Raw genomic sequence first — 144,179 nt, 5'->3', positions numbered from 1 at the left:
AAAAGTGCTGCAATTAATTCTTTAGAACACTATTCCGACGTAATTTTGCGAGAGAAATCGATTGATCGCAGTCCCAATGCGCTGCGAGCAACACCTGTAAAGTTACAGCCGAAAAACTGCAGATTTCCATCGCCATTTCTCTGCTGCTGGTCCTACGCTGTTTTTCATGTGTTTTCTGAGTTCCTGGGCGTCGAATTAGTCTAAAAAGCGTCATAATAATCCATTCCCTGACAAAAGATTTTTCGGCCAAAAAAAATCCAAGGCTAACCCCTTTGCATTTTTGGTGAAAATTTCGACGACTTTGAAAAGTGCTGCAATTAATTCTTTAGAACACTATTCCGACGTAATTTTGCGAGAGAAATCGATTGATCGCAGTCCCAATGCGCTGCGAGCAACACCTGTAAAGTTACAGCCGAAAAACTGCAGATTTTCATCGCCATTTCTCTGCTGCTGGTCCTACGCTGTTTTTCATTACTTTTCTGAGTTCCTGGGCGTCGAATTAGTCTAAAAAGCGTCATAATAATCGATTCCCAGACAAAAGATTTTTCGGCCAAAAAAAATCCAAAGCTAACCCCTTTGCATTTTTGGTGAAAATTTCGACGACTTTGAAAAGTGCTGCAATTAATTCTTTAGAACACTATTCCGACGTAATTTTGCGAGAGAAATCGATTGATCGCAGTCCCAATGCGCTGCGAGCAACACCTGTAAAGTTACAGCCGAAAAACTGCAGATTTTCATCGCCATTTCTCTGCTGCTGGTCCTACGCTGTTTTTCATGTGTTTTCTGAGTTCCTGGGCGTCGAATTAGTCTAAAAAGCGTCATAATAATCGATTCCCTGACAAAAGATTTTTCGGCCAAAAAAAATCCAAGGCTAACCCCTTTGCATTTTTGGTGAAAATTTCGACGACTTTGAAAAGTGCTGCAATTAATTCTTTAGAACACTATTCCGACGTAATTTTGCGAGAGAAATCGATTGATCGCAGTCCCAATGCGCTGCGAGCAACACCTGTAAAGTTACAGCCGAAAAACTGCAGATTTTCATCGCCATTTCTCTGCTGCTGGTCCTACGCTGTTTTTCATGTGTTTTCTGAGTTCCTGGGCGTCGAATTAGTCTAAAAAGCGTCATAATAATCGATTCCCAGACAAAAGATTTTTCGGCCAAAAAAAATCCAAGGCTAACCCCTTTGCATTTTTGGTGAAAATTTCGACGACTTTGAAAAGTGCTGCAATTAATTCTTCAGAACACTATTCCGACGTAATTTTGCGAGAGAAATCGATTGATCGCAGTCCCAATGCGCTGCGAGCAACACCTGTAAAGTTACAGCCGAAAAACTGCAGATTTTCATCGCCATTTCTCTGCTGCTGGTCCTACGCTGTTTTTCATGTGTTTTCTGAGTTCCTGGGCGTCGAATTAGTCTAAAAAGCGTCATAATAATCGATTCCCTGACAAAAGATTTTTCGGCCAAAAAAAATCCAAGGCTAACCCCTTTGCATTTTTGGTGAAAATTTCGACGACTTTGAAAAGTGCTGCAATTAATTCTTTAGAACACTATTCCGACGTAATTTTGCGAGAGAAATCGATTGATCGCAGTCCCAATGCGCTGCGAGCAACACCTGTAAAGTTACAGCCGAAAAACTGCAGATTTTCATCGCCATTTCTCTGCTGCTGGTCCTACGCTGTTTTTCATGTGTTTTCTGAGTTCCTGGGCGTCGAATTAGTCTAAAAAGCGTCATAATAATCGATTCCCTGACAAAAGATTTTTCGGCCAAAAAAAATCCAAGGCTAACCCCTTTGCATTTTTGGTGAAAATTTCGACGACTTTGAAAAGTGCTGCAATTAATTCTTTAGAACACTATTCCGACGTAATTTTGCGAGAGAAATCGATTGATCGCAGTCCCAATGCGCTGCGAGCAACACCTGTAAAGTTACAGCCGAAAAACTGCAGATTTCCATCGCCATTTCTCTGCTGCTGGTCCTACGCTGTTTTTCATGTGTTTTCTGAGTTCCTGGGCGTCGAATTAGTCTAAAAAGCGTCATAATAATCCATTCCCTGACAAAAGATTTTTCGGCCAAAAAAAATCCAAGGCTAACCCCTTTGCATTTTTGGTGAAAATTTCGACGACTTTGAAAAGTGCTGCAATTAATTCTTTAGAACACTATTCCGACGTAATTTTGCGAGAGAAATCGATTGATCGCAGTCCCAATGCGCTGCGAGCAACACCTGTAAAGTTACAGCCGAAAAACTGCAGATTTTCATCGCCATTTCTCTGCTGCTGGTCCTACGCTGTTTTTCATTACTTTTCTGAGTTCCTGGGCGTCGAATTAGTCTAAAAAGCGTCATAATAATCGATTCCCAGACAAAAGATTTTTCGGCCAAAAAAAATCCAAGGCTAACCCCTTTGCATTTTTGGTGAAAATTTCGACGACTTTGAAAAGTGCTGCAATTAATTCTTTAGAACACTATTCCGACGTAATTTTGCGAGAGAAATCGATTGATCGCAGTCCCAATGCGCTGCGAGCAACACCTGTAAAGTTACAGCCGAAAAACTGCAGATTTTCATCGCCATTTCTCTGCTGCTGGTCCTACGCTGTTTTTCATGTGTTTTCTGAGTTCCTGGGCGTCGAATTAGTCTAAAAAGCGTCATAATAATCGATTCCCAGACAAAAGATTTTTCGACCAAAAAAAATCCAAGGCTAACCCCTTTGCATTTTTGGTGAAAATTTCGACGACTTTGAAAAGTGCTGCAATTAATTCTTTAGAACACTATTCCGACGTAATTTTGCGAGAGAAATCGATTGATCGCAGTCCCAATGCGCTGCGAGCAACACCTGTAAAGTTACAGCCGAAAAACTGCAGATTTTCATCGCCATTTCTCTGCTGCTGGTCCTACGCTGTTTTTCATGTGTTTTCTGAGTTCCTGGGCGTCGAATTAGTCTAAAAAGCGTCATAATAATCGATTCCCAGACAAAAGATTTTTCGGCCAAAAAAAATCCAAGGCTAACCCCTTTGCATTTTTGGTGAAAATTTCGACGACTTTGAAAAGTGCTGCAATTAATTCTTTAGAACACTATTCCGACGTAATTTTGCGAGAGAAATCGATTGATCGCAGTCCCAATGCGCTGCGAGCAACACCTGTAAAGTTACAGCCGAAAAACTGCAGATTTTCATCGCCATTTCTCTGCTGCTGGTCCTACGCTGTTTTTCATGTGTTTTCTGAGTTCCTGGGCGTCGAATTAGTCTAAAAAGCGTCATAATAATCGATTCCCTGACAAAAGATTTTTCGGCCAAAAAAAATCCAAGGCTAACCCCTTTGCATTTTTGGTGAAAATTTCGACGACTTTGAAAAGTGCTGCAATTAATTCTTTAGAACACTATTCCGACGTAATTTTGCGAGAGAAATCGATTGATCGCAGTCCCAATGCGCTGCGAGCAACACCTGTAAAGTTACAGCCGAAAAACTGCAGATTTTCATCGCCATTTCTCTGCTGCTGGTCCTACGCTGTTTTTCATGTGTTTTCTGAGTTCCTGGGCGTCGAATTAGTCTAAAAAGCGTCATAATAATCGATTCCCTGACAAAAGATTTTTCGGCCAAAAAAAATCCAAGGCTAACCCCTTTGCATTTTTGGTGAAAATTTCGACGACTTTGAAAAGTGCTGCAATTAATTCTTTAGAACACTATTCCGACGTAATTTTGCGAGAGAAATCGATTGATCGCAGTCCCAATGCGCTGCGAGCAACACCTGTAAAGTTACAGCCGAAAAACTGCAGATTTTCATCGCCATTTCTCTGCTGCTGGTCCTACGCTGTTTTTCATGTGTTTTCTGAGTTCCTGGGCGTCGAATTAGTCTAAAAAGCGTCATAATAATCGATTCCCAGACAAAAGATTTTTCGGCCAAAAAAAATCCAAGGCTAACCCCTTTGCATTTTTGGTGAAAATTTCGACGACTTTGAAAAGTGCTGCAATTAATTCTTTAGAACACTATTCCGACGTAATTTTGCGAGAGAAATCGATTGATCGCAGTCCCAATGCGCTGCGAGCAACACCTGTAAAGTTACAGCCGAAAAACTGCAGATTTTCATCGCCATTTCTCTGCTGCTGGTCCTACGCTGTTTTTCATGTGTTTTCTGAGTTCCTGGGCGTCGAATTAGTCTAAAAAGCGTCATAATAATCGATTCCCTGACAAAAGATTTTTCGGCCAAAAAAAATCCAAGGCTAACCCCTTTGCATTTTTGGTGAAAATTTCGACGACTTTGAAAAGTGCTGCAATTAATTCTTTAGAACACTATTCCGACGTAATTTTGCGAGAGAAATCGATTGATCGCAGTCCCAATGCGCTGCGAGCAACACCTGTAAAGTTACAGCCGAAAAACTGCAGATTTTCATCGCCATTTCTCTGCTGCTGGTCCTACGCTGTTTTTCATGTGTTTTCTGAGTTCCTGGGCGTCGAATTAGTCTAAAAAGCGTCATAATAATCGATTCCCTGACAAAAGATTTTTCGGCCAAAAAAAATCCAAGGCTAACCCCTTTGCATTTTTGGTGAAAATTTCGACGACTTTGAAAAGTGCTGCAATTAATTCTTTAGAACACTATTCCGACGTAATTTTGCGAGAGAAATCGATTGATCGCAGTCCCAATGCGCTGCGAGCAACACCTGTAAAGTTACAGCCGAAAAACTGCAGATTTCCATCGCCATTTCTCTGCTGCTGGTCCTACGCTGTTTTTCATGTGTTTTCTGAGTTCCTGGGCGTCGAATTAGTCTAAAAAGCGTCATAATAATCCATTCCCTGACAAAAGATTTTTCGGCCAAAAAAAATCCAAGGCTAACCCCTTTGCATTTTTGGTGAAAATTTCGACGACTTTGAAAAGTGCTGCAATTAATTCTTTAGAACACTATTCCGACGTAATTTTGCGAGAGAAATCGATTGATCGCAGTCCCAATGCGCTGCGAGCAACACCTGTAAAGTTACAGCCGAAAAACTGCAGATTTTCATCGCCATTTCTCTGCTGCTGGTCCTACGCTGTTTTTCATGTGTTTTCTGAGTTCCTGGGCGTCGAATTAGTCTAAAAAGCGTCATAATAATCGATTCCCTGACAAAAGATTTTTCGGCCAAAAAAAATCCAAGGCTAACCCCTTTGCATTTTTGGTGAAAATTTCGACGACTTTGAAAAGTGCTGCAATTAATTCTTTAGAACACTATTCCGACGTAATTTTGCGAGAGAAATCGATTGATCGCAGTCCCAATGCGCTGCGAGCAACACCTGTAAAGTTACAGCCGAAAAACTGCAGATTTTCATCGCCATTTCTCTGCTGCTGGTCCTACGCTGTTTTTCATGTGTTTTCTGAGTTCCTGGGCGTCGAATTAGTCTAAATAGCGTCATAATAATCGATTCCCAGACAAAAGATTTTTCGGCCAAAAAAAATCCAAGGCTAACCCCTTTGCATTTTTGGTGAAAATTTCGACGACTTTGAAAAGTGCTGCAATTAATTCTTTAGAACACTATTCCGACGTAATTTTGCGAGAGAAATCGATTGATCGCAGTCCCAATGCGCTGCGAGCAACACCTGTAAAGTTACAGCCGAAAAACTGCAGATTTTCATCGCCATTTCTCTGCTGCTGGTCCTACGCTGTTTTTCATGTGTTTTCTGAGTTCCTGGGCGTCGAATTAGTCTAAATAGCGTCATAATAATCGATTCCCAGACAAAAGATTTTTCGGCCAAAAAAAATCCAAGGCTAACCCCTTTGCATTTTTGGTGAAAATTTCGACGACTTTGAAAAGTGCTGCAATTAATTCTTTAGAACACTATTCCGACGTAATTTTGCGAGAGAAATCGATTGATCGCAGTCCCAATGCGCTGCGAGCAACACCCGTAAAGTTACAGCCGAAAAACTGCAGATTTTCATCGCCATTTCTCTGCTGCTGGTCCTACGCTGTTTTTCATGTGTTTTCTGAGTTCCTGGGCGTCGAATTAGTCTAAAAAGCGTCATAATAATCGATTCCCTGACAAAAGATTTTTCGGCCAAAAAAAATCCAAGGCTAACCCCTTTGCATTTTTGGTGAAAATTTCGACGACTTTGAAAAGTGCTGCAATTAATTCTTTAGAACACTATTCCGACGTAATTTTGCGAGAGAAATCGATTGATCGCAGTCCCAATGCGCTGCGAGCAACACCTGTAAAGTTACAGCCGAAAAACTGCAGATTTTCATCGCCATTTCTCTGCTGCTGGTCCTACGCTGTTTTTCATGTGTTTTCTGAGTTCCTGGGCGTCGAATTAGTCTAAAAAGCGTCATAATAATCGATTCCCAGACAAAAGATTTTTCGGCCAAAAAAAATCCAAGGCTAACCCCTTTGCATTTTTGGTGAAAATTTCGACGACTTTGAAAAGTGCTGCAATTAATTCTTTAGAACACTATTCCGACGTAATTTTGCGAGAGAAATCGATTGATCGCAGTCCCAATGCGCTGCGAGCAACACCTGTAAAGTTACAGCCGAAAAACTGCAGATTTTCATCGCCATTTCTCTGCTGCTGGTCCTACGCTGTTTTTCATGTGTTTTCTGAGTTCCTGGGCGTCGAATTAGTCTAAAAAGCGTCATAATAATCGATTCCCAGACGAAAGATTTTTCGGCCAAAAAAAATCCAAGGCTAACCCCTTTGCATTTTTGGTGAAAATTTCGACGACTTTGAAAAGTGCTGCAATTAATTCTTTAGAACACTATTCCGACGTAATTTTGCGAGAGAAATCGATTGATCGCAGTCCCAATGCGCTGCGAGCAACACCTGTAAAGTTACAGCCGAAAAACTGCAGATTTTCATCGCCATTTCTCTGCTGCTGGTCCTACGCTGTTTTTCATGTGTTTTCTGAGTTCCTGGGCGTCGAATTAGTCTAAAAAGCGTCATAATAATCGATTCCCAGACAAAAGATTTTTCGGCCAAAAAAAATCCAAGGCTAACCCCTTTGCATTTTTGGTGAAAATTTCGACGACTTTGAAAAGTGCTGCAATTAATTCTTTAGAACACTATTCCGACGTAATTTTGCGAGAGAAATCGATTGATCGCAGTCCCAATGCGCTGCGAGCAACACCTGTAAAGTTACAGCCGAAAAACTGCAGATTTTCATCGCCATTTCTCTGCTGCTGGTCCTACGCTGTTTTTCATGTGTTTTCTGAGTTCCTGGGCGTCGAATTAGTCTAAAAAGCGTCATAATAATCGATTCCCAGACAAAAGATTTTTCGGCCAAAAAAAATCCAAGGCTAACCCCTTTGCATTTTTGGTGAAAATTTCGACGACTTTGAAAAGTGCTGCAATTAATTCTTTAGAACACTATTCCGACGTAATTTTGCGAGAGAAATCGATTGATCGCAGTCCCAATGCGCTGCGAGCAACACCTGTAAAGTTACAGCCGAAAAACTGCAGATTTTCATCGCCATTTCTCTGCTGCTGGTCCTACGCTGTTTTTCATGTGTTTTCTGAGTTCCTGGGCGTCGAATTAGTCTAAAAAGCGTCATAATAATCGATTCCCAGACAAAAGATTTTTCGGCCAAAAAAAATCCAAGGCTAACCCCTTTGCATTTTTGGTGAAAATTTCGACGACTTTGAAAAGTGCTGCAATTAATTCTTTAGAACACTATTCCGACGTAATTTTGCGAGAGAAATCGATTGATCGCAGTCCCAATGCGCTGCGAGCAACACCTGTAAAGTTACAGCCGAAAAACTGCAGATTTTCATCGCCATTTCTCTGCTGCTGGTCCTACGCTGTTTTTCATGTGTTTTCTGAGTTCCTGGGCGTCGAATTAGTCTAAAAAGCGTCATAATAATCGATTCCCAGACAAAAGATTTTTCGGCCAAAAAAAATCCAAGGCTAACCCCTTTGCATTTTTGGTGAAAATTTCGACGACTTTGAAAAGTGCTGCAATTAATTCTTTAGAACACTATTCCGACGTAATTTTGCGAGAGAAATCGATTGATCGCAGTCCCAATGCGCTGCGAGCAACACCTGTAAAGTTACAGCCGAAAAACTGCAGATTTTCATCGCCATTTCTCTGCTGCTGGTCCTACGCTGTTTTTCATGTGTTTTCTGAGTTCCTGGGCGTCGAATTAGTCTAAAAAGCGTCATAATAATCGATTCCCAGACAAAAGATTTTTCGGCCAAAAAAAATCCAAGGCTAACCCCTTTGCATTTTTGGTGAAAATTTCGACGACTTTGAAAAGTGCTGCAATTAATTCTTTAGAACACTATTCCGACGTAATTTTGCGAGATAAATCGATTGATCGCAGTCCCAATGCGCTGCGAGCAACACCTGTAAAGTTACAGCCGAAAAACTGCAGATTTTCATCGCCATTTCTCTGCTGCTGGTCCTACGCTGTTTTTCATGTGTTTTCTGAGTTCCTGGGCGTCGAATTAGTCTAAAAAGCGTCATAATAATCGATTCCCAGACAAAAGATTTTTCGGCCAAAAAAAATCCAAGGCTAACCCCTTTGCATTTTTGGTGAAAATTTCGACGACTTTGAAAAGTGCTGCAATTAATTCTTTAGAACACTATTCCGACGTAATTTTGCGAGAGAAATCGATTGATCGCAGTCCCAATGCGCTGCGAGCAACACCTGTAAAGTTACAGCCGAAAAACTGCAGATTTTCATCGCCATTTCTCTGCTGCTGGTCCTACGCTGTTTTTCATGTGTTTTCTGAGTTCCTGGGCGTCGAATTAGTCTAAAAAGCGTCATAATAATCGATTCCCTGACAAAAGATTTTTCGGCCAAAAAAAATCCAAGGCTAACCCCTTTGCATTTTTGGTGAAAATTTCGACGACTTTGAAAAGTGCTGCAATTAATTCTTTAGAACACTATTCCGACGTAATTTTGCGAGAGAAATCGATTGATCGCAGTCCCAATGCGCTGCGAGCAACACCTGTAAAGTTACAGCCGAAAAACTGCAGATTTTCATCGCCATTTCTCTGCTGCTGGTCCTACGCTGTTTTTCATGTGTTTTCTGAGTTCCTGGGCGTCGAATTAGTCTAAAAAGCGTCATAATAATCGATTCCCAGACAAAAGATTTTTCGGCCAAAAAAAATCCAAGGCTAACCCCTTTGCATTTTTGGTGAAAATTTCGACGACTTTGAAAAGTGCTGCAATTAATTCTTTAGAACACTATTCCGACGTAATTTTGCGAGAGAAATCGATTGATCGCAGTCCCAATGCGCTGCGAGCAACACCTGTAAAGTTACAGCCGAAAAACTGCAGATTTTCATCGCCATTTGTCTGCTGTTGGTCCTACGCTGTTTTTCATGTGTTTTCTGAGTTCCTGGGCGTCGAATTAGTCTAAAAAGCGTCATAATAATCGATTCCCAGACAAAAGATTTTTCGGCCAAAAAAAATCCAAGGCTAACCCCTTTGCATTTTTGGTGAAAATTTCGACGACTTTGAAAAGTGCTGCAATTAATTCTTTAGAACACTATTCCGACGTAATTTTGCGAGAGAAATCGATTGATCGCAGTCCCAATGCGCTGCGAGCAACACCTGTAAAGTTACAGCCGAAAAACTGCAGATTTTCATCGCCATTTCTCTGCTGCTGGTCCTACGCTGTTTTTCATGTGTTTTCTGAGTTCCTGGGCGTCGAATTAGTCTAAAAAGCGTCATAATAATCGATTCCCAGACGAAAGATTTTTCGGCCAAAAAAAATCCAAGGCTAACCCCTTTGCATTTTTGGTGAAAATTTCGACGACTTTGAAAAGTGCTGCAATTAATTCTTTAGAACACTATTCCGACGTAATTTTGCGAGAGAAATCGATTGATCGCAGTCCCAATGCGCTGCGAGCAACACCTGTAAAGTTACAGCCGAAAAACTGCAGATTTTCATCGCCATTTGTCTGCTGTTGGTCCTACGCTGTTTTTCATGTGTTTTCTGAGTTCCTGGGCGTCGAATTAGTCTAAAAAGCGTCATAATAATCGATTCCCAGACAAAAGATTTTTCGGCCAAAAAAAATCCAAGGCTAACCCCTTTGCATTTTTGGTGAAAATTTCGACGACTTTGAAAAGTGCTGCAATTAATTCTTTAGAACACTATTCCGACGTAATTTTGCGAGAGAAATCGATTGATCGCAGTCCCAATGCGCTGCGAGCAACACCTGTAAAGTTACAGCCGAAAAACTGCAGATTTTCATCGCCATTTCTCTGCTGCTGGTCCTACGCTGTTTTTCATGTGTTTTCTGAGTTCCTGGGCGTCGAATTAGTCTAAAAAGCGTCATAATAATCGATTCCCAGACGAAAGATTTTTCGGCCAAAAAAAATCCAAGGCTAACCCCTTTGCATTTTTGGTGAAAATTTCGACGACTTTGAAAAGTGCTGCAATTAATTCTTTAGAACACTATTCCGACGTAATTTTGCGAGAGAAATCGATTGATCGCAGTCCCAATGCGCTGCGAGCAACACCTGTAAAGTTACAGCCGAAAAACTGCAGATTTTCATCGCCATTTCTCTGCTGCTGGTCCTACGCTGTTTTTCATGTGTTTTCTGAGTTCCTGGGCGTCGAATTAGTCTAAAAAGCGTCATAATAATCGATTCCCAGACGAAAGATTTTTCGGCCAAAAAAAATCCAAGGCTAACCCCTTTGCATTTTTGGTGAAAATTTCGACGACTTTGAAAAGTGCTGCAATTAATTCTTTAGAACACTATTCCGACGTAATTTTGCGAGAGAAATCGATTGATCGCAGTCCCAATGCGCTGCGAGCAACACCTGTAAAGTTACAGCCGAAAAACTGCAGATTTTCATCGCCATTTCTCTGCTGCTGGTCCTACGCTGTTTTTCATGTGTTTTCTGAGTTCCTGGGCGTCGAATTAGTCTAAAAAGCGTCATAATAATCGATTCCCAGACGAAAGATTTTTCGGCCAAAAAAAATCCAAGGCTAACCCCTTTGCATTTTTGGTGAAAATTTCGACGACTTTGAAAAGTGCTGCAATTAATTCTTTAGAACACTATTCCGACGTAATTTTGCGAGAGAAATCGATTGATCGCAGTCCCAATGCGCTGCGAGCAACACCTGTAAAGTTACAGCCGAAAAACTGCAGATTTTCATCGCCATTTCTCTGCTGCTGGTCCTACGCTGTTTTTCATGTGTTTTCTGAGTTCCTGGGCGTCGAATTAGTCTAAAAAGCGTCATAATAATCGATTCCCAGACAAAAGATTTTTCGGCCAAAAAAAATCCAAGGCTAACCCCTTTGCATTTTTGGTGAAAATTTCGACGACTTTGAAAAGTGCTGCAATTAATTCTTTAGAACACTATTCCGACGTAATTTTGCGAGAGAAATCGATTGATCGCAGTCCCAATGCGCTGCGAGCAACACCTGTAAAGTTACAGCCGAAAAACTGCAGATTTTCATCGCCATTTCTCTGCTGCTGGTCCTACGCTGTTTTTCATGTGTTTTCTGAGTTCCTGGGCGTCGAATTAGTCTAAAAAGCGTCATAATCATCGATTCCCAGACAAAAGATTTTTCGGCCAAAAAAAATCCAAGGCTAACCCCTTTGCATTTTTGGTGAAAATTTCGACGACTTTGAAAAGTGCTGCAATTAATTCTTTAGAACACTATTCCGACGTAATTTTGCGAGAGAAATCGATTGATCGCAGTCCCAATGCGCTGCGAGCAACACCTGTAAAGTTACAGCCGAAAAACTGCAGATTTTCATCGCCATTTCTCTGCTGCTGGTCCTACGCTGTTTTTCATGTGTTTTCTGAGTTCCTGGGCGTCGAATTAGTCTAAAAAGCGTCATAATAATCGATTCCCAGACAAAAGATTTTTCGGCCGAAAAAAATCCAAGGCTAACCCCTTTGCATTTTTGGTGAAAATTTCGACGACTTTGAAAAGTGCTGCAATTAATTCTTTAGAACACTATTCCGACGTAATTTTGCGAGAGAAATCGATTGATCGCAGTCCCAATGCGCTGCGAGCAACACCTGTAAAGTTACAGCCGAAAAACTGCAGATTTTCATCGCCATTTCTCTGCTGCTGGTCCTACGCTGTTTTTCATGTGTTTTCTGAGTTCCTGGGCGTCGAATTAGTCTAAAAAGCGTCATAATAATCGATTCCCAGACAAAAGATTTTTCGGCCAAAAAAAATCCAAGGCTAACCCCTTTGCATTTTTGGTGAAAATTTCGACGACTTTGAAAAGTGCTGCAATTAATTCTTTAGAACACTATTCCGACGTAATTTTGCGAGAGAAATCGATTGATCGCAGTCCCAATGCGCTGCGAGCAACACCTGTAAAGTTACAGCCGAAAAACTGCAGATTTTCATCGCCATTTCTCTGCTGCTGGTCCTACGCTGTTTTTCATGTGTTTTCTGAGTTCCTGGGCGTCGAATTAGTCTAAAAAGCGTCATAATAATCGATTCCCAGACAAAAGATTTTTCGGCCGAAAAAAATCCAAGGCTAACCCCTTTGCATTTTTGGTGAAAATTTCGACGACTTTGAAAAGTGCTGCAATTAATTCTTTAGAACACTATTCCGACGTAATTTTGCGAGAGAAATCGATTGATCGCAGTCCCAATGCGCTGCGAGCAACACCTGTAAAGTTACAGCCGAAAAACTGCAGATTTTCATCGCCATTTCTCTGCTGCTGGTCCTACGCTGTTTTTCATGTGTTTTCTGAGTTCCTGGGCGTCGAATTAGTCTAAAAAGCGTCATAATAATCGATTCCCAGACAAAAGATTTTTCGGCCAAAAAAAATCCAAGGCTAACCCCTTTGCATTTTTGGTGAAAATTTCGACGACTTTGAAAAGTGCTGCAATTAATTCTTTAGAACACTATTCCGACGTAATTTTGCGAGAGAAATCGATTGATCGCAGTCCCAATGCGCTGCGAGCAACACCTGTAAAGTTACAGCCGAAAAACTGCAGATTTTCATCGCCATTTCTCTGCTGCTGGTCCTACGCTGTTTTTCATGTGTTTTCTGAGTTCCTGGGCGTCGAATTAGTCTAAAAAGCGTCATAATAATCGATTCCCAGACAAAAGATTTTTCGGCCAAAAAAAATCCAAGGCTAACCCCTTTGCATTTTTGGTGAAAATTTCGACGACTTTGAAAAGTGCTGCAATTAATTCTTTAGAACACTATTCCGACGTAATTTTGCGAGAGAAATCGATCGATCGCAGTCCCAATGCGCTGCGAGCAACACCTGTGAAGTTACAGACGAAAAACTGCAGATTTTCATCGCCATTTCTCTGCTGCTGGTCCTACGCTGTTTTAGAAGTGTTTTCTGAGTTCCTGGGGGTCGAATTAGTCCACAAAGGGTCATACAAAACGATTTTCAGAAGATAAATTTTCGGCTTCGAAAATGACGAAAAACCAAGGCTACCCCCCTTGGATTTTCCGCAAAAATTTCGACGATTCTGAAAAGTGCTGCAGTCATCCCTCTCAGGCACTATTCCGACGTAATTTTGCGAGTGAAATCGATTGAGCGCAGTCCGAATGCGCTGCGAGCAACGGATTACAAGGTACAGCCAAAAAACGAAAGACGTATTTTCTGAATTTTTCTGCCGCTGGTCTTTGCGTCGTAATTTTTTCGCTGTTGGTCCCACGCTTTTTTTCTTCTGTTTTTTGAGTTCCTGGGGGTCCAATTACTCTAGACATGGTCATACAAATCGATTCCAAGACGAAAAATTTGCGAGTGAAATCGAATGGCCGCAGTCCCAATATGCTGCGAGCAATGAATCGGAGATACGAAGAACAGCCAAAAACCGAATTGTTAATTTACAAAAAATATGCGGTGATTTAACGGTGCAATATTCAATTTGCTGACGAGATTGCATCAGAATCAAATATGTGCAGCTGACATTGATACACCTCCTCCTTCATATCGCCCAGTCCATTTTACGCGGATATCAACGACTCAAGATTTTGCCTGTCGATCACCGATGACTTTAATAAATCCACATTAGGATCTATCGATCATCAATTTTTCACCAGGGACGGATGGGGTGTCAACGATCATATCCGCCCGAGCAGCCAAAGGCGTTTTTCACCCACGGCTCAGGTTCCAATTGTGTAAAACGACTATAGGGTTCAAAAGGTTCTGAAAATATCTTTCCCACCTCGTAGTACGAAGCAAACGCACGCCGCTGCCTTTGATCTGAATCGGATTAAAATTGAGACTCCAGGGGGACGTCGTCGTGCGAGGAGCCTGAGCCGTGGACGAAGATCGCGAACCTTTAAGGGGGTGAAAATGGAAGGGACGGGGTGAGAGGCGTGACAAGGGACGAATCACCCATAGTCCGGAAACAAAATATACTCAACGTATTCCGTTTCTCGACAGTCGTGTCTGTACGTGCGTCAGAGTCGCGTTGCACCCTGATGCATGCATCAATCCATCAAGTCCCAAGAGGCTCTCTTGTGCCGTCCCCTTATTTATGCATTGCATCTAGTGCACCTTGAGCTCGAGCACATCACGCGTTATTGGCGAACTCCAGAGCCCGGCTTCTCTCGACTGCTTTCAACCGTTTCTTCGATATCGCATCTCGATGCATCACCCTCGTCTCGCATGAGACGAGTGCTTCCACTTTCCGTATCGAATCATAGGCACTCGGAAGTGCACCCATTTCCAGAATACGACCTATTCAACTATTCCTCAATCATTTTGCAGCTGCGAAAGTATACCCGGCGTTTTTCTCTGAGTGGCTAACACGCATATGTTAGCCATAATTTTCTCTCGTTTCGATCAAGTCGTAGGTACGTTAAGGGGTTATACGCGGTTGGGCAAATTTTTTCAAAAAATTCAAATTCTTTTTTTTTTTTTATTCCATTTTTGTAATGCATACACAGAAAATTTAACGTCGATTCGAGAAATATTCGTTGAAAACGATCTCGAGTCCTATGCTGACTTCGTTGTGTTTGTGCTCTGGGGACAAAGTGACACTCCATGCACTCTCGTCATTCACATATTGCAAACTGGAGGAAAAGTTTCTTGCTTACACCAGTAACAAGCCTGTATCTCCTCGTGCTTCAGAGTCCTGAGACTAATGAGACTTGAGACATAGACCATATCCGTACCGAATAACGTCGCAGCGCGTATGTGTTCAGAACTTGCAGTATTCCGCAGTCCGAAGTCGTTCGAAGTGCTTCCGCGTATACCTCTACACATCGGGCTGAGTATATAAGCAGTGGATAAACAATTGGGTAACAAGCTACGTGCCCGAGCTAGGTTGTCCAAAGATCCGTAGAAGCTGTGGAAAGCTGGATTTCGTTGCCCGAGACGTCTTCGTCAAGCACTGGAGTGGAGCTGTTTACGTAGTTCATCCTAAGTCGGTTATTTCGTCTTGGATTTCCCATCTCAGATACGCGTTTAAGTTCGTTTTCTTCGCGAAACCAATTTATGCGGTTTATATACGTACTTATGTACGCATTTATGCCTCCGTGTGTGTTTGTGTGTGCGTAACGTTGGCATAAATCGCACGTTATTTATATATATATATAAATATCGCTGTTTTATTAACTTGCAATGAAATGGAGCGCGGAGATGATAGTGTTTCTTATATTTTTAATCCACGAAATTTACAACCTTTGGTGCGAGGCTGATATTTATGGTAGTAGCCGAAAGGGCCGTCCTCCTTCTCCTCATCATCTCTCCAGTATATATAAGGCGCCGCCAGCTAGCTACTTTAGCATTACCAAGGCTAAGGCTCTTTATTTCCATCGCCGTTTTTACGAGCCTGCGATTATTCGCTTAAGGGGGTATGCTAAAGAAGGTATTTTTGAAGCAATCCCCCATCTCGAGGGAGTCTTATAACGACCCGCTTTTATTACGTCATTTTACTCCCACGCGAGGCTCAGTCATGTCAAAGCAAGGACGTGTGACGCGGATATTGCCTGATATGGTCGAATGGCGGAAGGGGGAGTCAAATTTTTGTCAGTAAAGTTCGGATGAGAGACGTCGATGCGTTCGTTGAAGCCAATTACAAGTCCGTAGGTACCCACTTCAAACGATCTTATTGAAAACAGAGTCCGCGTTATAAAATTTTACTCGGACTTTTTTAAAGTCAAACATTACTGGTGAACGAATGTTTTACTTCTGAAGAATTAAAGATCAAAGCTTTGAAACTCGAGGGTTGGTCGAGCCGGCGTTTTTTCATACACACGTAGACGACACCAATTGTAAACGTTAACTCAGGACAAAGAGCGAGTGTCTCCGAAATTCTGACTTTCGCCCCTGTTCATGGTCCAAGAGACTATGCCTACAGTCAATTGGCGTAACGAGATTTCCTTCCACGAAGAAAACTCCTTTGAGATACTTCACGCGTTTTTTATACCAACCTTTGATGACCTCATTTTGGACGCGTTGCATCCGAACGATAAAAACGTATCGAAAGCTCGAGGTCCTCCATTTATCCCCTCATAACGTGGGGGTATTTAAGTTTTTTAAGGGTTGCTTGAAAACTCAGGGAACACAAGTTGGTTGTATCAATTTGTCGAGCACTTAACAGAGGGATTAAGTTTGAGTGAGCCAGCTTCTCTCCGTACCTATAATACTCGGGGAAAATTGTACACACGTGACCATTGCACATGAAGGTTGAGCCGCACACACACACGTCTGTTGACAATAGCTCGGCCATTATATGGAACGTGAAGCAATGTGGCGGGAGAGCTTTTGTTTTTCATTTTCTAAATGGACCCCCGTGGCCTGAGAGGAGAATTGTCCTGGTCGTTGCGTAGCCATTTGGAAAAGCACGACTGGACGAAAAGCAGGACTGCAATTATTGTGCTTTATCTACTCTAGGATGGCTTGTGACTTTGTTAATGTCCGCCGCCCCTGCAGTTATGGGATCAGACGTCACGGAACTCCGCATAAAGGTGGGGAGGATGTGGTATGTGGTGCTTTCATTACTGGGGATTCACTCTCACGGGGCTGAAAACCGACGAGAGTCCCTCGCAGAGTCTTAACTTGTGTTATCAAAAACGTGGATCGAAACAAAAGAGGAAATTAAAGCAGCGAAAACAGTGGCAAGTTTTCGACTTCACTGGATACCCATCGTCGCCCCTTCCGCTGCTGTTTCTTCCTCCTTGTTATCACCGAATGTCAAAATCCTGAAGCTGTTTCTCTTCACCACCGCACAAGGCGTATATGGTGCAGTAAATGAGAGAGAAAAAATTTAAACGAAATATATGACGGAATCAAGTCTCAAGAAATGAGATTACACTTAACGTAGGTGATTCGAGTCTGGCTATAAAGGACTAAAGTACATATCCTGCACAATCTTCTTCTTCTTCTTCTTCTTCCTCTTCTTCCTTTTACTCTTTAGACCAGAGCGTCGTATAATAGAAAGTGAAAAAAGGACGACGAAGGATAAAGGAAGCGAGGTTGCTGTTCTGCCTGGAACCGATGCATCCGGGCAAGGGTTTCATTTCGTTCAAGTGAGTCCTGGGTACACGTGGTGTAGATATAGAAGGACTCTGTAAACATTATCGGTCTCAGCCGCTTGAGGTTACTGCATGTATCGCGAGTGCCTATGTTCGCCCACACAAAGTGCGACTTTTTTGTTATTTTTCTTACTTGTGTATTCCATGGGCTTTAGTCAAACACCGCATCCACCCCCGCGACCTTTGGTACACACTCGATAAAAAGATAAGTTGCATGTGTATGTATACAGATATACGTGTGATGCGAACTTGTATCCTGTCGGTTGAGAAAAGTTTCCGGAACGGAATTTAGAATCTGCTTCTTTGGTACCGCGAGTGCTGTTTAAATTACAATATTAATTCCTGATGAAAATTCTTTCCTTAAATATTCTACAAAGAATTTTCTACAATTTTTATTCCTCCTGTATAATCTTGTTCAAATATTCTTCACTCTGACTGATTTTTCTCCTTCTATCTTCTTTCTTCATATTTCTTACTTTCCTCGAAGTTCGGAAGGAAGAAAATATCCCCTCCACGAATACATCGAAATTTTGTGCGATACCTCGATGAAACGTTGGACTGTTTTTCTTTGAGGCAATGAAACAAAGTGCGATAAATTTGCATGAAAATCGTGCGGGGTTCGCAAACAGATTTTAGTGTTGAATCGTTTTCGCATTATTCGGTTCAAATTACCCGAAATGTAGAAGAGGGAAATGGGATCGGGACACAACGTCGCCTGGATTGTCTGGAGTGGAAAGGAAGGGGATGTTACGTGTATGTTTAAGGAAAGAGGGAGCTTTGCATATGACTGAAAGAGAAGCTGCCTGTCACGCGGTGGGACCTTGCTTACCGACCCCGAATTCTCGCGAGCCAAAAGCCACGGTTTCGATCAAAGGCCACGAGACATTTGTTAAGCAAATTTCACCCCCGCCGATTCGCGGCAAAGCCAGAATCAATTTTGTTGATTCTCCCCAACGCTCAGCTTTCCTTTCCATCCTGTCGCGGATCGATCAACCCCTTAAAATAATATCCGCATCCTTATACTCCGGTCGGAAATTCAAAATATCCTCGTCGACTGCACGTCGATGATAATTAGAAACGGAAAAATTTCCCGACAAATTATACCTAGTTTGACTATAAATTATGGATATCACATGAAAGTTTGAATTATAATTTCAAATTGGAATAAAAAAGGGAAAAAACCGCTACAGGAGTAAGTATAGAGTGTGCAACACGCCGCGGTAAGGATGTCCATTAAAAGTTGGTGCGTTCTTTGCATTCACCGAGTCAGGTAAATATAATGTACTGTTTTATTGCCCGAGTGAACGTTGCCACATATTTTTTATTTTTTTCATTTTCTTATTTACTTTATAATCTGGGTTTGGTTTGTTGTTGTTGTTGTTGTTGTTTTGTTCTCGCTGTTTAAGCTACTCTATAAATTAAGTTCTTTTTTTATCCTGTGTATGGCCGGTTCCGCTTCCACCGTTAAATAAGGCAATATTTCAACCGCAGGGTACGTATGTACATATATGTATACCCCAAGCCTTGTATCTCGATATGCGGTGCACCAGTATATTATACTAATACATAAATATACTGGCACGCCAGTTTTCTCATTCGAGTCGAGCTAAGTGCTTGTGAACAATTTATAAATTATTAAGGAATTGAAAATCCTGGAACGAAAGGAAATGAAAAGAAAACTCACATCAAGAGCTAAAAACAGTTTTTTTATTATAAAATACACAGCGCAATATGTATTCGTTTTCTTTTTTTAATAATATAAAATTTATTCAGAGAACGATTTTTTTCGTTGAATCGGTTTATTTCGTTTGCAATAAGCCGTTCGGTATATAAACATTTTTTTTTTTTTTTTTTTTGCCTGCAGGGTTACGGATGATATTTTCTTGATGTTTATGGTAGAAAAAAATTGAAAAGTAACCCACATATTGGTTAAATTTTGTTATTTTTTGTAAATTCATAAATAACTTTGCTGCTTTACAAGTATACAGTTGAATGATTAAATTTCTAAATATTGCTGTTATGGTATAAGAAAAAAAAAAGAAAAAAAAAACCAAATCTTCTGAAAATTAATAACGATTTTCTTCCCTCTTTAGATGAAAGAATTGAAATCAAACCATGTTATGCGAATTCCCGTGTGACCAGTGATTCCGTATTGCCCGGTGCATTATTGCAGTCGCGTTGTGATAACGATGAATAATGAATACTGCAGAGAGTGCCTTTCCGTGCAGCATATATGTTGCGTAAAGCACCGTGTAATCGGGAGGCTTACCCTGACCTCCTTCAGAACGGGAATGGAAGGGGACAGAGTCGGGTGAAAACGCGGGAAAAGGTATCAGCCGGATAGCGAAGGGGTTTTGAACGTGGAGCAGGGGTTACCAACGCACGAGAGTCAAATCTTGAATTATATATTGTTTGGCGAAAGCTCCTAAGCGCCTTACAACTTCCAGCCAGTGTAAAAGCACACTGGTTCGCTCGACAACGTGAAAACACTTCGCGCACGCTCGCCAGTCTCTCTCGTCTCCTCTCCTCTCCTCTCCTCTCTCTAGGCCTTCGCCTCTGAAGTATCTTTGCAGTACCTCTGCTTATTCATAAATGCATGCCATTCTCGTATATAGGACGAAAGATACGACCCGTTCTAGGTATATCATGCCTACGGCAAGAGATCAGGCACTTTAGATTAATTTTTATTGCGAGTTTGTCGAATGGTGCCGTTTCGTTATAATAATGCCGCAGGGACTCACGAAACGCGTACATTTGGCACGAAATACCACGTCTCTGGAATGATTATACGAAACTGTAAACATGTCAAGGTGGAATGGTTTTTTCTATCTCATTTTCTATTGTTTTTCAATCTTTATAGACCAATTATATGCTGCTCGAAATTCTTGCTAAGCACTTGCACTCATACCCTGATATTTCGAATTGTACAACCATTAGGTGCCTAAAATATAGGCGCTCTAATTTTCCGATTTCAAAGAAAAAAAAAAAACCGTAAAAATGTTTGCTTCATCGTGATATTTTGACTGTAAAAATCCCAGGATATAATTCGAATTATCATTACCCATTCGTATTACACAATAAACAAATTTCAATCTGCTCATTTCACCCTGTATAATTCAAGCGACGGCCAAAAGGTGAGGCGGTAGAAGGTAAGCGAAATCTCTAACTTCAAGAATTCAAACTCGCCTGCACTTTCTTCTGTTTACATAAAAAAATGCGATAAACATTGGCTCGTCATCATGAAAAAATTGTCCACGTTCATCAAAACTCAAAAGTATATTTATAATACATAACAGTGGAAAGGAAAACGATTGTTCCTTGCTAAGTATACTTTCGATGTCATAGAACACCGAAAGTCGTCAAATTCCGTCTCGAAATCGGGCCCACAAAATATCGAAGTGATAGTGCTTGCTGTCAGCCATCTTTGTTTTGGGTACGCCGTGAACACAGGCGTCAGTCGCGCCAGTGTCGATCGAGACTTCTTTTCGTGCGGCTCTGATCAGTGATCAGACTGTATCGGGTAGAAGTAAACAATTATTCCAATGCCCGATGCACGTGGAAAATACTTTACTGATTATAATTAGCATAATAGTGCATCGATTTCTAGTGCATGACGGGTTTGAACAGCGTGAACATCGCCGTATGCCGATTGCATTCCGCGTAAAATAATCGACTCCGCCACAAAATGTCGTTAAGTGTATCAATCGAATGAAATCAGATATTGTGTTTAGCGGTCACGTGACTTTGTTACGCTCAGAGCGTCGTTTGTTTTTTTTTTCCCTCGCGTTGTGCTTATTTTCAGTGTAAACAGTACGAAGTTCTTTGTTGTCGTTGCTTCGATAGTTGTGCCGAGTTGCAGCCTGTAACTATAGATATTCAATCACATAAAAGGATGCCAGCGTCCCACGAAAGTGGATGAAAAAGCTTTCTTTGTTCCGGAATCGGTTTGTGACGCGGTTGTAGATATTCGCACCGCGTCATTCGGTCGGCGAGTCGAATTCGTCAGTTCACTTCAGACCGCGACCGGTTGAGGATCTGTAAACCGTCGTTTCGTGTGCTGTGAAACTAATTGCGTAGAAAAATCAAAGCTGTTTTGCGATAATCACAGTGGCAGAGTTTGTGATGTGACGTGAAGTGAAGTGAAGTGAAGTGAAGTGAAGTGAAGTGCAGCAGATGGCTCGCAACCTCCCTGGAATTGCCGATCCTTTCAAGCGCATCACTTCATGTGTCAGCGTGTTCCTCGTGTTTCGAGCGTCGATCGACTTGGTAAGTTTGTATAATTTTATTTCGTTGAGTTTCTTGTTCTTAATGATCAAAATGACACCGAGTAGCCGCAGTATTACTGATGAATGAGAATTCAGTCTTTTTTTTTTTTTTCATCAATTGCTCAACTGAACCAGGTTTACTGATTCCACCAAGACAATAGGCTGATTTTAGAAATTCGACAATACAGTACGCGCTTAAAATCGAGCACGCGCACATTTTTTCGTTTTGAAAATGGTGAGGACTTATCAACTCCGTGGCGAGAATTGATATACAAGTCAAATCAATGGCGATTTATCAAATTTCATACAGATACAGATTTCGGTGTTGAATGAATCAAACATTGAGCTCAAAATTAATTGAATCGTGATATCGTAAATTTAAAATAACTGAAAACGATTATCGAAAACAACAATTTCATTACATGGAACAAAATTGTGATTTTTTTAGGTGCCATTCATTAATTTTATAAAAAAGATTTCAGCCATTTTAACCCCCCCCCCCAATGTAAGAATCGCATAATATTTTTTGGACCCTCCCTCCCAATTCTTACTTGAGATTTTGCTTACAGTTTTCCATTAAAGTTAAATATCATTAGAAGAGGATCAATTGTACTAATACTCACAATTTGACACAAGTTAAAGATTCTTATTTCATAAAAGATAATTATTTTGATAGTTTTCGTTTATAAGCTTCAAAGCGTGTAAATATGAACACATTTACGATTTTAAAAACTTATTATGAAATGAAATTTTTTACAAATAACAATATATAAGTGAAATTGTATATATTAAAAATGAAAAACTAGATCTAACAGTTTTTAAAACGTCTAAATAGAAATTTTTTATTCTAGTTTTTGAAACTCCCCTTTAATTTTCCGTGCGATTTTATTACCCGAGACGTTGCTGTAGGTACTAACATTTTTTCGCAATGGAAAATGTCTATCGTGCCCATTCAGACTTGTAAAATATTACTTAAAAATGATTTTACCCCCCCCCCCCCCCCCCCCTCTCGGGATCCTCACGTAATTAATAAACGATACCTAATAGTTTTGTGGAATAATTCGTTATGAAGACGAGTAAGTGCGCGAAACTCGGTTGATTGTATACAACGAGCTCGACGACGACGAGAGATGTTGATGACCAGGTAAAATAAACACCATCGATTATTGCAATGCCGAATAAGATATAAGCACGGGAAGCTTCTGACGCTGATATCAACGGTACAAAATGCGACTCAGGTTTTCGGAAGTGTTTTTTTAATATTTTCCAACAACTGTTATCACTTATACATACATATACATCAGAATTCTCCAGCAGCGAACAGAGTCTTCGTCGTGTAACTTATTAAAAACGTCAAGAACCCGACAGAAAAGTCTCGGCGCGTTGCTTGATCACTTGCCAACAAGAAAAACAACTCGAGGAAGGAAATTCGCTGTTTATGGCCTACAATATTAGTTACCTACTCGTTATGGAAAAAAACTTGGCTCTCTTTTGTACCGCAGCTATCATTAACGTTCGCTGTTTCTCATCGAGTCGTGTTTGTATTAATAAATTCGTTTTAAACTCTATACTGCGGACTTTAATGAACTCTCAATGAGCTAATCACAGTCTCGATTAATCAGATTATTGTTTAGGTGAAGAATCAATATTTCATCAATATTAATAATAGTAATAATACGTCATCATTCAACTTTTACTCGCGTTTCATGTTGAACCACACGATTCCGGTGTTGAAATTTCCTCGTGAAAGTCATAGATGCTTTCAATAAAAAAAACAGCGTAATTATGAATGCAATGATTTCGATTTAATGCGAATATCGTTTTTGTAATATTCGCGTAATATTCGTAAATATACAAAAAAAAATGATATCGAATTGTTTAGAGTACTAAAAATTTTATGGAAAGATAAGAATAGGATAAAATTCTTGATAAGTAACGTGAACGCAGTTTCGAGAAAGAAAAACTTACTAGAACAGTGAATTTACTTATATACCGGAGACTTGAATCCCCCCAGCAGCGTTGGTAACTATTCATAAGCGCTATTGAATAGGTAGCTATATTTTGCTATTTATGTACCTGTGTTAACGGGTTTCGGGAAGATATCGAGCTTTTCCGTGTGAATATGTAGTAGAAATTCTGAGTTATCGCTCCTTGACCAGGCCTTATTTTTGTTACAACATCACGTTATTTATGTGACGATGGAAAAAGAATACGAGAGTGAAGAAATTTTCTCTACCCCGAAAATTTTCACCTGGAAAAAAAGGAAATATGCCTTATAATACGTATATTGTATATTCTCTTTCGTATCTGTATTCAAGAATCCTGACAGGAATACGAAGAGCAAGAGCAAGAGAGCCTTTCCGCCGGCGTTATAAATTATGAACGCATCGCGAGAGAAGAAACAAACAATATTGAAATTTTCTCAACGTCTGCAGTTCTCGAAATTGGGACAATTGTCAAAGGTCTGACGAGCTAAAAAAAGATATTTTTTTAACAATTCTTTCAACAAGTTTTAACTGTAAATATTGATACAGGTTTTTTTAGACTTAATAAATATACACTCTCGTATTACGATAAAAAAAAAAAGATAAAATTTTATTGATTCTAATCACTTTTTATACACGAAAATCTTAGTTGAAAATTAGTCTGAAAGAAAAGGGAGGTCTGCGGTGTTGATGATTTCTCGGAGATGGTTAACCTGAAAGCAAAAAATCGAGAACGGTTTTAGATTCAGCATGTTAATGGCCTTGGAATGAATCATACGTTTTTTGAAATATTGATTGTATGTAACTATATGTTTTTTTTTTTTTTGCAAAAACCGGTCTTTTTCAACTTTTTCGAAAAATGACCGCCATTTTGTTAATTTTTCGAATATAAAAAATCGCATGATTTATTTCAAGGCCATTAACATTCTGAATCTAAAAGCGTTCAATTTTTTGGTTCAAGACTAACCATCCCCAAGAAATCGTCAATACATACCTTTTTTCAGACTGACTTTCAACTACGATTTACGTGTATAAAAAGTGATTAAAATCAATAAAAAAAAATTTCTTTTAACGTAATTCGAGAGTGTATTTTTTTTGCTCGTTATAGTTGGGTAGACCCCTTAATAGCATGTCCTGAAACTAGGACAACGTAGAAACATATTCGAGGAAGGTGGATTTTCATTCTTTCTTTAATTTCATTTCATTTCCATTTCATGCGATTTTAATTCCATTTTTAATTAACGGATGTACCGGTGATCAGATTTCTGGCTTATTGTTGAATTAATCTGATCCTCTCGATTCGTGAGAAGCCCTAAATGTTATATCCGTGGGTAAAATAATGAATCGGATTCGACCGATGCAGAGCATGCAGAGTTTCGATTCTGGTGTTTCTAACAGCCTCGGAAACTTGCGAGAGGGGGGGGGGGGGGGAGGAGGAGAAGAAAGAAATGCAATCATCGCACTTAACAATCATCAAAAAGGCATTTGAAATGCAATCGGAAGCGAGAGAAGCGAACTTTTGTTCCTGCCTCGATCCACGCGTTCTCTGATTAACCGTGCTGTGTCGATAACTAACGAGTAACGCTGCTCCAATTAACGCTCTAATTACACCCCCAGCAGCCATTAGAAATTACTGTCCTAGCCTAGCTTCTTTTATCACTGATTGCAGCAACGTGGTCAAGAGTGCCTGCATTCTTACATATATATAGTTATATATATACAAGCGAAATCTGTGAATCCGGAAGATGGTATAGATCACGAGGTTGAAGTCGGTATATATATATATATATGTATATATAACGTGATCATTCGACGATCAATGCGGAAAAGGAAACGATCGTCGTTGAACTTTAGAACAAATTTGAAATAGTTTCTTCTCAGAAGCAAAAAAAAATAAATAAAAAAAAAAAATTATGCACTTTGCTTTTTACTAGTAAACCTGTTTTATTGAATTTTCAACAAGAAACAATAAAAAAAATTGTCAATTATCAGCATTTTTTCCCAAATATGCACGCATCGTCGTTGAATCATTGACGTTATTATAACTTCAACTTTGTTATTATTAGATGATATAGATTATTAGATTCCATCAAATATTCAGTTTTCGTGTCAAAATTTGTCCTTATAAAAAATTTATCGATTTCGTGTGACATATTGAATGGGTCCAATTTTGTTACGGAAGTTTGCATTTTTGCTTATTCTCTGATCCGTTGACAATTCTTTCTCTGATTTACATATATGCGCAGTTTATTTTATACATTTTCTCTTTTGTGCATCCGCATGCGAATGTAATTTGTTCATAATTGTTTTACGTGAACGATAACGAGACACGGCAGCAACCTGCAGCTCTGCCAGTGAAACATACGTTTATACACGTATGTGTGTATGTATATGATATATATAGATATATCTGCACAACACAGCATGGACAGGAACAGGGAAAACTGCAGAGCGCGTGTAACTGGCTGCAGCAGCTAGGATGCAATTCGTTTTCGTCTTCTTGTGCAAACACCAAACTCGGACTTTCCGCTCTGACCGCAGCCGCCACGTCCGCGTAATGAACTGACCTTTTGCGATATACCATAGAGCTTTCATTTTGCTTTCCGGTAGGAAAAATAAAGAAATTACTGTAGCAGAAGTGGAGAACGAAACGAAAAAAAAAAGGAAAAGAGACAATTTTTTCTTTCCTCACTCGAGCTACAGAGAGAGAGAGAGAGAGAGTCGTTTAATTTCGTCATCCGTCTTTTTTTCTTCATCCTCTGCAAACTTTTGCGGATGCATCTCGGACGCGGACGTACGGGATTAGTAAAAAATTTCGATTTACCAAAACTCCTTGCAGAATATATGACCGAAGCAATTAGGGGCAGGGTTGAATTCCAAATTTGGAAAGTTCCGAAAGCCGATTTCGAATTACGAATTTTTTTTTGCTCTCGAAACTCGAAGTAAACAAGTCAAATCAAATGACGAAACATCGAAGTAGAGAATGCAGGTCCGAAACCCGACGAGTCAAAATTGCGAAATGCAAGATTGTGAAAATTCAGGTTACCATAGAGCAAAATTTTATTCAAAGAATTTTGTCTTCCAAAATGTTTATTAAATAGTAAAAAAAAAAAACGACGTCTACAAACATTATTGAGCATTAAAAAATTAAAAAAAAAAAAAAAAAGGGATTTAGCACATTTGGTTCCTCAAAAACTAAATATCTCGTTTTGCTCCCCTCCCCCCCCCCCCCCCCAGATTATTCCTATAATATATTATTTTAATGAAATAACCATGAAGTTTATAATAAAGCGACATTTTCGACGTACAGAAAATCCTCGGCGTTTGCATGTTACCTAGAATATAATGCTTAATTTGCCATTTGAGAGAGCTTTTAGTTAACTATGTCCTAACGCAAAGACTGAATCGAGTTTCTCGTTGTGTATAACACGCGTTTAGAATTTCACCCCATAAATCTACAACAGAAACCGGACAATAATGTCGGTCTTACCGCAACGAAACCCCAACAATGAGTTTGACTATTTATTATTTAAATAATCTGGCGAGTTGTGAGTGGAATTAGTGGCGAATTGAAATCCGTGCACACGGCGAACTAGACAATTGTGTACAACAACCTAATCCGTTGTTTAAATTTGAACAAACGAATGTAACTCGCGGATCTCGAGTGTTTTTGCACTTTGCGCTGGAATAATTTGGTGATAAAGATTTATGCTGGTTAATTAAACAAAGAAATTTCCAAAAAATTTTGTTCGAGCTTTATAAACGCTGTCAATATAGCTGACATGAGCCTTTTAGGGTGACATTTGTTCGTTATAAATTCTCGGGGAAGATTACAAGCGAGATTCAAGATTCGTCTAAACTTTCTCGAGATTAAATTACACCGAGATAACTTAAAGCTCCGACGCGTATTAGCCACGTGAGATTAGCTAAGCACGAATCTAATTTCGCCGACTTCAGACTTTGTAAAACTGAACCATTCTGCATTGGGAAATAAATTATAGAATGAATATTCCGTACTCGATTCGAAGACGCTTCTGACTAGCTGAAACGCTGCTTTCCTCGAAAACGAAGAATAGATAGGTAATTATCAAAGCTCAGAAACTAAAAAACAAGTTTCGGTTTTCTTTCAAAACTTTGTCAAACTTTACTCGGGTTATTACAAAATTACGTTCATTCGGCAATCTTGATTTAAAAAAATATAACATTGAAAAAATGTCTATAGATATATATGCATGGTGTAGGGACGTAGAATGATTATTTTACGCCACGGGTTTTTGCGGAAATTTTTTATCACTCACGGCTACAATATAATGACAATTATATAAATAGATATAGAATTTGCAAGAAATATGCGATACTTGGAACTTTTTTAAATTAATTTTTATTAATTAATACGATTCAATAAAGCAAACCTTTCTCTTTGTCAGTTACTTTTTTTTACAAACGCAAATTAGGTGCGACGTTGCACTTCATTTGTATTTAATTGTTTTACAAAATTGAAGCTTTTTATGTTTAATAAATAATAAGTATCGTTTCTACACGTATCCAAATCACAATGTCGAAAATTTTGCACCAAGTTGCCAGCCAGTCGATGGGAAAAATGAAAAATTACTACGCGTATAATAAGAATCAACGATTTTTTTTGTTTTCTTTTTTTTTTTTTTTTTTCTTCAGACGTATTTCACAAGTGAAACCCAAATTCAAACGTTCTGCATTGTAACATCTTTATATATAATATCGTTCATTGCCGCTGGGCAGCTACGAGATTGAATAATTTTGAAAGTTGTAGGGCGAATATTTACCCCGCGGGTTAAACGACTGGAAAAATTTCATTTCAACAATCGCTGAGGTGTAGGTTCAGCTACATTTTATTTCAATACATCCTCGAACGTTACACGAAAATTTCTTCTTAGAATTCAACTACGCAGTACGCTTTTTCTCGCCGAGGTGCAGACGCGTTAAACATGACACCATAAGGAATTCTTATGTAGGAAATTTAAGTAGTTTTAGAGAAACTTAAGGAATTAACTTGATAAAGTAAAACTTGATTCAATCTTTTATGAAAATTCGCTTCAATTTATTGATTTTTTTTTTTCCTTTTTTTTTTTTTTTTTTTTTCTTGTCAACATTTTTCTCGTTATGTTGCTTCCACAAGGGTTTCAATGGTTCAACTTCGTTTTCTTAACCCAATATTGTTCTAACTTTTTCATACTTGTGGTATTATAATCAAAAGTTTATTACCAGACACAAGTTGTATTTTGCCCTGAAGAACAGCTCTGCTTTTTATTTTCTCAGACATTCTACCTGCAGTCGTAACCAATTTCTTTTTAAGTAGTAAGGTATTTTTTTTTTTTTTTTTTTTTTTTTTATACAACGTATTACGAACTACGGATGATTCTCATCTGGAGTCACTGTTTACTCTCGCACGTTTTATACCCTTGAATTAATTAGTTTACCTTTGATCGATCTGCACTAACGTCCATCCAACCTTATTACACGCACTGGTATGTGTAACAGTAATTTAATCTTCCTGTACATCCACTTTAACTATAGTCTGTCTTCTTCGTTCAGTATCATTCGGCTTTGACAGCCTGAAGTGAGTAGATAATGGACAAAACAAATTAAATGATAACAAATAAAACGTGGAAAATTGTTTAGATGAATTAGTCAAATTTCTTGTGATGCAATTCCAAACCGTAGATTCTAGATTTTTTCTCCAAATTAATAGTTTTATATATACACATATATATATATATATATATATATATATATATAAACAGAGTCTGAAGCAAAATATTCTTTAATCTGTAAATTTTCCACTCACAGTGATACATTTTATTCTCATTTAAACCAAAACGGTTTCAATCGATTCAAAGCAATTAAGTTCATTAAATCATTATTATTCAGTAATTATACAAAAAATAATATATGTATATCCAAAAATGAATGGAAAAGTTTGCATTGATTTTCTAAAGAAACCACATTAATTCTACATTAGGGATCGAAAATTTGATCGCACTTGGATTGCGGATCATGTAGAAATAATTTGCCTACCGCACAAATATATTGAGAAAAGGAAAGATGATAATAAAAAGAAAAAAAAAAAAAAACCACTTACTTTCGAGTCACGATACCTGGGAAACTCGGGGAATTTTAGGGAGGCAGGGAAAAGTCAGGAAAAGTTAATGGAATTTCGGAAATAGGTAACAAATTATCATATTAACAGTTAGAATTAGTTACTAGGTATTATTTAAGGTATTAATAGTAATAATGTGTAAAAAAAATTGTTATTATTCAGTGACATACTTTTTTAAAGGTTACTGGAAAAATCATATTTTCGGGCTGGAACACCTGGAAAAGTCAGGGAATTTTAGATTCCAAAAACTTTTTTGAACCTTGATTATTTTACGCATCCAACTTTGAAGTAATTTTTGAACTGCATAGCCGGAGTTTTGAGAAAACAGTAAAATTTGACGTTTGTTATTGTATTTCCCTAAAAAAAACTGCTGTCGATCGATGAAAAATGACTCGATCAGCGTGTAGAGCGGAAACCGAGTTGAATTAACAAATTTAGAAGAAAGAAATTATTTCACCAAAATTCCCCAGATTTCGTTGACAAGTAGAATTTCTTTTTTCTTAATTTGTTAATTCAATTCTGATTCCACTCCACACGATTGGTCAAGTCATTTTTCATCTATCGATAGCAGTTTTTTTTTCTTAGAAAAATGCTAAAATTGGCCGTTTTATCGAACTTTATCGAAACCCCGGTTATGCAGCTCAAAAATTACTTTAGATTTGACTTCATAGGGATCATCGAAAAATCCAGATATAGAAACCAAAATGCAGCCACGAGCCGAATTTTTTTAATTCAGACCTAAGTAGATATATAATATGAGAATTCTGGATTTAGTTCCAATTTCCGCTGCCGGATAGCGTGACGAATAGTTTTTCGGAAAACTCTTTTTCACCTGTTAATCAAATGGTAATTTTCTTCTTGAAAAATTTCTTTCATTTTTGAAAAACTTTTTTTGAGTCTCCGAAAACTTACTCACCTATTTTGACTTGTCTAGTATATCAACCATTCAGAGTAAAGTTGTGGGGTCTCGGTGGAATTAACGGCGAACTAATCAGCCCGACCACCCTCTCCGTTATCTGTGAGTCAGAGGACGACGAAACGCGGAGAATCAAGAGCTGGACCTGAAAAGCCAAGGCATTGACGGTCGTAAAATATATATCGCTTAATCCCGGATATACGAGGCTTTAGAATATACTCATTACTCATTATTACTCGTGTACGTTTGTAAATGGTCGTTACCTCTGCACCGAGTCGATACGTATACGTACCTCACGAATATCGTTGCGAATATATCGTATCAGAGGAGAATTCCTGCTATCCCGTGTGTGTTTGTGTGTGTGTACACTCTACCTTGCATTATACTCTCTCGACGAGTTTGGTATTCCTCCAACTTCGACGTTTGAAACTTATTTAATTAATTAATTAATCACCTCTGAGGATTTCTCGACCATCGTATATATATATATATATATATATATATATATATATGTATATTGTCATGAGTATAATTAATTACGTATTATGATATATACGAAAGCGTAGTTGTTCTACGGATGAAGAGAGATATTTTTTTTTATTCAGTTTTTACATAATTTTCGGGATAATTATTTGATGGTATATATAATGTTTTCTTTATATACTTGTTATTTTTGGGGTTAAATTTTGGCATGAAAAATTCACGGTGAAGTTGAATATATACATACTAATTACTGAATGATAATGTAAATGTTTTCGATTTTGTGTCTTCTTGAAAAAATTTCAAGATCAACTTATCGACACGCATATATGTGTACGTATCGAAGAATCGATTGCGTTGTGGTTTTTAATTATGTAAGTCGTTGGTAGGGAAAAAATGTCGACTACGATAGAGAAATACTAAGAAATTTTCTTCGGAATTTTTTTCATGGTAAACGATAGATAATGGCTTCTAATAATAATAATAATAATAATAATAATAATAATAATTTGAAGGAAATTCAATTTGTATCTAAAAATCGGATTGATCGGAGGGCCTGCGATTTTCTTTTTATGTTTATTGACTTCCTGTGGTTCTGATCAGTCGGAAAGTTTCCTAGAAATTCATTTCATAAAATTTATATAACTTCCTAGGTAACAAAAATTGAAAGTAAAAAAAAATTTTCGAATTCTGTTAAATCGTGGAGTCAAATTTTTCGACAGAAAACTATTGCTAATAATCGAAATCGAATCGAATCGGATCGCTGTACGATATAAAGTTATAGAAGTCACGTGGCGCCAGATTTTCTCTCCCAGAAAATCGTATGCGGAGTATTAACTTGCGGGTTTTGAAATTTATCCTGATTTCTGCGGTGAATTTGCATGTTTCTTTGACTCGCAATCAGCTTTCGTGTGCCCAGCAGAAGATCGCGGATGACCGGGTTGTCCATTCTGCACTGTGGTGTCTGCTCGGAGCGCACTTAAGTGATGCTGGGCGCACACCCGCAGCGGGCATTAGCAAGATTTAGCATATCTCTTAGAACACGGTGGTGCCCAGTTCACCGGCAACCCGGCTCTCATCCCCCGGGGGTCTTGCCTCACAAGATACCAGCAGCCCTTTTGAGGGGGCGCGTTTCCGTCCGTTGCCTCACGAGCGAAACGCCGAGTTTCAATTAAGGAGTTTGTTCGGTCAAGGATTTTATTTTTATCTTTTATTTATTCACACAATTATATTCCGCTCGTGTATTTAGTACGATATATGGAATTTCAGATTATTTGTGAGCTGCAAAGATATCTCTCTCTCTCTCTCTCTCTCTCTCTCTCTCTCTATCTCTCTTTCTCTATTTATGTGGCACAGGATTATGATAACACCGGGGTGGTGGTCACAGACCTGGAAAATCTGGAAAACCTGGAAATGTCAGGGGTTTTTAATTTGGTCATGGAAAAAACTGAAAATGTCACTTTTCTATCATGGGAATTAGAAATGATTTTTTGAGGTAGTGAGTTTCGTTTTTTTCACCGAGAAAAGAAATTGCCACAAATTGACGTTTTTTTTTTTTACGTTATATTTTCTTTCTCACAATTCGAATTGAATTTTAAACGAATGTAGAGTTGGTAAGCTGAACGATTTGGGTTTTAGTAAATCACTAGAACTGGTAAGATGTTAGGAGAAACTAGGTTTTAGGAAATGGAAAGATCTGGAAATGTCATGGAATTTTTTTTCAAAAAATTTGTTGCCATCCTTAACACGATAATAAGAGATTTGTATGGGAAAGCGAGAATGTTGATGTTTCGTTTTCACGGGTCGCTTGAAAATTCTTGAAAATATAGTCGATTCGACGGAAGTTAAATATTCAACATTCGCGATGTGATGACAAGAGAGTGTTTCAGCTTATAATCGATAGAAAATACTCTCCGGAATGAAATGAGATATTTGAGAGTTAGATTAAACGGATGTTATAGACTTCTGACAATTTTCTAAACGAACCATCGTTATTTTTTTTTTTTTTTTTTTTATTTTCTTTAATAAATGAAATGTGAATATTAGATTTTCCTACACCGTGTCTAAAATGGAAACACTAATCCAAATCCATAATACAATAATTAGTATATATATATAACTCAGAAACATTTTGAAACCAAATAATTTAACGATATAATATTATACAAATGAAGCGTCAATGAATTTTGTAATATTTACTGTTTTAACAAATACGTGTTTGAATATGCCGAAACAAATGTTTGGTCATTATTATACAATTTTAGTTGAGCCAAATAACGATCTATAGAAATTTGTCAATATTTATAAAAAATCATATTTGGCTGAACTAAAATTTAATAATAATAACGAAACATTTATTTTTTATAGAAAATAAACTCTTTTCTCAGCGAAAGCATCCTCGCCGGTCTATTATAGTCTGAGTGCAAAATTGGCAGTGAAAAAGTTGAGCTTTAAAAACACGTGGCAACCAGCTTAAAATAACAAATATCTATTCTTGTACCTACATCTGAGAGCGACTTGACACTCCCGGAGGCTTGGCCAAATCCGAGTCTTTTGATTGGTCGAGACGACGTCGTACGATCGCCGGTGTTAGTTGACACCAATTGACACACAATTGACAATTACTCCAGAGGCTTGAGACTTTCTGGCTGTTGGTTTGGTGAAGCTTTTGCTGCACGCGTGGGAACAACCCAAGCGGGGCATTTATTCACCCGTTTCAATTGGATCATTTGGATCCATCTGGCCGACAAATGGATAGCAGAAGTACTTGGTTGATGGTCAGCTTCGTAAAGTTTGACGGAGAATCGAAAAAGTCGGTCCATTACCACAGTCAAACGATCCGCGAGCATTTCACGTTTTAATCTTTTCAATCTATGGCATAAATTAAGAAACCTTTATTAATTAAAATATTTGAAAATTTATAATTGTGGCGATTTATCGTCGTGAAAAATTTTGAGTCTTGGGGCTTGTCAAATTAAATTATTATTGTCTAAGGATTATTTATTACACACGTCGTTGATGAATTTTAAACATTTTTCGCTTTCAAGTGCTCATCAAATCGATACAGATATGATGCAAAAAATCTTTTGCGTCGATCGTATCATCGAGGGTTTCTTTATTTCTGCTTTTTTAAAACTGGGGGGGTGGGGGGGGGGGGGGGGGGGGGTGGCTTATCTGCGGTCGTTGGACGACGACGAGGAGGAGGATAAACTTTCAGCCTATATATTCCGACAATGAACATAAATTTTTCACGATGTCCGTTCGAGGAAGAAGCAGAAACGTCTTAGGATTTAGTGGACCGTAAAACGAAGATAAGTTTCGGCCCGGCCAAGATTTTCTTGTCTTGTCCGTCGTTACGTTTCCTGCACCCCTTTAAAATTCCGGGTATGATTCACTCTCTCTGCATGCTGCGTTAGAGACGTACTCGAGGCACACGCGGTGTGAACCGCAAATCAGCCAAGGTGAAGGATGTATTAGAGAGGATATATTTATATATATATGTTTGTTTTAGGGTGTTGACCAATTTTTTACGCCCCACCCCCGAAATAAATTTCAAATAATTCGAAAACAATTGTCTAATTTTTTTTTTAGGTTTCTATCTCAACTATGGGATAGTTCGGTTTGTGATCGAAGTTTTTCTATGGAAATAATATGGGAAAAATTTATTTTCCTCGGTATATATTTTCTTGCGAGAATAATAATATTTAAAAAAAATCTGTAACAGGGAGGTTTTAATGGGCATTAGTGATACTATCTGCGGAAAAAAATTTAAACATCACGATACCAGTAAATTTAGACAAATTGCACTTTCTCTAAATGGCAAAAAAATAGTCGGTTTTTTTGCGCCACCGTAATATATATACATATATATAGCGGCGAGTTAAGTAACTCTCTCGATGTGCACCGTGGTTCTCGGGGAATTTCAAAGTGAAGTCGGTTTTGGCTCCTCCAAAATTAGACGGAGGCTTCAAAGTCGGACCTTCGCCTCGCGGGTACAACTTCTGCAGCTATTCAATGGCCTTATAGTCAAATCGTCGTGAAAGCAGCGAGCTTTTGGCCTGTTTGATTGCTTCTGAAAATCGCAGTCTCGCGAGAAAAGCTACAGGTTTAAGGTGTGCCATGATTGATTCAGCGAAAGAAGTGAAATTTTAGAAATATTTTGAATTTAAACGTTTAAAAGGACGAAGGGGTTGAGCTTCAGGATTTGAAAAGTTCCGAAAGCTCCTTGTTTCGAATTATTTGCTATAGCAAAGCTTGAAGTATAAAGAAATCAAAGTTTCTCAACCAAAAAATTCGAAATTTCAACCCTCCCCCCAGCTTAGAGGTTAATTTTAATTTACAGAAATAAATTTATGTCTAGGTATAAAGTTTTCTAACGTATACGATTTTGTTTATCGAAATAATTTATTTGTCACCTTGAACCGATGACGTGCGATTCGTTTATTGATTGTGCAGAGTCCGAAGATCTGAGGCTTTGATTCAAGCCATCGTTCTCCAATGTAATAAATACTACGCCTCCTACGATTGCGGGGATTGTGAAACAGAGATTCAAGTTTCAGACTCGATCTTGAATCGCGTGGGCTTCTTTCTTTTTATTTTTACTTTTTTTTTTCATTCATTCCGCGTTTGACGTAGGTAAGTTTCGTTGTCTACGCAGCGACACACCATCGACGATATACTATAACGTATACCATACGTATATACGACATGTAGGTAGAGTCAAAAAAGTTGGCAGATGAAGTTGTTGTTGTTTCTTATCGTTAGATCGTCCAACTGCGTTTCGTCGCAAGTGTGGTGGCAGGTACTACGCAGTATTTTTAATTACACGTGATTATTTACAATTGTCATAACTCTAGCTCGTATATTGAAAAACTTAATCTGTTATTCGTGAAATTTTCGATTTTGAACTGAAAAAATATTATTATTCAATGTTTTTCAAAAGACAAATTCATCATCAAGAAAGAAGATGACGCTTTGGTCTGTTACGTAATTTCAGAAAGTGATAAAATGGCAGATAAATGGTTGAGCAATGCAACGCGGAGACGGTATTTAAAGTGTTGAGAAAGAAAAATAAGTTACATATCAAAATCGCTCGTCCTATGGTATAACGATAAAAGAAAGAAGAGATGATATGGACTAGCTTTGTGAGACACGGCGAAGGAGACTCTAAAAAGTTTTCTTTTATATATAACCACATTTCCGTTCGGTATCACGCGTTCTTTTTTCATTCTTCTTCTTCTTCTTTCTTTCTTTCCATTTTCTTTTTTTTTTCACTTCATGTAATCTCGACTAGATATAACAAGGGAAAAATATTATCGACGTTTATTAAAGCCATAGCTTTTCTCCGTATACATATATATATATATAGATATATGTATATATATGTATGTATGTATAGTCACTTCATGCACTGTCGTCTATACGTCGAAGATATATTATATATATATGTATATGTATGTATGTATACATTATATATATATATATATATTGTATACTTTTTATTTATATATGTACAATATTTCCTGACAAGAGTTTATTCGAAAGAAATGAAATTCCAGTTCGATTGAGATTATTAAGAAACGGAGAGGCATAAATAGGAAAAAAAATATATATAAATGCAATGTGTACCTTCGCGGAGATGGTTTACCAATATTCAGTGGCTCTTTAAGTTAAATCAAGTAGATAAGGGTGAAAATATTTATTCTGAAAGACTCAATTTGCTAGACTGATTATATTATATTTATTTAACATGTATATATATATATATGTATACATGTGCGTATTTAATATCCTGCGGGATAGAGTCTTAATTTTGATTATAAATGGGAATCAATTTAGTAACATCAAGATTTATTTTATTTTTTTAATTTAATATCCGATCGTATCAGTGCAGGTAGTAAATAATTTGGCGTGTTTTGTTTTTTCATTTTGTTCCTTTTTTTTCGAAGTTAGCCTGTAATAATTGTTTTACAAGAATGTTTTAACGGTTAAAAAATTATACGAATCGATTTGTTATTAAACTATTTCACTTACGTAATTGAAGTCTTTCCAATAATTAAAATTTAATTATCCCTAAATAACTTTTGTACATATATAATTTTTGGAAAGTTCCTCGAATGACAATAATTAAATCTTATCAATACCTAACTCAAATCGATCAAATCAACTCGTATAATCAATGATAATCATTATTAAAGAGTCGATTATTCAGAATGAAAATTTACGTATACATATCCATATATATATATATACAATTTTATGAGAAAGAAGATGAAACGTTTTAGGGTGAATATATTACATATAAATGATCGTACCAACATATGTACCATATATATACATACATATATATATATATATACACACATGTATATGTAACGTTTATTGTACCAGCGATGACGTATATCTTTTACTTTGAGATGCAGAGAGTAAAGTTTACTCAGTCAATTTGTACGTAACAATGTTTAGGACCAACTCGAAGGGTTCCTTGCGTCCTGTGCGAGACTCGAGGGTGTGTATAACGCAACCACCCTCAACACGACTGAGAGAAATGTATACAGAAAGGGGGTGGTGGAGGTGGGCGAGGGAGGGTGGGGGGGAGAGTATCTGTCATTCGTCTTTACTTGATCCCTGCACCCACTTTGTACGAAGTTGAAATGTGTTTTCTCCGCTTGTTTTTCCCCTCCCTCTTCATTCCCCTTCCTCGCGGGAAAATAGAGACGAGGCGGGTGGTTTCTTGTTGTTCGTTGTTTCTTTTTATTTTATCTCTTGCTCTTTACATTTTCACTTGTTCTTCTTCTCTTTTATTTTTGGTTTTCTTCATTCTCTCGAGTGGACCGTTTATCGTCTGTTTTGAGATATTTTTCCGTTCGACGTTTCATGCGACTGCTGGCAAACGAAGAACGACAAATTTTGTCATCTACGATTTTGTTTTTAAATAAAATAAAATAAATAAAAATTAGATAAATAAATAAAAACTTCAATATATATCACCTTTTCTTAGGTTTTCGTTTTTCGTTTATGCCTCAACTTACACGCGAATCAGACACACCGAGGTGAATTATAAAATGTATTATTCTGGCTTTTTTTTCTCTCCTTTGTGATACTCGTGTTTTTTTCCCTTTGTGACGAAGTTTACAAAATTTTATGTTCGCCATTTTCGCTTCAAAAGCGCCATGTAATAAAGTTCCAACGGCTTGGTTTCCTCTTCGTTTCCGTTTATAGCTCAATTTATATTCAAGTACGTTACACGACGAATGGGTATATAGTATTGTTATGATTATGCGAAGAAAAAGAAAGTTTAAAAAACAAAAAATAAACACGAAAAACAACAACAAAACAGTCCCAGCTAGATTTAAAATTTTGATATCTCGAGGAAAAAATCGTAGCCGTTTTTCCGAAATACTAGACAAACTAAACTTTGAGCCTCGGCCTTCGGACCTGCATTCTCTACTTTGATATTTCGTCAAAGTTTGATTTCTTCACTTCAAGCTTCGCCGCGAAAAAGTTGGGAATTTTCCCGCCTTCGGAACTTTTTAAAATTTGGAATTTCAACCCAGTTCCTCTTTGGCTTTCCCGAAGCATTTTTGTTTCTTACTTGCGAATTGTTTAGTGGCAGTATTGGGGGGGGGGGGGGGGGGGGGGGTGTCGAAAAAACGTGACGAAAACTATTTCCCATGATGCATGGCGTCGATCAATCAATTTTCCGAGGATTATTTATTAGCATCTGTGTCCACTCCATGATTTGCTATTCCGAAGAAAAATAAAAAGACGTGAAATAAAAAAAAATAATATAAAAAAATAAGAGAAAAAGAAAAAATTTATGAAGAAATGAAAGAATTAGAGAGCTGACTTGGGGGCAAAAAATTGGGGATTCCGCGTCATAAATCATGAATGATTTCTCGAGGCTACGTGCCATCACGATTTAGAGATTAAAGGCTCCTCCCTTCGCGTGTCCGTTTTTACCCCTATCCACAACCTGCGCTATACTTGGATCTTTCGCGATGGCTGTAAATCAGATCTTGAATATTATACCCACGTCCAACTTGAGTTACACAGATTCCGACCAAGTATTTTCCATTTATGAATATCCACCGACTTGTAATATCTGTTACACTGCAGCGAGCGAGCTGATTGGCCCCTTTGGTCATGCGAATAGTATTTACGTATGTATTATAATTGTAACCTGTGGGGACGAGTTGAAAAGATAAGTTATCGATATTTTACGCGATCGATGAAGGAGTTTTCGACAATTAATTGATAGCTTACGGTAAAGGTCTTTTGTGGAAGAATAATCTGAAATATGCGAAAACTTTTCACATTTAACTTCATTATGAAGTGAAGATTTGAATGTATAATAATTCGATATGCGAACTTTTTTATTTATTTTTTATTTTTTATTTTTTTCTTTCATGTCAATTATCTACTTCACTTCGAACTTTCAAGATTTTTTTTTCCCCATTTCCTGTTCCATTCAGATACAATCAGTACGTATCTGCAGGTAAATCGAAAGAGGAAACGTAATCTTGAAAAGTTTTTCTTTAATTTCCGATTAAACAAATTATCAACGTTAATTTATCGTACGGATTTTAAAGAAAGAAAAAAAAAAATTGTCACAACTTTAATAAACCTGGATTCGATCTCGTCAGATTCTACAAAAAAGAAAAAAAGCAAAGCTCTTTTCTATTCGTATAATATTTTTCAAATGTCTGCAGGGGTAAAAAACGAGCAAGATCAGCTTGAGAATTTTATTATCCTCTAGAAGTTCCCAGGGGTCTGATTATAGATCTCTCTGTGAGATAGGGAAAAAGAGAAGAAATAAAACGCAGGAACAGAGGACTCGCGGTTAAATACATTCCTATATAAATGGTGAAACCAACCATTACGATCCCCTTTTCTGATCTAGTAATAAAAATTTTAGTTTTTTAACAAAGAATCGATGAGAAAAATTTCAAGCCAATCAATCGGAGCTATTCATTCGGATATTGGGTTTTAGTATTTTTCGGTGCAGTAAAAAATTAAACCCGTGGTCGAAAAGATCTAAAATTCTGTGGCAGGTTTTTTTTTTTTTTTTTTTTTTTCCTTTTAAACGGAAAATAAACGAGATGATACAATATTCCGGTTCACCCTCAACTTCTTTTCGGGCCAGAATCGAAAAATATCGATTCTAGGGAAAAATTGATGAAGACAAAAATTGTAGGAAATTTAATTCCAAACAACTTCGGTATTGTTGTATTATCTCGTTTATTTTATACTTTAAATGAAAAATGGTTATCACCAAAGTTATTTGGAATTAAATTTCTTACAATTTTTGCCTTCATCAATTCTTCCCTAGAAAGACCTGAAATTCAAAATGGCGGTTGAACCGATTTCGGGTGCGAATCCCGAAAACCAAAATGTAGACTGCCAGTGACTCCCCCCTCCCCCTCCTCCCAACTATTTCCGAAGGAAAATCGCTATTTACAATTTTTTCATGTCAGTCCCTTTTTTTGTCTAATTCGACTGGACTAATTCGCTCAATCATTAACGCTGCTCCAGGTGTAAAGGGGAAGAGGAAGTCTCCGAAAAAGACTTGAAAACGGAAGGGGGGGAATCCACCGATGAAACCTCTCGAGTGGCGCTGCATTGCTACATATATAGGGGCTCGAGTTGGACGGTAGCCACTTTATCTAAAAACTCTCTTGGCACTTTCTGCGCCATACTTTTACCCATACCTATAGTATGTAAGGTATATATATATATATATATTAGTGGAAGTACATGAAGACGCGACTTGCTTTTCGTGGCGAACGTAGGTGTAACAAGGAGTTAAGCACTGTTCCAGTCGCACTTACTTAAAAGCCGAGTTGCTCGGGGATCTGGTTGTCGATTACGAGAAGTACACCGAAATCTCATTTTGGTGATATTTGTTACCGACATTACACCCGCATGCCGGTAATGTATGCGTGTAATATTGGTGAAAAATTACCGACAAATGTCACGAAAATGAGATTTCGGTGTACTTCTCGTAATCGAAAACCAGATCAGCTGCCATTTCGTCACTTCACCATCAAATCTTATGGGACTGGGCTCAAAATGTGTGTTTCATCATCGTCGAGTGGTATCATACCGGATAGTTCGATCCATTCCGTGCAATTGTAAAAATTTGGTCTATTTTTGTGGATGGTAAGGAATCTGTAAAAATTTTTTCCAAATTTTGAAAAAGTAAAAAGACGCTACACTTTTTGCCAAAATAAGGCATTAATTGCCCAAGTTTCACTCTGATCGCTTGAGCGGTATAGGAGTTTTGCATCCCCGCGTTTTCGAGGTGTACAACGCGTCTTTATAAGCACCTTAAGGTCACGTCGTACTTCTATCCTTACCGACCGAGAAAATTCACCTGTTTTCTTTCTATATTGACAAAACAAACGACCGGAAAAAGTTACTTATATCCCGAAAATACTTGCGTTCTTTCCGTTCGTATGTTTATTTAATATCAGAAGACAACGGACGAGTTTGCTCGGTCGGTAAGGGTAGGCGTACTACACGACCTTAATTTCTCCCTTATTCAACGACGCTTTGACGTCGTCGTTGTCGTCAAATTTCCACTCTCGTGCCCAACTACACGTGTGCATATTAACATATAGCTACTATTTCTTCGTTAACTTACTCAACAGCTCTACTGCACGAATCTTGACGAGTTTGGTAATTACATGAGTTTCGCGGCTTGAGCGAAGGAAGAACACACGGAGCCATGTTGAAACTTGATATTAATTACGCTCGCTGATAACTCTGATTTAAGCTAGTTTTTCTTCTTATCCTTTTTCCTCTTTTCTTTCCTTTCGCACAAAACTCCCGTCAGCAAGTTTTTGCCACCTAGATATATGTATACATGTATACATATATGTATGCATAATGTAATACCGCTGGTTTAACGGTCGTCGTTTGAATGAATTTTTGGCCACTTACCAAAACTTACAAATCTACTCTAACGTAGGTAATAGAAACTGCACACGCCTTTCACCTTGCTGCAGCTACTGATTAAACTGCCGAATCGTTTTTCACACCGGTTATTATTATTATTATTATTATTATTATTATTATAATTATACGTCCGCACCGGAAACCGGCCGGTGTTTTCTTTTTACGTTAATTTTATACGAAATGTTACGAACAAGAAACCAAAAAAAGGAACTGTTTTGAAAATTTGATATTTTTTTAACACGTAATAAAAAAAATTGAGGAAATTAATAATGAAAATTTTTACCGTCCAATTTGACGTGGAACGCCCCATATATTTATATATCTATTATTTATACGTATTTATGTATCAGGAAAAGTAAGTCAAATTTTGCTTCAATCTTCAATCCAATCGGGACGAAGGCGATCCTTTCCAAGTGTTCGCAAAATTTTCAAAAAGGACTCGAATTTCGTTGAAAATAATGATTTAAAGTCGAATATTCAATGGTTTTGGAAAAACTGCAGTTTGGCAGGAAAAAATTCAACTCTCTCGAATTAACACGGGAAACAACGTATTTTATAAACTATCGATTTCAAAGTTTTTGTGAAATCTTTGTAAAATTGATGTATTTTTTACAGAGAGGTTGAAGAGTGTTTTTGGTTTTGTTTTTTTTTTTTCAATTGTTCTCCTTTTTCAAATTTACGTGTAAGATGATTTTCTCGTACGAAAGTAAAAATAAAAAAAGAGAAAAAAAACAAAAAACAAAACGAAACAAAGAAAAACGAAAAAACTAAAACCAAATTTGCAGATCTAACGTGAACTTGTTTCGAGTAACAGAAAAACTTTGTACGTTTAACAACAGATGACGATTTTTGAATTCCGTGAATAATTTTCAAGCTATTTGAATAATCTTGTGGAAATTTGAAATTTATGTACAAAGGATATGATATACAATTTTGCCTTGTAAATTGTTGCAAAAATTTTTTTCACGTTAAAAGCGATGCCTTCGCGGGTTTTCAAACTATTTCAACGAAATACGTAACCGTTAATTTTTTTTTTTTTTTTTTTTCTCTTGTCACAATTTATCGCTTTACCGAAAAGTGTTGAATTAGCGGATGAAACTCGTACAATATCAGCTTGGAATATCGGGAATATCGGGAATATCGGAGAGGAGAGAATTCGAAATGAGTGAAAATACAGGCGCGTGTGATCAAGATAACAACCTGATTTCGGATTTTTGGCCGTCTGCTTGTGACGCGTACTCGCGAATATCCCGCAAGCACGGTTCGCGTATAATATTGCATATCGCGAAATGTATATGAATTGTTTTTTGGCGAGAGGCGAAATACACGTTTGCGGGCTTATTACTCGCCGCTTCGCGGCTGTTGCGGCTACCGGTTCAATTGATGGGTATGTGGCTGACTCGATTTCCAAACATCTACGCAACGTATACATATATGTATGTACAATATTCACAATGCCCAGAGAAATTTTACTGCTGCTGTTGGCAACATTGCCGAGCCTAGATCAATTTCATACACGACGTTTAATAATGTTACCTATAACCGCGCGACGTTTATACCTCGCACAATCTTTTTCTTCCCATCCGTTACTGGAGGAAATATATTAAAATATGCAAAGTACGATTCTCATAACGCGACGAGCTTCGGGAAAAACAGCTTTATATTTTTATATATATATATATGCATATATGTATTCGCTACCGCAATTTAACCCTCATAATATACAATATTTCTTTCATTTATGTACACAATATATATATTATACATATATGTATATATATATATATTTATAGCTAAGCTCTGGCTGACGATTACTTTTCGCTTTTTTCGTTCCTCCTTAATATGTTTACAATGTGCGGAGAACGATCGAATACTATAAGAGAAGCCAAGAGGCTCGCGAATGTGTCTTTTTTTTTCGTGATTTCGTACCCTTTCGGGAAGTTGTAATTTTTTTTTTTTTTTTTATTTCTAATTTTCTTATAAAACAAACAAGAAGGCAAAGTAGAAGAGAAAGAGATTGTGAAAAAAGTATATGTATATTAGGGTGGCGCAAAAAAACCGGACTATTTTTTTTTTTTTTTTTTATGAGTCTCGTGTGACAAAATGTTAGTTTCTGATGTTTTAAGAGCCCACTCCAAAGGACAGTTCAAAAAAAAAATTTTAAGAGGTCGCTCCACATTTTTTAAAACGTCAGAAATCGTCAAAAATCGTTGTTTTTTTTTTCTTTTTTTCTTTCTCGTTACGGTCTAATTTTATAGACAAAAAAAAAAATAAGTTCCCGAAAGTTTCAGTTCAAAATTTGAATTTTGAAAGGTCGCTCGTAATTTGTTTTCGATTTTTTGGTGCATTTCTTTCGATCTTTTCGAGCGACCTTTTAATATTCGTATTAAAATTTCATAAATATTTTTTCTTTAATTTAGTAAAAAAGAATCGATAACAATACACCACGTCATGAATTAAAAATCAAACAAAATACTGAAAATATAATTTTTTGACGATTTTTGAAATTTTGAAAAATTTGGAGCGACCTCTTGAAATTTTTTTTTTGAACTGCCCTTTGGAGTGGGCTCTTCAAATCATGAAAAACTAACATTTTGTCACACAATTGGATGACGTTTCGATCGAAGCAAAAGTTCGACTTTCATCGGGGTGTAAAAGAAATAATTTGTACGCGTGCATTTTATTTAGCTTATATTTGAAGGAAAAATTATTATTAATATAAAAGCAGTAAATCACAGTGTTTTTCAATTTTTCACATATTTTTCTTCAGCGTTTGTAAGTAATTAATTTATTACACTTGTAATTACATTACTAAAGTAATTAATGATTCTATAGAAAAATTGGAATTACAATTGCAATTAATTAATAATTACAACAGAATAATATCATTAAATTCAAGATCAAGTTTTCATTTACTTTTTTCCCTAATTTTTTTCTATTCTTCCGATATAACGTCTTTTACTATTATATAAAATATTGAACCTTCAAAGCCTGCAAGAATTATCAGCCTAAATAAATCATACCTCGAAGCGGAAATTATACGTGCAGAATCGTTCATATTCGTAGAAATTTCTTTTGTGAAAAATTCAAAAACGTGTAAATCATCTTCACCCACGAAAAATACGTTGTATCAATTATTAAAAAACCTTATCGACACCGCGGAGCCATCTGCTGCTCGAAAAAAGTGCCGAGAGAAGAGTAAAGAGACAAAAAAAAAAAAAAAAAAAAAAAAAAAAAATGAAACACCCTCTCGACATTCTTTTTCAACAAAAATTTGACGCAGCAGATTTCTCTCTCGCTCTCTCTCTCACTCTCTCTCTCTCTCTCTCTCGGATAAGGTACATAAAATTGTATATCGCCTTATGAATGTTTACAAAGCGGTTCGTTAAGACTTGAATTACTCTTATATTCTAACCTCGAAAATATATAGGTATATTACACGTGCGCATACATAGTACGAGACGTAAGGCAGGCGCGGCTAGCCGTACAGACGACGACGGAGTTTTCAATTTAATTACTATATTGCACCTAAATATCACCTGTGTTCACGCTCATTAATGGACTCCGTGTTTGGACTCTAGCTTATAATGTAAGAGTAATTGAAGCCTTAACGAACCGCTTTGTAAACATTTATAAAGCTATATAATTTCATGTACCTTATTATATATATATATATATTATTATATATATATTTAAGAAACACGAAAATCTGCAGATTACATTTTTGTTTCGGATAATTATACGATCCTTAATTAGTAATCGTTTTTACGATCTATTATTTGTCATATATCTATATACACACACACTAAGTACTTGAAATAGTTTAAAGTATTTTTAACTTTTTCATTTTTTTTTTTTTTTTTTCTTTTTCATCACACATATGCCACGGTATAATAATTTCGCAACAACATGCCGAATGACTTTTAGAATTTAGTCTAAACAAATTCCAAGTTTTGTACAATAAAAATAGAGTTGACGTTTTTTTTTTTTTTTTTTTTTTTTTTTACAAATTTCCATAAAGTGTGTTAAACCGTTTCCCGTTTTTTTTTTTCCTCTCTTTTTCTTTCTTTCTTTTTTGTTTATTTCCTTTCAGTTTCGCGGATTTTGCAATAATAAACGACGGTGTATAACGTACTATAATATAATTTTATGCATATGCCCCTGATATTATCCCGTTATTGGTACGAGTCGCGAAATTTATATACGGGTATATACACTGATCCGAACATAAAGTACGCATAATAAAACCGTGTCCTAATATAAACCGTGTTTATCGTGAGGTAAAACTACGGTAATTTTCGATTTTTTTTTCTTTCTTTCTTTTTTTTTTTTTTTTTATTCGCATCATCCGAGAACAGCTATTATATAATAATATACATTATCGCAATGCTGGAAAAGCTCATCTTACCCTCTTGCCTTCATTGAAGAAAACTTACGAGAAAATTGGAAATAGAAAAGAAAACTAGGAAAACGTTGACAAGATAAAGAAATGACGAAAAAAAAAATGCGTTTCGTAGTTTTAGATTTGAGAATGAAATATTTTTGCTGAAGTAAATTTTAATTTACAACCCACCTTGAACTTGTCATCTACTTTTGCGAAAATTTGATTCGAAAATTTTGGTACCCCGAAAAAAAATGTCGTGCAAAGTTTATCCAAATATATATACATATGTATACAGTATAATGACAATTTATAATCGCGCTTGGGCAACATTTTTGTGACGACAATTTTTATTTATTTTTTTTCTACTTACATACTAATTTTAACTTCTTCCGGAGAATCTTTCGCGGTTTAATATTAAGTCAATTTTCTATTCATGGGGTTGAAAATGGATTCATTTTTGTAAATAAAAATCTTAAATTCAATTATACATATGTATATATGGTTATTGGAAAATTGACAATGTTTCTGCACGATTAACGATGATGGAAAATTTTCGATGACGATTTCAGATTCTGTGTATTTCTACGCGTTAAACGAACTTAGATATGAAAAATCGTAGGATTTAATACACGAGTAAATAGACTTTTCATAAATTCTCGCATGGAAACTGCGGCAGAGTTTTTCGAACGCAAATACATGTTACGTACATATATCTATTGTATTTATAGCTTATAACTTATATAACCCATGGCGCTCAACCCTTAAACCGGTGAAGCTCGTTCGAACGCAGTTTTTTAATCCTCGTTTCCTTTACTCAGCTTTATGTATACGCGCGCCGTTCGTCTGCCGATATATTGATTATAACTATTTTTACAACTATCGGTTTAACAACGGTAGCGGGATTAACGACGGCAATAAAGATTTTTTTTTTTTTTTTTTTTTTTTTACTTTTATTTTTCTTTTTTTTTCCGACACGAATCCCTTTTTAGATGGTTTATTTTTATTACTTGTTTGCAAAAACTTGCGGATCGGAATTTTGCTATATTTCTTGCGGAGATATGCTGGCTATACAATAATCGATAATATTTAGCTATTTTATCACGAGATACTCGTACGTTGATGAAGAATATTCATGAATTTATTGTCATCGTGAGCTATAAATGTATCTTGAAGAAATAGAAAATATGTACTTGAATCGTAAATCAAAGTTTAAACACCGATGCTTCGGTTGAAATAGCTTGAAAATTTTTCAAAAATCTCAACAGATTCGTTCGACTTAATTTACTCTACGATGTCTCATTTTATTTGTTAGACTATTTTCTAGATTTTTTTTTTTTTTGTTTTTTTCACAACAGTCGATAACGGTGCAATTTTCTGATATTAAATAAACAACGATGCTAACATGAGAGAAGAAAAAGTGTTTGAGAAAATTTGTAGAATATAATGATCTTCTGAATAAAACGATTCGTCGTGGAGTGGAGTCGAACGAATCTCCTATATATTGTGAATAATTTTTAAGCGATTAAGAAGAAAAAAAAAAAAAAAAGGCAAGCGAGCATCGATACGTAACGTATTTTGTTTGTTACGCCGGTATCTTTTATTTTCGATCGAATTTTCGGCCAAACATCCACTTTAAGAATATGTACATACTTCGAGAGATCCGCGCTGCCTCGCCTCGGTGAAATTTGTGTTTAAGTTAGAAAGTAGCTAAGCCGTAAGAGGAAGGAAATAAGCTTGTTGAGAAACAATTGAAACTCGCGTGGGATATGTAATATACAGGGTATAGGATGAAATTGAACGAATTAGGAAAGAGAGAAGTTGTGACGAAAGAGAGAAAATAGAGAGAGAGAGATTGCGGGGAAGGAAAAAACAGAGCGAGAAAAAGCAGACGAAATCCGTGAGCGAGCGCATTAGAAGTAGGGAATAAAAAAGTTTCCCCATGAGGTGAGTAAAAAAAGTTACCTCACAAGTGAACAACTCGGCTCTCTTGCAAAGGAGAAGATTTCTTTTTATATCCTACACCGTGTATTATACATATATATATATATATATATATATATATATATATTATAAATGTGTGTGTGTGGGAGGAAACCACGCTGGTTTTGTATGGGTACCTATTATTTATGCACATGTAGGAAAATCTTCTTATTCTGCATCTTCTTCTTCTTCTTCTGGTTTTTTTTTTTTTTTTTTTTTTTTTTTTTTTTTTTTTTTTTTTTTTATAACTTCTTTGTTTTTTCCTCTCTTCTTATTTCACCTGTAACTCGGACCGACGCAGCTGAGTCCGGAAACATTCCATTCTTCGCATTGGATGGAAATTTTGTTAGAACACTTTTCGTCCTTTCTAATTCCGTTTCATTTTCACCTGCAATTGGAGATTTCTTTGACTTGGATCTCATTCTTTTTGGTTTGCAAAACGATAGTTTATTTCAGTTACATGGGATGTTTTTGGTAAATTTTATACTTTCCCAATCTGCTGGATACTGCGAATGACTTACATTGAATTCTGTCACGTACAGTGTTTTTTTGCAAAATACAAAGTGTTTGCATAGAAAAAAGTATTACAAGAATTGAAAAACAACCGTTTTATTAGAGTGAACTGGACAATATTTTTTAGAAAATTAAACAAACAATTTCTTCGTTAAGTGTACTTGATATTATTTGTTTATTCTTTTTTCCTGTGAAACCTTTTCTATTTCTTTTCGATACTTTTCACCGAACACGTTTACGTTTTTCATATTTCGTTTACCTGTTTGCGTTTATTCTTGAGTCTCGCTCAAATACAATATACATTAAATTAAAGTAAGAAGTCACTTTTGCATTAGATTTTTAGAATCAAAAATAGAATACGAGTTTCCCAGTTAAACGGATGTTTCATCCCTAAGTGAAACTCCAAACACGGGTTCAAGAAAAAATCTGACGTTATAGAATTTTTTGAGTATTTTTTCCGGTTTCAGTGAGTAATAAATCTATAAGAAACGGTATAAAAAATTAAAAAAACTGTGCAGTTTTTTTACTTCGGACCTGTGTTATCTGCTCGTGGTTTTGGAGGATTTCAAAAAGAATCTTTAGGAAGCCATTCATTCATTACGTAAGAACGATTTTAGCCATTTTTAACCCCCTCCCCCATCACCGTGTAAGAACACATAAGATTTCTTGGACTCCCCTCGTCCCACTTCTTACGTAAGATTTTGCTTACAGTTTTCCATTACAGTTAAATGTCGTTAGAAGAGGATCAGTTGTACTAATACTCATAATTTGACACAAGTTCAAGATTTTTATTTCATAAAAGATAATTATTTTAATAGTTTTCATTTATAAGCTTCGAAGTGTGTAAATATGAACACATTTACGATTTTAAAAACTTATTGCGAAATACAAATTTTTTTTACAATAACAATATATAAGTGAAATTGTATATTTGAAATGAAAAAATAGATCTCATAGTTTGTGGAACGTCTAATTTTTAATCTCGATTTTTCTTTCCTGGGACATTGCTGTAAGGACATTTTTTCTCAATGGAAAATGTCTATCATGCGCATTCAGACTTGTAAAATATTACGTAAGAATTACTTTTACCCCCGTCTCCTTGGGACCCTTACGTAATTAATAAATAGCTCCTTACGTTTTCGAATGATCGAGATTTTATTTATGCACACAATTATCCGCCGATATTTTTATCAAACCCCAAAAATCTTTGTTTCATTCCTCGAAGCTTGCGCGAGGAGGTCGTTTCCTATGCTAAGCGAATCGCTGCTCTGATGTTCCGAATATACCGCTACTACTACTACTACTACTACTACTACTACTACTACTACTACTACTACTTCTACTACTACCACCCGAATTTTTACTCCTTTACCTCTAGCAGAGCTTTTTCGACTCTCCGTAGTCTCTTTTATACCTTAATTTCATTACCCTCAACATCGGGGTGGGCGGCGACGGAACATGGCCAACGGTTATACGAGATAATATAAACGATGCCAGATGCGGAGGGCGAGAAGGTTTTGCAAAGCTGCTCCGAAGAAGTAGAGGGTTGAAAAAAATTTACTCTCCACCTTCGGCTCTACTGAAGTTGGGCTATTATTGTTGTACCGCGAAAACATTTATTTATATTGTATCGATTCTTTTATCGATTCAAATCGAATGGATTTATTAATATACCTACTATATATACATACATGTATTACACCGGAAGTTACATTCAAATGATGAAAAAACAATGTCTACGTTTCAAAAGTACAACTGAAGTCAACAGATTCTATTCCTCATATCTTACGTTGGATGAGAATTTATATTTATTTTTATAAAATATTAAAATAAATCCAATGAATGGTAGAAAATTGTATTAAAATTCGGTTTTTCCTTGTATACGTATACCTATACATATTTATGTTGTATAGTGAAGAATTTGTCACGGTTTCGAATTTATGCAATACTCTAATTTGTAAGCAAGATTAAATATCTGGACACTGTTTCTGTGTTCTAATCTACGTAGGTTGGCTATTTGGATAATGTGTATATATATATATATATATGTATATAGACACTGAAGAATTTCCAGCTGCTATCCGACTTTTGGTTCCCACGGTATACCTAAGTGAAATTCTCTATCTTCAACCCTCGCTGCTCTAACCTAGAAGAGCTGATTTTAATTCGTATCGTTTTACTAAAACCTTAGGTACCCACGGAAGTTGTCTTTTTATTTTCCTCCCTGTGGGACTCCTGATGGTTAAAGCTGCCGGATTAGTATCATTCCCTCTACTGTACTGTGTATTATAACTTCAAATAATACCTAAAAGTCACCTGAAGAGTGGCTCGTTTTCAGGATTAAACCAGACTGGCTTCGTTTTCATACACCCTTAATTTTGTTTAGTTAGACTGGTGTTTTATTTAAGAATATAAATATCTTTCGATCTCTATGCGAATGACAAGTGTAACTTTGCGTTATAATTTATACAAAGAAAATTGGTAGAAACAACAACAGTTTATATAAAATTTGCTTTTGTAGAAACCGGAACGATACTTCGGATTTTAAGAAAACTTACCTATTTTTTTATACACTCTATTGTAAATAACAATTAGGAAAAAAAACAAAATTTCAGTTTCGGATTAGAATTTTTGAATTTGAAAGTGATTTAAACGCGTAACTGAGGTTTGTTTAATTGTTATTTTTGAACAATAAATGTTTGAGAAAATAGAAAATCATTCCTGAAATCCGAAATATCGTTTTGTTTTTTACAAAAGCAAGAATTTGTTTTGTAAAATTGTTTTTTTTTTTTCTTTCATTACTTACGCGCTGGAAGAAATCAAAATTTATTTACTTATATATAAACTCAAAAAAAAAAATCATTTTCGTCGATCTGTGTTAACAATGATTAACTTTTTTTTCTCTCTCTTTTTTTTTTAATTATTTTATAAATAAGATTACATTAATTCTTTACATCTTATAAAGTTTCGCTTTTCAATTTCGATCCGTGGTTTAATTTTCAATCTATATTTACACGATATCCGCGTAACTTTGAACAGAGCATACAAATCGACGTGACGATCTCACCGGATTTCGATCGCTTAGGTATCCTAATTGGTTTGACGAGGCCGAAAACTTTCAAATTCAAGGCAGCTCGTCGACGGGGATCGCACTAATGCAAGGGATTATTTTGGATCAGATTTAAGACGCGCGTGCCTCCAATCAATTTAGGCTCTCCTCCCTTTACTTCGTTTAACGCCGCCGTTGACGACGTTGCGATCTCTGTTATACATTTTGCGCTCAAAAGCCGTATTTGTTTACGTACCTTCTTGGTCTATTGATGTCAAATTTCAATCAAAATCACGAATGAATATTCAATATTACTGTGGGGCATCGAATTTATACGCTATACTGCATGAAAATATTCCACGCAAAGAAGATTGATTCTATTAACAATTTACACGGTTAGAAAAAAAAATTCATAGCAGTTTCAGTAAGAGCAGGTTTTGGGTTGATTTGACCATTTTTTAACGCGTTACTGAGTAAAAAAAAAAAAGTTGAAATTACAAATTGAATGTTAATGTTGACAGCTTGAATTTTGAGAAAGAAAAAAAAAATTGGGTCATATTCACTTACGGAAATGTAATAAAACAAGACAAATGTAAAGTTGACTTTCTGGGACTTTATTGTATAAACTTGGTTAAGTTTTATTTTTAACTGTCTATTGTCTATTATTTATTCGGTGTATGATTTCTCGGGCCGTGAGAAATTCAAATTTAAAAAGAACGGAATACGTAAATGAAAAGATCAGGAATCGTAGATTTATCGAAATTCTATCGTGCAATTATTTTCCCATTATAAATCCAAGTGAATCGAAGTTTAATCAATAAATTTGAAAAGGCTTTGATTTATTTTTAAATCAATTAAATTTTTTTTAACAGCATCGTATTCCTATTACCTTAATTAACTAATGCAATCCGTGTAAAATTATAAAAAAATTTCTGTTCTTGAAAGTTCCAATCGTAGAATTTCAATTTCCCCATGAATTTTAATCGAGAAAATTCTTTCCTCACGATCATTAACGTTCGTATTTACTATAACGTTGAAATTTTATCGGGGGAGTTAATCTTTCAATTCAAACAAACGAGGACATCGAATGATCGGCTTTATTTTATGCGGATTATGCTGCTGACACTGACCGTCAATCGAATGTTGTCAAAAGAGAGGATTCAACTTCGAGGCTGATTGATTAACGGCGATAAGCAGATAACAATATTTGTCAAACTTTTCATCTTTTCAACAAATTTCACCTCCCCCACCTATAATCTCTGTTATTTCAATTTCGCCGATATTACATCAATACCCTAAAATTTTGTTTAAAAGAGAAAAAAAAAATTTCACGGGGTCGCTCCAAATTTTTGAAAATGTCAAAAATCGTAAAAAAATTAAATTAAAAAAATTGTATTTCCAGTATTTTGTTTGATTCTTAATTCATGTCGTGGTGTATTGTTATCGGTTCTTTCTTACTAAATTAAAGAAAAACAATTTATGAAACTTTAATATGAATATTAAAAGTCGCTCGAAAAGATCTAAGGAAATGCACCAAAAAATTGAAAAAAAAATATGAGCGACCTTTCTAAATTCAAATTTTGAACTGAAACTTTCGGAAACTTATTTTTTTTTTTTTTTTACTATAAAATTATACCGTAACAAGAAAAAAAAAATCGTTTTTTGACGATTTCTGACGTTTTAAAAAATGTGGAGCCACCTCTTAAAATTTTTTTTTTGAACTGTCCTTTGGAGTGGGCTCTGAAAATATCAAAAACTAACATTTTGTCACAGAAGTCTCAAAAAAAAAACAGTCGGTTTTTTTGCGCCACCCTAATATATATATAATATATATTTAATATAAACAACTTGTAATATTCATTATTTATCTTGTGCGGTATTAAAATTTCTCATCACTTGATTCAACCTACAGCCCCGAGGTGCGATACAGTTGAAAAGAATATGAAGAACATTTTATTATTCATGTATTATATATGGGGCATTCTACGCCAATCGGTGCTGGGTTGTACCCTTGACCTCTCAGATTTGCCGCACGATTTTTTCTATGATTGTTCTCACTTTGAAAGGTACTCGGTTCTATTTTTTCGACTTAATTTGAATTTTCTACAATTTTTAGAAACTTTTTTATCGACCGATCAGAATTAAAAATTTGAAATAATTCTGAAAAATCCTGCGTCAGATATCAAAATTTTTAAGCTTACGTTCGGAGATTTTCTCTTCTTACTGTTCATAAGCTTTCTCCAGAAAAAAGGGTTAAAAAAAAATTAGAAGCGAAAGTGATTTCACTATGGATGGTTGCTGAAACATTTTTTCATGTCACATTGGATTTTTGAAAATATTTGTCAATAATTGCAAATCATAAAATGTCTTGCGCAAGATCTGAAAAAATTTTCAAAAAATCCGATGCGACATATTAAAATGTTTCAGCAACCATCCGTTGTAAAATTCCGTTCGTTTCAAATTTGTTTAACGTTTCTTTTTTCAGAAAAAGCTTGAACTCCGTGTACAGGCTTAAAAATTTTCATATCTCACGCAGGATTTTCCGGAATTTTTATCAAATTTATAATTTTGGTCGGTCGATGAAATTGTAGAAAATTCAAATCGAGTTTGAAAAAAAAGAAACAACTAAAAAACCGAATACTTTTCGAGGTGAAAAAATCGTGCGCCAAATCGTAAAACCCAGGTCGAATTGGCGTTGAATGTCCCATACAAAAATCTGTTTAGATATAATTTTCTCGCTGACTAAGCCTTCTTTCAAAGTTCGTGAAAATTACTTTTTATACATTACTTGATTACACTGTATTCCCTGCATTTCTTCGTTCGTTTGTGCTTATTTATATAAATTTGTGTGTGTGTGTGTGTGTGTGTGTGTTTGTTTGTTGGTTGTATATATATACGTCATACTTAAAATTGAGCCGTTTTCCGCATCGGAAATGAAATTAATAGCAATATCGCTAAGTGAAGACTTTCTTCTCTTCGGAACAACGAAATGGTAAACTTGGCGCAATAATCCGCTTACAAAGTGTTGTAATTAAATTGGAATTATTTAAATTAGCCGGCGGCTTGGCGGCCGACGGCTTTGGAGCACCAAGGCGATGATTATTTTTTTCATCCGGCATGTATTCGTACCGCGTATGGTTATATTCCTTTTTTTTCTAATTATTCTCCACCTTCGGCAGCTCTAATTTAATGTTATTAATTTATTCATCATTATTATTTGTTAATTTCGTCGTATTTTCCCGTTTTTTTTCCATCAACTTTCGTTCCCTTTTCAATCCTCCTGCCGGGTGCACTAATTTTCCTCCCCCCCCCCCCCCCCCCCCCCTCCATCGTGTTTTACATCCACCTTACCGCTCGTCCTGCACGTCATTGTCAGATCTCTTTTCAATTACCCCACCTCGATATCTGCCGGCCAAACAGACTCGCGCAGATAAACGTAAACATTCATATATACTATAGTAGGGTGGTCCTTGAAAGGGTTGTTTTTCAATTTAAGCCCTATCAATTAATTGATGGAAAAAAAAGTTCCCTCAAAATTTTTACTCTCTGTATCAACTCTCAAGACTGACTCAGGTTTGCGATCTCGTTGTATCTTATGGGAAATAAGACGGGGAAAAGCCTTTTTTTGATCTTTGAAATTTTATAAGTCGTTGGAAAAGTAAGTCGGTTTTATTTATTTATTTTTTTTTGTTATTACTCTTGTTTACTATTTCCTACGAAATGTAAATAAATATTGCAACGCATTGTGATGTAATTAATTTATTATATATATATATATATAAGGCTTGGACGCTTGGATTATAGTGTATTTAGGCTGCGCGAAACCCACAATCATTTCCGTATCACGGCCTGTAGGGTAAATATTTGAATATATTGGAAAATTTAGTCGAGTTGAGGGGAGAAATGAATATGCATTTATCAATCAATATAACCTTCGGTCAACCCGCAATTTTCTCGACAATATTTCACATATAGATCTATATATATATGTATATGTATATTAGGGTGGCGCAAAAAAACCGACTATTTTTTTTTTTTCCTGAGTCTCGTGTGACAAAATGTTAGTTTTTGATGTTTCAAGAGCCCACTCCAAAGGACAGCTCAAATAAAAATTTTAAGAGGTCGCTCCAAATTTTTAAAAATGTCAAAAATCGTCAAAAAGTTAAATTAAAAAAATTATATTTTCATTATTTCGTTTGATTTTTAATTCATGTCGTGGTGTATTGTTATCGGTTCTTTCTTACTAAATTGAAGAAAAAAAATTTATGAAATTTTAATATAAATATTAAAAGGTCGCTCGAAAAGATCTAAAGAAATGCACCGAAAAATTGAAAAAAAAATTATGAGCGACCTTTCAAAATTCAAATTTTGAACTGAAACTTTCGAAAACTTATTTTTTTTTGTCGATAAAATTAAACCGTAACGAGAAAAAAAAATTAAAAAAAAAAAAAAAAAAAAAACGATTTCTGACGATTTCTGACGTTTTAAAAAATGTATAGCGACCTCTTAAAATTTTTTTTTTGACCGGTCCTTTGGAGTGGTCTCTTAAAACATCAAAAACTAACATTTTCTCACACGAGACTCGAAAAAAAAAAAAAAAAAAAAAAACAAGGCTGTTTTTTGCGCCACCCTAATGTATATATATATAGTTATATATAGTCGATATGCCAGGGGCGTTCAACGTGATATTAATAACCTGGACTGCAGTGAAATTTTCATTGCAAATTATATCCTAGGTGAGATGAATTATTCAGATGATAGGATGAAAAACGATACGTTTCTCCTACACTTCGACACCTGATCGTTGAAACTCGCGTCGCTCTGTAATTTTTTCTTTCTTTCTTTCTTTTCTTTTCTCTCTTTTACTTGATACAATATTTATAATATATCGATGGATATACGTGTGCAGCTATTATTTCGGCATCTGCTGCAGTGATTGAGAATTTCACAGAGTTAATAAATCATTTGCAAACTCTGCCATTTTCAATCTCATTGTCAGCTCGTATATCATTATTCTATAATAAATAAGTTATAGGTTGAAATTGAGGAAAATTTTTTTGAAATCACTCTGAAATTACTTTGAAATTCTATATTTTTACGCGCTATCAATATACCGTGTAAAAAATAAATCCAGTGATACATAATACCGGAGTATTATTATTTTCTTTTTTCTTATTTTCACGTCTTTGAAGTCTTGTAAGTATCGGATTTTTTTTTTCTCGTCCCACTCGTTTGATCGCTTTTATTCTAACTTCAACGTCTTGTATGATTGGAATAGATTTATTTATTCTTTTTCTCATAAAATAAAATCTATCCTTAATACGTGACATTTTCTTCTTATCTCTATTCCAATTGATTTTCATTTTAATTAGAGAGAAAGTTGTGTTTCATGCGCGGAAAAATATCGACGAAAGATTATAATATTTTGGTGTTTTTTTATTGTATTTTTTTTTTTCTCACAATTCAATCAAATGATTTGTCATACTTTCAGGACAAATAAGAATTAATTAAAAATATATGTACAAAATATTCAACAAATTCCGAGGATTTTCACATTTTGTCAATCAAAGTCAAAGTGTTTGGGAAAAAAATCTGCAAATGGTGAAGAAACGGTTGGGGAGGCTCGGAGGAGACAAAAGGTTGGGGTATATAAAAAATTAGAATTTTCGATAATTGACGGAGGGACTAGAATATCGAATTTTCATAGACGCGAAAAACTTGTTCATAAAATTTGAATATGTGGAAAGTCCAAGTGTAGACAATTGAGAACGTAGAAAGTCGAAATAGAGGAAGACAAAATACGGACAGGTGAAAACATAGAACGACAAATTCGAGAATTTGTACACAATTCTACATTATCAAGAGATTTACCGACGATTCTAAAGTTTTTGCATTTTCTGTTCCGACCATTCAAATTTTCAAACATCTCCATATACTTCAAATCTCGACATCTTTAAATTCTGTAAATTGAGTTTTCGCTTCGTTAGAAATTCACTATTTTGGCCGTTCAATCTTTTGATCTTTTTACATTTTTTACCTCCCCCTCCCCCTCCCCCTCCCCCTCCCCCTCCCCCTCCCCCTCCCCCTTACCAGTTTCCTCGTATAAAAGAAACGTGGGGAGGTCACAGGGGGTGGAATGTTTTCACCGACTTGAAGGAAAGGCCCGTTGTCAACGAAACTGTGCTCGCCTGACGGCGGTGGCAATAAATCATACAGTCCCACGAGTTCGTGAATTGGAAAGAAGAACGGGAGATATCGAAAAAACGGGGCGAAACTAGAGAGCGAGGGAGAAAAAAAGAAAGAAAGAAAGAAAGAAAGGAAGAGAGAGAGAGAGAGAGAGAGAGAGAGAGGGTTGAAAAATATATGAAAAGAACGAAACGGAACAGCTACATCATGATATATAAAATGTCTCGCAGTTTTTCCCACTATCTGATTTTCTCTCAAATTTTGAAAGCTTTTTTTTCTGGAATGAAATTTTCACTGCTGCAAAGCAAACGAAAGATATTTCTTTATCCATCAATTAACATTTGTCTGTTAACTAGAAGTGAAATCTTTTGTTTTAAAAATTTTTTTTTATATATAAAATAAAAAAAACTTTAAACCTTTCGTCAAAGCTGCGGAAAAACATTATCGATTGATTATTTTCCTTTGAAAATATATATCACAGGTGTACATACATACATACATACCAAATCTAACTCAAAGTTCCGCGAGCTAGATCTTCTGGTCTTTTTTTTTATTCACAGGAATAAAAGACTTCCGGGCATCGTGAGATCTCCAGTCTGGTCTTCGTTCAGGACCTCTCCCAAATCTTTCTAACCGAAAACACACGACGATCATCCTTCATCCCCCCCCCCCCCCCCCCTCTCCATCTCCCAATCCTCTTCGTGTCATAGTGTATGTCCTTGTATTGCGAAAATTTATATACATATATATATCTTTTAATACAAATGCAAGCTCCAAGTGTCAAAAGATAGAGAAAATTAAGAAATTGATTTGAGGGTATAATAATATATATAATAATATTGACGATTACTTTGACAGTCCAGTTTCGTTGATTTGAAAAAGAAAAAATGACGGACGGTTTTAGTGTTTTTTTTTTTTTATTCTCTTTTCTCTTTGCATAGAAATAAAAAGGACTCGACAAAAAAAGACGAAGAGATTGAAAGACGGGAAAAAATGAATCATCCCTCGAGTCGTTGTTTCCAATACTTACGAATATTGTTGTATACATATACAACCACACAAATCCGAAATATATATATATATATATATATATATCACTACACGTGTATGAAGCGTAGTAGAGAGCGTCGCGAGAATATTCTTCGAAAGCATCGAGATCGAGAAGGGGAGAGAATAAACAATAAAAAAAAATAAAAAAAAAAAATAAAAGAAAAGAAAAGGAAAATAAGGAAGGAAACGAAAGAAAGATTCACCCTCGAACAAGATGAATTATTGTACAGGTGTAACCTATACGTTGTTCGAGTCGATATATTTTCACTGCAGATCAATTCCCTCGGTTCCTCGGTCCACAAGCAGACTCTTGAGCAGCGCTAATACGAGAAGCAATATCGAAGAATTGTAATTAAGCACGGAATCGGGCTTTTTTTTTATCGTCTTTTCACGATTTTTGGCGGGGGGGGGGGGGGGGGGGGGGGGGGGGGGGGGGGGTAATGAAAATAAGCAGCCGTGAATTAAAAATAAGTAATATCCTTGGCTTGCCTTGGCTTGGCTTGATTCTTTCGTTTCTCATTTCGTCGCGATTCAAGATTTTCCAGCAATGCCTTGTGTGGTGGATCGAGCTTGGTATTATATATACGTTGAGTCCTGAATCCTTGAGTTCTATGCCCTGTTGTCCCAGCCTGTTAAACGTTATTTGAATAATTCGATTCACCTTCACGATGTACACCACCGTTAATTTATTCATTTAAACGACGCGGCCTGATGTCAAACCGTGCCTTTGTGCTTATAGCTCAGCGGTATATAAGTAATCGGGTTAATGAGAGTGATGAAAGTGTGTAATAACGATTGCTTAGCGAATGAATATTCTATACGGTATCGTTGGAATGTGCGTATTGGGGTGGGCCAAAAAAAAATTACTATCAATTTTTTTACTTCCTCATTAGTCACCGTGGAAATATCGTTCAGGATAATTAAACGAACAAACAAAAAAAAAAAAAAAAAAAAAACGAATTCTGTCATAGTTTGAGGTCTTAATATTAATATTAAGCTGTTTTTTTTTTCTTTTCTTTTCTTTTTACTTTGTGATTTTATTACTCAACAACGAATTGACGTGCATCGTAAGGAGCGATTCATGTATTTGTGTAGGGAATCGAACGTTCTACAAAAAACTTCTGTTGCGATTTTGAAAAAAATATGAATTTTTTTCAACGCTTTACGTTAAGAACTTAGTTCGCGCTGAGTAATCGGAAGTTTTGGGGAAAATTTCGATGTTTCAGTAAAGAAGATAATATGAACTTTGAGAAATGTTAAATTATTTAATAGTGAAAATGAAAAAAAAAATCGTGAAATTTGACATAAGTATGTTTTAACCTTAAATAATTTTTGAACAAACGTAATTAACAATCGCCTTGGGCTGATTTTGCGATACCGGAAATTGAATGTGATTGTACAAATGCGATTATATATTACAATTATTGTCGAAATTTCATGATTTTTAAGGTAACGAATTTCTTCTTTTTTTTTCGCTAAACGGAAGAATTTTTTTTTTTACGGTAATAAGTTAGAGGAGATTAAAAAAATTTTTGGCTACTTGATACGGATGATTGGTCGTGAGTGTGACGATTATTTTACGATTAGAGGTAAAATTTAATTCCGATGCAGAATATATTTGCATCCAGGCCGCGTTCTAACTGCTGACGGTTTCTAATTCTCTTTTTTTTTTTTTTTTTTTTTTTGTTCTTTATTTTGCAAACTGTCAGCGGCTGTCAGTTGCAGACGCCTCGCTGTTCCGGCGGATCGATGCGTTCGCGATTCGATTGCATAGCCATAAGCAATGAATTTGCCTATCCAGTTCAGTAAATGCGGATAATTGGCAGTGAGTCACAGACAGTCTGATGGGAAACTGCAGGAATCTGATTCTGGCGTTTACTTGAGAAAGTTGGATGGCCAAAAATCCATACTTTTTATTAGTTTTCAATTTCTAAGTTACGGAATCTCTGTATATATATATATATATATATATGTATAGAAAAATTGCAAATAGGTGATGAAATTATGAACAAAATATTCGATAGTCGATAATCGCTGTAAAATTATTAAAAATCTGGTAGATTCGTTCAATTTCGTTCTATACGATTAATCATTTTAGTCAGCGGAATATCTTCTCCATAAATTTACTGAAACACTTTTTTCCCGTCATTTTGGCATATAGTTGTGTTATTTTGTGAATTTTATACGGTTGAATACCTACGATAATTTCAAGTATGGTTAAGTGATTGAAAATTAAGCGTCGATATCCAAGCTTTTATTCATATAATTCTAGTATTCTCAGTTTTTGTATTTTCAAAGAAAATATTTCCAGCCAACGTGTATAAAAATTTAACGAGTGCTGAATATACTGCAATAAGAACGAGTGAAAAAATATCGATTTTTGGCGCCAGTCAGCTTCTCAAATTATTTTTCGAATAAAAAAAATCTTCACTGATTTATCAGACAAAATTGTAGAAACTACGGATTGAGGTTTTTTATTTTCAGGTTCTTTCGAAACGCATGTATAATTATATTTTTTGGAAATAGAAAAACTTTGGTGATTTTCAAAAGCGATTCTTCAGATGCACACTCTTGACGCTTCCTTATATTCACCCTCTAACCTATGCAAATCTCGAAAGTTTTCTGCTATATTATGTACTTCTCGCACGCAACTTGGGCAATCACAGCCACGATTTATTTTCCCGCTCTCGGGAATGCGGACTTTGTCAATAGTCGCAAAGCGAAACTTGAAAAAGAAGAAGAAGAAGAAGAAGAAGAAAAGTAAAATCAATTTCGAAAAGCGTCGAGGGGAAAGACTTGTGATATTTCATCCCTGCGAAATATCGATGCGGATTTTTTTTCACCTGATGAGATGAAATTTTACTTTGATTTTTACAGTTTTGATATTTTTTAGAAAAGGTTTCGTATCTTCGATACCTTATCCGAAAATTCACAAACTGGTTTTTCTCGCATAGTCGAAAAATTCTAAAACTTATCCAGCATAATAATCTCAATTTCATTTCATTGCAAATTAAAATAATTACTACAGCATTTCTTTGTTGAAATTTAATTACAATTATAAATAATTATACGTTAAAAACAATGAATTTTAATTCGACCAATCGAATTTATTTAAATGGACAAATTTTCTAATAAATGAAAATAAACTACGATTTTCACGATCGCGATTAAATTTCTACCACAGCATACGAATAACGTAAGCGTTTTGCAAAATACGAATGAAAAATTATTCGTTTCGAAAGAAAAAACTATAAATATCCTTATTTTCAAACCTATAAACTAGCTACGACGTATACAAGCATCGCAATTCCGATATAAGAATCATCTTCTATAAACTTGAAAATTTCTTTTCATCCCCCTCCTTATTTATTTTCACCCCGATAGAATCTCCCTCCCTTTGTTATCCGACGTGAATACAAACCTTCTTTTATATCGTGCAATTTGCTCGCTCGTGCGTGCGAAATGCCGATAACAGATTGAAAATTCGGCTTCGAATAGACCGGAACTGCAGGCGCATTATAATCGACTGTCACCGGTTACACGCTTCGCTGTGCATTTCACCCCTTCTCACGCTGCACTTTTTTATCGTATTTTTTTTCTTTTTTTCTTTTTTTCGTTTTTCTTATCACTCCGTGATCGACGGTGCGAATATTCTGCAATGCGAAAGTAGAAAGAGGGGAGATGGAAAGAAATTGTTTAAACTGCCGACAACGAAAAAAAAAAAGAAAGAAAGAAAGAAAGAAAGAAAGAAAGTTAAATGAACAAGAAACTGAAATAAGGCGTGAATAAAAAAAATTTATGAACATCGGAGGGTTTAAAAGTTTTTTCACTTATATATGTACGATGTTTTATTACGATTTGCATCATATATATATATATATATATATATATATATAGTATATATACATGCTGCATATGAAAAGAAAGAAGGTTTTGCATGCCACTCTTCTAAAATACGATATGTAAGCAGCCCCCAGTCTACACGTTTCTCTTTCGGCTCAGCTCAGCTCGGCTCGGCTTTCCTAATACTACACGGCATTTAAGCCCCTACAATGTTTTCCAATCTAACTTTACTTGTAAATCCTATCATATCCTCAAATTGAGTTACGGATACAATTCGCCCAGGCTCGCCTAGATATATATTGTATGTTATATACACCTATATGTATATATATATATATATATATATATATATATATATATATATATATATACAAACACATGTATGTATTGTAGAATACACAGACCTAAGAGACTTTCAAGGCACTCGTTTTCCGTTCTACTATGCATATTAGGGTGGTGGTGGTGGTGGTTTTTTCTTCACGTTCTTCTTTCGTTTTACGTAACCTTCGAAAATTTAGTTTTCAATATCAAACGAAGTCTCGTGAAACCGAAACTCGGTGGAAAAATTCTAAAAGATGACTGACACTAAAGGGTGCCACGGTGGAAAATCGCGAACTATTTTTTTCTGAAATGACTGTTTTTTTTTTTTTTTTTTTTTTTTTTTTTTTTTTTTTTTTTTTCTCTATTGATAATGGTTTGTTTTTTTCGTCAGTCACCGTGAAAATATCGTTCGACGACGAAGAATTTTTTGTTTTTTTTTTCCAAAGTTTGAGCTCTCGATATTAATATTAAGAACTCTTTAAGTTTTTATAGAATTGTTTTTTCGTCATCTCGAACGACATTCTGTCGGTGAATAGCGAAAAAAAAAATAGTAATTTTTTTTCGGCTCACCCTAATACATATATATATATATATATATATATATATATATATATATATATATATATATATATATATATATATATATATATATATACATATATATGTGGTTTTTCTATATATCGTATAAGATAAATGGAAGAATAAATCTCGCATTCCGTGCATGCATACCGCTAACGGATGACAGATTCTCCTTTACACCATAAATATACGAGAGCCTAGAAATTTTCGCAATATAGTGTTTTCCTCGCGTGCGTCTGCGGATCCGCGCGTGTTTTCTCAGTTTTTGATTACAAGCAGCTGCGTTCGCCGGCCGCTTCGCGAACGGAATAAACTTTTGATATTCGATTTCTTTTTTTGCGGTCTCTTATATATATATTGTTGTTTTTTTTATCTCGAGTTTGCGACGTATCTTTTTTTTTCTTACTTTTTCTCTTTCCTTGTAGTCGCGGTTTTTTCGTCCCTTACCCCCCCCCCCCCCTTCCTTCCCACCCTTTTTTTTTTCCTCTTCTTAAGCAGCACTTTCCGGCCAAGTTGACTAGACTTTTTTTCCTTTTTTCACACAAACTTGGAAACACTAGATGTTGAAACTGAGATGAGTTATTGCTGAGTTGTCGCGATTTTCTCGTATCCAGTAAGAGACGTTCAGGGGTAGAAGGAATTTTCGACGAATAATCAGTATATTTCAGAACGACGCGACGACGTCGCGCTACGTCACGCGGCGCTATGATATTATTATACATTATATATGTATACGGATAACCCATATTCGCGAGGGGTGGTGAATTTTATTTTTCGTTTCTTTTCCGTTCCGAAGGTATAATAATGGAGAGAAAAACATGCTATAAGCTTTGGTACTTATCGTTAGTTCGCAATAATGATAATAATAATAGTAACAATAATAATAATAATAATAATAATAATAATAATAATAATAATAATAACAAGAGCAAAGAATCGTGATATTTGTATGGTATATTAAATTATAAAATCCATGCTGTGCGTAGAATTTTTTTGTCCTACCCTGAGATCTTGTGCAACTTATAATAATTATACGTGGCACGAATCTAAAAAATCATTTTTGTTAGCCTCGTATTATATGAGTCTTAAAAATGTTCTTTTTTTTCTCATGTCGAAATAAATCTTATCCGTTCAATGTTGTATTTAAAATTTGAATATTTAACGCGTATAAACTTGTATAAAGTAAAATTCTTTTGAGGAAAAAAAAAAAAAAAACTAGCTAACATCGTAGAAAGAAGTTGAACGAATCAACGAGAATTCTTAACGATTCTTAAGCGATATTTCAAAAAGGAAGAATCGATATTCACGCATTTTGTTCTCATGAAATTCGAGTACTTTTCGATTTGCAATTCACGAATGTTTCGTAATAAGATTAAATAAATAACAAACATAGATTTTTCTCCAATCAACTGCGCGACAATTGGAACAAATTTCACTTCGAAATACGCGGGGGTTTTCGCCGGCCGACGGTTTGGCCGCATGCGGCCATTTATTTTGATTAGCCTCTCTAGGTCGACATAATTTAGCTAACAAATTCGAATTTCTGCATGGAGCATCGCGTTTCGCTACGGATTCTCAGAGTAAGTGCTGCTTCGAAAGGGGGTTGGTTGGTTGGTGGGCGAAGGGGGATGGGGGTGGTGGTGGTGGTGGTCGAAAGGGACGCCGTTCAGCCATGTCCACGTAACATATTTCCGATAATTTGTGCGGAACACTCACCCAAGAGAGTCCGGCTCCCGATGATTAACTTAACCAACTTCATCGAGAGAGAGAGAGAGAGAGAGAGCTTTGTCGGTTTCACAGAGTATATATATGGGGAATTCCACGACAATTGGAGCTGGGTTTTACCATTTACCACTCAGATTTGGGACGCCATTTTCACTTTGAAAGGTAATCGGTTTTTTTATATTTTTTTTTTTTTATCAGACTTGATTTGATTTTTCTACAATTTTTAGAAACGATTTTATCGATCGAACAAAATTACAAATTTTGCAATAATTTTATGAAAATCCTTAAGCAATTTTCCCTATTTACTGTTTTCAAGCTTTATACGAAAGAGAAAAACGTTCAAAAAATAATTAGAAACGAAAGTCATTTTACTATGAATGGTTGCTGAAACAATTTTATACGTCACAACGGATTTTTGAAAATTTTTTCACCTTTTTCCGAACCGTTTTACGGTTGGTAATATTTTTTTTTATCAGCAAAATGAAGGGGGAAAAAAAAAAAATATCTTGCGAAAAAGCTTGAAAACAGTAAGAAGGGAAAATCTGCCCACTTCGGGTCGTATTGACATGGAATTCCTCATATCTATTATAGACATTCTCTGTATATGCTATCCACCAACAATTTCTCTGAACCTAGTTTCCCGCGACGATTTGTCGTATGGATACTCACGTAACGCTGCGCTGCGTGAACATAATAACGAGAATGACGTAAAATTATTGATTTTCGATTAAATCAATTATTTTCTTCCGATTGATCTGGTGTAAAATTGCTTATTTTTCATTCAAACTCGATTATTTTTCATCACAATCGCTTTTTTTTAATTTACTACCGCGAACGACGCAACGCAATTATCAATTTGATTGTGATTAGAGTATTAATTATTGTTATTATTATTATTATCATTGTCTTACGCACCAAGTAGCTATTTAATATATAGTATATCAAGTCAAAGATAAATGAATATTTTCACATGAAATTGAAAGATATCTGAAACGAAACTATAAATTGTGAAGAAAAAAACAACAAAAAAAAAATATATATATATATATAAAAATATTATATACATTTCGCCGACTACGTAGTGAAATTTACGAAATATTGTTAAAAAATGCACCGTTTCGAATTGAAAAAAAAAAGAAACAAAATGATCGATTATTTTGTTACCGATTCAATCGTGTCGGGTTCGAATATTTTTTTTAACTCAGATTTATCGATGCGTCGATTATTTTTCACCGAGTATACCGAGCCATCGCTAGAACTTACCTTATATACATAAGCATGTAATATTGATATTGAAGGATTACGATTGTGGGATGTATTGTAATTATATTGTAAGAAAGATGATTTTTAAAGAAAAATAATCGATTTATTGTAAACCACTTGAGGTTATTACATATATAATGTTTTAGAATCGACAGTATATATATATATTTATATCTATATCTATAATAATAGTAATAACAATAATAATAATAATAATGTTTTTACTACAATTATACGTGTGTAGGAGGACATTATTTACATCGAAAGTAAACTTACTATATATATATATAGTATATATATATCATAAGTTGGTATTTTCATATTATATACAAATAAATATATTATCCTAGAAAAATTGCACCGTGGTTCTATTCTTAAGGTTGCAAAAAATCTGGTCAACGGTTTCTTTCCTTTTTTCTAGTTTTTTTTTTTTTTTTTATTTCTATTTTTTTCCTTTTCTACGCGAAAGTTTTTTTTTTTTTTTTTTTTTTACATGATATTACACGACATAGATGCACTACGTTATTATCATTATTACTATTGTTATTATTATTGTTATTTTTTTTTATTACATATGAATTAAAAAATGCGATGAAATTGGAAATTATGAGAAAATAAAAAATTGGCGAAGGATAAAAAACCTGAGGAGTCTGCTTTTTTTTTTCTTTCTTTTTTTCTTTTCTGCATCCACCCTTATTTTTCATTTTCAAGTCTTCGGCGTGCAAAATATAACCGCGGGGTAATCGATATTCTCTTCGATACATTCGATTGCGTAATACAAAATAACGTAGTTATGGGGTATATACATATAATAATAATAATAATAATGTAAGGTATAATACTATAGCATTTTTTGTTTTACTTGTTTTAAGTAACAAAACTATATATATATATATATATATATATATACGGATACAAAGATTTGAAACGTTAAATTTTTATAGTATTGTTATTAACGTACAATGATTTCTTGCAATTAAAGGAAAAATTATTTCGATAGTATTCATTGCATTGGTTATACTTGATAATACAAACATATCTTCTCTCTTCTTCTCATTCGTTATATTTTGTATTTATACATTTTACATATATTGTTGGTGGTTTTTTTATTTATTTTATTTTTCTATTTTTATTCTCTTTCCTTCTATCGTACATTCTAATATCGCGATTAAAGATTCCTTATTTTATATTATGATATATCGTGCGTCTATTTTTTTTTTTTTCTTCTTCTTTCCTTCCTTTCCTCTCCCCCCTTTGTAAATGAAGTTTATGCTGTTCAGGAAAATGTGAAAACAGTATCTTTGAGTATATATATATGTATATATGTATATATGTATATATAATATAAACGTTAAAATAATACGCGCTGTTTCGGCGAAACAATCGTATGCGAAAAATTGATCGGTTGGTACACTCCGAATAATATAGTCGAAGCTCTTATACTGATGGAATTTCGATCATCATCATCATAAAAATATAATAATAATCCCTTTATGTACACAGTACAAAATAAATCGACCGAAATTATTATTATTATTATTGTTATTCTTATTCTTATTATTATTAATATTATTACTATTATTATTATTATTAATGTACCGTCAATGCTAGGTTAATGACGGTTCGATAACCTTGAACAATATTCGCGAATGATGCATAAGTGATAGGGTGGATATGTGTGCTTTTTTTTTTCTTTTCTTTCTTTCTCTTGCTCGACGAATCGATTAATCTGTTTGTTAACGACAAACTATAACGGATAAATAAAAATGAACGCACGTCTATATCATAAATTTTCTATTTTTGTTTTTGTTTTTGTTTTTTTCCTGTTTTCATACATTTATGTACAATTTTTGATTGGTACGATTTATGCGTGACTATCGAGGTGACTTATATCATACATGTATGTATAATATACATATATGTATATATCATTTTTTTTTTTTTTTCTCACCCGTGGAGAATATTTGAATTTCTGGCTGGCTGAATTTTCCTTATAATATCATTAAGTTAATTAAGACTATAATTTACAATTATGACTATGATATTACCTCAAGTATCATACAGACGTAGAGTGTATATTATTTATAATAAGGAAACTTGTCGGTGAGATGGGGTAGCGAAAGGAGAACTGTTTTTTCTTTCTTTCTTTCTTTCTATTCCTTTTTTATAATTACCCTTTATAAAATGTGTAATGTTTGCGGGAAAATTTAAGTGTTTCGGTTTTTTTTTCTTTTTTTTTTGGGGGGGGGGGGGAGATTTTTTCCGAGATTGGTTGTTGCATGCGATAATGAAATAAATTAAACGTGATATTTTTGTACATAATATTACGTTTGTGTGTGAATGATGAATCATGATCATGATGATGATGATGATGATTATACTGATTTAATATGTCGTATTCCCCGATCTCACTAACAAGCTTCGAATTGTAATTATATTATTACTGTTATTATACACATATATATATATATATATATATATATATATATATATATATATATATATATATATATATATATATAATGGTAAAGCGTTTTTTGCACAGGAATAAATGTCAGTCGTGCACACGACCGCTTAAATAGAAAAAAAAAGCGGTCACCGAGATTCAACGTGAGTTGTTGGTTTATATCGTATATGCATACCTTATCATCGTCTCTTCTCATCATCGATCAAAAGTACAAACACCTCTGACAACGATATTGTAACGTGGAGAGAGAGAGAGAGAGAGAGAGAGAGAAAAAGGAAAATCAAAAAAGAAAATGATTTGAAAGAAGAAGAAGCAGAAGAAATAAAAAATTGAAAGCAAGATTTCTTTCCAAGTTTGCTTTTCTTTCGTTTTTTTACGCCCCCCCCCCCCCCCCCCCCTTCAACAGTACATATATGTAGTTTATTTGAAAACTTTACACAAATATAAACTATCGGACGATTTAATTTCCCGCTGCAGATCGCTTCGTATAATATTCGCGGCAATTTTATATACATTTTGATGCGATACATTTTCTTTCTATCTTTTTCCTCGTCTTTATCGCTGTCTCTCTTTGTCTTCTTATTTCTGAATAATATGTATTAACAATTACGATAACTATACATATTCAGTATATATACACATAGTAGGTAGGTATACGATGTTTCGCTTAAAAAATGAAAAATGAAACAAAAATAAATAAAATAAAAAAAAAAAAAAAAAAAAAAAAACGCAACGATGAACAAGAAATTATAAAAACGATTATAAACGAAATACTTTGAAAATGCGATTTCCCCGTACGTTGCGAATCATTCGTTTTTCCATATTTTCACTAACTTGACAATTTTACTTGACGTACCGAAAAATCGCTCGATTATATTTATGTGCGATAGCTGTCGTACCTATTGAAGTCGAATGTACATTTACATCCATACATACATACATACATACACACATACATACATACATATATATATATGTATAAGGCGTAACAATTTTTAAACGCCGTGCCAGCGTTTAATTCACTGATGAACATCCTTTCTTTTCCATTTGCTTTTTGTTTTTGGTTGTTTGATTCGATGATTCGTCGTTCAAAGCTTAGAGCAACAAGTATCTGCCGATTGTGAGTAGAATTATCGATAAAATTAATCCTCCGTTTTTGGCTGATGCTCCTGCACCAGCTTTTGCATCAGCAGGACATTGCGCGATCGGGAACTTTTCGCAATGTTTCTGTAATGGAAATAAAAAAAAAAGATACTAACATTGATAGAATGATATAAAGATTTCGGCAAAAATCGGCTGGTAATCTTTCGAAACTCGTCGACGGGATGAAAGATGATAAAGAGTTTGAGAAAGAAAAAAAAAAAAAAAAAAAAAAACGAGATTAAAAAAAAAAAAAACTAGATAACGAAAATACTTTGCTTAAAACAAGAAGAAGAAGAAGAAGAAGAATAAGAAGAAGAAATTATAATCTATTGCGAAAGTGCGTCGAACGGCATTGAATAAAATTTATTGTGAAATTGCATTGCAGAATGCAGAGGGAACATTTCGATTGTACGATTTTTTTTTTCGCCGCTTACCTTGATCAGAGATGAAGATGTTCGATCGAGGAATTGTTTTGTAAAGGCAGCGGTATCCTCGCCGCATTTCACCAGAACCGTGCGATGCGAACAGTCGAGGTATTTTTGGAACGAGCTGTAACGATAAGGAGGAACAGAAAAAAATTAACTTTTTTTTTTTTTTTTCTTTTCAAATCGTCCAGTCAGAAACAAAGCTTGTAAAATTTTAAGATAAAAAATTATTACATCTCTCAATTTTTATTTTCAAATTCATTTCGCTCGCAATGCGGTACGAAGTAATAGTAAAATTATTTCTGTACGCGTGGATATCGCAAAAAAGGTGATGACGTCGAGGACGAAACGGCGATTAATTGGGGGCGATTAATTAAACAACTTTTGGGCCGGTTAAAGTCGAGACGAAACGGCGCCGCGGTCTCAATGGTTGAATTAATCGTCGAGGAAGTAATGCGATTTGAAAACACCGGCGAGATGAACGAATATTTTTATTTTATTTTATATTGTTTTTTTTTATTTTCTTTCTTTTTTTTCTGAGGCAAATTAATTATGTCAAAGAAATTAAGAGTGAGAGAGAGAGAGAGAGAGAGAGAGAGAGAGCGTGAGAAAGGGAAAAAGAAACTCAACTCTCGGAGGAATTATGATTATAATTGTAGATTTCTGAAGAGAAAAAAAACCTTTGAGAATATTCAAATTTAAAATTAAAGGATAATCAACTTATTATAACAGAGATACGGAGAAGGCAGAAAGAAAAAAAAAAAAACAGAAAATTATGATTTATAACGTACTTAAAGAAAAGCACAGAAAAGCTCCGACTCAAATCTGATCAAATCGAATTCATTTACGTGAAAGATAATAAAAAATAAAAATAAAAAAAAAAAACCTGCAAACAATAGTTGAATCTGCATTATATTAATTTCACGACTACGAAAAGGTTTGAAATTTTTTTACCCCCCTAAAATTTGCGAATACATTGAAAGCCTGACAATGTTTTGAATAATTGTTTCATCCTGGTTAAATATAAGTCCTTGTAATTTGACCGCGAAATTTGTATTAAAAAAAATTTACACGTATCAAATGAAATGCGCGAATTACATTTACTGTTGTTGTTACGTAAAATTCACACACAAAATATCAGGCTAAGGTCGGAAGTGGATAAATTATTTTGACCCAGATATATGCGCGTGACGTCACGAGCGACTCGTAGTTATTCCAGTATTTCACAATAACTGTCGTGTATAATTCTCATCAACAAGCCGGCCGTGCAAGAAGACGAGGTAATTGTTTCATTGACCGTGGCGTCGTCGCTGGTAACTAGTGCTGATTTAATTGGAGGCTCACAGTCGATAAAAATAAGGATGAAAAACTTGAAAAAAACGCGTGAAAAAAGAATTACCCTAAGAGAATTGTCATTTCAGACCAATTTACTTTCTCATAATATGACTGTATATTTCATATTTATTATTTATTAGTTTCTTTATTTTACGAAAGCAGGTTAATAATACTTATTATATACGTAATATATGTACATATTAGGGTGGCGCAAAAAAAACAACTTTTTTTTTTTTTTTTTCTCAGTCTCGTGTGACTAAAAGTTAGTTTTTAATGTTTTAAGAGCCCACTCCAAAGGACAGTTGAAACAAATTTTTTAAGAGGTCGCTCCACATTTTTTTAAACGTTAGAAATCGTCCAAAATCGTTTTTTTTTATAATTTTTTTTCTTCTCGTTACGGTATAATTATATTAGACAAAAAAAAAATAAGTTTCCGAAAGTTTCAGTTCAAAATTTGAATTTTGAAAGGTCGCTCATAATTTTTTTTCAATTCTTTGGTGCATTTCTTTAGATCTTTTCGAGCGACCTTTTAATATGAATATTAAAATTTCATAAATTATTTTTCTTCAATTTAGTAAGAAAGAATCGCTAACAATACACCACGAGATGAATTAAAAATCAAACAAAATACTGAAAATATAATTTGTTTCATTTAATTTTTTGACGATTTTTGACATTTTTTTAAATTTGGAGCGACCTCTTAAATTTTTTTTTTTTTTTTTGAGCTGTCCTTTGGCGTCGGTTCTCAAAACATCAAAAACTAACTTTTAGTCACACGAGACTGAAAAAAAAAAAAAATAGTCGGTTTTTGGCGCCACCCGGTATATAATGTTGGCAGTGAGGGAATGAATTCAATTCAACTCACCAGCAAATGTCCATCATTGGTTTGTCGGACTTCTCAACAGCCATCTTCTGCATCTCGTGCGTGTACCTATGCGAACAGACGTCGAATTGCGGTTTGACTTGTTGCATGCACGGCATGTGTTTTAGAAAACCTGGAACACGTGATAAAAGTGATGAATTATTATTTTCATTTATTTATTATTTATTTAGTCATTTATTTTTCTTGCAACAAGTCAATCGATCAATCGATTGTATGAAATATTTTAACGGTTCTAATGTTGAGACAAAAACGAAAAACGAAAAAAAAAAAAAAAAAAATCCGACCAACGATATTTTGACATTTCTTTTTTTTTTTTTTTCCTTCATCAAATGCGATACCCAATTTTTTTTTTTTTTGTAAACTTTAGTTCAGTATGAATGATCGCGTGACAAAAAGTCTATATATAAATTTTTTAACGATATACAATTTGAGGCTGTCAAATGTCATATGTACATATATACATATTAAACATAATATATTTATTATGAATGAATAAATTTCGACAGTGTAAATTAATTTAGAAAGAAGAGGGAAAGAAAAGAAACATAATAATTACTGGGACGATAAAATTATCTTCAATACTCACTGTCTTGATAAGGTCCCTCCTGACAGAGTTCTATTATCGCTGTATTCATGTCGACGTAAAGTTCATTGAAGTGTTGTCGTCGAGTTTCGGTCATGCATTGAGCGGTGTATCTTTTTATGCACGACATCGCCGACGACAGTTCTCTGCACGTGACATAAACAAAAAAAACAAAAAAAAAAAACACGTTTTCGATCAATATATATGTCAATTAAGAAATAAAATTAATTAAATAAAAAATAATATATAATAGTATAATAGAATAGATTGAATTGAAAGATTTACGGGAATTGAGAAATGCGGGAAGAATTATAAAGAAAAATGACCGCGGAGCGATAACGTCGCTCGTGATATTTAAAGCTCGATTAATACGAACTCTCTGATAAGAATCTTTCAATCCTGGATGCTAATGACTCGATCGTTTATTATAGTCTGAATGGGGGGCGGCAGGCCTCGATCCTTGGACGAAAAGGATCCCTCAGGATGCTATCCTAGACTCTAGAATATCTTGGATCGCGATATATGCCGCTTGCAGACCGCAATTTCCGCGCTTGCATGTCGAGGGAAGAATTAGATTGATACGAGACGGTGCGGATAAAATTGATTATTCATTCATTAGTCTGATCGCGATTTCTCAACTGTCTGTAATTGACTTTTTCAGCGTGAGAAGGAAAAAAATCTTTTATAATATAGCCATATCTTTACAGATATATATAGGTATACAATATATATATATATATATATATTTTTTTTTTTCTAATTATTTAAAATTGTTTATAATTTATATGTTTGAAAAAAATGAAGTACACGTTAAAAAGCCATTAAAAAGATCTGGATTGATAATCTTAACTTATTATTAAATATCTCAATCGACGCTGGATTTCATCACACTTTATTTCCGAGAGGCGTAACGCACGCGGTTTTTTCATATGAAAAAAGGGTTTATTTATACCTTATCTAAGAATAAGACCAAGAGATTGAACAACGTATGAGCACCGCCACCGTATCTTTACCAGCTCTGACGTTAAACGACCGTCGCGCGGTTAAAACTTTATTCATCATGTTATTATCCGGCTCGTTTCTACGCCCCCAGCACCGAGACTTGATTCGAAAACTTGATATCTTAGTCGCAACTTCCGGTTACAAAGGCTGGATTATTACCGGCGTATAAAGTATGGCGTTGTTCGAAATGTTCATGCAAAACTTTAGTGCTTCGGGGTAGACGGCGAGAATATTTTAGGGTGAAGAAGATTTCGAGCGATTTTCAATGACTTTTTCAACCATTCTATTCTGGGTGATTTTCAATGAATTCTGGTTTAGATTGAATATCAGAAAATTTGTTCAACGAGTCAGTGGGAATCGATGGAACTTGCTCGGAAAGGAAGAAGATCATTTAACATAAATGGAAATTGAACATGAACGAAAGTACTCGATGATAAAATAGAAATAAAAATAGAAATCGTTTGACGAGGTTTTAAGGGATTCGAACCGATTTACAATGATTTCAGGTTTAAATATCAATTTCTTTTTTATCTTGTTTGTTGCTTCGAAGATTGTTACGAGGCTGAAGTTGGTGTAACGTTTAAGTAACGAAACGTCAAGGATAAAAAAGAATCTCGTTATTGTACAATTTCCTAATGACTTTTGGAGAAGTTCGCTTTTCGGAATACATCATACGAGGATGTTTCGGTTATTATGGTTTATCAGGTTTCAGAGACGACGACTAAAGGTATATATTATATACAAAATAATGATTTCTCCTAAACTTGCATCTTTAATCCTCATAGAATATTGCAGTGATTCAAGTACTTTTTTATTTCCAGTTTCGATTCCAAGTGTTAAATTCTTTTTTTTTAATTTTTAATTATTGTACACTTCATCAAGATTCTGTCAATATTGTTGTACTTCGATGCGGGTTTACTTACATACAAACTACGTCGAGTTGTTCCTTCGTAGCTACAAATTCCGACCAGTCGCTTGAGAGGCTTTGCAACGGTCTTGCACATCGGGCCAATTCATCAGGTCCACACGATTCGCCTCGACAGCTCGCCAGCACTGTAACAGAGAGAGAAAAAGCGGCTCGTTTAATGAAATGATCAAGATCGAGCTCGAATATCTATAGAGAAAAACATATGAAATTTAGAATTACATACGCCAGTAAGTACGAAAACTACGTTAAGTAAACATCGATTTCCGGATCCGGTGTGCCGGTGAAATCAAATATGAGAAATCATGACGACGAAATTAACATTGGAAGAAAAATTATTACCATTTCGCAGCTTTGGGATGAACATGAAGAAGTCGAAATTACGAAATCTTACTTTTTCCATGCTGTATTAGGTATGTTTAATGAATTTCAAATTATTCAGCAAACTTACGAAGTAGCTAACGAATATTTCGATTCGAAAAATTTATCCTCGCAATCGCGTTTAAATATACCTACAAACTCTTCCGATATTTGACAAACGAATTAATTTCTATTTTCTATTCTCTAGGAGGACTTGGAGTCTAGACTCTTCTACGAGTCTTGTAGACTATGCATACATATATATATATATATATATAATAAGCCTTCTTTCGCTCTATTTCTGGACGCTTTTCTATACAGACCAGCAAGCTGCAGCCTAACTCTTCGACTTACACTCACAACAGTGACTGTATTCTGTGCCCTAGTATCCATGATGTGTCTATAATTCTCGATTTACCGAATTTAAAACGTGGAAAATATAAGACAGGATGCAGAATAATTGAGAGCTTCGAAATTCTCTAAACCCACATTTTTTTTTCCTTCTCCTTCGATATTTTTGTGTGAAAATATTAAATTTATATATATGCGATAAAATTTTCAAGTCCCGGGCAGTCGAGTTTTTTTTTTCCCCCTCCTTTCCTTGTTTCTTTCTTTTCCTTTCCTCTTTCTCCACGTTTTAGCGGTAATTTATTTGAATTGCAACGAGAATTACGTTCAGATTCGTTTCTTATGCTCCGTTGCAATTTTTAGAGACATATTATCGCGAAAGTTTTATGTTTTTTTTGTTATTAGCTTTTTTCACCCCCCGTTAAAACATGGAAACACCATGCATTTGTACAGCAAGATTACCACGGGACGATGGGCGGACCGAGAGTTAATTAATTATGACGCATGAATGCGATATTGTGAATTACGTTTTAACCCCTCGCCTAGCTGTTTACACACCCGTGCAAAAAGCATCCGTTCAAATTAAAAACTTTCTATGGATTTAATGGGTTTTTCTTTACCTGCGGGTTATATTTACTCACGCACAAATATATTACCTCATACATTTATATCCAAATACATGATGGAACAACTATATATATAAACATACTATTTAATCCAACTCTGGGAGAATTTCTTTTTCTTTAATTTAAAATTTCATTTTTATCCACGATTTTCGGTCAACACTGAGTGTTATATAAAATTTTTTAGAAATAATGAAACTGTAGGTTGAAAATTTTTTTCATCGTGATCAATATTTTTAGAAAGTACCTCTGAAAGAGAGAGAGAGAGAGAGAGAGAGAGACAGATAGAGAGAGATTTAATTGAAGAGAGGAAATTAACTGCAGAAACTTTACGGTTATTCTTCGAGAGCATTGTAATATGGAATTCAATTACAGGAATCTTTTTATGCAAGATTGTACAGTGTAAACATTAATTTCTTTAAGAATTTTCACAATATATGTACAATAAAAACTGTAAATTTTTATACTGTAATAGATTCAATGAATTCCAGAGTCTGAATAAAATTCGTTTAAGAGTTTTATCATGTTTTCGCTAAAGGTTATCGACGACGATATCCCTTGTAGTGAATTTTTATACGAGAATTACGATCGTTGTTAAAAGGATTGTTATTTCAACTGTTTTAAAATACGAACGATTATCAAAGTGTCGGAAATTATTTCACTATCGTCTGTAGCTCGCAGTATAGAGAATAGATATATATAATATTCGGATGGATAATAAAGTGTGGCTGTTACTTAAGTTTTAATATTATATCGCATGTATTTAAGATACTCACAGAAGACCCCTAAGTCTGTATAACAACATATTAGTTAAAAAAAAACTAAACCCGCGCTCCTCGTTACAAAGTTAAAATTATTTTTCATATCGGTTATTATTTATTACAAGCGCGGAATCAAAATGCTGCCCCTGCTTATACGTCCAAGTACATATTACGCTTTTCATTATCGCACAGAATTGAACGATAAAAGCTCCGAAGAAATAAACTTTCTCCTCATTCTCTGCACCGACGATCTTATTATTATCATTTATTATATTGTTAAGCTCCCAGAACGATGATAACGCGCTGTTACACTTGAACGTATGTGATAAAACGACATACATTATGTGATATTGCATAGTTTTAAATGCTCTTTTATAATAACGCGATTATTATTTTTCATCCCTGTTTCTGGTAGACAAAGTAAGTACCGTTTCTATAACGGTAGAGTGTGAACCTGCGAATTAAATGCGCATGTGCGTAGTGCAGAAAAAGGACCACTTTCAAGTCATAGGAGTGTTGAAAGTGGTCCTTTGCGATCTCCCTTTTCATGTTGTGCTTACATACGTATATATATATATATATATTCCTAAGCTACATTTGCCCAATAGTACACTACGAACAGCGGTGGGATTGTACCTATGGCAAAAACGAGAAAAAAAAAAAAAAAAAAAAAAAGAAAAAAAAACGAAAAAAAAAAGTCTCCGTTTTTGTTCCCGTTTGGAACAGGACTGGCTAGAGATTACGCTTTTTGGCTATAATCGAATATCGATTACATTTCAGATATATAGGCGTGCACATGAAACATATCGGAATGGACCGTATCGATGCGTGATATATAATATTGTGTAGTATATGTGTATATGTATGACGTGTACGTCGTCAACTGCAGTGCGATCTGCATGCAGTCTATAGTGGAGTCGATTAGTGCATTGAAGTGTGCAGTGGTATTCATGTTTGAAACAGTGACGAGAGAGAGAGAGAGAGTGAGAGTGAAAGAAAAAAAAACAAACAAAACAACACAACAACAACGTCATGCGAATTAACAAAAATCGATCAAATTATGTATGGTGATAAAAATTATTGAATTAAAAATAATAATAATAATAATAATAATAATTTAAAGAGTTCGGTGTTAAGATGACGAAAAAAAAAATTTCACGCATATATATATATATATATATATAGGTAAAAATTAAAGAGTATCGTTTATTGACTTACAAGTAATTGAGCCTGTGCAAAGTTCGATGGGTGTGTTTTTTAATATATATGTAGATTGAATGGATGCAGGGTGCAGGGTGAAAAAATAATTGGAAATATGTTTGTAGAGAGGGATAAAGTAAGAGAGAGAGAGAGAGAAAGAGGGGGGGGAATACAGGCGCGGAAAGAAAACAAATAAAAGAAAAACAAAAAAAAAAAAAAAAAAAAATACATATATATAGTTGATGGAAAATCTTTGCGAGGGAATAGGTTTTTACTTCATATACCAGTGAATAAAGGACTTCCGCATAGAATGAATCGAATGAAATTCCATTATTTAATATTTTTCTTTTGTTATTTCTGATGTGTGTATATATATACATACGTGATCGATCACTGCTAATCTACTGCTATGCGCGTATTGATGACGTACGTACGCGTATACATATGTATATTGAGGTCTGTTATTTACCCAATTGCGAACTATTCATAGTGTTTATATATATATATATAACATACGAGATCTGCGCATCTTATACTAGCGAAATTCTGTTCATTGAAATTCGACTTCTGAAGTGCAATTTACTCGATTCAAGTCAGGATCGATGGGTTAGATTTTTTTTTCCTCTCTTTCTATAATGTGAAATAACTTTTAACTCTGCATATCGCAGAATATGATTACATGTATATGTATATATATATATATATATATAATATATAATAATTGGAATATATTTTATTCGGGTCAAGCGAATTCAAAACTTACGAAAGTTGCTATCGAATATTATAGACAAGTAAAGTAGAGGTTCGTTATCGTATCTTGCAGAGGGAGTTGGGTGACCATTTTATTATTAGTATAATCTCTCCGCACTTTAAGCCGTCCATACACGTATGTACCTACGTACATACACATAATGCTGACATTATATCATATGATATATACATATATATATATATATATTATAGAATTGCGCAAGGCGATTCATCGTTCAAAGGATGAATTCACCCCATTCAAAATTGTATAATGCACCCTCTCTGTGTACCTAACACGTGTACATCCGGCTGTCCTGAAGCATTTATATATATATATAAATATGTGTCCTCGGATTTGTTCATCCCTTGAGAATTTGTCGCGGTCGGTATAAAACTGTGTATATATATATATATATATATATACATATACGTTACACGCACGTTTTAACAAACCGGTGAAGTGGGTGAAGAAACGAATTTTATATCTTATCGCAATCGCTAACAATACTGTTGGGCATGTAAGGGTCGTCGGCTTATTCCGGTTTTAAAAGAAAAAAAAATATAGAAGGTGAATCTAGAAACGTTCGATTTTTTCGTTTCAGGTTAACCATCTCCGAGAAATCATTCTTTTTATCAGACTGCGATTTTCAACTACATACGATTTTCGTGTATAAAAAGTGATTAAATTATATTCACTGACAAGAGCCACCGAGAGATAATTTGATTATTATTAATGTGTAACGACGCAATTTGGCCTCGTTTGCGCGCAATTGCTCAATTTCTATATACCTAACGGTGCATTTAACTAAGCTTAAGGAGAATTTAAACTGTTACGATCATTTCACGACGAGATAAGGAGGGAAAAATGTAGCTTAAAATTAAATTAAAAAAGCCAAAGATTACTGCGCTTGGCCTTGTTAATTATCAAATCGAGAAACTTTGTCTGGATACGATGTGTGACTTAGATAACGTTTTTGGTTTCTCAAGCCACACCGTTTCCGAAAAAGATTTTTTTTTTTTTTTTTTCTCTCTCTCTAGTCATTTTGAAGGCGAGAGACTATCGCGAATTTAGGCACGTAATAAATCATCAAAAATTTTACACGTGCCAGGGGGGAAAAAAATTTAACAACAAACACTTCAGATCTCTTATATATATATATATACGTGTGTATAAAAATGTACATGATAAGCGATTGCGATAAAATTAGATCTATAATTACATGCGATTTGACGAATGCAACTGATCGAATTATTTATACCGACGTTAAAGCTACGTGAGGATTTGTGATTATAATCGACGATGTGAGGATTTTATTTAAATCATGATAATCCATTTATCTACACATCACATGATAGATCGAAAAATATTATTCTCTACAGTCAACCTTGATTGCAAATATATATATATATACACACATTATTTGCAATTACTGCATGATGTTGAGTCTGTTGCAAAATAATAAATACATCTATGATATATGCACATTTTTTATACATTATAGGATACTTTTTCTTATTGTTTTAATTTACACATTTTTTATGCGTATAATTTATAATTTAGTTTGTCAAATTGTCAAATCGTGTAAAAATATGCCCTTGTGTTCGAAAAAAGAGACGTCAAAACATTTTCAATCCGATCAAAGAGATCAAAATTTGAGATAATATTTCGACGTAAATTATATCAAATAAATGAATACACTGTAAACGCTGAAGAACGTAAACGGACTAAGTATAATAATTGCACAAGGCTTATATTATTACATATCCATATATAGTGATTCATTATCATTCCGTTAACGCGACATTCATGGTCCCAAACCTTAAAGCTAAAAAGGAAACATCCTGATTGAATTAATTATCGGCGCCAAAAAAACTCGTTCTCGTTGCGGCATAATAACCGGTGTTTTGGCAAACTAATCGCGAACCGTTCGTTCGATTGTCCGCGTCCGGCCCTCAAGTTGGCGCCACACGTAATATACAGTCGAGTCTAGACTCTAGATCGTTACGTAACCCGTGTCTCTCGTCAAGCTCTTTATCTCTCTCTCTCTCTCATTCTCTTTGCCTTGCTTGCTCCACGGTTGATTATACGCGGAGTAAACAATTGCTCCCATCTGCTACAGTTAAGATAATATATTATCTTAGCTACAGTGGGTGGAAATAATGGGTCAAAATTCACAGTAATCCGACTCTGCGTTATGGAAACAATCTCTCTTACTGTGGTGTTGAGATCATGTCGTATTTATAATAATAATAATAATAATAATAATAATAATAATATACATGTAATGTATATATGCAATACTACATGCTTTTGAATATCACTGTATTCGCAAAACTTGTGTGTAACCATCTAGTCTATTTTTTAATTGTATTATTGTACGGTTAAACCAAGTTTTTCGACAGTTTCGAGACTGGCTGCGCAAATATGTGTATCGATCTTTCTCTGCAAAATTCGTCATCTTGCTGTTCAAATTTTGTAGTAAACGAACTTTTAAACTCTCAATTTCTTCCCGCCGTAAAAACCCTCCTCCGAAACCTAACCTAACTTAACCTGACCTAAGTTGAAGAAAAAAAAAAAAAACTCAAAGATAACGGTATAACCGAAATTTTTAGACAGTTACGAAACTGGCTGCGTGAGTCTCGATTTTTATCTGGACAAAATTCATCATCTTATTGTTGTTCAACGTTTGTACGTACACGAACTTTTAAACTATCAATTTTTAACCGCCGAAAAATCATCCTCCGGAAATCTAACCTAACTTGAACGGGGAAAAAAAAAAGCAAAAGAAAAACCTCAAAGGTAACGCTACAGTCTAGGTATGTATAGTCGGTATAAATACTTGACCGATCGAGTTAAAAATGTCAGAAATTTTCAAAATTATTGCAAAGTGCCAGCGCGCGATTCAATATGAAACTTTTTTTTTTTTTTTTTGCACCATGCGCAAAAGAAGAAGAAGAAAAAAAAAAAGTCCCTTTACGTAATTTATACATAGAAAGAAAAAAAAATAAATAATACCCTACGAATATCACGTGTCTCACGTATGCATATATGCGCATGCACATACATACTTAGAGCGAAACGCAACTTCCGTGCATCAGAGATCAAACGCGTATAGCTTTAATGGTTTCGTGTCTCATGTGAGTAGGTACGATATGAGGTGAATAGCCACGCATTTCGGTTAACACCTATACACACCTACCAACCTACCAACCTATCAACCTACACACCTTTCGTGCGTAGCTCGCCGCAAGGCCAGGCGACGTTGCACGCCGCTCTCTCATTGGCTCAAATAGATCGTACGATGTTCTACGCGCGGTATATAAATATCCAGGGTTACCAACACCACCGTCATCATGGTATCACCATTGCCGTAGCTCATCCCCACATTCCCACATTCCCACATCGCGATGCCAGACGACGGCGAAGAGGCGAAGCGACACGCGTTTTTTTCTCTCTTTCTTCCTTATTATACCTTCAAATGTTATCCAAATATCCTTCGAAGTATGTCACGGATAGGGTTTAATTGTTTTTAATTTTTTTTTTTTTTTAAATTCTTTTTTTATTTTATTCAATCAGTCTGCTATAAAACTTGTACTTCGTGTGTGACTCATTTTCATTCATACGTATGTAGGATGCATATATTATAAAAATTATCGTACAACGTTCATCATCGCTGCACAAGACCTGCCTCACTCCTCAATATATTGTTTTACTTTGTAGTTCTTTTATTCTTTTGCCTTGTGTGTGTGTTTTTTTTTTCTTCTTTCCTTCCTCGTTATTATTTCTTTCGTGTAATTCATATTCCTCGGTAGGTATACGCGTATTGTGACAACTTTCGATGAAAGGTAAAGTCAAGTCTATACTCTATATATAGAGTCTCGAGGATATTTCGCAAGTCTGCTACGGCATACAACGCTCTCATATAGCTTCAATCGATGTTGTTACAATCTGGTGACAATTTGTTATATACAACTTATACATATACAAATACATATACCTAAGCACAAGTATGCAATAGAAAACAGAAGAGATATTAAGTATGTACGATTGTTATGTTTCTTTGATATGTTATCCTTGCGTACTTTTCTCTTAAAGAATGTGATAAACGTATAATAATATCACAGGAGGTTGTAGAGTAACGACGACGACGATGATGATGATGAATGATCGAATGTTATTATAGTATGTGTATATATATACAATGTGCGAGAAACGGCGAATTTTCTAGCAATCGATTTTCATGAAGGAAGTCGAATTATTACGGATGTATATACCCTTAAAATTCTCCAAATCGTGCGATTCTCGGTGCTAACATAACGAGCAAAGAAAAGGCAAAAAAGTGTGTTCATAAATTTTCTCCAAACAATAATTCGTTCAAGGAATTGTACGAACTATAAAGAAAGAAAAAGTTTGTGTCGTGTGTCTCGATCCGCGAGCGAAAAAGTCGTCCCAGGATGGAACGATAAATTCTTTCTCGTATATGGATATAAAGTAAAAATTTTACACCCCCCTCCGATATCTTTTACCGAGATGTTGTAGATATTTTTTTCTCATTCTTTCACTTCTTTCTTATAGATTCTTTTTTTTTCACCCTTAAGGTATAATAATAATAATAATAATAATAATGATGATGATAGTTATGATAATAATAATAATTTTCTCATTTCATTTTTCGATTTTTCTCCTACAACCCGCATATTTTGATCCCTTTGCAAAATTTGGTGTATGAGGAGAGAAAAAAGCATTTGAGAGAATAAAGAATATTTTGATTTGAATAATGAAAAACGACAAGTAATGTGCAAACTGTCGATGAAGCAAGTATAACTGTTATTATACTTATTTTTAATGGGAAATCCAAATTCTGAGATTCAGTCAATCCACAATTAAAGCAAAAATATATAATCTTACAGATTTTACGGAGACTTTAAACTCTATGAAAATCGTTCTAAAGTGACAAATCAATGACGTTTGTTTGTTTCGATGCGTTATTATTATCATTATTATTATTATTATTATTATTATTATTATTATACGCTTAACGTCAATAATTATTTTAATCTTCTAATCAGACTCAGACGAGACAAGAGATGCAGAAGAATTCGTCCCGGGCTGCCCCCCCCCCCCCCCCCCCCCCCTCGCCGCACTAATTCAGGGTTGAGCGAAATTTTTTTTGCAAAAGTTAACCGAACGAAGGGTTAAATGCCAATTAATGACAGCATATTCGTTTCGTTATTATTTCTCATTTATGAATGTCAAGAAGCCTCGTATACTATATATACTATATAGGCGAACACACGCTCGTTGTCCGTGTGAGGTATTCCTCGAGGAGGGGCGGTGGAGGGGAGGCAGGTGTGCGTGAGAAATGTGGAATGACGTTGGAGGGGGGAGTCGACGCGCACACGCCCATTGTTTCGACCAATCGGAGAGAGCGATACGCCTGACGTCATATCGTACGATATAACGGACGCTTGAGCCACGTGCTTTCTTCAGGTTAAAAGAAGGAATTCGTGTAGTAATAGGTATATAACTTGCGCGTGAATGTTTCTGTCTGTCTGTTTTCTATGTCTGTCTGTCTGACTTGGTTTGGCTGTGTATAAAAGCCATGAAGAGATAAATATCGGGTGAGACAGAGTATAGAAGGCTATTCTTAGATCAGGGAAAGGTGCCGCCGATTATATACGTATGTTGTGTATATAATATTTATATTTATTTATATATGTATATGCCGTATGGTGCAGAAACACTTTGTCGGTTTTTTGGTTGTTTTTTTTTTGCCAACTATCGGCGGTATCGAACGCGGACGTATTTTTATATCGTTCTTTTTTTTTTACGTTTTGTTTTCGTTGCAGTCGAAGGGACGAAATAACAACTGACGTCAGATACTCTCGGAAAGTCGAATGTGAACTGTATAAATATTATTATACGTATATGTTATGTTAACTGCGTTGTATATTTTGAATTGGAGCGTTGCCATTTCTCTTCGACTATGTATGATGGGAAAGAAGTAAAAAAAAAAAAAAAAAAAAAAAACTAAGAAGTTACTTTGCTGTTCGTTTTATAAAGGCACGACTACAAATAACGCGCGTTTTTGATTTGGAAAATCTGACACGTGTTATCCTAATAATACAATCCTACATATTTCATATAGAATTCGGTTACATTCTTCAGTATCGATACTGTTAAATTATGTCCGAATTTTCTATATACATATATAAATTTTCGATTCTTTACTTCCTGATGGATCGATCATTTATTATTGTTTATATATATATATATATATATATATATATATATATATATATATATATATATATATATATATTGTTTATTTTAATCAAAATTATATATTATAATTTATTATGACACTTCGATCGACTTAGAAGCGTTAATTAGAGAACTCGATAAAAAAAATTGTTAATATATAGAATTAACTTTAATCAACGAGAATCAAAGAAGAAATTGATCTTTTTGTTCGAAGTGATCCTTCAGTTTTGCATTTCTTTCATCTTCCCAGTCTGCAATTGACGATCATATTCAAACTATTTGATTACAACAGTTGTTTATCAGCTGCTGATTATAATCGTGTCATCATTGTTACACCTATAAATCATCAAGATTCAAATTTATTCACTCTCTTCAATCATTCTTTTTTCATAATATACGTATTCGAAAAATAAATACTAACCGATCATACGTTTGCGTTTTAATCAAATTTTCGATAAAGCATATTAAGTACAAATTACTTGTGTGCAATACTCACGGGAGTAAAAAGCTGTAAAAAAAAGGGCGAGCCAAGAAAGTTGAGTTTCGACGAAGTTTTTCATCTCGAAAACGAGTCACGTTTTTTTTTTTTTTTTGGGTTTTTATAATTTTTCTCCCTCTTCGACGCAATATATTATGACGTAGAACTATGCCGCAAATTTCAACGACGCTGGATCACTGGTGATTATTGTTAATATATTCCCGCTTTGTTGAACCAAAAAACTTATTAACGCAAGTTTTTTTCTCTCTCTCAGTTCACAGTTCGTAGAACAAAAAATTTATCACTGCGCGTCAACTTGCGGAACAATTTTTTTTTAAGAGTTTTATTACACGTGTAAAATATACAAAGAAATAAAACCTAAGAACGTTGATATCAACTTCACCAAGTATCGAATGGAAGGAATTATTTTCAACTAATACACATATACGTATACATATACGGGTATAAACTTTTCTAAATAATAATAATAATAATAATGTGTTTAAGATTTGAATTCATTCGCACCAAATACCGTTCACTGATACTTAAATTTCCCGCGGTTTTACCGATTCTCGAATACGCGTTGCCAGCGAACCGTTGACGGCGGTTATATTCGAAATTTAAAAATTTGAATATTTAAAATCTCATCGATCCCTCGCTGCCTCGGTTATTCTTTCAGAATCTTCGATACAAGTGGTTCAATTTTGAAGGAGAAAAAGAAAAACACAGCCGGCGCGCGTCTTTGGATTTTATTCCCCTTTGAAGGTGATTCGTATCGTCACTCCGCTCGCGCAACTGACTGACGGCAACTGGCTTTTCGCGGCAAGCCGCGCTCTCAAACCTCTTTCGGCATTTCTCAACGGTGAAACGCGCATGCTCAGAACGAACAGCCGATCCGACACGACGCTGCTGGGTATTTCTATACGAGGGGGGGGGGGGGGGGGGGGGGCTTGGCTCTATTTATCTCTTTCTTTCTCCGCCGCGCCACGTCACGTCGTCGATCTCGAAAAAAATGAGAGAGAGTGAGAGAGAGAGAGAGAGAGAGAGAGAGGAGAGAGGGAAAAACATCGAAGAAGATAAAAAGCAACAACTCACACGTAAGATGACGCCGGGAGTCTCACCGCTCAGCTCTCGCGATCGACGTTCGATTTCAACGTCATTAACGACGACGATCATCTTAATTCATAATCCTTAGCTAATTCTCTCTCTCTCTCTGTTTGACTTGTCGTTTCATTTCTAACTTTTTTTCTTTTCAAATATGTTAAACGTGTTGGAAAAAATTATTATTCACAAGAATTAATAACGTATTACGCATCGTACTGTCAAACATTTAATCAAACGATATACAGTATATGTATATATAGGTATACATTATTACATATTACAAATCGTGTGTATGTACTATATAAGGTTTATTCCAATATTTTCTCCCCTTCAATTGAAGAGGGGAATTAAAAAAGGCTGTAACTGGCTGCAAGAAAAATTTTAGAAAACAAAAAAAAATTAAAAATAAGAAAAACTCGTTTTTATTCGCTGCATTGGTATTGATGGTTTTTTTCGTTTTTTTGTTTTATGGAAATACGTGGCACTTGTACAGCCTCTTTTAATTATCGTATTCAATTCTCATTAGTCGTTTGTCGATACATTTTTTTTCTCGATATTTAGTTTATTTTATTACGTCAGGGCATTGTTTTTTTTTTTTTCCTCCATTTGTCAAAACTAGAATTATACAAATCTTTTGGATATATTTATTTAATTTGGATTAAATAACAATGAGTGTGATAGCAAAATCGAGAAGAAAAAAATCGCACTTACTATACCGATATTATAATTCTTTCGCCTTTTTATAGTCTTTTGAGATTTTCCACTCGAACGACAAGATAGACGCATTTCACTTATAATAATAATAATAATAATAATAACGATAATATTTTATAGGAAACGAAGTTTAAAATACATTACATCTGTTTCCTACTGATCTATTTTTTTCTTTAGAACCATTCTATCGAATCTCGGTTTCGTTGGAGGTTGTTCGAAAAATTGACGCTCTTTATTTTCGTTTAATCGATAATTTTCCTTCATCCTCTGGTTAATTTTTTTTCTTTCTTATTTTACTCGGCAGCAGATAATATATGCATATACATGTAGCACAGCCGAAGTGAATCACGCGAATTTAATATTATTTATGAATTATAGGTTTACATATGTATACATGTATATAAAATGTATATGTATACACATAATGTAGAATCGCGGGATGGACGAGAGACTTTTCGGATTTACTCGTGACTTTTTTTACGTCACGCGGAAGGCAGATGAAGAAACATCGGAGGCTTTCACTTATAAATGTAGATTAACGAATTTCCACTCACCTTTGATATTCAAATTCATGCAAATTTTTTTTTTCCCCCTGTCGAGGCGAAAATTAAGAAGCGAACGAGAAAAAGGAGCGAACACGAGAAAGGGAAGGAAGAGCACAAACAAAAAGATTGATAAGTTGAAAAAAGATTAAAAAAAAAAAAAAAAATTAAGAAAAATATATATATATGTATATCTCAATAGTAGGACAAATTTTTTTTTTTCTTCTTTCGCTTTATTCTTATTTTATCGCAAGAATAGACGCCAGAAACATCGTCGCGGATTTGCGAATCGAGAACCGCTCTTCGTGTACATAGTTCAAGTCTATATAAATATAAATATAAATATATGGCATGGCATAAATACATATACAATGTATTTTGCGCGTAAGTAACGACAAATCTATAAAACCACTCGTCATTCCTTTTTATTATTCTCAATATCTAACGACGCATCGTGAATAAATTTACAAGTTTTTAGTTCGCGTTGTATATATGCAGATATTCCTGTCAAATTTGACAAACGAAAATTCTCGTCTGATCATATTTGATATAAATAATAATTAATAATAATAATGAGGAAAAAACTTACGCAGAAGAACAAGAAAAGCGTGAACGTGTAACGAACGAATACCTGCAGTTTCAAAATCTTTCCATCCGGCGAATATTGTTTTTCACGTGGTAAGTATGATGTAAATTTTTCAAATCGAACAATCGATAAATCTCCGCTAAGCGGAATAATTAGTCTTGAGTAAAATGGACCATTTCACTTGAATTTGCGTACATAGATTGTATTTACAAGTAGTAGTGAAATTTTTTTTAAAGCACAATTACAATTAATAAATACACTCTAGAATTATCTTTTTTTCAGACTGATTTTCAATTACGATTTTCTTGTATAAAAAGTGATTGTAATCAGTGAAAATAAAATTTTCTTGTGTAATTCAAGAGTGTATTTATTAAGCTTAACAAAGCTTATATCAATATTCACAGTTAAAACTTATTTACAAAATTCTTGTAAAAACTTTTCTTTTTTTTTTTTTTTTGCTCTTTGTTTTAAGTCGGTTCGATTTTCGATTTGACAAGTCATTTCTCCAATCTTTCACGCTTCCTGCTTTATATCATTATAACGAGTTCCTATCATTGATTGTGAGTTTTAAAAAACTCACACAATGACATTGCAAAATTTAAACAATTATCCAGAGTATCCAGTATGTAAAAGTTTTCATGCGATTCAGATACTTTATAGCTAAAACGCATTTATAGGTATATAGGTATAGTCATAAGTTACTCGTGAATCATGAATGAGAATGAAAGTTTTTCTCATTCACACGGCATGACATTCGTATTATTACTGTCAAGTTGTGACCGCCTGTGTAATTGTGGAAAAAAACCAAACGAACCATTCAATTGAAAATAATTGTTTGGATTACTGGTAGAAAAAAAATTGACGAATTTCCAACGTTTCGTTGAAACCAATATAATATTATTACAGTAATGAAATTAACGTTACTGTAGTGTAGAAAATTTTGTTTATTTAAACAAAATAATATTTCAAACCGTGCGAATGTAACATAGAATATAGATTATAGTAAAAAATCGATGAACCTTTAGCCTCGACGTTTGTTTGAACATCGTAAATGACGCAGGCTTTTAGTTTATCGAAAGCTATCTCTATGTCACGTGTGTGAGTATTATACAAACGTCAGAAAGCCGATGACATTACCGAAGAAATAACCTCGGTCTAAGGAATGCGACAAACGTAACACGTATTATACACGCATATGTTGTACTTACGTTATGTTACGTTTAACAGCAGAAACTTGCCGACTTGCTCTTTAAATAACAAACGCATATACGGACCAAAGAAATAAGGAATGGAGGGGAAAAGATATTGCTTATATGCATATCATCGTGAGGTTCTGACGTTCGACGAACGACGAATTATATTATGTTAATTTATGCAATGATTTTTCGTTTGCGTACAACTTACGCGTTTTATTCCGAACCGTATAATACAACGTATTGTCAAAAATAATTTGTATATTCGATTGTTCGTAATTATTAAAGCACGTTGTAACACATATATGTATAACGATAAAAAAAAAGTAACAGTAATGATAAGAATAATAATTACGATGAAGTGAAAAATCGGTGAAAATTAGAAAGATAAAATTTACCGTTTATTTAAAAGGTATTAGATATTTATAGCGCATATAACTATTATTTCTTACTCCTATTACTATTATTTTTTACTTCTATGTTTTTATTATGCGGTATCGAGTCGAGCATCTGATGTTTTCATTTCTGTTCTCTTTATCTCAACGAGTGTTTCGGTGTCAATGTACTCGGATAATTGTTTGTGCATCTGCAATGAAAAAAAAAAAATTTTACCGGCAATAATACGGCTGAATGATGTGTGGATTGTGGTATAATGCATCTCTTGTTGGATATACGTAATTAACGTAATCAGCAATGATGTTTACTATCAAATCACGTGATATGAGATCGTAAAATTTTTACGTAATCTTATACGGCTATCTGTTTATAAATTATGTTTAATATATAAAATACGCGTGAAATTTTTTTGAAATCAGGTGCAGAACTGTTAATTGTTAAAACGTTCATTAATCACTTGACACTTCCTGTTCTTAGAATTAATCCGTGACGTCAATCGTCACGATGACGTATGAAAATTCAGTCGACCGAAAGAGTCAGACGTTTGATTTATTGACGTATTACTTTGGACGAAATCAGAGAGTTTGTTTAAACACTTGGATATTCGAAAGTCGAAAGGCTTGTGCAGAATGAATTCTATGGAAATATGTATTAGAATATTTTTTATGCCCGATGAACGTTTAGGTTGAATCGTGATTTTCAAATCATACGGTGAAAATAAGCGTAATTCGTCGATTTTTTTAACGGGTACTTATCTAGTAAATGTAGTAAATAAAATGCACGGGAAATTTGGTAAAAGTTTATTATAATTTAAGTTTAAGACTGCATCCTATGAAAATCAGCATTCGATTTAGGTTTATTATAGGAGAATGAACTTTGTTTATACAAGTTCATCGTTCGACAGATATATCCAAGAGCAGATATGTTTTGACCAATCTCATTTGTATCTTTTATACATAAGCCGGAATGTTATATCCATGCAGTTTGTATATGCGGAGAGTCGGAAAGTTCCAGATAAATCGTCTCGAGCAGGATCTTTAATCTTGAATTTATCATGTCGAATTTCAAAGCGCGATTTTTTATCTTACAGATTTTTTGAATTTCTTATTTGACACGATTATACTCAAAGAAAAAAATCTCATTCATTTGGATTATATATATAAAAAAACAAAAAAAAAAATTACTATATTTATTTCTAATGAAAATTCAAATGAATTTCATATAATTGGTTGTGATAGGAATGCCAAATAATTCCTACATATTGTATATAGTTAATTCCGCTGAACAAATAGAGGCGTGACAAAAATAAAAAAGAAATATATTTTAACTACTTTATCGTGAAGTAGCTGATTTATGTCAATCGCAATGAAACGTATAGAAGATTGATTTTTCAAAAAGCGAGAGAGATAAAGAAAAATCAAGTTAAGAGAGTGCAAATCCCATTTATCCGGTTTATACAGTAGGATTATTGTACGAAACGTTGATTGTTAAAAGTTTGACAATAAGGATTATAAGTATACGAAGTCTGAACTCTGTCTTGGATTAATTCGAAGTCGAGTGACGTCACGCAGCGAAATTCTATACCGCAAGTGTTAAAAATATTCATCATCCATGTCGCATGAATTTTCATCTACGTTTATTCGTCTATTTTTCATTCCGGCATCGAAAGACGACATATCGTTGCTGAGAAATCGGATCTCTATACATAAATTATACGACACTTATATATGTCAATTACGTCTGTCATCTATGATTAAAGTAAAATATATATATATATATATAATACGTATATAAACAATTTCATCGATTCAATTCATATCGGATGAATCGTAACGTATTTCACTGCGCAGAAGTCGACAAAATTTCTCTACACAGAGTCAACCAATTTGCTGCGGTTATTTAATCAAACAATTAGCGACTTTCAAATGCATAGATAAAAATTGTGAAAAATTATACGAATGCTAATATTCCTGTCTCAAATGCTTTACAATATCGTAACAGGTTTCGGGCGTTTTTACTAAATTATTTCATTTTATGGCATCCTTTATGCCCACCTCATTATGTATTCGTGTTATCATACACACATATATATATATATATATATATATATATATATATATATATATATATATACACGTACATATATCTTAGGGTGGCGCAAAAAAACAGACTGTTTTTTTTTTTTTTTTTGAGTCTCGTGTGACAAAATGTTATTTTTTGATGTTTTAAGAGCCGACACCAAAGGACAGTTAAAAAAAAAAATTTTAAGAGGTCGCTCCACATTTTTTAAAACGTTAGAAATCGTCAAAAATCAATTTTTTTTTCAATTTTTTTTCTCGTTACGGTATAATTTTATAGACAAATAAAAAAAAAATAAGTTTCCGAAAGTTTCAGTTCAAAATTTGAATTTTGAAAGGTCGCTCATAATTTTTTTTCAATTTTTTGGTGCATTTCTTTAGATCTTTTCGAGCGACCTTTTAATATTCATATTAAAATTTCATCAATTTTTTTTCTCTAATTCAGTAAGAAAGAATCGACAACAATACACCACGACATGAATTAAAAATCAAACAAAATACTGAAAATATAATTTTTTTGATTTAATTTTTTGACGATTTTTGATATTTTAAAAAATTTGGATCGACCTCTTAAAATTTTTTTTTCGAGCATTCCTTTGAAGTGGGCTCTTAAAATATCAAAAACTAACATTTTGTCACACGAGACTCGAAAAAAAAAAAAAAAATAGTCGGTTTTTTTGCGCCACCCTAATGTATACGCACGTACACACCTTGTACACCTGACGTACCTACGTACACGTTTAGCACCCATACCTCGTTACGTCAGAGTCGTACGATTCCGTCTGACATTGTCCATACAACACGGCGCCAGTCTCTCCTCTCCTCTCCTCTCCTCTCCACGCCACTCCACTCCACTCCACTCCACTCCACTCCACTCCATCCGTTTTACTCCCTCTCTCGTAATTTTCCCAGCAATATAGCAGACCTCGATTGTCGCTACGTGTGCGCGTTTGTTATCCCATCCCACCCTCTCTTTTCATGAGGTGATTCGCTTCTCGGCGAATGGCTACGTCGCTAGAGTTTGAGGAATATTTACAGCCTCTCCCCATTCGTACACGTGTCAACCGACTAGCCGTATTATACAATCGAATTGCCTGTAATATCTGTACCTAGAATGAAATCACGCCACGTTTCCGCTACTCGACTATACATACAGTCACACCGACTATCGAAGACTAGAGATTTTTTCGCAGATCTTATAGTGATAAATCTATTCAATACAATCAGTTCAATAGATCGAGATTATTTTAGACATTATTTCTAACTCTTTTATTGAAATTGTAGATTTTATTCGCCAGCGAAAATTTACCTGGTCCTAATCGAATATTGAAAAAAAATTCTAAATTCTGATCTGAAATTATTTATTGTCTTGTAAAAGATGATCTCTTTCGATCGATGGGAGGCTTGATTTAGCATTTAGGTATAAACAGTGATCGAGACTCGGTGCTACGTACGGATAATCGTCCAATCCTGGTTTTACCGCAAAGCCAGTTGTAAGTCCGGAAACTGATAGAAAATTTAAGGGAAACTTGAACTTAACTTTGAACTTTACTCGGACATGTTATAACTCGATCGTTATAATGATAATTGATAAATGTACGAGACACGGGAATTCGAGTCGAATTGCATTAGCGACTTTTGTGTTGGCTAAAAGAAGATAAAGAGGAGAAGAAACGAAAAAAGAAAAGAAAAGAGAAGAAATGAAACAACGTTATCAAACCAAGTTTAACAAATTTTCTCCAGGCGGGTATTATATGCGATTCGTATATATATATATATTATATATATACGCGCTCGTAAATGTAAGTTTGAATCGGTAAACTTGTAGAGCGAATTGCTTTGCCCCCTTCTGTCTCTCTCTTTCTCTCCCCCCTTCACCTCCGCGTTTTAACCTTGCTCCTCAGTTACCAGCGGTTTCACTTTTGTAGGCCTTACCTGCGATGCTATTATCAGAGTCACGAATTCCTATCTCCATTCCTATTTCTCGTTGTCCGTGATTGCAGGTTTACTAAAATTACCACGGAATGTCTCATGTTCGACTGATCGTCAGAGCAATTCGGGTAATATTGAAAATGGATTTTTCTCTAAAGTGGTTTTCCCCAATTTCTATCATTCGACGAGGAAACTTTGAGGTGCTACCCAACTATCACAGTAGAAACATAAATTTATTAAAAAACTTTCGTATCAACATTTTTATTTCAAAGTGAATGTAGTTTGGAAAAAAAAAAACGAGGAGAATATTCGACGTTATGGATACAAAATTTTTTTTTCAATCCTTATTCTTCTTCTCCACGCAAGGTTTTTAGGAATTATCGTTAATATGTATGCTATGTCGAATGAATTTTGTTGAATGAATGCTCTCTCTGGTGTTAATAAAAATTCAACTCCAGTCTATATAAATGCAATATTATTACGGAAATAAAGTCTTACGTATTAATCAACTTGTTGACTAATGTTGGTTCATTGCCTGACGCCACCTTGGATTTGCGGCCTTGCCCGAGGCTTTGTACGTACGATGTTACGTTACGTTGAAAGTTGGATCAATGACATCGAATAAGCTACACTATAACGGCTTGCGAATTACTTAACTAATATTTCGCGCTTAACAATCACATTTCAAATCATATAATCGGCACAAATTTTTTCCGATTTTTAATAATGGAAATTTTTTTCATACCTTTCACCAATGGTTGAAGAAAATTTTCAAAATATTCACGAGAATATTAGCCTTTGGCTTTGTAAAAATGTCATACTAACAAATGATTAAAATCGGTGAAGGTGAGGTACGTGGCCTGTAATTTGATGTGGAATGCACCGTATTACAAAAATACGTATGAATGTGAGAATTTTCAACTAATAACAACCTCCAGCGTCATTTATATTACCAATGTTACAGTCGAATTCTGAATTTTTTTTAACGCTGCCAGGAATTCCTCTGCTTAACCCTTTCAGAAAACTTGTCCAAATTTAATAATTTTATAATTTGACAATAAAAATATATCGAAGATTGTCTCTTTATTTTTTTATGGTATCTAGTCTTAATAAATGACGCGTGTAATATTCGTTCTTATTTCTGATTTTACAGTTTATTCGTTATATATGAATGTTTTTTTTTTTCTGAAGAAAAAAAAATAAAAAATTTTATCTACGTTTCTAGAATAGTCTAGAAATGTCATGAAAAAATAGATAAGCTTGGCGTCTGGTGGGAGCGCTTAATTTGAACACAAACTTCTTCACGATTTCTTCGAAAAGTTTATTTAGAATTCTTTGTACGTTGTGTTGAACAAACGAGCTCTATCGTGTTAAATATATTATTTCTATCGATTTTTTTTTTCTAATCATTTTTCCTACTTATGTATTTTTTCTGAATGATCAATATCCTTTAGAGTTAAAATGAAAATTATGCAATCTAATAAACTTAGTCATGGAAATATGAATTTTGTAATTCTTTTCAAATCTTAATAAATGTTCGTCTAATCTCCATTGCAACGGACGTGCGTATAAGTTTTGAAAATCGGTTTAGAAAAATTTTGAAACAAATCAGATATCTTAGTTGAAAGATAGTGAATCGAAACACGTTGATAATTTCTTTTCTTCTTTTCTTCTTTGTTTTTTTCTATCGCTAGATTCAATTCACTTTGCAAAGTGTTCCATTTTGTCAGTTATTATTCCATAACATCCATTATACCAGTTAATTTTGACAAGGGGAAAAAAGTATCGAGATCTGTATCTGCATATCTATTTTGTTACTTATCGTAGTCTGATCTTAATGATGAAATCTAATTTATTAACAATTAGTGGAATTACCTGATATATTCACTATCATTATTATTTACGAGTTACGTATATTGGAAAATAATTAATCTAACTATGGTCGAAACTGTGGAAGGAATATTTAAATTTAAACATTGAGATGCGTTTGAATTTGAGGCGAATATCTGACGTTATTTAGTGAATCGTAATCATTGAACGATGTTTCCGCCCCTCCGGGAAGAAAACGTAACGTTTAATACACGTTATCACAAAATTGACTCACAATCAGGGACGTTTAACGAGTCAGCTAAAATTCCACATCCTTCAAGTTCGCCTTGGTTTTTTTTTTTACCACGGATATTATTTATCGCAAGAGCGATGCGGAAGTTTGGGTAAATGCACTAGGTATACTTATCTTTGAGGAAAAATCGCCATACGATATATAACGCAACGTTTTCCTCTAATTTTAAGATAGAAGCAAATGGCAGAACCGAGAGAACGATAAAACTAAAGAGATAACTACAACTCAACTTTGTCAGTTACAAACGCCGTGGAACAGGACTAATTTGAGAATGTCATCGTTATTATATACACCGCGTTTTTGTTTATCATTATTTGTCACAAATGGGACTAGAAAAAAATTTCTAATCACTTACGTAGATATAGCAGCTATTTTTGCGCACCAGACAGTAATTAACGAGTAAGAAATCGTTTTTTTTTTTTTTTTTTTTTTTTTTTAAACTATTTTTGCAATTGACACGGATCGTAATTTTCTTTTTCTTCTTTTTCTTTTTCTTCTTCTTTTTCTTATAAAAAAAGAACTAAATTTATGCACATAGCGATACATCAAGAGTTTGATGAAATATTACGTGTAGTTACTTTCATTCGAAAAAGAGTGGAACCTCGATACCGATTTCTTTCCTTTTCCCCATCGATTGTACCAATCTTCGTTCTTCAATTTTGATTGGTCGACAGGTGACGTGAAAATTGGATATCGAAATGGACAGTGTATAGTTATAAGCAGTGAAGCTGGACGTTAGTCGAGGCATTATTTTGACTTGACGAATGGCCTCGCGGTTCTGTCTGTAATCAGAAATCTAGTCGAACGGTGTTGTTATCCTCGAGATTAAGGCCTTCGGAAATAAATTTTTCATTAGGTTACGTAGAAAACAAGCCGGAAAAAATGTTTCTTTCTTTTTTTTTTTTTTTTTTTTCTTTCTTCTCAAACGTTTTGTCACCGTCAAAAGGAAATAGTCTGAACAAAATCTGAAACCGATAGAATTTGGCAGCCGTATGAAAAAGTTTCGGAAGAAAAAATAGCAGAATAAAAATAAAACGAAAATTATGAAAAACAAAAAACTTATACGTTAGAAAAGAAAAAAGGAAAAAAAAAAAATTCAAACTCTGAAGAATATCAGCGTTTATTTAGAAAACGTAGTGAGAAGGAAAATATTGAAAATCGATTGGCTTCCGGTAGAACTGGAAGTTCAAATTGAATTGAACTTCAAAATTTTTCGTGCCCGTAATTCTTAAGTTTCAAATTTCCTCATTCAATCGTTTTCGAAATTATCGCGAGAGTTTGTTGGACAGATCGAAATTTTTCTGAAAACCTGTTTTTTCGTATTCTATAGAGGTTTGGAAAATTGTTTTCGAAATTAGACGAAGTAATTTACGGTCGAAATCTACTACTTTTCTTCTATCACCAAACATGATGAAAGGTGATAAGTGGATATAATTTTTGAATCCCATTTTCTTCTTTCTTTCGCGATTCGTTTATCAGTTATGGTCTGCAATCATATGCATTTTATCTCGGTGGCCGTTGCGTAACAAAATCCGGTACAAAAGTCACTACGAAATTGAAAACACGCCAGGATCGGAGAAGCGAATTCTGGGAGATGTTCCGGGGTCGAATTAATTGGTATGTACAGGCGGAAAAAGGGATGGATAGTGATTATCGATCATGCGGAAAATGGCTGGGCAGACTTTTCGAAACACGTCGTTAAATTTAGCTGACTCTCGCAGAGTCGAGACCGTACCAACCAAATCATCACGTCTGCAGATACTTTCGGATCGAATGGATCGATATAAGTCGTTGAGAATTTACTGTACCTACGTATATTTATTCCTTCCTGTAGCTTTTCTATTTCAATTAATATGGTAGAAATAATTATGCAACATTTTACGAGTTTCGATGAAAATTGTTTCTTTTTTTTTTTTTGTCATTTTTGGATATTCAATCCAATCAGTTTAACCGGATGTTCAATTCTTACAGGATTACCATAATATTTTCTTGACTATAGAAGAATTCAACTTTTTCGATAAATCAGTAATTTAGAATTTAAAGAATTTAAAAAGAAAATACATATTTTCCACAAAAATGCGATATTAATTTTCGAATAAGTTGATATACATATATACGAATAAATTCATCAGATTCAAGTAAATGAAATTGCTGTGTGATTGAACTTCTGGTTTTTTCCTTCACTCTATCGGAAATGCTGATGACGAATACCGCAGAGTCGATCTGCGGTACTGACGAAGTTACTTCCGGTTCGTTTTTCAATGTTTCCTGTGCATTGCGCTCATATCCTGCTTTCGTATGAATTAAGACTGAATTTCAACGCGTGCAGCTTTTCGCTTCCGTTGCCAGAGGATTTGGACGAGCGTTAATCTGATGGATAGTTTCAGCGTCACGATCCCGAAAAACAGTGTATAAAAAAATTCGAGCAGTATTTTAGATCCGAAGATTATTTCGGGCTTAAGTTGAAAATCACTTTTTTCCCATGGTACACATAATAATAATTGTTTACATTCCCGTGACTTTTTTTTTTTTTTTTTTTTCACAAATTTATAATATTTATTAAGAAATTCTCTTTTTTCTCTTCTTTCCGTCCCATCTTTAATCAAGTGTAATGAAAAAAAAAGTGCTGTATATACAATAATATTTACATATAAAGTGTGTTGTATATATCAGCCATGTGTATGTATACATATATTATCTACGCGAATCCACTTTTTTCTTATCCTTATTTTTTTCGCTTTAAACTCATGCCGCACGATTTTTGCAGAAATTTAAGCCCCCAAAGATTGCGGAGAAAGGGCTGTTTATTCTACCCCAGAGAATTATATTTCCTCCCTTTACATTCATATCTGCGTATGTATGGGTAACCAGCGGATAAAACGTTGCGCACACACGTACATCACGCCCTTTGACCCCATAACACCGTAACATCATCGTCGAAATTTTGCGGGGAGGCGTATTACGCAAGAGTTTTACATTTTAAATATTTTCTGTGGCTAGACTTGCAGGGAAATGGGATGAGAAGGACGAGGAAGACCTTCTTCGCGGGGAAAAGAGGTCGTCGACCATATTTAGCGCTGGGTTTTATATATAGTACATATATGAGGCATTCCATCCAAACAAAAATTTTCTTTATTTTCAAGTATGGTGTAAGGTTTTTTTTCGGTAAAACCGGAAGTCCTCTAGACCTCGGATTCTTCTCCCACACAATTAATTAACTAGCAGTCTCCTATATAATTATTCTTAAGTCATATTTTATTCGGCAAAGAAAAAAAAATCAAAAAATTTCTCAACGTAAAATTTTCGTTTAAGCTTTTCGTTTAAACTAATCGATTCGGGCTGTTTATTACATAATCGAGTTTTCAGATTTTTGAGAGCAGTAAAAATCAATCACGTTTTCCAAAAATTCTAAAACTTGGTAAAATTGTTTTCTTTTCCGTAGAGCTTACACTGTACTTGAAAATAAAGAAAATCCCCGACAGTGTGGGTCAGGCGTAGGTCGGTTGTGGTGGAATACCTTATATATACTAAGTCTACCGCCTCTAGCCTCATCTTTAATTCATCCTCACTTCGCCTTGTAGCAGCGTCAATGAAAAGCGCAATGGATGCAAAAATATTCTCTAGCTATGAGATGTGTACATACATACGCTGCTGCTTATTATACAAGATATTATAAAATATAAATCTTCGAATGAGATTGAGTTGTATTAAGAAAAAAATGTTCTCTATTTTTCTGTTCAACGTTATATAGGTATATAATGAAGCAGAATTTGAGAAAAAATTTTCATCTCTGTTACAGAATTATTAACATATATTATATAATATTATAATAGTATGTCATAAAGCAGAATCAACATATTTACATGAAACGTAAAAAATGGCAAATAATAAAATTCTGTAGTTAATTTATCTCGCTTTTGATTTACAAATTTCGGAACCACTTTGCAGTGGAGTCTCTGCAGGTATCTCAACCCTGCGAATACATCATCCTGGCCCCAGAGTGACAGTCGCGTAGTTTTGGTATAAAGGAGAAGGATAAAGCTCGTTGACCTGTGACCACGCAAAGTCTCGCTTTGGCGAACTTGCGTCAGTGAGAATCCGCGAAGCTTTACTCCAAAGGCACGAACAGCTTTATTAGAGTTAAGTGGCTCCAGACTAACTTGCGTCGGAGTAACAGCCTTGAGGCATAATATCAGTAAGGAATTTAGGACTTAATGATGTGCTGCCTGCGGTATTCGAAAGTGTGAAAATGAGCAAAAACATAAGATCTGAAACATCGAAATTCCGAATATGATCCAAGATTTTCAGTTACACGAATATCTGACTTGGTGATATTCCATCACTTTGATCTTTCTTTGCTTTGGATTTTCGATAGTTTTTTTCGTCCAGAATTCTGGTCATTTAGTAGTAGATTTTAATTTTCCGAATTTTCCTTTATCGTAAAACTCGAATCTTCGGAATCTTTCATTTCGTAACTTTAACCCTATAGGCTTTCCGACAATTCGCAGCTTTTCTGTTTCTTTCAAAGTTTCATTCCTTTACTCCCAAGTTTCGCCAGCCGAAATAATTCGGAGTTAGGCGCTTTCGGAACTTTTCAAATTCGGAACTTCAACCCCGACTCTCGCGGTTCAACTGCCGCGTATTGCTTCCGCAGGATCTACAACCAGGGGGATGACCTCCTCTCGCTACCTGTTATTTGCGCCAGAGGATGATATTCCGGAACTAAACCAACCCTGTGTGCCTACCTGTCTTCGTACCTACGTGTACGCAACCTCCTTATGATTATGACTTTGTGACCTTTGAGTCACGCGATTTGCGTCCCGAATCCGTAAACGCAATTCTCTAGCCATAGCCGTAGGATATTATACCCTTACAGGCACTAACTACTCTCCGTATTTCCTGGGGGAGGGAGGAAATCGTCAAGGACCTTGTCGACTGTGATATCGACCGGAGATGACCTTCTCGGGACCGATCCTTTACGTGCTTATCTGTATTATGCGTCATGTATGTACATAACACATCGTGGAAAACTTTAACACCTACATTTTTACGCAGCTTGTTTTATCGCCCTGACCGAACTGCCTCGTTTCGAATGACCAAACTTTTAACCCCTGCATACCATGTCATTGTACCAAATAGGAATCTAGGCTCTCTCTTTTTTTTTTTTTTTTTTTTTTAATCCCGTTTCAACGGACGTGCCTTGTTTTACATGTGACTTAGTGATCTGTAATTAGTGATTACGTACAGGGATTGGATTGAATAACTTTGGTGACATTTCGTTGGTTATCATGTACTCTGATCAAATTGAAGCAGATTCGTGAAACGTGAAACGTGAAACGTGAAACGGTGTCTGCAAGATGTTTTCGTTACATTACGTTAACGAAGAGCGAAGATGTATATGTATAATCGAGGGCGAGAGTCTGATCAGTGGAATCGGTTTATTTACGGTAATTGGGTTGAGGAAGAAGGTTGGAGGGTTGGGATTATCAAACTTTTTGGCAGACTGAATTGACTCCTGATAAAAACTCTACCCACTTGCTTCCTGGTCACATGGCACAAGACTTAATTCAAGGCTGATGGCAAGCATATATATATATATATATCTGATCTGTCTTATAGGTACATTGTAAACGAAAAGTTTGAACCCGTTTATAAGGGCCTGTATAACTCCGTGGAAATATAAGAACTTGGCAAGAAACTCGTTCCATTTACCTTTACACTTCTACGAACATGTTGACTTATGTTTATTGAATTTTTGCCAAGTTAAGACGCGATCCCATTCCCACTCATGCCAAGAATATCGATAATATTTTATTCAATTTGCGTTCATTCGGAACTTTCAAATGTTAAGGATGTATGTACCGGAAGGACGTGTGACTTTCGCGAAAAGTTATATCACGAATGATGAATGAAAAGACAGGAGTCGTTATGGTCGGACAAGAATTTATACTTTTCATTAACTTTATTAGGAGATATAAAATCATTGGGACAGATCTTTTTTTTTTTTAATAGTTGAGAAAAAAAAATAATGAAAATATAGACTTTTGAATAAAATTCAACCATCCCGAAGTAAAATCGAACTCATCTAATGAATTGATCATTATTTTGAAACGATTCGAATCGAATCATTGATATGTAACAATAATCTTTTGCTTGAAAATTCCAGTATTTTTTATTTTTGAATTTTCCACGAGATCATCATTCAAAATTATGAAATATGCGGTTCTTTATTGTGATTTTTCTCTGACGATGATAGCGGATAAAAGAAATTTTTCGTCGTTTAACATTCAGGGCTTAAGGGGTCTACCAAACTGACGAGCAAAAAAAAAGTGGTTTTTCAAGAATTTTTTTCGTAAGTTTTAACTGCAAATATTGATATAGAATTTGCTAGGCTTGATAAATAAAAAAATAAAAAATCGTATGATTCATTCCAAGGCCATTAACATGCTGAATTTAAGTCGGCGTTGTTCGATCTGTGATTTATTTTACTCCTATAATAAGATTTTCATGACTTTTTATTTCTCTTCACTATTCTTGTGGTTTTTACCGTCAGATATTGTAACGCACAATCAACGAACGAATATACTGTAGGTACCTATAAGTACATCTGTACCGTGACGATGGAAAAAGAAAGTCTGCGGGTTCGCCAAAGATTTTCTACGTCGCTATTGGTTATAACTTCAATTCTCGTCGCCGGTACGTCTAGACTGGATCAGTAATGTAAGGGGGAAAATACGTCGCGAAAATAACAACAAAAAAGAAGAAGAAGAAAAAAAGAAATTACCAAGAGCGAGGCAAAACGATATCCTCACGCTTACTGCTGCACGCATCACAGTGTGATAAAAACAACGAACAGAAATAAAGTAAAAAATACATTATGGTACTTTAGGTCACGTATTGGGTCGTCACGAAGAGCGAATTGGCCGCGAATTTCGAAGTTTCGCATGGTGGATAACATAAAAAAAAAAAAAAAAAATAAATAAAGAAAAAGAAAAGAAGCAAGAAATACGAATTCCCTCTCGAGATAAATATAATTGAAAAATTAGATTTATCAGATTCAAAACCGCGTGATCAGTCTGATTAGTTTGCTAATCGTAATCCAGCCACGATATGGATATGTACATTATATTATGTACACTAAAAATAGATTCTGATAAAATTCCGACGAAATTTCGCGCTTCTTGAACGATAGATTAATAACTTGTAAACATATTAATCAGTGTAGAAATTTCCAGAGAAATTTGCGATATTTTCCGATAGTAAATGAGTCATTCGAAGTGATTGAGATTTTGATAAGACGTATTTTTTATTCTATGGGTTCTGAAATTAATTGATGCAATTTTTTTGTTACTCGCGTCAACTTTTCTTCCAACATTCGAGACTCAAAATCTTACTCAGACCTTTCGTTCCTGTTGATTTTCTATAAAAAATCTGAAGCTCTTTTTCTAATCAGCCGATTGTCAATTTCATCGGAATAAATTCAATAACCAGTTTTTATGCTTTTCTTTTTTTTGCTTTTAAAACTGAAAAGGATTTTTGTATAATTTCATAAATTTCACGCCGTGAAAATGGAATGTTTTTAAAATGTTCGACTAATTCGAACTCATTTGAAATTATCTTTTCACCGCTGCTGCTTCCATCTGGCGGTGAAAATGAAAAAATTAAACTCCAGTAATCGAGTGCGCAGAAGGCAGCACCTACGGGTGAACGTGTAGGTCGGTAAAAAGAAGTTCGACGGTTAAACTCAATTTGTTTCACTCGATACCGTTGAGTCTTTATTATCTAACATTTGATGTATCTGCTATAAAAAGTTGTCCCTCTACAATAAAATTCACTCAACTTTGGAGACGTTGATTATAAAAGACCTAACTTTTGCCCAACGATTACAATCCAACTAACTCTATGGCCTCCGATGATAAAACAGTTAACTTCTATGCTTGTACAACACAGGAGTCAACTGTTTTATTTATTGAATTACAATCGTCACGCCAGAGTTAGCTATTTTATAATCAGTCTCTCCAAAGTTAAGAGAATTCAATTAATCAGGGGCCATCGAAATATGATTGTGATGAAAATGGAGGTTAGATTGTTTTAAATTATTCTTTCAATGTTTATTATTCTCAATCTTAAAACGATTATTACAGACTAAAATTCGGTTCAATTTAACGAGGACTTTAACTGCACCCTGGAAACGGTTCTACTCTGTTTTTCCTCATGACGAACTTTATCTTTCGGTCCATATCCTCGTTGTAAATGGCTTTACATTTTTCGAAGTTAATGCGCCTCCGTGTCTGACAGGGTTTCTCGTAAAATCTCATGCGTCTGAATTGCTCGAACAAACCGTCTCGCCCCATTATTCTATTCAGAACGCTGCAGGCCTCCTCGACGTTGTTGTTGCGGACGAATACCGTCCGGGCGATGAATGGAGCGTGCCGAATACCCATCTGAAAAATCGGAACACATTAAACGTTGCTTTTCTAGGTTAGGAACAGGGGATAATCGGGCTTGAGAGACGCCCGCGTTTGTTTTTTAGACAAAAAAAATACTCGTTACACTATCAAAGTACGCACCTTGAGACGAGGACGGCCTTCTGGTCTTTCCTTTCGTCCCAACGCACGAAAACTAACCTTTTCTAAAATTTTCAAATCGACGAACCGCCGCTTAACAGACTAGATCAGTTTCTCACCGATTGTGACGACGCTCGCGCCGAGTCGGAGAAGCCCAACTGCCGTCGATTTGAATTCAAATTAACGCGGGAGATTCAAACGTTCGAATTCTGATTATCCGGGTTATTGAGTGGATACAATTACAAACGGATACTCTTGTCCTTTCTGGTACTAATGGAACAATAATATTTACAGGCTCGTAGGTTACATCGACTTTATTAAATGTTCATTCTTTTTTACTTCGAAGGAAGCGAATCAATTACAACCGGCTTGTCACAACTAAATTGTAGATGACCGAGGAACAACATGTTTAACAAGGTTATCACGAAGAAGTACATGATCAGGTGGTACACAATCTGGAAGAAAAAAGACGTTCCAGAATTAGTAGCGTATCGTATCGTATTTTCGTGGGTAAAAATCATTTCAACGGTCATCAATCACCTCCTGATCTTTCATATCGTATTTGAAGCCCCAACGACAAACGCAGAGCCACGTGGACAGGGACAGTAACAAGGCTACGGCACCAAACGGTGATGAGTGAACGTGAATCGTAAACATTTGATTAGATTTTTCGGGGTTAAATATCCTCGTAGGAATCTCTTAGCATCGGTGATTATAGAGGGAGATAATAACGAGTCCTTCGTGTGATCCTTGAATACTCTCAAATATACAGATCGCTCGTGTCTGTTTGATCCCTGCATGATATGGCGAAATTTCTGCCTCTTGAACCTGCCGACGAACAAAAGTGGTGTAAGAAAATACCTTGAAAATTCTCAACCTATAAAAGATAAAAATTGATACCGAGATGGAGGATAATAGAAAAGAAAAAGAAAAAAACGCGTCTAAAAGCCTTCGTGCCTTTCCAGCGAGTGAGCATTGAGCTTTAAAGCTCTCTTATCTTTATCAGGAGGCTTATTTTTATTTTTATTTTCTAACCACGAACAAAGCCTGCAGTTTTCTCGTGTTATGGAAAAAATGGAGAGCCCGTATTACACACACACACACACACACACACACATATATATATAAATGTATATATTTATGTAGGTATATACACATCTCGCAGCTCACTCGATTTCAAACAAAAAGTCAGAAAAGGCCAGGGTGAAGTGGAGCGGCCGGAATATCGCCAAGAGAATCTCTTCACCGCCGGCTGAATAATAATCCATCCCTGTCAAAAGGCTGTGTCAAGGGTAGAGAAGTGTTTCAAATATACCGGAGGTGATCAAGGAGACCGATTTTTCGTTACGGAATTTAGGCGTGAAAAAGAATTCGTTTACCTCTGGCCGAAGTTTTCGTCCGCGTTGAATCGAACATTGTTTATAAGATTTACCGTTATTTTTCACTTTTTATGCTAATTTTTCTGTGTATTATTTAACGATTGTATTGAATCGTTGAAAATTAGGCAAGAAATTTTGACAAATACGATGATCAGCTGTTGAAACAAATATCGCGAGAATAATATATCGACTGAGGATCGTTGTTTTTTTTTTTTTTTTTTTGCTTTTGTTCCCGTTTCCGTTGTTTTTATTTTTTTTTCTATATATGCATAATTGTAACGTTAATGTGATACAAGTTATACGAATAAATTTATCATAAATAAATGTTTTTGGTTTCAAAAAAGATTACAAGCCATTTTCATGACACTTTTTATTTATATATGTATAATATATGTAGTATATATGTATAGTTTATTTACTAATTATGTTATAATAACGGGTTACAAAATATACGGAAAAAAAGCAATTTAAAGCGACGAATTATCGAGCTTTCTTTCTCCTTTAATCTTGTTCATTTTCGTCTTTTTTTGTCCTTCTTTTTTTTTCTTTTGAGTCCAATGGATCACCAAATGTACGATATTATAGTACAATATGATAATAATAATAATAATAATTCATAAATCGGTATAACTGTCGTATAATATATATGTATGATGTAATTATACCGACCAAGTTTCTTGATCGAATTGCAATTTAGAGAAAGAAATTGTTATCTTCATTTATACATATATACGTATGATAATTAATGTTTAATACTCGAATTGAAATCGAAGATTTTTATCTATAATTTTGGAAAATTTATCGTTATTTACCATGATCAATTCCTTTTTATAATCACTTTGAGTAATTATTATATTAATTATATATTCATTTATTTATTTATTGATGTATGCATAATGTATCGTGTATATATATTGTGATGTTTATGCATGTATTTTCGTAACACCTTTCGTGAGTTGTAATCACACGACGTGAATTTCATATTATAAATTCAGAGATCGATATCAAGTATCTAGAAGAATCGTACCGATTATGTTACGTGCTATAATATCTTTTGATTCGAGTTGTTAAGTTTCTCGCATTTGTCAATGCATCACGAAATGACGCGTATTTTCTTCAAGTACATACAAATATTTTCAATAAATTTTCTCCGACGAAGAAAAGTTCACAGTAATTGTTAGACTCCGTAAATATCTAAATGAAAGTATTTGATACACGGTTTTGTATTTTTCAAGGATAGTGTTTGAAATTTTCATACGATTAAAGGCGGATTATCATGAATATCTTTATCGTCATTTTAAGTACTTGGAGAAATATTCCCATCCTTCTCAGTCACAAACTCATTGTATAGGGTTTTTTGTCAAAGATATTTATTAACGTTTGTCTTTTTTCCGATATGTAGAAATTCACTGTAGCAAATCATTTTCAACCACATCGAGTGTTTTAATACAATTTTAGACAAATACTAGTCATAAAATTTAAATGAAAAATTATTGACGAGATCTGTAAAGTTGAAAAAGAGATTCAACGAAGCTATCTACATCGAATTGTACTTCTTGTCAAAGTAGATTAATGAGTTTGCGCTGTGATTTGTTGCTTCGAGGTTTGAAAAAAAAAAGAAACAAAAATTTTACGCGCAAATTGATTTTATCCAATTTTCCAACACGTCGATACTATTAGTCATTGGTATATGTATAGGTACTTCCTGTTTTGTCGTTTGATATTTTTCTATATAAAATTTGTAACTATACCAGTTACCGTATATCGTAATGGGATCTTCCTGTTTTTTTGTTTACACATTATTTTGATTCTGTATCATGATTTTTCTTCGGTTTTTTTTCTCTCTCATTCTCTCCTTCCCCAATTATTACTTCATTTGGCATTAAAAACTCTCAATTTTTATTCTTATCCATTATATATATATATATGTATTTATATGTATATATGTATGTAATATATCATGTATATGTACATGGCTCGGAAGGTATGATGGTGTTCTATGAGATTTAAATTTGTTTGATGAGTTTGACCAAATTCGAATAACTTGTAAATCGATTAACAATATACAACGCCTCATGCACGCGATAATCTATAATACAGCATTTTTCTTTATTCTCTATTTATAAATGTAATATATGAATAGTATAATCGAATTGATTTTGGTCCCCCGCCAGATATTCAAACTTTTCACCACAACTACACAATGTGTAAGGGATGAAAGTTTTTTTTTTATGCATGTAGGTAGTAAGCAATAATGTTAACTCGAGCCTAAAGTAATTTCACACCTCGGTAATTTCCGATAAATCGATCCGACCCGAATCTTGGTAAATTATAATATACCTACCTACCTACATGTGGATTTTTTCAATCAGCGAAGAAGCCTACAGAAGCTGAGATTTTGATAATTTGTCGAATAATCTAGGAAACGAAAAAAATCCCGCCTCGCCGTTTTTTTCTTTTTTTTTTCTTTTTTATTCAACAAGTACGTACGAATTTCCTTTTCATAGAACACCATGATAAGTACCGTTTTACAAGCTAAACGTGTGCGCTGAATGACGTTATATATTTAATATAATACTATACTTATATTATTATTATTATTATTATTATTATTATTATTAATAATAATTAAAGTCTGCGGTAACTCATTTCTCACATGTGTACAATGTTACACAAAGAGTATACCTATATACCTTGGGGATGGTTTGTTTTTTTTTTTTTTTTGTTTTTCCTTTTTCAATTTTATTAATCTATGTATGATTCATCTATTATTATTATTTTTGTATTATTAATTACATCTCTCTAACGTTTTCATACATAAGTATGTACGTTACAAGTTTGTCAAAGGCTTCTGCATTTAGGTGTATTTATACGTTTTATAATTATACTCATATATATATACCTATAATATAATTATAGCCAACGTGAAAATTTCTCTTATTATGGTAAATATAATGGCATATTGGTATAATTGTATGAATCGTATTTATACTCTGCACATTTATTTTTAAATACGTTCAATACGTTATTATAATCATTATAACATCGTATTGTCCGAAAGAAAATCTTAGAAAAAGAGATTTCTACGACGATGAATATTCTGGTATAGTTCATGTTTATCCTTAATATTACATATGTATATGTATAATGTATTAATAGTATACATTTTTTTTTGAAATTTATATGCTTAAACCCTTAAACCAATTATATTTCCAATCGACGGTTTCATTTTTATTTCATTTTATATTTATTTATTTGTTATTTTTTTTTTCTGTTTTTTTTTCACTTCTATCTTCAACTTTTCGCCTCTCTTTATTATACATAACGGATCGAGTAACTTATATATGACGATAAAAAAATATTTCTCATTTCCTCGCGGAAAAACAGTGTGGTGGTGGTTGATTTCTTTAATCATGTGCGTTACACTTTGAATTCTATTTATTATATATATTTCTATTCTTCTTCTATAGCTGTGGTTTAAAATTTTTTTTTCTTTCAATAACAAAGTTCGACGGGTAATAAAAATCGTAAACCATTTTCCTTTGTCGATCGGTTTTAATTCCGTCTTTGGTTTTTTTCCTTCTTTCCTTCTCTTTCTCTCTTCAATGATTCATGGGAAAAGACATGATTAATTACATAAAAAAAAATTAATTAAAAATATATTCAGGCAAAGATCAATTAGCAGTTTGACCAGAAATTTTCGCACATCGTGTAACGCAATGATCGTAATGTAAGGATGTATGCACAAATATTTAGGTTGAAATTTATATCAGCTATTGTATGATATATATATATATATATATCATATATAGTTACAGTTTATGACTAACATTGAACTTATGTTTCTTTTTCGAAGCATCATGGATAACGTGCGTCTCTGCGTGTGTGTGTGTTTTTTTTTTTTTTTTTTTTGTTCACCCTACAACGTGTCGCATGCGGAAATTCATTATCTCCGATTTTCGCTTCCTCGTTATGTTCCTATATATGCTTATATTATTGTAATGTTTCGAAATTGATGTAACATATGTTTGCGTGTATGTTAAAATGTTTATAATTAACGGTTCCAAAATTTTGACGAATGATTCTACTCTTGAAATTCTCTTTACGTATACCGTATATTTGATTCTACGTTAATTCCGTTTTTTTTTTTATCATGAGATTGTTTGTTCATGAAAATTTTTCGTTCAAACTTACATCGGGTAATCGGTAATATTTGAATATCAAGCTATTATAGACTTTGTATTCCCTGATTTTGACTCGTTCCGATATTTTTCCATCAAAGTTTAGAATTTGAATAGATTGTTTGAATAACGAACTTTTGACTTGTTAAATAAAGACGAAAGGTAAGCAAAAATCAGAAATTGATGAACAATAATTCGCACTACGACTGGACGATAATAAACAGCTATAACGATAATATCATGATATATCGGTGTAATCGTGTAATTATAATATTACTAACAACAAAAACTATGGTAATAATAACAATAATAACTTCGATAGGCGTTTTATCACATTTCTCTTGAAAATAATCACGTATTCGTATGAACTAGGTTAAAACGACACCAGCGTTTAATTTATTTATTTCTTTTTTTCTCTCGTTTTTCTTAATTGTTTTCCCCCTTTTCTTTTCTTATATGTACATACGTAATAGGTTAATTTTTGATAGGTTGACTTTTCATAATAATATTAAGTGACAATGATAATACTTTCATCAAGTTTCAGTATCAATTTATTAAAACTGATTAAGTTTTTTTTTTTTTGCTTTTTTTTTCTTTCTTACCGATTTGAACGTGTTCTCTATTCATCGGTCAAAGATGATCGAATTTTCAGTTTCTCGTATTAATCATATTTTTTTCAATTCTTCAAAAATTTTTCCGAATTACATTTGATTTATATTAGTATTGTAATCATTGTATTTACAAAATTTTCCAAATTCTTGATTATACACTAATGATATATATAACGATGATAATAATTTCGTGACATGGTACTATATATTTTGTTCTTCCTTTTTACTTCGAAAATTTTGTTTTTTTTCTCTCTTTTTTTTTTTTTTTTCTCTTTGGCAGCTCAGTTTGGCCAATCCGAAATTTCGACTTTTGAATACACTTTTGGAAATGATTTTTCAACATATTTTTTCCATTCGTTTATTTTTTTTAATTTTTACACATAATGTTTTATTTAATTTTTTTATCCTTAATTCTTTTCCTCCTTTGTTTCGTAGACTAATCGTTTTTCTCTTTCCCTCGAAAATAGCGACAGAGACAGACGTGTAGAGCGATAATGTTATATTATGTGCGCACGTGTCATTCATTACATTGTATAACACGTTTTATGTATATTACGTGAATAACTTGCGACAGTCATGCGAAGTCAATCAACTAATGAAATATTACTCTCGACTTTTTTCAACGATAAGGAAGTTATTTATTTTTTTATTATTTTCATTTTTCTTTTTCTATAGTCGTAGTTAGCAAATCATTTTACCTCCTATATAATATAATAATGTCAACCTCAATTGGACATTGTATAATTATTATAATGGGCCGTGTGAGGCAAGTTTGATTGATTTTATATATATATATAAAAAAAAAAGAAAAAAGAAACTTGAAAATATTATCAAGCTAAAAATATAAATATATAAGTGTAATATTGAATCGCGTGTACAATCTAAATAATACCGATCAATCAATCATATATATATATATATATATATATATATATATATATATATATATATATATATATATATATATATATATATATATATATATATATATACAATTAACCTTCTTATTTTTAACTCTTTTCTTTTTTTGTTTTCAGTGCTAACGGGATTTGGGTTACACGAAATTGACCAGCAATTTCAGACAACAACAATATTACATGTTATAGAGGTATGTATACTATGATATAAATAAGATTTAGAAAATATTTAAGCACGATGCAACATTACTTGAGATATTTATATACTTTAACGCAAATTCTCATCCTGCATACTTAATGTCTCTACGGAGGTGAGCTTGACTTATGTATTTATATATGACCTACAATAATTAATCAAACCGACGACGTCTTTTTTTACACACGGTTGCGTATGTAAATTTTTTCTTCCTCTTCTTCTTCCTTTACGTCAAACTCTGTTGATTTATTTATTTATTTATTTGTTTATTTATTTATTTTCTCTTTCATTCTCACCCTACGCATGTAACAAAAGCTATATTATACGTATAGTATATGTATGTATATATGTATGTGTGTAACTTTGTAATTATATATCTGATGTGTTATTATACGTGTACTTTTAATCACGTCACTCGTCACGTTATCGTCTAATCACCAACATTTACAACTCATCCATTTGCAGTATTCTCACAATACCTGCTCGCACTATATTTATACGTACGTATGTACAGGGTGGGGCATAAAAAAAAAAAACAGAAAAAAAATAAAGAAAGAAAAGAAAATAGGACCCAGTTAAAACGTGAATAAAATCCAAACGCTTTAACCGATTTTCGAAAACTTTTTTTCCCCTCAAAAGTAGAAGAACGAATCTTTCATTTCATGTTTGAAAATTAAGAGAATCTTTCTTCGTTATTGAGACACACGTTATTGAAAAACAGGTTATGAAAAAGTCACTGGGAGACTGGAAAAAATTAGTATTATATAATGTTCAACTTAATTTCCTTCTGAAATTGTGATTCGAAGATTAATTCTGGCGTTTCAGAAATTCTCGCGAGATTTTATTCACATCACGTGAAACGTTTCTTGTAAAATTAGAATCAAAACACGCGCTGTAATGTTGAAATTCTGTTTTCGAGACATTATCAAAAAAAGTCCAATATGACAAAAAGTCGGCTTTAAACGATGTCGAGAACTTGACTAAAATCGATTCAGCCAACGATCAACCACCAACCACCAGGCAGTTATATAAAACTTTGAAATATTAAAAATCATCGAATTTAACGAAAAGCACAGTGTTGTAAATTTTTTTTTGTAATCAATTGAACCAAAATAAATTGGTTCTTGAATCATAACTCAAGATCGAGATTAAGTCGAACGTTCTTTAATATTAATTTTTTTCAGTCTCCCAGCGACATTTTGGAAATCCGATTTTCAAGAGCGTGTATCTCTCAGCATTGAATAAAGATTTTTCAGACTTTCGAACGTGACATGAAAGATTCATTCTTCCGGCTTCGAGTGAAATAAAGTTTTAAAAATCGGTCAACACCTTCGGATTTTATTCACGTTTCAAATTGGTCCCTTTGTTTTGCCCCACCCAGTATAAATATATATATATATATATATATATATATATACTAGTATATATAACGAATGAATTTTTTAATAATGATATAGAAAAAAGTTTATTCGCTAAAATTCATGATATTTTATACACAATGTTATTCTATACATTCACAATTGTCTATTATTATATGTATTAATGTGCTGTAATTCAAACTCGGTACAGGGGATGTTTCACGAGAGAAAAAAGTAGAAAAAAAAAAAAAAAAAAAAAAAACTACAACAAGGAATATACAGATGTTTACAATTTGATTCAATTTATCAATCTGAATACTCGATCAGGAAAATTTCTGTACCGAGCTGACAAAAAGGTGGCGAAGAAAATCGTAAGGATAAAAGAAATGAAAATAAAAAAGGAAGTACGTACAAAAAACATTTAAAAAAAAAAAACACAAAAAAAAGCCAAAGATCGCGACACCGGAATCAATATGCGTGACTTATTAACGACTTGCTTAGGCGGGTAATTTACATATTAAGACTTACATCGACGATCGGTCGTATAATGTGTGGAGGGAGGATGACGAACGTCTAGTGTCTAGACGAGGCTATGCTTACGCATGTTGTGCGAGTGCGTGTAATTCGTCGCGTTAACGATATGGTGGTTAATTTTCGGTGGTGATTTGGGCTGTTGCGGGGATGAGGGTGTTTCGCTTCCAGATGAGCTGTCCGTCGACTTTACCGAGGCCTAGGTGTTGTGACCCTGCTTACGAATTTTGCTCTCCAAAGCAGCGGTCGGTCGGCCAACCAGATCTTCCAGCTCGTCGGGCATCAGGACCGTGAAATCTCTGTTAAACAATTATTTATTTTACGTGTTTATGGCGCAGTTGTATCAAGTTTCTGACGTCAAGTTCGAGGGAAATCGATAAGCGAGTGCAAAACCGTGGTAAATTATTTTCGTTTTTTATTTTATTGATAAAAACGACAGAAATTGCTATACGAGCGAGTTTTGCTGAAAATAGAATCTTAAAAACAAAGACAAACATTATGCAAGATTGAAATTCACTCGAGAAGAATAAGAATTTTTTTTAACTACATAAAGGTACTTTTTATTTATTTTATAACGCGAGACAATCTTCCGAGTAAAATTAGACGTCGTAGAGTTGAAGCGAACCGGTTTAATAGATTTTTATCAATAATATAAGCATAAGCATAATCTGAGATTTCTTTTCTTTATTTTTGCCTCGTTGAGAAAAATATCGTTTGCTTTCGAATGTATAATAATTTGGTCAATACCCAAAGTACAATATCGGTCAATCTTAACAAGATTAATGAAAGTTACACAGATTTTTTTACCAGCTAACCAAATATAGCGATAATACAATGTGACTGAGGAACTGTTTGCTCTTCTCAATCAAACAGGCGTTATTTGATTGAGCAAAAAGACAATTTTCGTCCCGAATAGCGAAACTGAGGGTCGTTTGAATGAGCAAAAATTTTTCGTAATCGCTGTATTTGGCAAGTCGAATAATGTTCTTTTTACGGCATGGGCATTGAAAATTCCACTTTTTGTGGCAGTTTTCGTTCCGTAAAGTGACGCTTTATACAACAGCGAACAAAGTTGCGGAATAAAGTCTTTATTTCGCAGTTTTGACGCGCAGTTCGAAGTGCGCATCCCAAACTGCCTTATAAAGTAGCTTCGTCGAACAGATCGCGACATAACCTCACTCTTCGTTTTGCTTTTCAATGCCCATAGCGTAAAAAATATTGTATGTGGCATGCCCGTAAACCGTTTTTTGGCTCGGATAATTTCAGTACTCGCTTCCGGCTCGCCTTCAGCTCGTCCTGAAATCTTTATCCTTGCCAAAAAACAGCCGGTTTACGGGCATGCCACATAAATAGCTATTTCTACGAGCAGACGACGAGTTTCGTATAATTTTTCTTACCTGTGCTGCGCCAAGAGCATATCTATACTGGTAACGCTACGTTGATGTGCACCCTCTTTGTGGGCTGCCTTCTGCCGCCTTATGCACAATGCTCTGAGGGGTGCCAAAAGCACTCCGACGACCAAAAGGCCGCAGCCCGCTGCTATAAGGGCTGCCGAATTCTGGGCTGCTTCCGCTCCAGGTGCCAGCTGGACGAGACCAACGACCAGGACGACGGCACCGAGCAAAAGAGAACCGACGACAACGTGGAGAGAATTTACCTGAAATTCACACTTCGTTCAATGGGATCGGGGGTGGCGTGGGGAAAAAAAAATTCCCAGTCCCGTAAGGGCTCTTTTTATTCGATTCGAAAACACAAGTATCATCGGCTTGAATTTCGACGCGTTCGTTAATTGAATTTATTGAGAATCTTTCACGATAATTAAGGTTCGAATTAGTTTTATCAGTTTGTAGTTTGTTTAACTGACGATTTTAACGGTCAACTCGCGATTTTTGTCACAACCTGGAGTTCATTGATTCAAATATTACTAGAATTTACTAGATTCAAGTTTGAAACTTAAGATTCGAATCGGACAAAAAAATCTTAAACCTATTTCTGATCGATCGTATGGATTATTATCTGTTTCCATTATGGCGCAGTGAAAAAAGATTAAATAATCTATGATCATCGCTTCGTTTTATACTGTATAAATCGTGGATTAAAATTTAGAGAATAGGTGACGTCATGACGAAATACGCTCCGTGCTCCGTGGATATGCGTATAAATTTTGCATACATGTACCTACTTCAGTCGCTTCGTCTGATCGATACTTTGAAATGGTTTTAATAGCGTCCACGACGAATCAATTTCGTGGAAATAGGTGTATCCATAACCGCCCACCATGTGGAGAGGGAATGGGGTATACGTGTTCGGATTATTTCCACGCGTGTTGAAATTCTCTTACATCGATTTTCAGGGCATGAAGACCGACGGTCGTTTTTCATCCTTGTCATACCTCGAATCTTTATGCACTTTTATGATTCTCAATATGGAAGTCGACAGATATTTCATCGATTTATCGCAGGGTTTGATCGTTACTCTGCATTGATTTTATCGCAGTATACTTATAGTCGATAACTGACAATATCGAATTGACTGATGAGAGAGAAGAAAATCTGCTTTAGTAAATTCTGTAAAATATAATCTCCTCGATGAAAATAAACCATCGTGAAGTGAAATGTAACGAATCTAATGGATTATCAAGAATTTTGAATTGACGTGAAACGAAGCATCGATAACTCAAGCTTTTTTTCATGATTCTGGTATCTTCTGTTTTCACATTTTCAACGACATCAATTCTTACCTCAGGAATGTGATCATTTTACGAATCAACAAATACGCCTATTTTGAAAATAATCTCGGTTTTTTGCCAGCCAAACTATTTACAAACGTTCTCGACAAGAGTCGATAGTCTAACTAGACCGTAAAAATACGGCTAACGATAAATCGAACGAATTACATCCGACACTTGGACTTGCATTGCTGCAAACGCGAAGCCCCGTTGGCTTCTAAAGTACGAACACAGAGTTCTGCGATGTGCTCGAAGTTGTGCTTTGTAAGTCGTCGCTCTTTCAGGGCTTCCATAGAGTTCAGTATCACCTGCTTTAGCTATGCGATGTAATGTGTTTCGTCGACAAATTGATTCTGATTTTTCCTGACTCGTTAAATACCGTCTGCTTTAAGATTTTCTCACACGCCTACGACTAGACAGCCAATTTCGTACAGTCAGTTGTATAAATTTATCATCCGTGACTGCAACGCTTTATTTTCTTACGTAGAATATAATCGGGCAGATATAATCATCGGCACTCGGTTCGTGAGTGAACTTCGTGAGTTGTAATAACCTTGTGAAGTGGAGGTTATAAATAGCCGGCTATTATTTCTGAATTTAGAAAATAAGGTTCATGGATTATAGGAGAGCACCTGACAGTCTTTTGCGATAGAGTATTTTCGTGCAAACGCATGAATTATGCACGGGAGAAATAGAGACTGAAAAGATAGAAAGAAGCGATAATTCTACAGACTGTAATTCAGCTCGGCTGTCGTGTGGTTTTCATTTCTGTAATCGTAGCCATGATTTTTCCTCTTATACGGAATGGAAGAATTGGAAAGCTATAAACTTCAGCATCGCAAGTGATCACAGAATTTTATATTTCATATAATCAGTGGCCAATTTGTTTTCTGAAAATATCCAGCTCGTTTTGAAAAAACTCCAAACATGTCTCAAGTCTTTCCCCATATTTTTTCAGCTGTTGATAATTTTTAAAATCCTTTACCGACGGGATGTTGAAATTCAAATTCAAATTTTCAATTCAATTTTCTATATAAATAATATGAAGAAAAATTAGCCGACTATTTTTTGCCGCCGATCAAGATTCCTTGGAATTCCTCTAATCGTTCGCTCACGCAAATTCGTGAAAGAGCAAATGCAGCGGATGGATTAGAATATTAGATAAAGTCTGCACGCTCACCTTTCCGCAGAAATAATATTCCGGCGGTTCTTTGTCGAGGAGGGCCAAAACCGCTTCGCTTTCCGTCAGGGGACTTCCGGGTTGGCTACTTCCTATGCGTGGACATTTTTCTTGGTAATACGTTTTGTGGAAAACCTTTACCGAGGGCACTGGCAACGCCGTGATCATTCTGAAAGCATAAAGAGATAACCGATGTCAGTCGTCAGGTATACGATCTAAGGTTAATTGTCGCAGGAAGAATTTTAGGCATCAACCAATTTCCTCTTCGTCGAAATAAATTTTTAGCAATTTTTTATTGAAAAACATATGGGGCATTCCCTGGCTTTTACTCTTGCCCTTTCGGATTTGGCGCGCGATTTTTTTTATGATTGTTCTCACTTTGAAAGGTACTCGGTTTTTTATTTATTTAGTTTTTTTCTCACTGAATTGGAATTTTTTTTTTTAACCATTTTTAGAAACAATTTTGTCGATCGACTAAAATTAAATATCTGAAAAAAATTTTTTAAATCTAATGTGACGTATAAAAATGTTTCAGTAGGCATCCATAGTAAAATGACTTACGCTTTTAATTTTTTTAACGTCTTGCTTAGAAAGGGAAATCGGCCCATTCCGGATCCCAACTTGAAAATTTTTATATCTGAGGCAGGATTTTTCAGAAGTTGTTCAATATTTCAATTTTGGTTGGTCGATAAAATCGTTTCTAAAAATTGCAATCAATTCAAAATCGGTTGAAAAAAAAACCCGAGTACCCTGCAAAGTGAAAAAAATCCCAGAAAAAATCGCGTGACAAATCTGAGAGGCCAAGGATAAAACTCAGGTCGAATTGACGTGGAATAAATAATTCAAACGAGCTTTGAAAAACGATTCTGAAGTCGAACATCAAACACACATGTGTATATGTAGTTATATTTTTATTAGTGTGTAGAAACTGATTTTCTAACGGCTGTTTCGAACGAATTTTCATTCGTAAGGGATGAAAATTGATTTCTTTTACCGTGTCAATTTTTGAAATCGTTTTTGTCGAGAGAGTTTTTAAAACTGGCAGCTTACGAAACGAGCCCCTAACTTACCCTCGCATGACGCATATTATAAACAGCGATGTATACAGGGAAATACGCAGCGAGTACCGTCTCCCAGATATTGTGTGCAACCCTATAACCGAGCTTGAGAAAAGCCTCGAAATAAAAGGGTCGCGATAGCCGAGGCTCGACAAGAGTTGAGGCTGAAAGCTCAAGGCGTTCAATACAGAAACTAGAACGTCGAGTTCTATATACCTAACTAGACTCTGCACACTCCATAATATACAAGCTTCGATAGTTTTGTTCTCTCCATTGGTTTGCGTGCTAGATATATGTATATATGTATATATGGTGCATAGGTGAGTAGTGAGTAGGTAGATATATAAGAAACCGGAAGTGCCGGGAGACGGGGTTCAATAGTAGAAAAATATAGATACCTACTAAGGTGGAGGGAGTAAAGGAGAGAAAATGCTAGACGTACCTACAACCTACTTAGAAATGGGAAGAGCTTTTACATCTCGGTATGGGGTGGGGTTGGAATTCTGGATTTGAATACTTTTGAAAGCGCTAAATTCTCAATTTTTTGGTGTTTGTGAGACTTGAGGGGACACGTGGGGGAAACTTTAAACTTTTTCGATTTGCATGAAACTTGAATGCATATAATAAAGCTCCATGAAACAAGTGGTTTTCACTCGGTTCCAATCAGTTATGTTCCACATGTGTCTAGTTATTATTTAAAATAATGTCAGAAGGTAGTGTTTTTCAAAAAGCTTCTTGCGTCAGAATTCTCATGGTAAAAATTTGAAAAAATTCCACAGCCATTAGAGGAGCGTAGAGAAGAAAAGTTACCATGAAAATTGGCCCAATAATTGGTAATTGACAATTTTTATGAATTTTTGGTTTCTCCTTAAAGTGAGTAAATCAAACTTTGGCGAAACATCAGAGTAGAAAATGGTCCGAAAGTCAACGAGTCAAAGTTCCGAAAGTGCGAGAAGATTTTCAGTTCTTTGAATTTCGGACTTGGTGAAATTTTACGACTTTGACCTTTTTCGGAATCTGGTCATTCCGATTTTCGGTGTTACTGATTTTTGGCATCCACTACGCCGTTCGAGTATGTATCAATTCTCAAAATTTCGCTCCGTCAAAACCTTACTTTTCGAAACTCTGCTCCGTCGTGATTTGAATTTTCTTTTAGCCGTCGGGCTTCGGATCTTTCCCATCAACTTCAACCCTGCGGCCTTCGTATCCGGTATACATATATTTATATCTACTTATATATACTCTCGTTTTTTATTTCTTCTACTTTCATCCCATTCTTTTCACGCCGTATTATTTTCCCCCAACGCTGCACTGCATCGTATGATTTTTTTTTTTTCACCCTGAGGGTGAAATGCGCGAAACGCATTTTGCCACCGGTTATTTTCTGTCTCCTTTTCTGTTCGTTTTAGCTCTCGTCGAACCTATTTTTGTTCTCTCTCACTTTTTGCTATGTCCTCTCCTCTCTCTCTTTCTCTCTCTCTATTTGAGCTCAGTGTCTGATTAACTTCTCATTGTTGAACTGTCACGTGCAGAGGATAATCACCCCCACCCACCAGCTGCTGAGCCTTGTGAAAATTAGGCTTTTGTCACCTCACAAATAGATTTTGGTCGTACCTTCTACGGAAAATTTTGTTTTCCTTCCATTTGCCCTCAGACTGACGTAAGCGCGTTCAAGCTCGATGACGCAGTGCTCCGTAGGCCATATACGAAAAACCTGAATTCATCCCTTGGGTACTTTACTCATCCACGACCTTAGCGTTATGGATGCCCCCCGTGTGTTTAACTCGTATGGAGCCGGTACATTGAATCCGTCTTCCCACGCCTTCTCGTCAAATTTGAATTGCAACTACCGTAACTATATTCAAATTTTTACTGTTTTTTGCGTTGATTTGTAGCCTTGTTTACTGCGTTCGTTCGATTTGATTGTCGTAGGGATGCTCGAATCCGGACAGTATTCTTGATGAACCTTTAAAGATGTTCAGTGTAATTCTATTTGCATGTCATGAGAGAATAACGGGTTTTAAATACGAAAATTTGGGTGTAAAAATTTTTTGTAGGCGATTTTAAGTTTTTGGTGAAATTGTAGGGTAAATCGAAATTCGAACATGTATCGTTTCGCCAGTTTTTATCAATCCCGGGTAATTTTAATCCGTACTGTAAATTAATTCTCTAGAAAGTATAATATAGATTGATTTTTGTATTATACAGATATAGATATACATATTGAGTCTATGTTTGAAAACGAGATTTCAACCGATCATATTCAGCCTCAAGTTCACCGTGTGGTGATTTTTAAAATCTTACCAAATTTCGTTCTCGTTTTTCGGATTTTTGATCAAACTCGTGGATCGAAGAGTAGAATGGCCAAGCAATAAAAGGGTCACAATTTAGAGATTTCGAGAACTCAAATCTCATACTTGAAAACGTTAAACACAGAAAGTCTATAAAGTTTTGAAACGTAAAAAACGTTGAATTCAGATGAAAACATAGAACTGTCAAAATAAGTGTATCAAGTATAGAAATATTATTGACCATATATCGATTCTGTAATATTTTCATTGAAACCAAACACATGAATCGCCAAAATAAATGGTGAAGTATGAAAAACCATAAAAACTCTGACGATTGTACATTTTGACATTATGTGTTTTCACCGTTCTACATCTCCTCGTTTCGTACGTTATACAGCTTTCTACATTTAAAAAATCTATACACAACCAAATCTGTGACGTCAAATTAACCAGACAACGTCTTATTGTCAATTACAATTCTCTCAGTCATCTCAATATTAAATATCTATCGCGCCAGATATTTTTCGTCAAGTTTAAAAAAACCAAAAATTTCCTCAGCGTCGACTGATTCGAATTGTGATTTTTCACCTCCGCGACGAAGCCTATCGCGATATTCATCCTCCGCACGGATATCCAGGCGAAACCAACCAACCAGCAGCGGCGGGGGTTGTTGTGCTCCGGTGTATAATATGTGCGGGGTTGGACAGACAGGGGTTGAAAACGTGTTGAGCTGGGGCGCGGAGGAGCGCAGAGAGGGTGTTGGCCTAGATACGCCGACGGGGCCGACGACCACTGCAACCCGGTTGGCTATCGAACGCTGTCGAGGAACTATACATACATATATATATCCACTTCGAAACGTCCGTTGCATAACGTGGTTTTTGCTCTACCTGCAGGGACTCCAGGAGTCGGGAACGTTTATTCCTTTCTCAGCTCGCCGTTCTACTTATCCACAATTAATTGTCGAACCCGCGACCCACGGAGAAACCATTCGAGGGTAGAAACTTTATCAAACAGGGAAAATCACCACCGACAACGACAGAGCGAACAATTTTTTCGATGCGATTCTTTACAGTTTACCTTCAAGGCAACTTGTCGTTGAATTGAAGAAAAAAAAAAACAAAAAAAAAAAAAAAAAAACAAAAAAAAAAACGAATAAATAAATTCCGAGTGAATCCGAGTGAATTTGATTGGAACGGATGATTCGCGTGATCGAAAATCATCTTGTAGAAAATTTTTTTTTACTTTCTTTCTATTCCTACTGAAGCGTAGTTTAAATTTTTAGCTAACTTATTATCGGGAAAAAATATTTTTATTTTTCATCACAATAACATTTTACACAGAATTTACTTAATATAATATAAGAATTTTCAATTTTTATTACACGTTAGGTAATAGAAATTTCATTGATCATATTATTTTGCGAGAGCAAGAAAATGGTGTTATAGAATGATTGAAATTATTTCTTCCTGATTTTCATCAAATTCAACTCCATCTATGTCTCTGCATCAACTGCACCTTTGTTTGAACGATATTTTTCGCCACGCATCCAACGTGATTGCATCCACAGTCGAATTCATGATTGTTTGCACAAGGCTTTGATGAAAATTGATTCAACGGTATATACCGTTGCATTATAATTCCGAACAAACAGCGAAGCTCTGCGCATGGGATAGAGGTAGTCTTTGATTTCCGGTAATCGAAGAGATGCGTTCATCACGACGATGACGAACCCTTGCCTCTTCCTCAACGAGTGGAATCATGACGAAAAAATTAAAATTAAAATCAAATAAAAAATACACACAAATTATAGAATTTGTAATAACTTATCGCCGGATATTCAATCCTATATCGTTTAGGAATCTGAGTATATACATATACTTGGACATGCTTGGCCGAGTTCCAAGTAAATTGACAAAGAGAATATGGATAAGTATGTGATAATAGCGATGGGGATGAGAGTGAGAAAAATGTGCCAGGTGTTCAGGATGCGAGAAGGTCGTAAGCTTAGAAACTAGGCGAGGGGGTGAGTGAGCTATACGGGATGGACGAGAGAATGGGGGTGGGGGTGGGGGTGGGGGTGGGGGTGAGTGCAGAAGAGAACTGCGGATCGAATCGAAGAACAGAACTGCGGTCGTTGCACATTAAGCCATGACACCGCAATCCAGGCCAGTGTTCCACTTTATGCTTTTCCGAGCAATAAACCTCCCCTATACCTACTGTACTCCTCTGCATCTGTGATATACGCCATACGACAAATGCCTACTTTCTAAGTATACGTGAGAATTTACGTTCTGTCAATGCACGGATCGTAGTACGGTGCAGATTGTAGTATATATATATATATATATATATATATATATATATATATATATATAGGATCTGTTTCTTACCGATTTCACGGTGGCGTTAAATCTAGAATTTTGTTAAAGCTTACGGGGATTAGTTGATTTCGATGAATTTTTTAAGATCAAGTTCACTCGTCACGATGAAATTGATTGATGAAATTCTTTGAAATTTTTTTAAAAGTTATTGCCCAAAATTTATGACCGTATTGTACGTACTTACCAATTATTTATTTATTTATTTATTTATTTTTTTGTTTCGTGGATTCGGAGAGGCGAAGATCCTCATTTTAAGTGAAATCAGATCGTGGAATTAACGAGTTTTAACTTTGAAAAAGAATTTTTTTGCTCACGCAACGAGTGTGTTGTGCTTTTTTGGGAGATCATTACAATTATAACAGTCTGGATGATTTTTCACGTTTGGCAAAGCCTGTTTAGTGTGCAGATGTTGGAAATTAGAAATTGTTTGATCGATAAGTAATTCTGTTTAGATGATTCAGTTTATCATACCCTGTGTTTTAGTTTAATCCAATAGCTTTACTTACAATCAGATTAATTAATGTTGAATTAATTATACCAAGTGTTATGTTCGGTTGGCAATATTTTTTCGCAACGTTCTTGGAATATATAATATTTTTTATGCATACGCGGAAACGCTGAGGTACTTTGGTTTGACTAAACTAATAAATTACGGACGCGATGTTCGAAGATCGAGTAAAAGAAAAAGTGTTTTTTTTTTAAATCTTATTGAAGATTCATTTGATTTTCTGAATTTAGTGTAAATAAAGGAAAACATGAATAACTATAACAAATAAACAGCTGTTTGAAAACAAACGGGATCCCCGGACTTGTGCTAATTTGTCAATCAAATTAAACATTTTATAAGTAGACGCAGATTGTGTGAATTAACTTTGGACTCACAATAAGAGTAAATAAAGAACAAGGCAGCCAACTATGAAGCAATTCACGGTCTTACTGAAATTCAACAGGCGGATTTCATGCCTCAAATAGAACCACCCCTTGGGTGTATTGTATATATCCAAATATTGGCAGAGGGCTGGAAATGCGGGGTGAATTGGTTCCGAATGGACATTGTAAGATACTGTTAACGTAACAAAGGTCCAATCTCTCGTCGGTACAACTCGTGGTGCCTTTAAACCGGAAGATCACTCGATTCTTTGAATTTCCCTGAATAACCTAATAATCATCAGTAAAGATCGCTTTGTCCAAATATCCAACTGAATTTGCATTTCGCGTGTCTGTTTAATAACGCGTAAAATTAAACCGATATCGATATAACATGCGGGACAAGGTGAAATTTATTTTTTCGCTGACGTGGAAATTTTATACCTACTCAGATCGCAAGCTTTTCGTTTGAACGAGATAAGAACCCGCCTCTTTAGAAGAAGGTCAAGGCTGTTGCAATTGAGAAATCCCGCTAGTCATTGCTTCCGATTACCAGCGTTTAGGATTTTCGGCTTGGTAAGCTGAATAAATGGTCGTGTTCAATTCAATGTCGAAGAAACGATGTGGAGTTACTGATAATTCACAACCGTTAAGATCGTGGGGAATCGATTTTACACGAGGAGAAAGCACGCACGTAACCAAGCAGCGTGGGTGACTGGGAAAAGTATAAATATTGCATCCAAGTATCTACGTGCACTTAGTCACGGAGGGTAAATATGCACACGATATGCAGTTGAAGAAGCGATGTATCCAAGGGTGGTTAACCCGAAGTGGAAAATTTCGCGGTATTTAGTGACTGGCGATACCAGGAACCCCGTCGAGGCTTGTGCATTAAATCAATCCTCCTTTTTCATTTTTATTCTTCTTTCGTTTGCTGCGCTGTTGAGTTGCACGCAACGCGATTCACCCACGCAAGAGTCAAAACGACGATCAAAGCCGTCAATGTTTCTCGTTTCTCATCAAATCAATATGGCCGCCAATAGCTCGCTTCGCGTTTTATTTCAGCGCTATGATCATTTCCAGCGGTGATAAATCGCTGAAAGTTATTCCACGGGAAACAAACCGATGGCACCAATTACTTGGCTATGATTTTCACCCTTCGTTATAGCTTCGAGGATAAGAATTAAGCGTGTAAAGTTCACCTGCACGATGTGTGCACGTAATCCATGGCGTTAATTACGATTGGTGGAAAACGTGGAACTGGAAACATTGAAGCAAGAGGATCAAAAAAATATGCATCTATGGAATAATTAAAAAGTTTTCAACTGTGTTAAATTCATTCTCATCAACGGAAAAAATCCGATCAGTATAAAAATGCCAATCACAGGAAACTTCCAATGTTGGTGAAAAAATAAAACGAAGTAGTCATCGTAACATTTCACATTCACTGGACTCTTAAACGGTGTGGAAAAGGCAACGTTTCGCTGATACGTAGGTAATGCATGATAGTACCCGGCACAATCGAAGAGGCTGGTTAATTATACAGGCACACATACCTGTTTTGCTCAACGCGACGGCATTAACCAAGGCATTACGTGTACATACGGCTTCGTATAAGTCGGAGGACACACACACACACACACAAACATACGGGATATACCTACACAGCGAGGACGAAATAGCGGGTATCACCTGTGCGTCGCGACGCCTGATCCGGTGACCTTTCAGCGTGGAGTTTCATTGCCGGGGGATCTTTCCACCCGCCTACGCTGTACTAAACGCTATAACTTGTTTAATTCATGATGCTCGAGGAAAGGCGTGATTTTTAGGGTCTGGACAAACGAGTTGGACTGACCTAATTAAAAAAGGTTAGTCAATCGCTAATGGAGATGCGTTATTTAAACCTCTGCCAAGAGGTGGCGAGCTTTTGCTTCGTTCAAATGACTCTGGTTTTTAATTCAATCTTTTCATTCCGATTTTATGCTTCTCTCTTTTATGTTATACGCGACACGATTATAATGCCAATTACAGTTACCGATGAAGGGGAGCACATCGATGGCTTGTTTTTTTTTTTTTTTTTTTTTTATTCGGTAACCCTTGCATACTTCGTTCGTTATTTTTAACCCCCTAATTAACAATGTCAATACCATTTCCATCCGTTATTCATCCGCTGGTTACACTCTGTTTAAACTTCTTATTAGCTTCGATATGCATTCACTCATTGAGTTACGTCAGTACGAATTATTTTTTTTTTACAAAAGATTCATCAGACGTTACCCTAGAAAACATCAACATCCCCGCTTAGTAGATATTATAGGTTCCCTACTTCCAACTACGTGCAGTTTTTTTCATCACGTCGTAACAAGTCGACGTCGAATAGAGACGCGAAAAGGTAAAAACTCGCAAAAGCTTACGATTAATCCCAAGATGAAAGCTTATCAATTCTCGGTCCGCTGCGTTATTCGTTATCGACTTCTAATCTTCACGGACTGACAAAGCTAGACGCTGTATAATTATACTGCTTAATTGATCCCATACCAGTCTGCAAACTATCGTACATGTAGCTTATCCTTCATTAAATCCTTCAATCCTTCGGCTAGTCCCTAACGTGAATCAATTCCCAAACAGACGGAGATGAACAGGTGCGATTGGCTGGACCTGGTCTCTCCTGCGATCAAATATGGCTCAAGTTGCGTGTATACTCACTTCGCGGTCCGTCGTCCTCTACTATTCCGTTAGTAACTTAGTCCAGACACAGTGAAGATGAACTTGAAAACCGCGATATCCTGTCGGCCTTGCAGCAGCACTCAGGATATACTCGGAGACGATGGTCCAGACGAGGATGAAGAAACCGCGAATTAATTTCCGCGGCTCGAAAGCCGATCTGCGGCAGGCAGATGCTGACTTTTTGTTTATTTATTTGTTTATTTTATTTGTTTACTTGTTTTTCCTATTTCGCGACACGGCGTCGTACTCGGATTCGGTTCTACGACGCTTTTGGTCAGGATGCTGGTCTCGCGAGAACTGAGGCCACCGCTGACGGTCTACGGGGTTTCTACTCCGGTCGATACACCTTCATCCCCTTCCACCATTCCGCCACCACCCCCAACACGCAGGGGAACATCCCCGGTGGCGGCAGACATGGCGGCGGGGTGAAGCTCTCCGAGAGACGAAGGGCTGCCTCTTTTTTTTCCGACTTCTGCACGATCGCCGGAATTATTGGGAATCAATCGATGATATCAACATTTTCTTCACATATATACATATATAATTTTGCGGGTAGTGTAAAAATTGTACGTTTTTTTATACGGAGAGTGCGCCGATATTTTTCTTTGCTTTTTTTTGATACCGTACTCCTCACCGAGTACGTGTATCCAGAATTGACGTCATCCGGATTACAATTGGCGAAAAATATTTTTCTCGGTTTATTCTTACTTCAGCGGCGTGTAAAAATTTCACATTTCCTTTTCGTTGCACGTTTATTTATCGTATATTATCGTAATATCGTTGTTATCAATCGAGGTGAAAAATTTTCTACTCAACTTGAAGTTTGGAATATAATATATATAGATTTTAATATCCAGGGTTCTTATCGAGTTCCTCCCACGCGTCAAATGCAGCGATATACCTATATATCTTATATCTACAGTCAAAGCGTGATTGAAATTCTGCACAAAGTCTTGGTCACGTTTTTTAACTGACATATATCGATATTGTATGATTCATATTCCATTATCACAACAGTTATCATCGTTATGAAATATCTCAGACCGAGAATAATCCTTCAGGAATTTCGAATGCGCAAAAATCGCGGCCGCATTTCATTTCTTCGTGTATTTATGTATAGAGTATGCCATGCAACGTCATTAAAATTCTCCATCCTTGTATGTAATTTTTAGAGGACTGCAAGTCTTTGAGTTTAGTTCAGCATGTTGGGGTGATGGTCGGGGGTGGTGGTGGTGGTGGCAGCAACTCGTTTATAGCATTCAAGCAGAATGGTTGTTTTTTTTTTCAATTTATTTCCTACAATAATTATTTTCTCACGTAATTGTTCAGGTTCCTGTAGGAAATAAAACGTTTTAAATATCTTGGAGAAATTATTCGATAAAGAAAACATCCGTCAAAGACTTTTGCCAATATTGTTTCGAATCTCGGTTATTCCTGAAAATTAAAAAAAAAAAAAAATCTGACTGATTTTAAGTCTGCATCGTACGTCAGTCGATTTTTCAAAAGACAATAATTCGATTTTTTTTCTTCAAGTTTCCCGCGTTAAGAAATTCGCAAAGCGTAAAACGTATTTTTCTCCACAGCCTCGGTGCTGAATGAAAATCTCGTTTCCCACGCCGGTCACGTCTGCTTCGTTCATTCTTAGGGTTGGAAATTGATTCCTCGATTCAGAATATTTTCACAAATTTCTATTGGCTGTCCCAGTACACAGGGGTGGAATCTGAGAGTTTCGATTGGACGACGGTGACGTGCGAAATTGCGGCATCCGATTGGTGGCTATTAATAAAATCCGAGCATCGCGTCGCGTCGCGATGGTTTTTCTAAGCTTTTCATTCACCGACTCGCAGGGTAAACGAAGTTTTCCATTTTTCGTCGGTAACGCAGTTTTTACAGATCTTATGTCTGTCGTTTATGTTAAAATCGATCGTTTTTACGTTTTAACAAATTTAACGAAGAATCTCATCGTTTTTATTTGGGTAGCGGGAGCTTAGGAATCGAACGAACGGAAGTTAAACCTAATATCAATTGTTGACTGATTGTTAGTCTATCCATAATTTACTGTTAGTGAAAACGCTTTATTAAACTCTGAAAGTTTACAATAGTTGTGTAGAGTTTTACAATAGAATCACATACAGGGTTACAATACTTTATTTACCACACAGTTCAATTTTATTCAATATCAGTGTTGTTCTTTTTGTTTTTCGTGTTTTTTTTCTCAGGGATTCGTTAAATGTCGGAAAATTTATCGTTATAATGAATATCATCATCTGTAACAAAACTGAAATCGTGTATAAAAAGCTTCGTAGAGAGTCACCAAAAAAATTGACTGTGTTGGTACGATCAGAATTAATATGATTTTATTTTTTTTTTTGTTTTGTTTTTTTTTCTTGTTCAACTTCTCTCGTGTATAAGAAACGAAAATTTATCGCTTCGTCGTAAATTGTTAGAAATATATAATATATGTATATATATATCGAAAGAAATCGAGCGGTTTTGTTGGAAGAAAAAGAAAAATACGTTCCTAGAGCATAGAATTACAGATCACATGTCACAACAAATGCAATTATACATATTATCATGTTTTTATGTATATATATATATATATCATTATGTTGTAAGTCTGCATCCAATGGCATTAATAATTGCATGGCCTAGAGTTTAACATTAAAAGTCAGTTGTCGTAAAGTTAAGGTTATAATATTCACAGATGGCTGCAGTGCTTTGTGTTCATTATCATTTATTAGTTTTATAGGTATTTTTATAGATATATTAGAGCAGCCGATATTTCGGCTTTGGAAAAAAAAATTTTCATTCCCGTACTGAAAATTTAATCAAAATGTGCCGAAAAAAAAAAAAAAAAAAAAAAAAATAATAAGAAATAAACAAATCAAAGAAAATAAAAGAAAAGAAAAATGTGTTTAGAATTTGTAGGCGTTTGGATAATATTAAATTTTAGATAGAAAATACGTTTATTTTTTTATACACCAATACTCAAATATTTCTTGCACACATAATATCGATAAAAAAATTTGTAGCACAGGAATTTCTTTGGGCATATGATGAGGTGATGTATAAAATGTTTGCAGATTTATCGAGCTGTGATGAAAAAAATTTGAAAAATTGAAAACACTTTTTTTCATTATCTACGTAATCTTTGTAAGCAGAGAAATCACAGCTCAAAAAATCTGTAAACATTGCATTTCATGCCTCATAATATTTCCAAAGAGTCTGCTGAGTTACTGAGTTAAGTTTCTTCATAGATATTATGAGTGTAAAAAATATTTGAGAATTGGTAGAAAAAAAAAAAAAATACAGATATTTTCCATTCAAAATTTCAATCACTCGGTGGTACGGGTTAAAATTGTGTTTTTTTTTTTTTTTTTTGTTTTTTTTTTGCACACTTTGATTATGTTTTCAGATTGTAAACGAAAAAATTTACCAAAGCCAAAATGACGGCCGTCGAAATTAAAAGTCTTTGTTAAAATTTTTTATACACATTCTCTCTTAATTGGCTATATAAACAGTTATCAAGTTGAAACCGCAGTAATGACATATAATTAGAATAATGTGTGGTCAAAACGTGGATTTTTTGAAAATTTATTCATTTATTTACTTATGTATAATATATTATATATCATTTTATATATTTATCTTCCGTCATTATTATGCAACTTATTTATTCATTTAATTAGTTTTTATTTTAAACATTTCGAATACCTACTTTAAATACTGAACAAAATCTCGCGGTTTGAAAAACACGCGCAAGCTTTAATTTTATTTTTGCCAAAACTGCCATTCATGCCATTTAAATAAATAACTTCGCCCCTATCAGCCGCGCCACGAAATATTGTACAATACTAAAAAGCATAATAATTCAACATTTCGATCGAGATAATGAGATCAGTGTTCAAGTTCGTTTCTTCTGGCGTCGGAAATTTTTAAAATATCATAAGATATAAATATTGAACGTAAATATATATTATTCGTATTATATATATATATATATATATATATCGGATAGTCCAAATGAAAGTGAACAAGTGATTTATTTCTTACTTTTAATTCACCTCATATACATTTCCTAATTTTGCGTCAAACGTAGAAAGTTTTTCTTTTTAATAAAAAAAGAAAAAAAATATTCACAAATAGATTGAAATGATTCGAGAACGCAGTTATCGAGAAAAATCGATTTTTCAAAGTATTTCGTTCAAAACGATGACTTACGATTTCCAGAAAATTCTGAAAAAAAAAATTATGTTCGACCAATTCAGAAGAAGACACAATATTTTCCTCTTTGAAACTTTTTCCCAAATGCACAGTCTTCGAGTTTATGGATCATGAGATCTAAAATACCTACTCCTAAACGGCAAGTGAAAAAAATCTGAAAAGATTAGAAAATTTGTATTTATTGGCTTATTGTTAGAGGTGGTGAATAAATCGGCGACCTTGTTCACCTTCGTTTGGACTACCCCATATAATATATAATTTATAATAGGAATTTGAACATATTCTAGATATCTGCACGTCCTTGCTCTTCCTTTTTCTTCACACGATATTTTTATATTTCACTTTTTATTTCATTTCGAATGTTGGAATTTTTTATATTTTTCATTTAAATTTTTTTTTTAATTCGGTGTAAAAAAAGCATATTTTCATTACACAGGAATAAATAAATATATATGTATATGCGTATATAATATAATGTATATATACGTGAAAGGAAAAGCTCATGAGATATAATATTATAGTTATGTATAATGTGTAAATATATTTATCAATTTAAAATTTTTTAATTCTTAATATATATCGATAAACATCTTGTATAGAGCTATGTTATAGATATTATACGAGTATGTTTGTGTGTGTGTGTGTGTGTGTTTATATATATATGTATGTATATTTTTTTCATGGCTTTTTTCAAATGTCTTCAGGTTAGGTGTATAGGAAATATTAATAAATATAAGTGGACCCCAGCGGTAGTCAAGTATGCGGAACTTGCGTGTCGCGTTTATTTATCAAGGAGTTATATTATACGTTGAACAAAATATAACAAAAGGCAACACGACTCTATATTTATATCAATGAGAAGAGAGTTTATTTATTGTTAAAAGATGTATATTTTTATATGGCGAAATAAATGTTTTGTTATTACTATTGTGAAATTTTAATTGAGCCAAATAATGATTGACAGAATTTTTTTCAATTGTTAACAAATCATATATGGCTTTGACTAAAATTTGCGAATAATAACGAAACATTTATTTCGCCATATACAAATATACATTTGTTAACAATAAATAAACTCTTTTTCAGCGTAAGATTTAATAATGCGTATACGTAAATTTGATTGATGAAAGAAAGAGAAACGTCTGATTCGAATATTTCGGAGCTTGTTATATTATTATTATAATTATTGCGTATTAAAATTCTCTCGTGCTTCATGTTACAATAATAGTTGACGTTTGTTTAATGTAGGTACTTGATTTTGACACGCAAGCTCACAGGGCATAGTTTTTTTTTTTCTCCATAATGCATCGCGTATATCGATTGTTAGGTACATAAATGTTTTTTAATACACTTTTCGTTTTGTATAACAGTATTTTGCTATATGATACCTTACCTTATAGGTTTATCGAGAGATTGCGCTTGAAAAAAGATTCTGCGATAGGTACCTTAATTATTATATATATATATATATATATATATATATATATATATATATATATGTGTATGTATGCATGTATGTATATATATATATATATATATTTTTTTTTTTTTTGTACGCGATGCCTCAGAATCATACAATAATTATTACCTATATCGTATAGATATACACGTATATAATGCGATTGAATCGTTGATGCAATCAAAATGCTTTTTTGCAACAATGCTTGATTTCTTCTTGTGAGATTTTTAAAAATCTTGAACGAAAAAAGTTCGCTCTTCCGTTTCTCTAATATTCGACATTTTGGCCCTTCTCTCAAATAGCTTGTGCGGTTACTTGATTTTTTTTTTTTTGATTTTTTTGTAAATTTTAAAATTTATTTTTATTTCTTTTTTTTTTGTTCATCGCGAAATCAAATATACGGTTGTACAGAATTATTTACGACCGCCCCGCATTACCTTATCATAATATCTTGTAATTGTTATATATGAGGCATTCCATGCCAACTCGATAAGCATCTAGACCATCGTATTTTTTTGTTTTCCCCCAAAATTTTCTACGAGATCTTGTAGGATCTCGAAAAAATATCTTGACTAATCTTTTTATCAATTTTTCTAAAAAATGAAAATAAATAAATAAATCCTCTGGGAGTTGGGCATTTTTTTTTCCTCATTCCTCGCGAGGAATTTCCTCAGAAGAATGTAAAAAAATTACTTGACGTATTTTTGAGGTCCCATTATACCCAAAAAAAAAATTCGGGATTAATAAAAGATGCGACGATCAGGATCTGGTCGATTTGACATGGAATGCCCATATAAATATACGTACCATTGATATAACAGTGCGCGTGTGTTGCACAGTGCAAATATATAATTAATAATTATCGTGTACAGTATATAATTATTGTATACCGTGTTAATTATCGCATTGAAATACTTGTTCATTTCATTTTATGTCATATTGATATTTTCGCCTAATAGCTTAATATCAATGTTCTTGAAAATCGAGATCGAGCTTTGTATATATATACAGTTTTTAATACTTCTAGTTTTTCTTTTATTCTTCACGTTTTCTTTCAATTCGATCATGAACGTTAAAGCTTGTCGCTGCACAAAAAATGCAAAGTATAATTAAATCGAATCAGCCGTTAATTGATAATGCAAAGAAATGTGAAAAAAAAAAAAAAAAAATTCACGTGATTCAATCAGTGACATTTTCATCTCCGCTTTTACTTCAATTTCAGGCTTTGGATCTGGCCAATTTTCCATACGTTAAGTAAATATAGAAATTACGCTGCGACTCGAAAATGAAATACACGTGATATGACGAAAGATTACAGCGTTTTTTTTTTTTTTTTTTTTTTTTTCTTTCTTCAAACCAAATCTATGGTCAAGAAGTCAGACGTAATTATACAGTTTAACGGCGTCTTAAATACTGAACGAATACATCGGTAATGTATACGTAACGAATGTGCGATTTTCATCGGTATTATAATAAATATATTTACGCGCGTTATTACGCGTTATTACATATACAATATCCTAAATATCAAATTCTAAGCATATATATATATATTATGTATTATTATGTAATAAGAAGACTGCATAAAAGTACGAGGCAAGAGACGCGAACAAACCTTTTTCAGTATTGTTATTTGTCGAAAAATTATTTTTGAACATTCGAATAACATTTGTTGTTCGATTAATTTAATACACACACTCGCATCTCCTTTGTATATTGGCACACTTACAATTTATTCTCTTACGCACGCGCATTCGCACTTATACATATATGAGTTACTCAACACATTCGTAACACAATTTTCACTTTGGTCGAAAAAGTTTTACAATACGCTATACAGTTTACATAGAATATATTTATAATTTATATGTATGTATCATATTATATAACGTCATTATAATGACGATAATAATTTTATTAATCGGCCTTTGGGGGGGGGGGGGGGGTCAATTTTTTTTTTATAACCCTTAACATTAAACACCAAATAAAGCTGCCGTTTTGCATTTTAGATTTAATCTGCGTTGATTAGTTTACTGTTGTGCTCTTGTATTGTTAGTATAATATTGTAATTTACAATGCCGGCATAGGATAGACTGGAGACGTTGATTTTTGGAAATTCTAAAAATCTGTGCTTCACGATTATTCATGCAATTGATCTTCTTTATTTTTATATAATGCACGGGTTTTGATTTTGATAGTTTTGAAACTCTACTTTGACTGCTGTGACAGCTTTAACAGTTTTTTTAATTGTTGTGTCTCATCTAATTCATGAACGCGATATATTATTATTATTATTATACTCTCTTGTGAAAATTTTGATTATTCATTCGGCAGATTTTCAGTTGTTTTTAAATTCAATATTTCAACACAGGACGCAAATTTTTTTCCCCATATACAAAGATTTGTTCGCTGTTAGATCCCATCAAGAATATAGATATACGTATAATACAGTTGTAAAAGTTGTTGTAAGAAAAAAACGTCTTAGTAAAATATAATAAACAGTTCGAAGTGTAAATTAAGTATATAATTCAATATTCTAACTGTTAATTCAACATGAAGCACCAACAAATCTTTACAATTTTAAACAATCCAACCGTACTTTGAAACTCGATCGCTGTTTCACTTTCGATTAACAATGAATTAATTAATTAAAAAGTATCGAAGATTCGTCGACGACGCGGAAAGCCTTTTACTTGTAATTTCATTTTCATCGAGTAATTTCTAGCTTTGATTTTTACGGAGTCGAGGAAAAAAAACAAAAAACAAAAAAAAAAAACTAAAAAATATTGTTATATATTTATAATAAATAACAACGTACGCGGTATAAAATTATATATTTTCGGAAGTTGGTTCGCTGCGGCGAAACTTACCGCGAACACATTTTTTCTTTTCTTTTCCATCCTGGACGATAAGAAGAAGATCGACAAAGTGCAGATATAGGAATGAAGATAAATATTTATAACCGAAAAGACTATCGCAGTTTATTACACATATAATCCTGATTATAAGTAATTATGTTATAATTATACTAATGTATATAATATGCATAAGTATACAACTTTCGCGAAATGTTTGACCGATAAAACTTCATCGTTTGAAAGGCAAATAAATTATTGTTTGTCTCTTATTATCGTATATATAAGCAGCGTATGCATAATTATATCGACATTCGTTCGAATGTGTCAGCGAGTAATTGAAAAACAAACACGTACATAAATCATCAATCATCTTTCTAATTAATAATAACGTTACACGGTTCAATTAGTTGTTTGCGTAAATTAAGCGCCGTTCATGCACCAATCATGAAAATTAGCTTCACTAATGTTAACTGCCAAACATTATGGACCGAGTGTTTTTTTTTTTTTTTTTTTTCTTGTCTTTGAGATATATCTTCGAATGTTCATTTATACTTAATCGTGTTCCCTGGAAGATTTAAGGAGGCAACAGAAATCGCCGTTCAGGTCAACTCACAACAGGGCTCAGGGATTTAACGTTGCGCGTAACAACATGACGAACTCAGAATATGTATATTATATTTTCGTTTAATAATTGCATAATTTCTGATTAGGCACATCCCCGTTTAGTTCTGCTTTGTAAGTTTGCTTATATAGTTTTTCTTTTTTTTTTTTGTTTTTTTTTTTTTTTGTATATATTTTTTTCTTTTTTCCATTTTTTATGTGTACTCGTGTGTGTTTTTTTATGTATAGTTTTGTTTCTTTCCGTTTCTTTGACGTTCGATTATACCGAGGAATTCGATCACACTACCCCCATTAAGCTTCCTCTGTATGAGAACCCTGGGAACTTCGCTTCTTCTTGTGGTTACCGTGGTGATGATGATGATGATGATGGTGATGTTGGTTCTGGTTCTCCGTCTGCATAAGCGCGTCTAATTCCGGAGTGTTTTGGTGGAGATTTTGATTCTGATGACCGACCAGCAGGTCCAGAGTCCCGCCTCTTGCCGGCGGGTCTGTGACGACCGGAGGTACAGGGGTTGCCACTGGGGAAAGCTGGGCCGGCAAAGGCATGCAGTGAAGTACGTAACATCTCACACCTGCCAGGGCGATGCCTGTGAAGAAAGACGGGAAATACGGTAACGACGACACTCATGGCTATGAATAAATGAATAATGAACATCTCTGATGCGAAAGAGACCGAGCGACTCGCTCAAGGGATGAATTCGAATCACTTTTCTCTCCCATTGCACCCCTTGTCTCTTTTCCTATCTCGTTGCGCGACGCGAGTCGACTCGGTTCGTTCGACTTGACTTGCTCCTTTAGACAGGTCGTTTTACTCGTTCTCTGGTCTTTTTGTCTCGCCTTTTTCATCCCCCTTGTGTTTCCAATACAAGTTACTGAGCTCAAAGACGACGAGAATCCGTTCTACAACTCGAGTATTATACGATATGGGCAGCTCATTGATTCACTGATAGGATGGATTATACCGGTGGAATGAAAAGCAGATATGGATTGCAATTTTGAACAGAAGTTTTTTATCATGTAACTGGGGGAGACTGATTTGAAGAAACGTGTTTTGGCGGACCTCATTCTGTCTTTCAGCATTAACTTTATCGGCAGAGACGGCCTTGCGGGGACGACGAGTCGATTCAATTATTATTCATTGTTTTTCACTCTCCCCTAACGCGATTGGACAGCCGTAAGATGTCACGTTCACGAGCTGCTGGTCATCGCAGAAGAATTATTATCCGGTGCTCCAGATCTTCGGGTGCGATTCAACTCACTCTCAAATGATTCTAAGGTTTTGTGACGGAATATCGTATTTTAACGACGGCAATTTCTTACCCAGTAAAAGGAGAGCCGCCCCGGCTACGAGGAGGACGAGTCTGTGGTCGGTCGTCGTCGCTCCAGGCGCCAGCTGGACCAGACCAACGACCAGGACGACGGCTCCGAGAAGAAGGCATACGACGACTGCGTGGAGACCGGATATCTGCAAGCGTTTCAATCAGTTTAACTTTCGGATCATGATGCAGCTCGAAAGGGGGAATCGAGGAACGATAAACTACCTTTCCGCATAGGTATAACTCCGGCAAGGGTTCTAGGTGACTATTGGGGCCGTGGGGACTCGGCGTTGGCGGTGATCCTGGCGGCGGTGGCATCCATTGACCACCTAGGTATAGCTGGCTGGGACGCTTTAGCCTCTTTTCTTGTCGGCGTCGCTCGTGGCGGACAGCCACCGCTGGCATGGCTCCGATCATCCTGAAAAACGAGAGAATTACACCAACCGCTCCCACTTCGAAATTTCAAGATATAACCATTCGCGAGTGCGGTGATAAAAAATTTTGAAAAAATTCACAGACCTTCGGACCGATGGCAAGAATTTTCATGCAAAGTTTCATTCGAGTTCGACTTTAACCGTTGGAGGTATCGACTTTCTTAGATTTCTGATAGACGACGCCATCTTAAATCCAAAACTTGTTTTCACGATTATTTCTCCCTCGTTTATTAAGAACTTGTAGTTAATATAATATAATTTGCGTATGTTTGGTGCTTTTGTGAATAAAAAAATGAGAACTAAAAAACTTAGCCTGGCTCTGGAATTCTGGGATCATGGTCGAATTAGACAAGAAAAGAACTGTGAAAAATTGAATGAAAAAATTACAAGTGACTGGCCCTGTGCAACTGGAGGACGGGTTCATTTTCCACGGGGTTGCTGAACTGCGAGGCTCTGAACTTTGGTGACCCCGGGTGACCCCGCGGATCGATACGTCACTTTGCTACCCGGCATGCCCCTGCAGAGCTGCACAAGGTACCGCGGCCAAAATGCAGGTCGATCTTTTTCAATGCGAACTTTGATCGATCAGCGCAACAGAACCGCGAAGCTGTAATGTACATACATACCTACGGCGGAAGTTTTATTGTTGGAAAAGCTCTACCCTTTTATTGTTAGCAGTTTTCCACGCAGTCTGTGAGTCGCGATTTCCCCTTTTCTTCAAACAATTACTTTCCGTATCGCGTACAATTACGAACGACTGAAGGGGTGTCTGTTATTTTTAACAACCTCAGCTTTTCCCCAACCGTGAAAATGAAAATAAGACTGTTGCTCTCCGTTTATTACCTCGCCCGAGCTTTTTAATCAAGGTTTAAATTTTAAGTGCGACTGGCGCCGCTGCGGTGCAATTCCGCCTGCATGACCTGCTGTATGCAGGGTTATAATTTCCTTGCGTCTCCGGTTTTTACGAGCCCAGTTCAAGTTATGTCGTCTGCAATAGAATGAGGTACCCGGCATTGCGTGACCAATACTCAGAATTATCCACTTTCCAAGAGGGAATTCATCGTCTTTTTCACACCTACGAGGCGAGGTGAAGATTTTTGGTAAATTTTGATAAAATCTTGTTCGAATGCTTTTTGCGAAAGGTGAAACAGCCTGGAAGCATTTTTCCTTCGTAATTTCGTATCCACGCGTCTACCCTGAGACTCCTAATGTAGTTAGCGCGAAATTTGCTCATCCTGGTCGGAATGGATGCTGGATATAACGGAGCAGCGTAATACAAAGTCTCTTAGAAGCGTAATAAACAAGATGCTTCTGACGAAGGAACTACGTTCATGACCAGTGATATTTCCGTAATCTTTCATGCAAGCCCAGTCATCCGTTTAATGCTTGATCCTTAATTGTTTCGTCGCGTTTATAACACCTGTCGAATCAACGTCAAGTTTTATACAAGATTTTTCCGAGTAGCAGGAGGTGAATAAAATCTTGAATAAAAATTCTATCAACAGGCTAATAGTTATCAACCGAAATTGCTTCACTTGCACAAGTATTTTAGTTAGAAAATACTGAAATCACAGGATTTCTTTTTTTTTTTCAGTAATCTGGATCGTATAAATCGAACTAGTTATACGAATTGTAAACGAACGGAGAGAGAGAGAATTGAGATTGGAAAATGGCGTATCCATCGTTCGTGAATCAAGAAAATAATCATCCAGCAGCCTTAGGAGATCGCCGAGTTTCTCATCGCCCTCTCAGAACGATTATCGAGATGTTTGGTGAACGTTCTATAAATATTTACCCGATATCACCATCGCTGGTTTCACTGCACTGTTACAAGTCCAAGGTAATGTATTATATACCTATACGTATGTGTATAAACATTAGGCGAGTGTGAGGTGTGTGGGGGGGGGGGGGGGGGGCGAGTTCTCCGTCGATAAATTTTATTACCGGAGTGCATGAGTCAGTCGGATAGTTGTACGAGAATCTGGGTGTATCCGCGGCACGTATAACAAACGTAAATCTGAAATCTCGAGCTCCTCTCGCTTTCCCACCGCATTTCATTTTCAAACGACCCGACGTCCTTGTTTTTACTCGAATTCAATTCAAACTGTAGTTAGGTATCTAAATTCGTGCCTTGTTGCATGACCTGCAACGTGTGTGGAATTGTTCGAAAACCCGAGTAATAAACTTCGGCGAGAAGCATAATACACACATTACATACGTCGTCATGATGTGTTTTCAAGAAAGCAACGTTTTCGTTTGTAGGAAAAATAAAATTCCAAAACAGAAAATGGAAAATTGTAAATAAGAATTTCTTAATATTAATATTAAGAGCTCAGACTTTAGACAGAATTTTTTTTTCGTCGTCTTGAGTAAAATATTTTCACGGTGACTAACAAACAAAAAAAAAAAACGAAAATAGTAATTTTCCTCGCCCACCCTAACCTACATATACAAATCACGCCGTGGTTTGATTTCTACATAAACTGGAAACTGCGGCTTTGCAGATCCCGATTTTAGCGGCCTGCACCTGCTCGGGATGCTCTTTGATTTCTTCAAAGACAAGTTTAAACTTCGGCAAAGTTTATGGATATAGGTTTATAGAGAGTTGCGTTAGCTCCTGCCCACAGTGTTTACACTAAGACGTACGTCTGTGTTTACCGGGTTCTAATAACAACTAATTTAAGCCCATTCGTCAATCGACACAGCCTTTAGGTATACGTATAGGTGGGTGTGCAAAAGATACGCCCTCGGCTTCGTCTTAGAGCTGTATACTTATGTCTCGATAAGGCCGTTTTCCATCTCCAGGAAAACTGTTATAACGATCGTAAACACCAATTATTTATCCACCATGTTGTAATTACTTTGATATACTTGTTTCTATGTATTATATATAAACTGTTGGATGGCCTTAATTATAAGTCGAGGCCGACTGCCCGCCGGAGGGATGTAATCCTACCTTACAACCCTTGCGGCGTCGGGGCTGAAAATTCTGAGTAATTGACCCCCATTATTTATGCTCTGGGTGTCGTTGAAAGCCAAGTTCATCGGCTTTTAGGTCATCATTCGACGCCCTCTTTATTATATCTGCATTTTACCCTGCCGTCTAAAGAGTGTCCAGCAATTTATGGCCTCTCTTTAAATCCCATGACCCACGGTTAATCCGAATCATTAATAAAATCGTTTGTGCCTCACCCGAAAAAGTTATACCGAGAAATTGGGGTCCGAATTTACCCCTCGGGGTTATACGCACGCTTTTCAGTTTCCGACACTCTATATATGTACATCACAAGGTCACTCTGGTCCTGAGTTCATTCCGGAAAATAGGAAAAATACTGGACCCTCGGTGGAAACAAGGTTCGAACCTTTTTCTCACCAGATGAAAGCTTATTCGCGGAATTGAACTTTCAACGGCGAAAATATTTTCAAAAGTTACGAAAAGTGAACATGTATTACGAGGGGTTTCAGTCTCTAAGTTCATTCATCCCAGTGTTCAATGTTTTTTAAAGAAATAATATGATTTCATGATAATAATTCAATTTGCAATCGTATTAGGTAAACCGAAATGGATTTTAGGCCCAAGATATAAAACGATATTGAAAACCTTTTACGGTTTCAAATTATCAAGTAACTATTGGCAAGGATTCAACTCCGAGTAAATATTAGTTAAAAAATGAATCTCGTATTTGTAGTATTGAGCTTGGAATTTTCTCCAATGTTTTCCACCGAGCGCTAAATCCATCCGTCGCTTTTCATTTCTGCTTATATTTCGCCATCCCGGTTTAATCGGTTTTCGATAACTCACTTCTCTTGTATAGGCTTTCACTCGAACGCGAAGTGGAGAACAAACGAAGGTGGATGAAGAAAAAGAAAAATAAAAAAAAATCGCGAGATAAAAATCGACGGGCGTCGCGACGTCTCAAACCGGAAACCCAACACCGTGACTTCTACATGGAGTACCTGGTGCATTTATCTCGCCCCACTTTGTTCGCCACCCCGATCTATAAAATTCGAATGAGGAACTTTGCAAAATCGTACCAAGAAATCTCGAGCTCTGCAGATATTTTTTAGTTCGAAGGTGATAAGTTTTTTCAAATCTTTTTCACACGTCTTCGATTGTTACAGGCGTTAAAATTTTTATCCGGGATTATAAAATTTAATTTATTTTAATGACGTTGATGATAATTTTTTCAACATTTGAAAAACTCTGGTTGAAATATGTGATTAATGTGACTGACTCTACGCCTTTCGCGTTTGAGAGACTGACTGTTGGAATTACAGTTGCGGTAAAATAGTTAGGGAGGACACGGAAAGGGTGCGGCTTCAGGACAATTTTTAGCCAAATTATATTCGATCATGTTTCCCGGCGCAATTTTCACCCGTGAGAAAGCGTAACGGAGTCCGATAATTAAATTAACAAAAAAGAGGAGCAAAAAAATTCAACGCAAAGTAGAAAAAATATGAATTATTATTCCGTCGACGGTTTATGTAAACTTTTGATTATATTTTGAAAAAATTTTTTCACCACCGGGGATATATCGTGATGTTTTAATATATGCATATAACGTGTAGAGACAATTCTGCTGTGGGTCTAGGAAAATTCGAAAATATATCATACGTATTTAGAGCGTTTCGTAAAGTTTTATTCTCGAAAAAGTCGTGCGTCAAATGTATATATATATATACATATATATATACATGTATATATATATATATTAAGTGGTAGAGAAATGGCATTAGAAAGCTTAACGTTAAGTCAGTAATTATTTATATTGTATATTTATAGTATATGAATATTTATATAACTATAGTCTATTACTTAAATTTTCGTACACGTCGATCTTCGTCGTTTGACTCGACGTTCGTAAATTCACATAATTATTTATAAACCTTTCCATTGTAGGCATTACAACATATATGTATATATATATAATGTAATGTAAAAAGTGGGTACAAGATAATTAATTTTCTATTACTTTGAGTGTTGGTGCCATCCGTATATAACGTAATATATATATATATTACATTACGCAGGTATGACG

General features: G+C 35.0%; 4 protein-coding genes across 4 annotated transcripts; all 4 read right to left on the bottom strand.

Annotated features, from left to right (window-relative positions):
* Positions 1–69,939: 69,939 nt before the first annotated feature.
* On the bottom strand, positions 69,940–86,861 carry LOC124410331. Its single transcript, XM_046888606.1, has 7 exons — positions 86,758–86,861; positions 86,602–86,702; positions 75,797–75,926; positions 73,875–74,017; positions 73,271–73,400; positions 71,080–71,194; positions 69,940–70,729 (listed from the first exon to the last, which is right to left on the bottom strand). Exons 2-7 carry the CDS (start codon positions 86,663–86,665, stop codon positions 70,598–70,600), a joined length of 714 nt encoding a protein of 237 aa, XP_046744562.1. The 5' UTR covers positions 86,666–86,702; positions 86,758–86,861; the 3' UTR covers positions 69,940–70,597.
* An 18,475-nt stretch (positions 86,862–105,336) lies between these two features.
* Positions 105,337–117,386, bottom strand: LOC124410334 (28S ribosomal protein S21, mitochondrial). Its single transcript, XM_046888608.1, has 3 exons — positions 117,383–117,386; positions 105,821–105,840; positions 105,337–105,694 (listed from the first exon to the last, which is right to left on the bottom strand). The coding sequence occupies exon 3, from the start codon at positions 105,692–105,694 to the stop codon at positions 105,425–105,427; it is 270 nt and encodes an 89-aa protein (XP_046744564.1). The 5' UTR covers positions 105,821–105,840; positions 117,383–117,386; the 3' UTR covers positions 105,337–105,424.
* LOC124410333 lies at positions 114,941–128,293 on the bottom strand. The gene is made up of 4 exons (XM_046888607.1): positions 128,205–128,293; positions 118,899–119,067; positions 116,388–116,647; positions 114,941–115,289 (listed from the first exon to the last, which is right to left on the bottom strand). Exons 2-4 carry the CDS (start codon positions 119,064–119,066, stop codon positions 115,190–115,192), a joined length of 528 nt encoding a protein of 175 aa, XP_046744563.1. The 5' UTR covers position 119,067; positions 128,205–128,293; the 3' UTR covers positions 114,941–115,189.
* A 9,345-nt stretch (positions 128,294–137,638) lies between these two features.
* On the bottom strand, positions 137,639–139,253 carry LOC124410265. Its single transcript, XM_046888495.1, has 3 exons — positions 138,932–139,253; positions 138,711–138,855; positions 137,639–137,977 (listed from the first exon to the last, which is right to left on the bottom strand). The coding sequence occupies exons 1-3, from the start codon at positions 139,121–139,123 to the stop codon at positions 137,682–137,684; spliced, it is 633 nt and encodes a 210-aa protein (XP_046744451.1). The 5' UTR covers positions 139,124–139,253; the 3' UTR covers positions 137,639–137,681.
* Between the last annotated feature and the right edge of the window lie 4,926 nt (positions 139,254–144,179).

This window comes from Diprion similis, chromosome 9 (assembly GCF_021155765.1).
Source record: "Diprion similis isolate iyDipSimi1 chromosome 9, iyDipSimi1.1, whole genome shotgun sequence".
Taxonomy (NCBI): domain Eukaryota; kingdom Metazoa; phylum Arthropoda; class Insecta; order Hymenoptera; family Diprionidae; genus Diprion; species Diprion similis.
This window is presented reverse-complemented; position numbering and strand designations above follow the sequence as displayed.

Bases quoted from the DNA above. Each gene is read 5' to 3' on its own strand.
- LOC124410331 (XM_046888606.1), bottom strand. From the start codon at position 86,665: ATGAAAAACTTCGTCGAAACTCAACTTTCTTGGCTCGCCCTTTTTTTT. The intron at 75,927-86,601 runs GTGAGTATTGCA...TCTCTGTTACAG, and splicing joins TTTTACAGCTTTTTACTCCC to TGCTGGCGAGCTGTCGAGGC. The intron at 70,730-71,079 runs GTAAGCGGCGAA...TTTCCATTACAG, and splicing joins CATCTTCATCTCTGATCAAG to AAACATTGCGAAAAGTTCCC.
- LOC124410334 (XM_046888608.1), bottom strand. From the start codon at position 105,694: ATGGGTATTCGGCACGCTCCATTCATCGCCCGGACGGTATTCGTCCGC.
- LOC124410333 (XM_046888607.1), bottom strand. From the start codon at position 119,066: ATGATCACGGCGTTGCCAGTGCCCTCGGTAAAGGTTTTCCACAAAACG. The intron at 116,648-118,898 runs GTGAGCGTGCAG...TGTGAATTTCAG, and splicing joins AATATTATTTCTGCGGAAAG to GTAAATTCTCTCCACGTTGT. The intron at 115,290-116,387 runs GTAAGAAAAATT...ATTGTTTAACAG, and splicing joins ATGCTCTTGGCGCAGCACAG to AGATTTCACGGTCCTGATGC.
- LOC124410265 (XM_046888495.1), bottom strand. From the start codon at position 139,123: ATGATCGGAGCCATGCCAGCGGTGGCTGTCCGCCACGAGCGACGCCGA. The intron at 138,856-138,931 runs GTAGTTTATCGT...AAACGCTTGCAG, and splicing joins AGTTATACCTATGCGGAAAG to ATATCCGGTCTCCACGCAGT. The intron at 137,978-138,710 runs GTAAGAAATTGC...CTTTCTTCACAG, and splicing joins GGCGGCTCTCCTTTTACTGG to GCATCGCCCTGGCAGGTGTG.